Consider the following 144,179-nt stretch of genomic DNA (forward strand, 5'->3'; position numbering starts at 1 on the left):
CTCGGCGAGTTGGGGAGCTCCAACTCGTCGAGTAGAAGTTATTATAAGGACGCGGATTTTAAATCCTACTCGACGAGTCAGAAGGCCTTGACTCGACGAGTAGGTGATGTAAAGGCAAACCCTAATTTTTAGGGTTTGCAACCTATTTAAAGAACATAACCCGCCTCTTGTGGCCTCCCTTACCACTTCATTAGCCAGAGTAAAGCCTAGTTGGACCTTGCACCTTCTTGAGTGAGAAAGAGAGCTTTTGTGAGCAATTTTGGTGTGGTTGTGAAGGATTTTGGAGCTTGAAGAAGAAGGAGCAAGGAGAGAAGCAGTAGATCCGACATCTACTCTGTATTGGCCATCATCTTGAGGTATAAACTCATTACCTTGATCTTTAGTTGCTTAGATCCCTTTTCTTGGAAGTAAATGGCCATTTTTGGTGCAAAATGGGGTCATACTCGGATTTGGACTTATCACAAGGATATGGTTCCAGATCTGGACCTCTCTAGGTCCCCTACGACATAAAGTTGCCGACTTTATCCAGCTTAGACCCTTTCCATGCACAAAAACCTTGTAGGAAGCTTAGTTTTGATGTGATGGCCTTGGAAGACCTTGCATGCACGTAAATTTTGCAACTTTACGTGGTAACTGCACTGGGGGAGGTTAGATCTAAAGTTTGGGACCATAGACCCCAGAAAAAAGGACTGAACACAAAAGGGACTGAAGGAACTCGCCGAGTCCCTTAGTCGACTCGATGAGTCGGGGTGGGGTTTGCCTGATTTCGAGCTTCTGAAGGAGTGTAGTGAAGGATTAGAGTTTTGTTCAGAATGGACTCTAGGTTTTCTGGACATTTGATGAACTCGACGAGTCACTTAGTTGACTCAGCGAGTTGAAGAATTATTCAATTAACTCGACGAGTTGCTGGATGCACTCGACGAGTTGAGGTTAACATGGATTGTTGACCTTGACTTTGACCAGGGTTGACATTGAGGATAAATATGGTATTTCGGGATTGTGAAAAGTTAATCACATGATGATTATAGGCAGTTGAGTTGGAGCAGTGCGTGGGATTTTTCTGATCTTAGCTTGTAAGTTCAGCATTTGAGAGGTGAGACTCCTCACCATAAGAATGGGTCTAAGGCACCAAGGCTGGCCCATTTTATGATATGTGATACACTAGCTGAGGTTATGTTATGAGGCATGATAGTTGCTTATGTACTAGGAAGTATGCTAGTTGTATATGTGGTATGTTTGTATGGAAGACCATGGGAGAGCCCATGGCAATTGGATGTAAGACCATGTGGAGAGCACATGGCTTTCCTACTAAAGAACATCGGAGACCCATGGGAACCAGATGTAAGACCATGTGGAGAGCCCATGGCTTTCCTACTAAAGACCATGGGAGAGCCCATGACACTTAGGTGTAAGACCATGTGGGGAGCCCATGTCATCCAGGGGTAAGACCCTGGGGACGAGCCCAGGGAATCCTTATATGTTGTATGCATGGCTTATGTGATATATGTAGCTTTTATAGCTAATATGATATGTGTTATGTGGATTGTGTGTGGGGTATGCTCTGGGGAACTCACAAAGCATTAGCTTACAGTTTGTGGATTTGTTTCAGGTACATCTGAGCCCAAGGGAAAGGGCAAGGCTTGATGGCGTAGTGTGCACTCTCTCTCAGGCGTTATTATGGGACACTCTAATGTTTTGAAATAAAATTGTTGTTGTTACGAATTTGAAAACAATTGTATTTGGGATTCATGATTTGTGGAAAGTATTTTGGTTAATTAAAAATGAAAAAAAAAAATTCTTTTGAAAATTTGGGTTGTTATAAGTTGGTATCAGAGCCTTGGTGTGAGGGATTCAGGCACACTCTCGGGTGTGTCAGGACTCAAACTAAGGAAATGGTAAGATTGTTTTCAAAAATAAAATAAAAGTTAAAACTTTTAATGAATGGAAAAGAGGAGAGTGCAACACGCGTGATTGGTCGAGCCAAGTAAGCAGTTCTCTAATATGATTAGCCATGTTATACTGATATTTGAGCTATGATAATCGTATGGATCTTGCTATGTGTATGCTTTTAAAAAGTTGTATACGGTTAGGAGCTTAGAGCCTTAGAATGATTGATTTGGCCTTATTTCTTGTTCCTTGTTTGGTTGTGGTCCTAGGGTAGAATCTCTTATTCAAAAGTCTATTTGATCCTTTTCTGTATATAATTTGCATGCATAAAGGCAACCTGTTATGATTGGTCTAATTGATGTGAGTAGAGCAAATCTTAAGACTGCCTGGGATTTGAGATATGCGGTAGTCTGTGGGATATGATTTATTTTTGGGATGAATTAGAATTAGAAGGTAGGGCCTTGGGGAAGGTACAGGTAGGTGTGGAAGGTAGTATTGGGACCGTACTACTGAAAGCACATGACCTGTACCCGAACCAATGTTAGATCTGGAAGCTCCAAGGAGAACCGGTGTGAGGGAATCCTCTAATTATGTATCCTCATCATTATGATTTATGACATTTCAATTCAGCATAGTGGTGACACGATTGGGTATAGGGGGATTAGGATCAGGATCGGGATCTGGATCCGGGTCGGGCAGCGGTAGTGAGCCTATTGATGAGAGGCTGCACGAGCTCATTGCAGCTGAGGTGAAGAAGGGCATCCTTAATGCTACCCCAGTGATCTTTGGGACGGTCAAGGAAGGTATGATGGGGATTATGGAGGAGAGGCTCAGGTCATTCAGAGCCGAGATTGCTACGGGTCAGGTCAGGGCCCGAACTACCTCGTTCCGGAAGTTCAAGGCGTGCAGAGCGCCAGAGTTTTTTGGGGTCAGGGATCCCATTGTTAGCCAACGCTGGGTGGCGGATATAGAGAACCCCCAATGCACGAGTTCCTTCCCGGATGCGGCAAAGGTTAGTTTTGCTTCATGTATGCTGAGAGACAAAGCCCGAGACTTGTGGGGCGAGGTAACTAGCCAGGTGGGAGCAGTCGGTGTGGCTGAGATGACGTGGTCTGAGTTTGTTAGGCGATTTGACTTAGAGTTTTCACCACTTATCGAGGTGCAACAACTAGTGAGGGAGTTTCATGACCTACAGCAGACCACTGAGACTATGGCGGAGATCACCGCAAAGTTTCGGGAACGAGCACTGTTGATCCCATAGTATGCTACAAACGAGGATATGAGGCAGACGAGGTATCATTCCATACTGAGGGATGATATCCGAGAGTTTGTGAGCTTTACAGGGTGCAAAACCCTGAACAAGATGGTGGAGAAGGCCCGTGAGCGGGAAATGGAGTTGGACTTCCGCACCAAGTGGAAGCCTGAGCAGGAACAGACAGCAGTGGGTCAGGCTAAAAAGCCTAAGACCTCGGATCCTTCCAGCAGGGGCCAGCAGGGCCGTGACCGGTGTGCCAAGTGCGACAAACCGCATAGTGGGGCTTGTCGGAGGGCTGGCTCGGGATGCTACGCATGTGGCCATTCGGGCCACGTGATCAGGGATTTCCCAAAGAAGGGCTTGATTTGTTTTTCACTTCAACCAGACTGGCCACAAATGGGCCGATTGTCCGAGGTTACAGGGAGGGGAGGAGCGGTAGTGGTGCCTGTGCCCGCCATACTGAGGATCACCGATGACCGCCCTGCTAAGGCGGATGCTCCACCGGTGAAGAGCCGTGTATTTCAGTTGACTACCGAGGAGGCTCGGGCAGTGCCAGACATCGTGGCTGGTATGTGTTTATTCTTCTCTGCTCTATATTTATTTGCATTGCTTATGTATACATTGTGCTTATGTATAGGGACCTTTTTGGTCAATGGTATGTCGGCTTATGTTTTGGTCGATTGGGGAGATACACGATCATTTGTGTCTCTTGCGCTTAGCAAGAAGTTTCGAGATGCGCCGGGAACTTTGGATTCCCCGCTCGAGGTGGAGATTACGGATGACCGTACCGTAAGTGTTCCGAGGGTTTATCAGGACTGTGTCCTGAATGTGCTCGGGGAAAGGTTTTGTATTGATCTAGTTCCGATAACCTTGCGAGGACTGAAGGTGATCGTCGGGATGGACTGGTTGGGGGCAAATGGGGCCATGATTGAATGCGAGCACCAGCTGGTGAGGTTTTGAACCGCATGTAGGGGAGAACTGTTTTTTCATGGAGTGAGGGCCTCACATGGGCCAACCCTCTGTTCAGTTGCGAGAGCTAGGAGATTGCTTCATCAGGGTTGTTCGGGATTTTAGGCTTATATCTCCAATACGAGGGTTGAGACTGTTAGATTAGTGTCTAAGTCCATAACTATAATTAGGTTGCATGGCATCGGAAAAATTTGGATAGACTTTTGTAAGAAAAAGGATATTTATGATTTATTAATATATTATAAGTTTTGATATATTAATATGAAATCATATTATTTACTTAGTATTGATTAAGAATAAATTTTGTGATCAAAAGAGACTAATTAAATATATGGGGATTGATTGTGTAAATCATTCATTCTTATATATGTGGGCTTTTGATCCATAGTTCTTCATGTTGGGCTAAACCCATGGGGTAACCCATGGATACTCCATGGAGGTTTTAACCCATGGAGCATGAAGAATATGGAGAGTCATGAGTTACATGGTGTAACCCTAGTAGCCATAATATAAAAAGGCCCCACAGCTCAAGAAATCGAACCTAAGGATTCATATGAGAGGGTTAGCCGATTTTGAGCATAAGAACTTTTCTCTGAAGTTATTCCAAGTTGTTGGTGGTGTTTTGTTAACCATTTGAGGTGTCACACTTGGGGCAGTAGGCTCATAAGATCCATGGAATCAAGCTACAGCAAAGAGGTATGTTATCCTAACTAGTGTTTTATATTGTTTATGTAAATTGCATGCTAGTTATAGGACTATTACCTTGGAAACCATTTACATGTATAATTAGTGAAAACATAGATCCAAGGTATTTAGGGTTGTATGTGCACCATAGGATGTTGTAGTATACTATAACCCATCAGTGGTATCAGAGCCAAGGCTTGTTTTCAATTATACTTGATGCAAATGGCTGAAAATCGAAGTTTTTTACTGCCTGGACAGGGGACTCGACGAGTCCATTAAGGGACTCGACGAGTCCATGTACAAACGCAACAAACTCGTCGAGTTTGTTCTTGCACTCGGTGAGTTGGACCCCCTAACAGCATATCTTCAAGTCTTTTGGCTTGAATTGGACTAGGAACATTACCCTAAGGTGTTTTTGAACTTATAAACCTGTTTTTGATGTGGTAATATTCATGCTAATCCAATTTCAAAGATAATTGTCATAATTTCAAGATTTGTATTAGTTTATATGTTCATGCTAATTTCTTGAAGATTGATGATTTGAATTATCTTGTTCTTATGAGTTAGTTTAGATTAATAGAAAAATTATGTGATAATTTGTTTTCGATCCAAATTGATCTAAAAGTTGTTCATAACATGTGTTTTTGTAACTTGTCCTCAAGTTATATGAAAAGTCTCATTTATGAATTTTAAGACTCATAAGATTTCCATAAGTTATGAAAAATGAAGAGTCTCATTTTTTTAAATGTTTTAAAGTCTTCCATAACTCGTCCTCAAGTTATGGAACTTGTAGAGCTTTTCCATTAAAACTACTTTAAACTCATAAGTTATGGAAACCAAAAGTTTTTTTTGAATTGTTCAAAACTTGCCCTCAAGTTTTGGAATTTGTAAAGTTCCCCCCCCCCCATGAATACTTTAATTCCACATTAAACCCTTAGAATTTTAAAAGTTAAAATTCAACCCTTAGAATTTTAAAAGTTAAAATTCAACCCTTAGAACTTTAATTCCATATTTATATATATGTATAAGAGTAAGTCAGTCTTACCGTTAGTAGGCGTCATTCACGAAGCCGGTCTATAAGGGGGGTATAAGGTTTCTGCCTATAAAATGGCAGTTTAATGGGTGTCCACTCTCACCCACCGCTTCCTTGACTGGTGGAGGGTCGTTAGCCGAACGGGTAGGACAAAGACTATAATTTTCATTAAAAGTATAATGATAAATATAAAGTAACTAAATCTTATTAAATTCCCAATCTTAGTTACTTTAGGGGAATGTGAAATTGGTGCTAACCAATGAAACTACACTTTGTACATTACCAAGTCGTTGGTGGAGCGTGTGTGGGTAACCGGCACACTAACATGGACTAGTAAGAGTGGCAAAGGGGAATTAATATTTATCATAGATCGATGGAGCGCTTGTGGGTAAATGGCACATCGATTGGGTGATAAAGGTAAGGATACCAAGTTAAGTTACATGGTTATTCACACCTTGTTCGTGATCCTCGGCATCCCAGTCACAAGCTTGAGAGGGCACAATCGAGATTTAAACATGCCATTGAAAATTTCAATGAATCTCACAGGATCTAGGAGTTTCAATCCATTTAAGACCTAAAATTCTTTTTTCTTTTTCATGGTGGAAATTGGTAAATCGTCATTTACCAACCTTCAAATATTTTGTAGCTTGAATTATGACATCCCTCTTTCAAGTTATAAAATATTGTTTTGGATCCTAGCCTTAATATTTCATATTGGGTGTTATATTAAGGACTTAAATCAATTGACTTGAATTTCTCCCATTGTAGATGTCTGGTTCAGACAACTATGATCTTCCCAAATCTCTTGGAACAAGCTTTCCTAATGAAGATGATGTCCCGTGATTGGATCATGGAAATCATACTTCTCTTCCTCCACCTCCTCCAATTATTCTCCCTAACCCACAAGTTCAAGGTCACTCAAGCCCTATTGGCAAGCAAAGTCTGTGTGTGCTCACATCTTGGAGATGAAGTCATATATAGACAGGCCGGGAGAGTAGGGTGTCAAAGTCTTGAGGAAGTTGGTTGTTGACTAGGTTCTTCAATCACATCCTAAGTCATATAGTGAGTTCCTTTAGGACTACTATATGACAGACCATGACATGACCCTTAATGATCTTACCTATTTGCTTGATGCTGCTGAATCAACAATAATTTAGGGCACTGGTAAAGCAAATTTGATTGGAAGATCGACTTCCCAAACTTCCATGGACATTGATAATGGTAAAATTGTAAATCCAGAAAAGCTTTCTCTTCCCAATGGAAAGGGATCGGCCATAGTCAACTCGGTTGACCAAATGGTAAAAAGAAAGGCTTAGTCTGAGATAGTCCCGTGTACCATTCCCAAAGAGTCCATATGTTTCTATTGCCAAAGAAAGGGGCATTGGTTGCGAAGCTGCCCTATTTACCTGATTGATCATAAGGATGGTAAAGTCAAAAAGGTTTGACTCTACTTCGGGTAAAGTCCACTATCTAACTCTATTAAGTTCCTATTCTGAGATTCTTATTACATGATGTGACTAGGTCATATTTTGATGTTTTAAGAATAAAAGAAAAGAGAGGAAGCTTAAAAGAAGAATATGTTGATTCTGATCGCGAAGATGGATTTCGATCGCATGGTTTGGTGATCAGAATTTTGAGTTGTTGCTTAAGAGTTGGGATAGATTGCCTAGGAATAAATAACAACATTGTTTTCATATGTGTTTGCATTGTAAGGATAAGTTTTTCCACAATTTTATAAATAAAATAAAACTTTTTGATTTTATTTATTTTTTAAATATCCTTACAATGGCATTTGTGAAAAATTATTGTTTATATGATTCCATTGCTAGAAATATTGGAAAATGGATTTGATTCTTTCGTTTGTGGTAGTATCATAATTTACCAAATAAGGAAAGATTCTCATCACCCAAGTTTCAGTATGATAGAAACTTGGAATCATGCAACTTGTATTGTATGATGAATGAGAATTTTCATATTTGGGAAATTAAGACTAATTCCTTGTCCACATGTATATGTGAGTCAAGTGAAGGACTAGAAGATCGGGTACACTTGGTTGTGTGCTGATCAGGTCCACCACAAAGAACGATAAGTCTATTCGTCATGATTTACTAAAGTTTAGTAAATATGGTTGTGCTTGCAAGTTTAAGTATAATTCTGAAACATTGGAAAAGTTTCAATGTATGGCAGGACGAATGAGAAGAATCAAATTAGGCAGAAAGATAAAATTTTCTCCTATCTGTAAAGATGGGAGAGTACTTCAGTATCATGTTTTATGATCATCTTAATGATTATGAAAAACCATATCACAATTGATCCTCTAAGGAAATCTTTGTGCAATTGTTTGACTAAGAAGAGGACTCGTGAATTGTAGAAATGGTTAAATAAAAAGATGAATCATAATTCGTTCCAAAACAACTCTTAGAGTAATACTCCAATATTGTAACTTGAGTGACATAATCTTAAGAAGGTTTATAAGACTTGTCAAATGTAGAGTAAAATGTTTCTTACTCTTGTGCATTTGAAATTGGTAAGTTGTGATGTTTTGGATAAAACAAAGACCAACTAAGGCCAATTGTGTGAAGTGTTTGTCTTGATAAGAAACCGCACTAACTCTTGAATATTTTCTTTGTCAAGGAATCGTTCTTGACAAGAGAATCTTATATGTCAAGAGGTCAGTGGGAGTCTTAAAGATCTTGAAAATTTTCAAGAACTAATCAAGAATAAAACTGTTGCTTATCACTAGCACACGACTTGAGGTTTGTAACCTATCGTGTTGACATATTCTTGTTTCTGTGCCCATTCCAGTTAAGTGGACTATGCATGTGAGTTCTATGAGTTCTCAATTGTTTGCATAACAACCTGGAAGCAATGGTAGGCCCTTGTGCTGCCAAGTGGCAAGAAGTTAAGATTGCACAAGTTCAATCCATATGAGTTTGGATTTGTCACAAACCTTGTTTTTTATATTGTGGTTTGACAAATTCACATGGATAGGAACATATACACCATGAATGTCTAAGTGTCATAAGGTTTCTCTCCGATTCATGAAAATGATGGTGAGGAAATGTGTTCGCTAAGTAGATTTTAAGTAGATAGCAATTGGGATATTTGCAATCTCAAAGTCGTTAGTGGAGCGTGTGTGGTTAACCGGCACACTAACATGGACTTGTGAGAAATGCAAAAGGTCTAAACAATTGAGACTATGATTACGGCATCGCTTTTCATAGTTCTAAAAATTGTTTAGACACACATGTGAGCTATCTAAGGAAATGTGTATGATATTGATAAAGTCTTATCAAAGCATCTCGTATCAGAAATCTGAACTTTGGTAAGAAAGTAAATAAAGTATTGATTTCTAGAAGTCCAGCTGATTTCTGGATACATGTCAAAGCTAGTGGGAGCATAAGTGTTATGCTAATAATTATCGTGTTAGTGGGAGCATGATTATTATGTTAAGTATTGCAAGTTAGCAATTTTAATTATAGAAAACATAAGTTTCAACTTGTAAAGTGTACTTTTCAGGGTTTGAAAACTTGTTTTGCTATAATTAAGGGAGAGGAAATTATACTTCATTCCAATTCAAAAAGTTTAGATTGTGATATTTTAATCAAATTTAGTCATAATTACATTATTTGCGTTCTAAAATTCGATTATGACTACGGCATCCCTTTTCATAATCTGAATTATGAGAACATGGCAAATAGAAATAGAAATATTATAGCGAAAGACTGGTCTGGTATCATGTCTTTATGTGAGACATCATGAATCGTATCCCATATGCTTCGGATATTGGATCGATTACATGTGTTGTAATATTCATCCGTTCTAAATTTTCCAAATGCCTAGGGCATTAAGAGGGAAAAAAGGACTAGAACTAGATATGACTGAAATGATTAAACAATTGTCGAGGACAATCTGTGGATTACCAAAGATTGGTTGCTCATGGACAATTGGAAGTATGGTGTAAATTTTTGGAAGGAACATATTGACATGTTCTGACAGGAGGCAACTCTTGTTCAGAAGTGATAGTCAAAATGGGAATGAGGAAATGTTTCCATAGGTGGAAGTTATTCATTAAATCTGTGTAAGATTAGAAAATTTAATGCAAGAAGGATGTTCAAAGGAATGTACTTTGAATGTGAGACTTCGTTTCCATGTAATTGCTCTCCATTGGAATGCTTTTTAAATGTTTGTTGCCAAGTCTTTGTGACTTTTGTGCATAGTCATTACAAGAGGATCAATGCATATAAGTTTAAAATCTAACAGATTTCAGTAAATGGCAAAGAATCTTGGATTATTACATTTGCAGTAAGGATTTGGGATTGTGAAATGAGAATCATTGGAATCATGTTTAATTGGTTTATTCAACAAAGTAAGGATCATAGACATGAAGGGTTTTGAGCACTCTAACACTCCTAAGGTGTACATGCAACCCTAGAAACCTTGGATCTACGTTTCACTAAGATACATGCAAATTTGATTTCCAAGGTTCTTAACCTATCTAGCATAGCATGGGGAACTTTTTAAACATAAATGCTAGAAGAAGAACATACCTTTTGTTGTTTGGATTCCTTGAGAACCTTGTGAGCCTAGCACCTCAAGTGTGATGCCTCAAATATCTCACAGAACACAATAACACTTGGAATAACTTTGAGAGAAGTTCACTAACACCTCAAAATCGGCTAGCCCTATTTACTTGCTTGTAGTAGTGCCAATTTTGCTAGACAAGGGGTCTTTATATAGTTGTGACACAAGTAGGGTTACACCATGTAAACCCTAATTGTCATGGCTTTCCATATTCCATGATCCATGGGTTTGTAACCTCCATGGACTATCCATGGAGAACCTTATGGGTTTTAGCCCAATCCATACAAACCATGGATCATTAGCCCACTATACAAGAATAGATGATTTACACAATCAACCCCATATATTTAATTAGTCTCTTTTTGATCACTTAATTAATTCCAAATTAATTCTTTGATCAATACTAACTAAATAATATTATTAATATATTTGAACTTATAATATATTAATAATCCTTAAGTGTCCTTTCTCTCATTTAGTCTATCCAAATGTTACAATGCCATGCAACCCAAATGGACCATGCCAACTGGGTCAAGTACATACCAGAAATAGTTATTGACTTAGACACCTTATCCAACAGTCTCCCACTTGGATAAGTCTAATAACTATAACTGCAAGTATGACTTCAGGAACCGATCAGCAATCGTAGCTCTTTCAAGGACTCGCGGAACTGAGATGATGATGATACGCCATTTAAGATATGTGATCATATAATCCTATGTTCTAGATATCAGCCAGACAAATACATGGAACAAAGTCTTACTTAGTGTCCAGCAATTTGTTTCCCGATTTCCGATTTGTTTGACATAGAACTTAATTGAACACATCAACTTAGTGTTGACCGGGCCCGGTACATAGGTAACAACAAAATCATCGAGGGGCCCAGATATCGCTTCTAATCCAAGAAGGAACAGTTAAACTTCGACTCATATGCTTGTTCTACTACTTGTTGAATTATACACAAAGGCACGTTTAATAACATCGAGTTACCAATGCGTTTTCGTACAATCAATGTATAACCAACTCATAGGAAACAACTCATATCTCTAGGTTTGAAGACTTATATGATATTACCGTCTCACGATCACTCGAGATAAATTCCATGAAGTGATACCAGTGAGCGTGGGTTGAATCCAATACTCAGAACTTATGAACACTCATGAGTGCTGTAGCAACACTTTGCTATGTCCAACATCTTAGACATCTACAACCAACTACATGACAGTCTTGATTCATATCTACTTCCAACATATGACCGACTGTGGAGAATTTGAATAATATGAAATAGCATAACATAATTATTCTGGAAGTCAAAACATGCAAAATGAAGCGATAGTAAACGATTGACAAAAGATAGCAACACTTTACTCATAAATAAACAACAACTTTTATTCATCATCAAATGTCAATTACATTTTACACATTTCAAATCTATCTAAGTACTAAAACTAATATCATCTTTCAGCCCTATGCGCCTCGCATGCTGGAGATGCTTAACCCTGCCCAGTCCCTTCATGAGGGGATCTGCCGGGTTCTCATCCGATGATACCCTCTTTTCCACGAGGAGTCCTTCTTCTATTCGATGTCTGATGAAATGGTATTTTCTGTCGATGTGTCTGGATCGCCCGTGATCCCTTGGTTCCTTGGCTAAGGCAACTGCACTTTCACTATCACAGAAAATCTCTATAGGCTCCTTTATAGCTAGTACAACTCTGAGGTCTCCAATGAAGTTATTTAGCCACATAGCCTCCTTTGCTGCCTCGCTTGCTGCTATATACTCTGATTCGCAAGTTGAATCAGCCACTGTCTCCTGCTTGGAACTTTTCCAAGAAATTGCTCCTCCGTTTAAGGTAAAGACCCAGCCTGACTAGGAGCGGAAATTATCCCTATCAGTCTGAAAGCTAGCATCACTATACCCTACTACTCTCAAGTCATCACTCCCACTGAGGGTAAGGACCCAGTCCTTAGTCCTCCGCAGGTACTTGAGAATGTTCTTTACCGCAGTCTAGTGAGCCTTGCCAGGGTTCCCCTGATATTTGCTGACCATGCTTAATGCAAAGGCCACATCAGGACGAGTACAATTCATAGCATACATGATCGAGCCTATAGCGGAAGCATACAGTACTCGACTCATCTCAGCTATCTCAGCCTCTGTACTCGGGCTCTGAGTCTTACTCAATCTGGCATTACTCTGGATAGCTAAATCTCTTTTCTTGGAATTCTGCATGCTGAACCTATTCAGCACCTTATCCAAGTAGGTACTCTGACTAAGTCCAATTAGTCTTTTACTCCTATCTCTTAAAATCCTTATCCCTAGGATATGGGCAGCTTCTCCAAGGTCCTTCATAGCAAAACACTTCCCAAGCCAGGACTTCACTTCCTGTAGAGTTAGGATGTCATTTCCTATGAGTAGTATGTCATCCACATACAATACCAAAAAGCTAACTATACTCCCACTAGCCTTGACATATACACAGGACTCATCTTCACTCCTCGAAAAGCCAAACTCTTTGACTTTCTCATCGAAACAAAGATTCCATCTACGAGGTTCTTGTTTCAATCCATAGATGGATTTCTCAAGCTTACACACTCTATTAGGGTACTCTGTGCCGACAAAACCCTCTAGCTGACTCATGTAAACATCCTTAGCCAACTTTCCATTATGGAAAGCGGTTTTGACATCCATTTGCCATATTTCATAATCATGAAATGCAGCAATGGATAGCATAACCCTAATAGACTTAATCTTTGCTACTGGTGAAAAGGTCTCATCATAATCAACTCCCGGAGTTTGAGAAAATCCCTTTGCAACCGGTCGCGCCTTATAAGTGTGTACATTACCATCCATGTTGGTCTTCTTCTTGAAGATCCATTTGCACCCGACTGTCTTACGACCTGGTACATTGTCAACCAAGTTCCAAACTTGAGTGTCACACATTGATTGTATCTCGCTGTCTATATGTAAGTCCCAAATCTGCTTGTGTATCAATCAGATCCGTTTGATGGTGCAGAATCCCAATCAAACGGATGATGCCAAATCTAATGAAGAAGAAGGAGAAGAAGAAGATGATGAATCTTGTATGATTTGATTAGAATGAAGATCCAAATACAAGATTCACACACAACTTACACACACTTAAGCTCCTATCTTCTCTCTAACTTTCTCTCTCTACCATATACTCTCTACTCTTAGCCTTCTTCTCATAACAAGCACTCCTCACCTTATATATATATGAGATAGTTGGCCGTACACGGTTTTACGGCCGTACACACGACCGTAAACACATATATAGCCGTAAACACCGAGCTGTTTATGGTCCTAGACATAAATATACATTTTCCTAGAAAAGCAAAGTATAAACCAATATTTTGACCCAACAATCTCCCCCTTGGTTTATAGATTTCTTTTCTAATTGACCCAACAAGCTTCCCCTAAAAAGTAGCTGGCTTTTCTTGTTAATCTTCATTGGGAGCTTGGCTTCAGAATTAATCTTCAAATTCTTCACAACTTCAAGATAAACTTGATGAATCTTCAATGAATGACTTCATCTTGAGCGGTTGGGCTTTTCTTCAGGATTTGGCTTTGAACGCATGTTGGGTGAGGAGGCTTCTTGAAAAGATTCTTGAAAAATAGCGCTTTCTGCTTGAGAATCTTCAGAGAGAACTATAGAGAAATCTAATCTTCTGGATCAGTTCAGCAGGTTCATAGATAGCAGCAATTTGATTGAGGAGGCTTCAATGAAATCTGTCACATAATCTTCAAGTGCAGCTTCACCTTGCTTCTGGGGTTGAAAGATTGAATGTTGAAAGAATAGTCTTCATTTCTTGCCCCTTTGAATGAAAATTCTTTGATGATCACGGACGAAGCCTTGGCTCAGAAATTCTCCGATACAGTCTCCATGAGTCTTATCTACATCTGAATACACTTTTCAAGATAGAACAAAACTAAAAGAAAACTTAGCACACAATATTTTTGTATTTTTCATATTTTCTGAAAATTAAAACATAAACAAAAATATTTTTGGATTTTTGATTTTTCTGAACAAGAAATAAATAAAACGGAAATAATACTATTTTTGGATTTTCAATTTTCTGATTTTTGTTTTATTTTTGAATTTTTTTTAATTCTCCCCCTAAATTTGTGCATAGAGGAAAACTATGAACAAATTTAACAAAAACAAAAATATTTGGGATCAAAGTTGTCAAGCAATCCAATATCGTTTATCAGCACACACCTGCATGTCTAGATCTGGTCAATCACCGGTATTGTGGTCCACTTAAACACAAAGGATGTTGACAATTTGGACAGATTATAAGTGACAAGTCATTGGGATATATATATTCCTAAATGGACATTTAGCTGACGACGACCAAGGATATTGTTGTCCACTTAAAGTAAGCAACAAGATATACAGACAACCTATTAAATGGTTCAATTTTAGATGTACTAGAACATGTTTCCCACTTCCCGATATACCCCGGTAATCAAGAACTTCCAAAGAACTCCTTACTTTAGGTGAGTAAAAATTTATTAAGGAGGAAGTCAAATTTAGAAATAAGTGCATATGTTGTGTCCAAGGTCGGATCTATTTCAATCACGTAGAGGGGACAACATATGTCTAACTAGGATAGAGGGATTGAGAGGTATAATGTTGCATATGCTGTGTTCTAGGTCGGATCATTTCAATCATGCAGAGGAGAAAGCATATGACTAACAGATAGAAAGAATTGCATAGATAAAGAGGTGCGTAGAATTAGAGTTGCATATGTTGCAATCCAGGTCAGATCTCTTCCAATCACGCAGAGGAGGAAACATATGACTGACAGATAGAAAGTAAGAAAACAATTTCCTACAGACCTACTTTATCAAAACCCCCAGTTGCCCTATCAATACCGGAATTAAGGACATGAGTCCATACATCAAGGAAATGTTGAGCCATAGTTCTATATAATTAACTTTTAGTGTATCTCGCAGGTTCCCATGTTTATCTCACTGCTCAATCTACCCGAGCATCGTATTGTCAGTCCAAATGAAACTATCTAAGTCTATATTGTCTAGTCCTTTCATGGTCAATCAATGTCTAGTCCTTTTTGAATCCTTTGTGCCTACCATCACATTGAACACAGAGTCTAGACAATTCGGCTTTAGTGCATTACACGCATCATAAATTGGCCTTTAGCACTATACTTCATATCACTTCCCAAAACAATACCTACCAAAGAAAAACTATAAGAAAGAAAATAATTGTCTTCAAAGCGAAACAGAGTAAGATAAACTCAGGAGTATCGAGAAGAAAACTCAAACTGTAAGTCACCGATTGAATTTGCATCCAGAAGGTCTGAGAACAGCACGCATAATCTCAGAACAGATCCGAAAATTCTTCATGTCATTAAGCACTGACCCCATGAGTGATCCCTTCCTTTCTTCCCTTCCCGCAAAGTACACATACTCTCAAAAAAAGTTCTGAATGTTGTACAGTTGAGAGATGCCTCCTATCATGTTCCTGGAACAGCCACTATCAACAAACCGAAGTCTGATGATATGCCTCCATAGCTGCTCCGCCACAGAGCAGGATAAGTTGGTCTTTGGAACCCAGTCCATTTTGAAAATGGGTTGACCTTTGTCATCTGTGCAAGGTACTCTCTCCCATGACATATCCTGCTTATCATAAACAGAAGATGTAGAAATATTAGAAGCATTAGATGATTTGGGAGATTGAACCTTTGGTACCCATCTGTAGTCGGGTTTAACCTATTTCTTTTTCGAGCGGATGGGTGCCTCGGCACTTGATTTTGAACTTGAGGTCTGCTGTCGAGATGACTTTGACCTAGCCGGTTTTGGTTTCGTTGGAGCATTTCTTGAAATTGGCTTCTGGGCTGGCATTCCCTTCTTGCCCTTGGGAGTTACTTTCTTGGCCTTGGGAGTTGAACTCTTGCCCTTCGTGGCATTCCAGTCGCCATTGTCTGAACGTGATCTTGAGGGGTTCCTTTTGGAAAATCTCCCTCTTGGTGCGTTCTGCCAACCATGTGCGTAGTAGGGAACATATGCGCGATTTGGACAATGTCTGTCAATGTGTCCAGGTGTTCCACAATGAAAACATGTCCTTTTCTTCACTGGGAAGTTGTTTCTTCCTGCCCCTGGTGGCGTATCCATGCCTTGTCTCTTGTTCACCTACACTAAGCACTCTGTTTCGCTTGTTTTGGTGGCCTGTATTTCTCAACAGCAGTTTGATCAGAAGTAACTGAGTTAGAAGCAACAGATTCAGAGTTCAAGGAGACATTGGTTTGTTCAATAGTTTTCTCCTTGTTCTCATATTCCGTTACTTTACCTGCACAAGAAGTAGAAGCATTAGAATCATTCAGCTCAACACTTTCTGGCACAACCACGGCAGAATTATCAAAGATATCATCAAATATATCGAAAAATTTTAAGTCATCAGACTTTGACACAATTTTATTATCATACACACTCTCTTCGACTGCTTGCTTGCAATGACTTAGTGGTTGATCTGCATAAGAAGTAGAAACATTAGTACTTGCAACCTGAGGACCACATCCCGGCACAAATACAATAGGTTTTCCATATTTGAGATGTGGCTCTCTATCCATTTCCTCTTTTGTCAAAGGGTTATACTGATAGGTGTGATTAAAAGGAGGAGGCACTTTATCATTCCCTAAACCCTTTGACTGATTATTTTTAAATCTCAAACTATTTTCCATCATTGATGCAACTACTTCACTCGACGCATCAAATTTTCTGAAATTAAAATCCGCATTTTCAAACTTATGTTTTAATGCGTCAAGTTCAGCAGTTAACTCTGCAAGTTGTTCTGTTACATATCTATAGTTTGTACATTTATTGCTATATTCTTCTTGTAGTTTTCGGAAGTCCTTGGTTTTGGTCTCTAATTGTTCTTTTAGGGGTTTTTGACCTTTCCTAAGTTGATATCCTTCGTATTTTAGGTCCTCGTTCTCTCTGCGTAATAATTCGATATGCTCAAGTAAATTTTTAACATTATCAATGCATGTTTGAGAACAAGAAATTTCATTGACTTTGGTGTTTGAAGAACTCATTGTTTTAAAAATATGCCCTTTGACTAAAAACTCAAAAGTCAACCTTAAAAGTCAAATTTAAAAAGTCAAACTTAAAAGTCAAACTTAAAAAGTCAAACTTAAAAGTCAAACCGAAAAGCTAAATTTGAAAATTTGAAGGTTAAACGAGAAAGTCAAAGTTTAAAGTCAAAGGTCAAACTTTAAAAGTCAAAGTCAAAATTTTAAGTAAAAAGTCAAAATTAAAAGTCAAAAATTAAAAAATAAAATTTTTGGGTTGAAAATGGAATTTAAAATTAAAAGGAAATTGATTTTTGGGCTAAACGTGTCAAAAATGTGAAACTTGGGAAGAAGCAGCGACGCCTTAAGATTTAAATTGGGAAGGATTGGAACAACGGACTTGCTAGTCCAACTGGTAAGACGCATGTTTGATTAATCAGGGGACCCGGGTTCGATCCCCGACACCCTCAATTTCGCTTCGCCTTTTTTTAATGAGATGCTACGAGGACTCCTGCTGCCGAGAACGAAGCGCGAACCACTCCTGAGCCGTAAACTCCGAAGTCGGACTCCCGTGTACAGCCGTACACCGAAGACCGCACACTGAGCCGTACACCGAGAAACCCTAGCCGTACACGGGATCGCGGCCGTATACCTTCAACTGGCCGTACACCTTCAACAGATGCGAAGAAAATGACGTTTTTCACACTTTTTGCTCCAAAACTCGATCCAAAACTTGTTTTTAGGAAAAATGCGAAGAACAAACCCCCTTATTTTGCCAAGATCTATCCAAAAACGCAGAAATCCTTCAAAAATAAGATCAAATAAGCTCCAGATCTGGCAAAATTGACTGATACAATCCAAGCTCTGATACCACTTGTAAGTCCCAAATCTGCTTGTGTATCAATCAAATCCGTTTGATGGTGCGGAATCCCAATCAAACGGATGATGCCAGATCTAATGAAGAAGAAGGAGAAGAAGATGATGATGAATCTTGTATGATTTGATTAGAATGAAGATCCAAATACAAGATTCACACACAACTTACACACACTTAAGCTCCTATCTTCTCTCTAACTTTCTCTCTCTACCATATACTCTCCACTCTTAGACTTCTTCTCATCACAAGCACTCCTCACCTTATATATATGATATAGTTGTCCGTACATGGGTTTACGGCCGTACACCTGTGTACAGCCGTACACACAACCGTAAACACATATATAGCCGTAAACACCGAGCTGTTTACGGTCCTAGACATAAAAATACATTTTCCTAGAAAAGCAAAGTATAAACAATATTTTGACCCAACACCATAGCCTCTTTCCATTTAGCAGTCTCAAGGCCTGCCATGGCTTCCGTGTAGCTGTTAGGTTCATCCAGGCTTACCAGTGTGCTATCACTGATATGTGTATCACCTTCCGTAGTAATATAGAAACCATAGTAATGCTCAAGTGCATTCCTAACTCTCGTGGAACGCCTCAGAGGTACAGACTCATCTGTCGGATCAACAGGAGTTTCCTCCTCAGGTTGATTGCTAGGGTTTGAGGTTCCTTCACCACTTGACTCTTCAATTTCTTCAAGGTCAATTTGCCTCCCACTGTTTCCTTGGATTATGAACTCTCTCTCTCGAAAGACTCCTCTCCTTGCTACAAAGACCATATTATCATTGGGTCTGTAGAAGAGGTAACCAAAGGATTTCTGTGGGTAGCCGATGAAAATACACCTCTCACTTCGAGGTTCGAGCTTATCATGAGTCTCACACCTCACAAAAGCCTCGCAACCCCAGATCTTGATGTGGTCTAGATTGGGAACTTTTCCAGTCCACATCTCATGAGGTGTTTTGGAAACCTTCTTTGTAGGGACTAGATTAAGGATATGGGCAACAGTCTCTAAGGCATACCCCAAAAATGAGATTGGTAGCGAAGCTCGACTCATCATGGAACGAACCATATCCAACAAGGTTCGATTGCGCCTCTCAGCCACACCATTAAGTTGTGGTGTCCTGGGAGGTGTCAATTGTGAGACAATCCCACATTCCTTAAGATAGTCAAGGAACTCTGTACTAAGATACTCACCACCTCGATCTGATCGAAGCATCTTAATGTTCCTGGCCAACTCATTCTCCACTTCCTGTTTAAACTCCTTGAACTTTTCAAAGGTTTCTGACTTATGCTTGATTAAGTAGACATATCCATATCTACTAAAATCATCAGTAAAAGTCACATAAAAGCGGTTAGTATATCTTGTGGCGGTTCTGAAGGGTCCACACACATCAGTATGTATGAGGTCCAACAAACTCTCACCCCTAGCACAAGTACCAGTGAAGGGTGACTTTGTTATTTTCCCAAGCAAACAAGATTCACAACTATCATCTGAATTTAGGTCAAATGACTCCAAGACTCCATCCTTTTGGAGTTGGCCTATGCGTTTCTTGCTCACATGTCCATGACGACAATGCCATAATGATGCTTTATCCAAGCTAGAGGAAGAATCGATACACAACACATTATTTCCTAGGTTATCTACAACCGACATAGTTTCATACACACCATCACAAGGTATTGCTTTAAAATAAAGAACATTATTAAAGAAAGCATTAATACCACCACATTCATTATCAAACGAAAAGGTAAAACCTTGTTTGTACAAACCTTGAAAGGAAATAATATTTCTTGCCATTTCAGGCGAGTAACAACATTTATTCAAATCTAATGTAAGCCCACTACTTAGCAACAAATAATAAACTCCAATCTTGGTGACAGGTGTAACTTTCCTATTTCCCATGATCAAGTTTATCTTCCCATGCTCCACATTCTCACTTCTTCTTAGTCCCTACAAATCACAACAAATGTGAATACCACAACCTGTATCAAGGACCCAAGAATTAGAATAGTGTGAGTTATTAGACAATATAGTGTAAATACCTACATGGTTGGGTTTCACTTTCCCATCCTTAACATCTTGCAAGTACTTTGGGCAGTTTCGCTTCCAGTGCGACTTTTCATGGCAATAGAAGCATTCAGCCTCTTTAGGGTTAGTAGAAGGAGTAACGAAACCTTTCTTGGTTCCACTTGAAGAGGAGCCATCAAGGGACTTTCCCTTGGTACCCTTCGAAGGGCTCCTCCTCTTCTTTCCTTTGCCTTGCCCGCTTTCCAAGACAGGGGTCGCGGTAGGTGTAAGAGTAGTAACAATCGACTTACCTTTAAGACCACTTTCTGCGGTCTTCAAAAGTCCTTGAAGCTTGCTGAGTGTGACTTCCTCCTTGTTCATGTGGTATGTCATTCGGAATTGATCATAACAAGAAGGTAAGGAGTGCAGAATGATATCAATTGCCAACTCCTCTGGGAAGTTCACATTCAGTTTCAACAAACGGTCCACATACCTTCACATTTTATGCATGTGGCATGTGATGGGTTCACCATCCTTCATCCGGGTTGTTATCATGGAGGAGATGATTTCATACCGCTCTTGACAAGCACTCTGATGGTAGCGGTCCATCAAGTCTTGGTGCATCTCAAAAGGGTAGTAGTCCTCATAGGACTTTTGGAGCTCGGCTGTCATTATGGCCAACATGATACACGCCACTTTGGTAGCATCTCTTTCATGTGCCTGGTATTCAGCGATCTCCTCAGGAGTAGCAGTAGACTCAAGTTCCTTAAGCTCCTTGTCGAGGACATATTCCTTGTCCTCATACCGAGTGACCATCATGATGTTCCGGATCCAATCCATAAAGTTGGAACCATCAAAGATGACTCTCCCACAAAGGTTCATGAGAGAGAAGGAGCCTGTACGGTTTGAGCCAGAAGCAGCATTGTTGGAAGACATCTGAAAAGAAGAAAGACAAGTTTAGATTAGATATAAAGATAGTCCTTAATAAGACACCCAAATGTAATATTAAGGCTAGGACCCAACACAATATTTTATAACTTAGAAGAGGGATGCCGTAATCCAAGCTATAAAATATTTGAAGGTAGATGAATGACGATTCACCAATTTCCACCATGAAAAACGAAATAAATTATTAGTTTTTAATTGGTTTTGAAACTCCTAGATTCTTTGAGATTCATTGAACTTTTCAATGGCATGTTTCAATCTCGAGTGTGCCCTTTAAGTTTTGTGATTGGGATGTCGAGGATATTACAAAACAAGGTGTGAAGTAACCATGCAAATTACTTGGTACTATTAATGTTTATCACTCAATCAATGTGTCGGTTAACCGCACGCGCTCCACCGACCTATGATAAACCTTAAGCCACCCTTTGCCTACCTTGTTAAGTCCAGGTTAGTGTGTCGATTAACCACACATGCTCCATTAACGACTTAATCAAAGTGCAAAGTGTAATTTCATGGGTTAGCATCTTATTCACATTTTCCTAAAGTAACTAAGATTGGGAATTTATAAAACATTTAGTTACTTTATAATCATCATACTTTTAATGAGGATTAAAGTCATTGTCCTACCCATTCGGCTAACGACCCTCCACCAGTAAAGGAGGCGGTGGGTGAGAGTGGACACCCATTAAGCTGCCATTTTATAGGCAACAACCTTATACCCCCCTTATAGACCGGCTTCGTGAATGAGGCATACTAATGGTAAAATGACTTGTTCTTATACATATATAATATTTATTAAACTTATAATATTATAAAGTATAAGGGTTGAATTTTAACTTTTAAAATTCTAGGGGTTGGAACTAAAGTTTTAAAGTGACTTTACATGTTCCAAAACTTGAGGGCAAGTTTTGTAACTTTCAAAACTTTTCATATTTCATAACTTATGAGTTAAATGGTTTATTAAAATGAGAGACTTTTCATTTTATGTACCCTATGTGTTTCATAATGGACTTTATAAGAGTGACTTTTGGTAATCCATAACTTGAGGACAAATTATGAATTCCATTAAAACACATAATGATCGAGAATTAAACTAACAAGCAAGTTACAAATAATTCCTATGATCCTCTAGAATCATAAATAATCCATATAAACAATTTCAAGAATCATGCATTACACCATAACTTGAGGACAAACATGCATATCAACAATTTCAAGAATCATAAATAATCCATATAAAACTTGAAATTTTGATAATAGCCATTGAAAATGGATTAGCATAACCATTACACCATCTAAAACAAGTTTTATAAGACCAAAACAGTTTAGGGTAATGTTTCTAGTCCATTTCCAGCATCACAACACGAAAACCTGCTCACTGAATGACAAACTCGTCGAGTTCTCAAAGGAACTCGTCGAGTTCATGTATTAACTCATGAACTCGGCGAGTGTTTGGCCAGAACTCGTTGAGTTTTCTTGTCTGGGCAGTTTTTGAATTTTGAAAAACTAGTTTGCATTAAGTATCAAATAAACAAGCCTAGGCTCTGATACCACTGAAGTGTTTTGAGCATTCTAACACTCCTAAGGTGTACATGCAACCCTAGAAACCTTGGATCTATGTTTTACTAATATACATGCAAATTTGATTTCCAAGGTTCTTAACCTATCTAGCATAGCATGAGGAACTTTTTAAACATAAATGCTAGAAGAAGAACATACATTTTGTTGTTTGGATTCCTTGAGAACCTTGTAAGCCTAGCACCTCAAGTGTGATGCCTCAAATGTCTCACACAACACCACAACACTTGGAATAACTTTGAGAAAAATCACTAACGCCTCAAAATCGGCTAGCCTTCTTTACTTGCTTGTAGTAGTGCCAATTTTGCTAGACAAGGGGTCTTTATATAGTTGTGACACAAGTAGGGTTACACCATGTAAACCCTAATTGTCATGGATTTCCATATTCCATGATCCATGGGTTTGTAACCTCTATGGACTATCCATGGACCACCTTATGGGTTTTAGCCCAATCCATATAAACCATGGATCATTAGCCCACTATACAAGAATAGATGATTTACACAATCAACCCCATATATTTAATTAGTCTCTTTTTGATCACTTAATTAATTCCAATTTAATTCTTTGATCAATACTAACTAAATAATATTATTAATATATTAGAACTTATAATATATTAATAATCCTTAAGTGTCCTTTCTCTCATTTAGTCTATCCAAGTATTGCAATGCCATGCAACCCAAATGGACCATGCCAACTGGGTCAAGTACATACCATAAATAGTTATGGACTTAGACACCTTATCCAACAAGACAAACATAGTGTGCAAACTTGGAGTATGGCATGACTATTGTTTGGATAAACATAGTGTGCATGCTTGGAGCATGGCTTGACTATTGTTTTAATTCAAGTATTAGGTTGATAAATCGAAACATTATACGATGAATAATGATTAATCAACATGGTGATTAAATAAAAGGTGCTTTATTTACTCTCAAATGTGTTTGGGACCATGTAGGATTAGTATTATTCTTGTGTTTCACTTTGCATGTTTTTACCTCCCGAATAACTAGGTTATTAAAACTCTCCACAGTCAATCATACTTTGGAAGTAGGTATGAATCAAGACTGTCATGAATTGGGCTTGTAGATGACTAAAGTATTTTGACATAGCAAAAGTTGCTGCAACATTCATGAGTGCTCCTGGAATGAGATTCGAGTATTGGATTAAACCCACGCTCATTTGAATCACTTCATGGATTTTATCACGAGTGATCATGAGACGATAATATCTTATATTCTTCAAACTGAGAGATCTGAGTTGCAGTCTACAAGTCGGTTGCACATTGATAATGTGAAAACGCACTAGTAACTTGGTGTTATAAAACGCATTGTTGTGTGTGATTTGATGAATAGATAGAGCAAGCATATGAGTCGAAGTTTATCCATTCATTTTACCCTTGGAGGTATAAAAGCGATATATGTGGGCCCCTCAATGATTTAGTGATGACATACGTAAGTGCTCGGCCGGGCCTGGACCGATTTGATTTGTTCAATTAGTTCGTCGTCATAAATCGGAAATCGGGAAACAACAGATGGACAGAGAGAATGATTATAATCCATGTCTCAGTCCATATAATATCTAGAATGGAGGAATATATGATGCTTTATCTAATAGACGCGTCATTGATTTGTTCAGAGTTCGACAGCGGCTTTTAAGAGCTACGATTGCTAGTCAGGTTGCAGAGTCATACTTGCAATAATAGTTAGTAGACTTATTCAAGTGGGAGATTGTTGGATTAGTGTCTAAGTCCATAACTATAATTGGTATGTACTTGACCCGATTTGGCATGGTCCATTTGGGTTGCATGGCATCGGAACAATTTGGATAGACTTTTGTTGTGTGTGATTTGATCAGTAGATAGAGCAAGCATATGAGTCGAAGTTTATCCATTCATTTTACCCTTGGAGGGATAAAAGCGATATATGTGGGCCCCTCGATGATTTAGTGATGACATACGTAAGTGCTCGGCCGGGCCTGGACTGATTTGATTTGTTCAATTAGTTTGTCGTCATAAATCGGAAATCGGGAAACAACAGATGGACAGAGACAATGATTATAATCCATGTCTCAGTCCATATAATATCTAGAATGGAGGAATATATGATGCTTTATCTAATAGACGCGTCATTGATTTGTTCAGAGTTCGACAGCGGCTTTTAAGAGCTACGATTGCTAGTCAGGTTGCAGAGTCATACTTGCAATAATAGTTAGTAGACTTATCCAAGTGGGAGATTGTTGGATTAGTGGCTAAGTCCATAACTATAATTGGTATGTACTTGACCCGATTTGGCATGGTCCATTTGGGTTGCATGGCATCGGAACAATTTGGATAGACTTTTGTGAGAAAAAGGATATTTATGATTTATTATATATTATAAGTTCTGATATATTAATATGAAATCATATTATTTAATTAGTATTGAGCAATAATTAATTTGGAATTAATTTTGTGATCAAAAGAGACTAATTAAATATATGAGGATTGATTGTGTAAATCATTTATTCTTATATATGTGGGCTTATGATCCATAGTTCTTCATGTTAGGCTAAACCCATGGGGTAACCCATGGATACTCCTTGGAGGTTTTAACCCATGGAGCATGAAGATTATGGAGAGTCATGAGTTACATGGTGTAACCCTAGTAACCACAATATAAAAAGACCCCATAGCTCAAGAAATCGAACCTAAGGATTCATATGAGAGGGCTAGCCGATTTTGAGCATAAGAACTTTTCTCTCAAGTTATTCCAAGTTGTTAGTGGTGTTGTGTGAACCATTTGAGGTGTCACACTTGGGGAACTAGGCTCTTAAGCTCCATAGAATCAAGCTACAGCAAAGAGGTATGCTATCCTAACTAGTGTCTTATATTATTTATGTAAATTGCATGCTAGTTATAGGACTATTACCTTGGAAACCATTTGCATTTATAATTAGTGAAAACATAGATCCAAGGTATTTAGGGTTGTGTGTGCACCATAGGATGTTGTAGTATACTAAAACCCATCAGATACCACTATATATATGTGTAGTGTAGCGGTTGTACAGGAGTTTCGGGATGTCTTTCCCCCAGAATTACCTGGAGTGCCTCTGGAGAGGCAGGTCGAGTTTCATATTGATTTGGTGTCGGGTGCCGCTCCAATAGCCAAGGCACCTTAATGGCTAGCTCCGCCTAAGATGAAGGAGCTATTTCCATAGCTTCATGAGTTGCTAGAGCGAGGGTTTATCCGTCCGAGCAGTTCCCCGTGGGGAGCACCGATCCTGTTCGTTAAAAAGAAGGATGGATCTCACAGGATGTACATTGATTACCGAGAGCTGAACAAACTAACGGTGAAGAACCGTTATCCATTACCGAGGATCGATGATTTGTTCGATCAGTTGCAGGGTGCGTCTTAGTTTTCCAATATTGATCTTCGGTCGGGATACCATCAAATGAGGATTCGGGATGAGGATATACCGAAGACAGCTTTCAGGACTCGGTACGGGCACTATAAGTTTGTAGTGATGCCATTTGGGCTTACCAATGCCCTAGTAGCATTTATGGATCTTATGAACAAAGTGTGTAGAACGATGCTGGATCAGTCGATGATCGTTTTTATTGATGATATCCTTGTATATTCTAGCACCAAGGAGCAGCATGAGCAGCATCAGAGAGAGGTATTGGACACCCTGAGGGCGGAGAAGCTTTAAGCAAAGTTATCCAAGTGTGATTTTTGGTTGCAAGAGGTACAGTTTTTAGGGCACATCATCAATCAGGAGGGCATTTCGGTTGATCCAGCCAAGGTTGAGGCAGTGATGCGGTGGGAAGTACCGAAGAACGCATCCGAGATCCGTATCTTCTTGGGTTTAGCGGGATATTATTGGAGATTTATCCAGGATTTCTCCAAGATTGTTGTGCCATTGACCCGCTTGACCAAGAAGAATGTGACATTTTGATGGGGCATAGGTCATCAATGTGCTTTTGAGACCCTGAGACGGAGGTTATGCGAGGCTCCGATTCTAGTCCTACCTGAGGGGTTAGATGAAATGGTGGTATACTGTGATGCGTCGATCTTAGGGTTAGGAGCGGTACTGATGCATAGGGGGCATGTGATAGCCGACGCCTCGAGGCAGTTGAAGCCTCATGAGGCGAATTACCCCACTCACGACCTGGAATTAGGGGCAGTGGTGTTTGCCCTCAAGATTTGGAGGCACTACTTGTATGGAGTACGATGCACGATTTATACTGATAACAAGAGTTTGAAGTATTTGATGGATCAGCAGAACCTCAACATGCGACATAGGAGGTGATTGGACGTACTGAAAGACTATGATTGTGAGATCTTGTACCACCCAAGAAAGGCCAACGTGGTGGCCGATGCTTTGAGCCGCAAGGCGGCCGGTTCCCCGATTGGGAATGTACGTTTGAGGATGACGGTGATTTATCCATTATTGGATATGATCAAGGAGGCTCAGGTTGAGGGTGTGAAGAAAGAGAATTGGAAGATAGAGCGGATTCGGGGTCAGTATCCTTTGTTCGTTCGGGATAGCCAAGGTCTTCTGACACAGTGTGGCCGAGTGTGGGTACCGGTGACTGGAGGAGTGAGGCAGAAGATATTGGAATAGGCATACAAGTCCAAATTCTCTATACGCTCGGGGGCTACAAAAATTTGTAGGGATTTGAGACTGAGTTACTGGTGGCCCTGCATGAAGTGGGAGATCGCCTGGTTCGTGGAGCGGTGCTTGACCTGCAGGAAGGTCAAGGACGAACATTAGCGGCCACATGGCAAGGTTCAGCCGCTACCCATTCCCATGTGGAAGTGGGAGGTGATCACTATGGACTTCATCACGAAGTTACCGAGGACATCGAGGGGTGTGGACGCCAAATGGGTGATCGTGGATAGGTTGACGAAGAGTGCCCACTTTATTCCGATCTATGGGAGTATATCCGTGGAGAAGATGGCGGATGTTTAGGTGCGAGAGGTGGTGGCTAGGCACGGGGAGCCAGTGTCGGTAGTCTCTGACAGAGATGTTCGATTTACATCTAGATTCTGGAAGAAATTCCACGAGGAACTGGTCACTCAGCTGCATTTTAGCACAACATACCACCCCCATACAGATGGCCAGCGTGAGAGGACGATCCAAACACTTGAGGATATGCTTCGGGCATGCGTGTTGGATTTTGGAGGGAGTTGGGATACATACTGTAACGCATGTGTTTCTGGGCTTGTCATTAATATTGATGTAATAGTCTAGGTTAACCTTTGTAACCCGTTTGAAATAATAGAAGTGTATTAATCGGGTATTGTGTGTTTTGTGCTTAATTGTGTGTCTTAATTGAATTAAGAATAAAAATAAGCATCAAAATTAAATTTTAGATAAAGCCGATATCTATGGATAATGTTGTAGTAGTTGAAACGAGGTTTCCGAATATATAAAGAAAGTCGAAATCCGAGTTATAACGAAAAAGTTATGACCTGTCGAAGTTTCGCGACGGAACCGGCACGACGCTGAAGGACGTAAAATATGAATTTAAGATAGAGCGATATCTAGCCTTATTTATCTTAACGGAAGTTGTAGAATACGTTAAACCGAGAGCGTGCATAAAAAGAACGTCTAAATCTGACTTCGCATGAGGAAGTTATGATTTTTCTAAGTTTCGACTTAGCGATATGCAGCCCGAAATCTCCAAATTGAGACCGAGTGATAATTGGCCGAAACAATCTAAATGAGAATCGAAGATCTCGTCGTTAGTAGTCCAACGGTAAAAAGACAGACGAAAACGGACGTCAGATGAAGAAGTTATGAATTTATAACGGAGTTTTCCTGTCCCGGCCTACTAAAAATAATATAATAAAAATAAAGTCGCAATCAGCCGACAGAGTCTAAACAAAAGTTGTAGAGCTTAGTCTCACCTACGCGTGGATACAAAGAATGTCGAAAACGGAGTTCGTATGAGGAAGATATGAATTTCTGAAGTTTTTAAATAATTAATATTTATTTATTTAATCTTTAATTCGGATAGATATCCGAAGGAGTCATCGATCTGATCCGAACTACGCCCAGCGTAGTTGAGTACGCCCAGCGTACCCTGATGCATGCACCGACTCGGACCTGACCCAACACTCGAGTGCTCCGATTACGTAAGCAGTGACGTTTTCGCACTACGCCCCGCGTAGCTGAGCATTACGCCCAGCGTAATGCGAGGGTTCAGGCCGTATATAAAGGGTGCGAGGGTAGCCGGCCTTTTTGCTCCTTTTCTCTTCTCTCTCTCTCCCGTTTTGCACCGTTTTTCGTGCAAGAAATATCCCGAAGCCCCGGTATTATTCCCGAGACCCGAAGCAAGTCCCGAAGCCCCGAAGATCCCGAGAAGTAAAGTTTCCGAGCCGTAACTCTGGCCGTGAGAAGCCCGGTTTTCAAGAAAAGCATCCCGGTTTTATCGGAAAAGATTATTTTAAGAGACGAGGTGCTGTCCGATCATTTTCTTATCAAGTGAGTGTATATTCGTTTTCTTTTAACACATAGATATGAAGTATTCTTTATAATACGTGCTAGGTGTTTATATATTATTTGTATTATTTGAACTAGTTGTTGAACGGATGTTTTGTACAGGTTTTAAGCTGTATATAAATGTATATATTTTATCTACTAATATGTTGGGTAGAACATGGGTAGACAGTTGTTATGTGATGAAATAAAATAATGAGAGGCCTCGTTGTTGTTGCTGATTCAGTCATCTAGCGGATTTTAGATGACGACCACAGACTTTTCTAGACAGTCTAGTGGAAAGGTAGCAGGCTCATTACCTGTAGGTGTTAATTAACTTGGGTGTTCATTTGATGTACTCCATCCCCCTCATGGTTGCCTTTAGGACATCTATTGTTAAGGAAACCCCTTTGTAGTAATGTCCGTCCCAATGAAAATCCTAGATTAGGTCCCTTGTAAGAGTTGTTGTTTTAGGGACATAAAGTGAGGATAACGGGAATGGGTAATCGGGTTATTGTTGGTTGATGAACTAAATATATTTATTTATTGTGGGTTGAAAACCCTATATGCTCACCAGGCTCCCAAGCCTGACCCACTAAGTTTCTTTGTATTACAGGTAGTGACGCGAGAGCGTAAGTTGGATGACGTTGTCAAGATATTTTTGCATTATAGACCAGTAGTTATATGTAACTGTTGTAAGGTCTATTTTGTATTGTTTATGCTTTTGGTGAGTATCGGAACATGACATCCTGAGTTTTGATATATAATGAAAATACATTTCTTTAAGAAATGCTTTGATAAACTTTATTTTGTCATGTTTTGTTTTGGGGACAAATTTCCGCAACTCTTTTAAATCAATGGATTTACTCTGAAATTATTTTAAAAGCATAAATGAAACCGGTCTTTTTTGGCCGTGATTTTGGGGATGTCACAGTTGGTATCAGAGCATTAGTTTAAGCGAACTAGGAATTTTTAGGATTTCTAGACTTAAACTTAGAATGCTAAGTGATGATCGTGAGGTGTGTGTCTGTCATATTTTAGACACGAGCACTAGTTTATTTTAGGAAAATTGCCTAAAATGCTTTTATGTGCTAAATGTTATATGTTGCCATATATGATATTATTTGTTCGGATCTATGGTTTGTTGCCAACCGGATCTGAAAACCATATGTGTTTAGGATTCTAAGCGTATAACGACGGTATTAGAACTAGCATGTAAACGTTTCGGAGTGATAAGGATGATTTGATTTTCTATCGTGATTAAGGATCTAAATTCACCTTCTTCGGTGTATAGATCAAAAATGGTGAGAACGAGAAGTGGAGTTGGAAATTCTGACGAAGACAGGAATCAACCACCTGTAATCGAGAAAATACCTGTAGTAGGTGCAGCACCTGAGCCAATGATACTGGCTGGTGTACAAATGATGATTCAGACGATGTTGGATCGTCAGATGGAAGAAACTAGACGCCTGCTTCAACAAAATCGCGAAGAACTTTCAATTCAAGTTGAAGAGCCCGAAGTGAATAGAGGGCCGTCGGAAGGAGGAAACTTTAGCGGGACTGTTGGTCAAGCCAACCCACCAATTGTTAGGCAGAATAACCACGATGGAGGGAATCATGGCCTTGGGTGCAAGTACAAATATTTTCTGACTTGAAAACCATCGACCTTCACTGGAAAGGAGGATCCGATCGGAGTTATGGATTGGATCTCGGAAATGGAGCTAGCCTTCATGACGTGTGGTTGCTGAGGCAAGTTGCAGACCACTTTCGCAGTACGTCAGTTCAGGGGTGGAGTTGTTCGTTGGTGGAACACTCTAGGAAAGACCCTAAGCCCGAATGAGCCACTGCAACTGACTTGGGCAGAATTCTTGGAGCAATTCAAGCGCAAATTCTGCTCGGCCCAAAATCTACTGGAGTTGGAGAATACGTTTCTGACATTGACAAAAGGCAGCATGTCAGTCGACGATTACACTAACGCCTTCACTGACAAAATGGAGTTTGCTTTGCGCATCGTTCCAGACGAGTTGACGAAAGTTGATCGATATGCAAAGGGACTTACATGGGAGTATGCAGTGCCAGTACGTCAGGCACGTACTCTAGAGGCAGCTATCTGGGTTGCCAAGTCTGTTGAGGACATGATCAAGGAGGATACCGCCAGCAAAGTTGAAGTTGGTGATAAGAGAAAGTTTGAGGGAACTTCAGGTTACAGCAAGAAAAACAAATCTTCGAAGTCTAATTCGAAGAAGTTTGGAGGAGAATCGAAATGGTGTGAAAAGTACAAGAAAAAGCACTCTGGGAAATGTAGCGAGGATGTGACCTGCTACAATTGTGGAAAGATGGGGCATTATGCCAATGAGTGTCCGTCCAAAAAAAGAGTGTGCTTTGGATGTAACGAAGAGGGGCACATTTTGAAAGACTGTCCTAAAAAGAAGGAGGCAGCAAAACCCAATATTCCGCCAAAGCCAAAAGCAAGAGCCTTCCAGATGACATTGGAAGCTGCGAAAGATGAAGCTAATGTCGCTTCAGGTACCTTTCTCGTAAACAATTTGCCTCCCCAAATTTTATTTGATTCTGGAGCCAACTACTCCTTTATATCGCATGAGTTTGGTAGAAAACTAGCTTTGCCTGTTGATAGACTAGATAATGCTTTATTAGTCGAAGTTGCTAGTGGCAAGTTTGTACCTGTTAGCCATCATATGAAAAACATCTTAATTGACTTGAATGGGAATAAGTTCCACGAGGAATTATTGCCTATTGAGCTAAACAGTTTCGACATCGTGCTTGGAATGGATTGGCTTAGCGCCAATGACATCGAGATATTGTGCAAGAAGAAGATAGTCAAAGTAAACCCTCCTGGGAAAGAGTCATTTATGGTATATGGGGACAAACGCAGGGTAAATTCTGGAATCATTTCTCTAATGAAAGCCAGAAAGTGTTTGGCCAAAGGATGTACATCATATTTGGCATTCGTGATTGACGCAAAGAAGGAGAAAAAGGAGGTGCAGAACATTCCGGTGGTGTGTGATTATCCGGAAGTATTTCCCGAAGATCTTCCTGGATTACCGCCTGATAGACAAGTGGAGTTTAGAATAGACTTGTTACCAGGGACGACACCAATAGCAAAGGCACCTTACCGATTAGCACCGACGGAGATGAAGGAGCTGATGATGCAACTTCAGGAGTTATTGGACAAAGGTTTCATAAGACCTAGTTCATCACCCTGGGGAGCTCTGGTGTTATTCGTGAAGAAGAAAGATGGAAGTATGAGAATGTGCATCGATTACAGAGAGCTGAACAAGGCAGCAATAAAGAATAGATATCCGTTGCCGAGGATTGATGACCTGTTCGATCAACTACAAGGTTCGAGCTACTTTTCAAAGATCGACCTAAGGTCAGGATATCATCAGCTGAAGGTGAGAGAGCAGTATATAGATAAGACTGCATTCAGAACACGATATGGACACTACGAGTTTTTGGTTATGTCGTTTGGACTAACCAATGCTCCAGCAACATTCATGGATTTAATGAACAGAGTTTGTAATCCGTTCCTTGATAAATTTGTGTTAGTGTTCATAGATGACATTCTGATTTATTCGAAAAGCCAAGAGGAGCATAGCAGACACTTGCGAGAAGTGTTAGAAGTATTGAAGAAGGAGAAGTTGTATGCAAAGTTCTCCAAATGTGATTTTTGGATTCGAGAAGTCCAATTCTTGGGTCACGTGGTCAACCAAGAAGGGATAATGGTTGATCCAGCGAAGATTGAAGCTGTGATGAAGTGGGAACAACCGAAAAGTCCCACGGAGATCCGAAACTTTTTAGGATTAGTCGGATATTACCGAAGGTTTATCCAAGGCTTTTCTTCGATCGCTAGTCCATTAACAGCTTTGACCCACAAGGGAGCTGCTTATGCTTGGAGTGATAAGCATAGAGAAGCATTCGAGTTGTTAAAGAAGAAGCTATGTGAGGCACCGATTTTATCTCTACCCGATGGAGTTGAAGACTTCGCTGTTTATAGCGATGCGTCTGGGGTTGGATTGGGTTGTGTTTTGACCCAAAGAGATAAGGTGATCGCGTATGCATCTCGACAGCTGAAAGAGCATGAAAAGAACTACCCCACTCATGATTTGGAGCTGGCAGCAGTAGTTTTTGCTCTGAAAATATGGAGGCATTACCTCTATGGCACGAAGTGCAAACTTTTCACTGATCATAAGAGTCTCCAATATCTCTTTAGTCAGAAACAATTAAATATGAGGCAACGACGCTGGCTTGAATTACTTAAGGACTACGACTATGAGATACTTTACCACCCCGGTAAAGCTAATGTTGTTGCTGATGCTCTCAGTCGGAAAGTCAATCTTGAAAGAAAGAGACCAAGAACGTTGAGAATTGAAGTTGTCTCGACAATTGTGGAGAGTTTAAAGAAAGCTCAAGAGGAAGCTTCTGTGAAGAATGACCGAAAAGAAGAACGTTTGGGCAAAACGTTGGTGTTCGGTATAAACAGTCATGGACTGAAGGTGTTCCAAGATCAGATTTGGATACCTAAGTCAGGAGGAATAAGAGATCTTATGATGGAAGAAGCTCACAAAACCATGTACTCAATTCATCCTGGCCGCACTAAAATGTATAGGGACCTGAAACCCTATTACTGGTGGCCGACGATGAAGCTTGATATTGCAAAGTACGTGGCAGAGTGTGTGACATGTGCGCGGGTCAAAGCACAACATCAGAAACCATACAGGAGTTTAGAACCTTTACCTGTACCCATGGATAAATGGGAAGACATTGCTATGGATTTTGTCACTAAACTACCCAGGACAAAGAATGGTCACGACATGATTTGGGTGGTCGTTGATCGATTCACTAAGAGTGCGCATTTCATAGCAGCCAAGGAGAAATGGTCTATGGATAAGCTTACAAATTCTTACGTGAAGGAAATTGTGAGGCTTCACGGTGTTCCATTAACGATTGTGTCAGATCGTGACAGCCGTTTCACCTCGCAATTTTGGAGAAGTCTACAAGAGGAATTGGGTACCAAGTTGTGTTTGAGTACAACTTACCATCCACAGACTGATGGTCAAAGCGAACGAACGATACAAACACTTGAAGATATGCCGAGAGCATGTACCCTGGAATTCCAAGGTAACTGGGACGAACACTTACCTTTGGTAGAATTTTCCTACAATAATAGTTTCCACTCGAGCATAAAGATGGCACCTTATCAAGCTTTGTACGGACAGAAGTGTCGTACGCCGTCTTGTTGGCTTGAGGCTGGGGAAAAGCAGTTTATGGGACCTGAGATAGTCCATCAAACTGCTGAAAAGCTGAAAATAATAAGGGATAGAATGTTAGCAGCTTAGGATCGTCAAAAGAGCTATGCTGACAAGAAAAGACGACCGATGACTTTTGAAGTTGGAGATTCGGTTTTGCTTAAAGTCTCACCGTGGAAGGGACTTATAAGATTTGGTAAAAGGGGAAAGTTAAGTCCAAGGTTTATTGGACCGTTTAAAGTTCTTCAGAGGATTGGAAACCAAGCTTACAAGCTCGAACTACCCGAAGAACTGAATGGAATTCATAACACTTTCCATGTGTGTTATTTGAGGAAGTTCACGGGAGAAGTTCCCGATGTAATTCCAATTTCTGAGTTAAGAATTGATGAGAACAAAAGGTTAATTGAAGAACCGGAGGCAATCGTTGACCGAAAGACTAAGAAATTACGACGCAAGATGGTCGAATTAGTGCTTGTCCGTTGGAAACATACGAATGGGCCAAATCTCACCTGGGAAACGGAGAGTGACATGATGAGTCGCTATCCACATTTGTTTGTTGATGTGTGATTCCGGGGACGGAATCATTCTAAGGTGGAGAGAATTGTAACGCCTATGTTTCTGGGCTTGTCATTAATATTGATGTAATAGTCTAGTTTAACCTTTGTAACCCGTTTGAAATAATAGAACTGTATTAATCGAGTATTATGTGTTTTGTGCTTAATTGTGTGTCTTAATTGAATTAAGAATAAAAATAAGCATCAAAATGAAATGTTAGATAAAGCCGATATCTATGGATAATGTTGTAGTAGTTGAAACGAGGTTTCCGGATATATAAAGAAAGCCGAAATCCGAGTTATAACGAAGAAGTTATGACCTGTCGAAGTTTCGCGATGGAACCGGCACGACGCTGAAGGACGTAAAATATGAATTTAAGATAGAGCGATATCTAGCCTTAGTTATCTAAACGGAAGTTGTAGAATACGTTAAACCGAGAGCGTGCATAAAAAGAACGTCTAAATCTGACTTCGCATGAGGAAGTTATGATTTTTTTTTGTTTCGACTTAGCGGTATGCAGCCCGAAATCTCGAAATTGAGATCGAGTGATAATTGGCCGAAACAATCTAAACGAGAATCGAAGATCTCGTTGTTAGTAGTCCAACGGTAAAAAGACAGACAAAAACGGACGTCAGATGAAGAAGTTATGAATTTATAACGGAGTTTTCCTGTCCCGGCCTACTAAAAATAATATAATAAAAATAAAGTCGAAATCAGCCGACGGAGTCTAAACGAAAGTTGTAGAGCTTAGTCTCACCTACGCGTGGATACAAAGAACGTCGAAAACGGAGTTCGTATGAGGAAGATATGAATTTCTGAAGTTTTTAAATAATTAATATTGATTTATTTAATCTTTAATTCGGATAGATATCCGAAGGAGTCATCGATCTGATCCGAACTACGCCCAGCGTAGTTGAGTACGCCCAGCGTACCCTGATGCATGAACCGACTCGGACCTGACCCAACACTCGAGTGCTCCGATTACGTAAGCAGTGACGTTTTCGCACTACGCCCCGCGTAGCTGAGCATTACGCCCAGCGTAATGCGAGGGTTCAGGCCGTATATAAAGGGTGCGAGAAATATCCCGAAGCCCCGGTATTATTCCCGAGACCCGAAGCAAGTCCCGAAGCCCCGAAGATCCCGAGAAGTAAAGTTTCCGAGCCGAAACTCTGCCCGTGAGAAGCCCGGTTTTCAAGAAAAGCATCCCGGTTTTATCGCAAAATATTATTTTAAGAGACAAGGTGTTGTCCGATCATTTTCTTATCAAGTGAGTGTATATTTGTGTTCTTCTAACACATAGATATGAAGTATTCTTTATAATACATGCTAGGTGTTTATATATTATTTGTATTATTTGAACTAGTTGTTGAACGGATGTTTTGTACAGGTTTTAAGCTGTATATAAATGTATATATTTTATCTAGTAATATGTTGGGTACAACATGGGTAGACAGTTGTTATGTGATGAAATAAAATAATGAGAGGCCTCGTTGTTGTTGCTGATTCAGTCATCTAGCGGAGTTTAGATGACGACCACAGACTTTTCTAGACAGTCCAGTGGAACGCTAGCAGGCTCATTACCTGTAGGTGTTAATGAACTTGGGTGTTCATTTGTTGTACTCCATCCCCCTCATGGTTTCCTTTAGGACATCTATTGTTAAGGAAACCCCTTTGTAATAATGTCCGTCCCGATGAAAATCCTAGATTAGGTCCCTTGTAAGAGTTGTTGTTTCAGGGACATAAAGTGAGGATAACGGGAATGGGTAATCGGGTTATTGTTGGTTGATGAACTAAATATATTTATTTATCGTGGCTTGAAAACCCTATATGCTCACCAGGCTCCCAAGCCTGACCCGCTAAGTTTCTTTGTATTACAGGTAGTGGCGCGAGAGCGTAAGTTGGATGACGTTGTCAAGATATTTTTGGATTATAGACCCGTAGTTATATGTAACTGTTGTAAGGTCTATTTTGTATTGTTTATGCTTTTGGTCTGTATCGGAACATGACATCCCGAGTTTTGATATATAATGAAAATATATTTCTTTAAGAGATGCTTTGATAAACTTTATTTTATCATGTTTTGTTTCGGGGACAAATTTCCGCAACTCTTTTAAATCAATGGATTTACTCTGAAATTATTTTAAAAGCATAAATGAAACCGGTCTTTTCTGGCCGTGATTTTGGGGATGTCACACATACCTCCCTTTGGCAGAGTTTTCATTGAACAACAGTTACCATGCCAGTATCGACCGACCCCCGTTTGAGATGTTGTAAGGTAGGACATGTAGGACCCCGGTTTGTTGGGGTGAGGTTGGACATCGGGTCATGGGGAGCACTGAAGTAGTGCCCAAGACTACCAGGCTGATTCAGCAGGTGCGCGACCGGCTGCGGGTCGCACGGAGCCGTCTGAAAAGCTATGCTGACCAACGACGATCAGATCTCGAGTTCCAGGTGGGGGACTTTGTGTTACTAAAGGTGACGCCATGGAAGGGAGTCATCAGGTTTCGGAAGAGCGGCAAGCTAGGGCCCCGATATATTGGATCGTTCAGGATTACGGCCCGGGTGGGCAAGGTGGCCTAACGCTTGGATCTGCCGGAGGAGCTTAGCCAGATTCACAACACCTTCCATGTGACACAACTTCCGAAGTGTATCACAGACGAGGCCGCGGTCGTATCTTTGGACGACATTCAGGTGGACGAGAGCCTAAACTACATTGAAAGGCCTGTTGCGATTCTAGACAAGAAGACCAAGGTCCTTCGGAAAAGGAAGTGAAGTTAGTAAAGGTGCAATGGCAGCATCGAAGGGGCTCCGAATGGACATGGGAGCCAGAGGACGAGATGCGAAACCACAACCCGGACTTATTTGGGCCAGCAGACTTCGAGGACGAATTCTAGTTCAAGTGGAGGAGATTTATAACACCTGTTCCAGGTATTATTTAATTTATCTAAATTTTAAGGTTTTGTGCATGGACTCTGCGATTTGGGGAGCTCCAACTCGTCGAGTAGAAGTTATTATGACGACGCGGATTTTAAATCCTACTCGACGAGTCGGAAGGCCACGACTCGACGAGTAGGTGTTGTAAAGGAAAACCCTAATTTTAAGGGTTTTCACCCTATTTAAAGAACATAACCCGCCTCTTGTGGCCTCCCTTACCACTTCATTAGCCAGAGTAAACCCTAGTTGGACCCTGCACCTTCTTGAGTGAGAAAGAGAGATTTTGTGAGCAATTTTGGTGTGGTTGTGACAAGTTAATCACATGATGATTATAGGCATTTGAGTTGGAGCAGTGTGTGGGATATTTCTGATCGTAGCGTGTCAGTTCAGCATTTGAGAGGTGAGTCGCCTCACCTTACCAATGTGTCTAAGGCACCAAGGAAGACCATGGGAGTGCCCATGACACTTGGATGTAAGACCATGTGGAGAGCCCATGGCTTTCCTACTAAAGAGCATGGGAGAGCCCATGGCAACCGGATGTAAGACCATGTAGAGAGCCCATGGTTTTCCTACTAAAGACCATGGGAGAGCCCATGGCACTTAGGTGTAAGACCATGTGGGGAGCCCATGGCATCCTGGAGTAAGACCCTGGGGACGAGCCCAGGGCATCCCTATATGTTGTATGCATGACTTATGTGATATATGTAGCTTTTATAGCTAATATGATATGTATTATGTTGATTGTGTGTGGGGTATGCTCTGGGAAACTCACTAAGCATTAGCTTACAGTTTGTGGATTTGTTTCAGGTACATCTGAGCCCAAGGGCAAGGGAAAGGCTTGATGGCGCGGCGTGCACTCTCTCTCAGGCGTTATTATGGGACACTCTGATGCTTTGAAATAAAATTGTTGTTCTTAAGAATTTGAAAACAATTGTATTTGGAATTCATGATTTGTGGAAAGTAATTTGGTTAATTAAAAATGAAAAAAATTCTTTTTAAAATTTGGGTTGTTACAGTTGGATTAGGAACAAATCAAGGTCGGGGGTTTATTACTTGGGTTTGACACGGATCAGGGTTAATCACCATTAGTGGTAATTGATAACTAATATATATATATATATATATATATATATATATATATAACAATGATATGATAAGAAACACAATTGATAATAAATATAAGTTGACAAAAAAAAATGAATAACAATTTATCTTTATTACTTATACATATGATAATTGTGTCATTCTTTGATGATGTTATGTTTGTTCAAGGGTTACACTAAAATAGGGGAGGATTGTTGGTGATTTTAGTGTCACAAGGACATTTTGTGTAATTAGAACTTACATGTGAGCTAAGGGGCTTCTTAATTTGTACTCTTATATATGTTTGGGTATGTGTGGAGTTCATATCTGTATAAGATCGAATTAGAATTCGGTTCGATGACAAGTCGGGGGTCCAGGGGAAACACCCCTAGGTCCGGGGTTTCCAAAGGGGCATCACCCTTTTGACGGGGTCTAGGGGCAGCACCCCTAGTAGGTTCCAACAGGTAGATCCCCTGACTGGGGTCCCACTTTTCTCTCGTTTACAAGTAGGTACATAGTGAAAAAATCGAATTCTTGAGGGTGATTATGGTAAAACTGACTAATATCGTCAGTTTTGGAAACCATTGATTTCCAAAGCAACCCATGATGGCCAACCCTAAAACGAAACCATACTTATCATTTTCTATATAAACGACTCTCTTTTGGTGGAGAGGGATCAAATTTTTGCTCTCGTTTTTCTTCATACGAACTTAGAATCTTCTAGCAATTTGGCTTACATTTTCTGTGCCTAGATTCGTAAGTGTCCCCTTGGGATTATCCTAGGTTGAGTTTCTTGTAACCCGAGAATAAGGTAGAAATATCAGCTCGCAAAGTGTCTACACGATCCAAGTGGTATCCATATCTCCAACATAAACTCTACCCAATTTCTAACAATCGAACAAATATTTCCTGTTTTTAGAGATAGGTGAATCAATCCGCGATATGACTGTGACATCCCCAAATTCACGGTCGTTTTAAAATTTTTATTTATGCTTATTTGAAAATAAGAGTATTCATTATAAAGAATAATATTGCGGAATTTGTTCCCAGAAAACATAATAAATATATTATCAAATCATTTCTGAAGAAATATATTTTGTTTATATTAAAACTTTGGGATGTCATCGTCAATACATAAACATAAGCATAAACAGACCTTACATTCATTTACACTAGTGAATTACATCTCGTTTAATCTCTCAGTGTAATGTAGCTTCGTGTCGACACCTATGATACAAATAAACTGAGTGGGTAAGGTGGGGAAACCTTGTGAGTACATAGAGTATTCAACCCACAATAATAAAGTTATTATGTTTCATCATCAAACAATTAACCCAATTACCCATACCCATTATCTTCTTTATTCTTAATGATCTACCCTAAGAATCATCTATTCTTCATTCATTCCTAAGGAGTGTCCTAAGGAATCAGGCATGAAGTCCATTGCTGCCAGGGTTTATCTAACAGGCACTAAGTCCATAGCTGTCGATGTTAGCTATTAGGCACTAAGTCCATAGCTGCCAATATTCATCTATAGGGCACTAAATCCATAGTTGCCAACGTCCATTCATAAGGATCTAAATCCATAGCTGCTAGGGTTTTTAGAGTACATCTGGTGAACACGTAGTTCAAAACCACCTATAGGTTGCGAACCTGCTAGCGTTCAACTGGACTATCTAGAATAGTCTGTAGTCGTCATCTATACTCTGCGAGATGACTGAATCATTGCTTGGGTCAAGGCTTCTCATCTTTCACCTCTCATGATCTACAGTTGAAATCAAGTAAAACATTAATATTTTGTTCATCCAGCATAGAAATCAAGAACACAGATAATATGCACACATAGCGTGTAACTGATATTAAATACTTCATATCTATGTGTAAGATGAAAGTAACTATGCACTCACTTGTTAAAGTGATGATTCCAAACTCAGGCAGCGCTTCACTTCTAACAATTCTATTTTCCTTCGGCGAATCCTAGTATCATTACCGCTAGATTTTAGTCTAATGTTTATAACGACTATTTACGAGCGATATTGTTTTATAAGTTTTAAACAATACTTTTCAACCTCTATGTACAGATAGGGGCCAGACATGAAACACCGGAGGGCATGACCATTTTGGCATTATAGCACTTCTGAAATTCAACAACCCTATGCGGCCCTTCAAACTAGATTCCCCGTACTACGAGTAGTTAAAAGATATGATAATAAAACTTGTATATTATATTTTATAACATATTTATTGTTTATAAGTTCATAATAACGATATTGAACTTAAATATAAGCTATACTTGAAGTAGGGTAAGCATAACTCAGTTACCAGGAGGTTTGGCTAGGAACCGGGCGCTGCGGGGTAGAACTTTCGAGCCGAAAGCTCTTATTTTTGGAGCCTTTTGGCGCTCTGGGGTTTTCCTCTAGCAATTAGGAGTTACTAGGGCTTTGGGAGAGGTTTAGAGAGAAGTTAGAGAGAGAGAGAGAGAGAGAGAGAGAAGGGTTATGGTGTAAGGAAAAAGGGTGAGCTTCGCATGGTATTTATAGGCTGAAAAATGGCCCAACTCGGCGAGTTTGAGCCTCCAACTCATCGAGCTGAGTGCCAAGAGTCACCATCTGGTGGCAAGGCGTGGGGAGGAAGTAATGGTCCAGATTAAGCCATGTCACCCCTTTCGCAGCAACACCCTTCCGACTTCTAAATTCCGTAACTTTCGCATACGAGCTCCGTTTTCGACGTTATTTATATCCACGCGTAGCAATTTCAATATCTACAACCCTCCTTTTGACTCCATCGGCTAATTCTCAACCAATTTTAAATTTAACAGTATGAGAAGATTACACTGTTTAACGATCGTGTAAAATTCATAACTTCTACATACGGACTCCGTTTGCGACTGTTTTTTTATCGTTGAACTCCTATTAATGATTTATTCAATTATCATTTAGTTTGTGTCGGCTAAAAATCAATCGTTCTAAAATTTGAATTCCGGACTGTGCACTACTATGCTAAATATTAGCAAAATCATAACTTCCTCATACGAAGTCAGATTTGGACATTATTTTTATGTACGTTCTCAGTTTAACATATACTACGACTTTTGTTTAGATTCCTAAGGCTAAAAAGTATTTTATCAAAAATTCACTTTTTACATTACGCGGTGTCGTGCCGGTTTAGCCGTAAAACTTCGACGGATCATAACTTCTTCGTTATAACTCGGATTCCGGCATTCTTTATATATACGGAACCCTTGTCTCATATACTCTAACTTAGTTAAGATTATTTATTCTAAATAATATTCTATCAAAAAGTCATTTTGATGCTTATTGTCCCTAAATTGACTAGCCCGAATCTATGGGTGTTACAGTTATCTCCCCTTAGGATGATTACGTCCCAGAATCATCAACAAAACAGGGCTTGTATAATGACTCCATACATTATCTCTTCATCCTAGGTAATAACCGTAACTTCTATGTTCCTTTGAATGAGTATCTAAATCTTAGACTTCTTGATTGTAGGCGGTGCTCGATCTTACACCCGCTCTCTATCTTATGTTGGACCTTCAATTGTGACCTTCAAGTCACAATCTCGGTCCTTATTGGAGACTCATGTTCCTTCGTAAACAGACTTAACTTAAGAGAAGTTCTTTACCTCGATTATCATGACAGACCGATGGGTCATGTTCTAATGACCTCTTATCGTATGATGCAATGCTTAGACTCAGGTCTCTTAGAGTCAAATTCCAAAATGGAATATAAATTCCTTCATGGTCTAATGCGATATAATCACGTTCTGGCATGTAGTACTTCTTGCTACAAGCTTCTTTACTTTAACGCTTATCACGATACTTCTATTGATCGCTTCGATTATGTTTCACTTCAATCTTCTGGCTTAAATCAGATGCTACATCAATCTTGGTTCTCTAAGCCATGTAACATACTTATCTAACTCAGGATCGATTTGATATGACCACTAGGGTCGGAATAACAATCATCTTCTTAGTCATTACTGAAACGATGGTAACGACATATTTGAACAAAATGGAATCAATTACTAACTTCATGGTAACCTTGTGACTTTCCCTGATCAAAGTGTGAGTCCTGTGCTTCCGGTAGTATAGGCCTCTACTACCATTCACACCTACTCATACTCCTCCTAAGTATTTTCTCGTAGTTCTCCAAGTTATTATCACAAAAACAATTTTAACACATACAAATGTGTCCAAACAATCATAAAATTTTACCTAGACTCTACTAAGACTCCTTCCATGCGTATCTTCAATCATCAATTCTTCTTCAACTCGGTTGGTGGTGGAAACGCCAGATGATAGGATAACTTTAGGAACTACACCAATCATTCTATCATCCCGCCAATCAAATATGTACATTCAGACGTACCATACTCATCTATATGTATTGTTATTTTATCAAACGTATTCTAAAAGCAAGATACCACTCTTACAATATCTTTCGATAGGTATCATTCACTATCGTAAGCCTTCTCATTTCCTCCATTTGCTCAGTCTGATACAAGTCCTTATGATGACATTCTATACAACAAAGCAGACGTTCGGTGTATTGAGACGAGAATATAGATAGAGGAAGGTTTAGACGCGTAATCATCCTTATTACTCCGAAAAGTTACATGCCAGTTCTAATACCGTAATCAAAAGTTTAGAAATCTGAACACATAAAGTTTCCAGATCCGGTCGGCAACAAACCATAGATCTGATCAAACGATAGCATCATAGAGCATATGATGCATCTTATAGCATAAATCATTTAGCACATAAAAACAACTTAGGCATCTTCCTAAAATAAGCTAGTGCTTGTGTCTATTCAGGTGTACTACCTAAAATATATTAGACACACTACTCACGATCATCGCTTAGCATTCTAAGTTTAAGTCTAGAAATAAATCCTTATTCCTAGTTCGCTTAAACTAATGCTCTGATACTAACTGTGACATCCCCAAATTCACGGTCATCTTAAAAATTTTATTTATGCTTGTTTGAATATCAAAGTATTCATTTTAAAGAATAATATTGCGGAATTTGTTAACAGAAAACATGATAAATATATTATCAAAGCATTTCCGATGAAATATATTTTTCTTATATTAAAACTATGGGATGTCATCGTCAATACAGAAACATAAGCATAAACAGACCTTACATTCATTTACACTAGTGAATTACATTTCCATTAATCTCTCAGTGTAATGTAGCGTCGTATCGACACCTGTGATACATATAAACTGAGTAGGTCAAGTTGGGAAACCTGGTGAGTACATAGGGTATTCAACCCACAATAATAAAGTTATTATGTTTCATTATCAAACAATTAACCCAATTACCCATCCCCATTATCTTATTTATTCTTAAGGATCTACCTTAAGAATCATCTATTCTTCATTCATTACTAAGGATTGTCCTAAGGAATCAGGCACAAAGTCCATTGCTGCTAAGGTTTATCTAACAGGCACTAAGTCCATAGCTGTCGATGTTAGCTATTAGGCACTAAGTCCATAGCTGCCAATATTCATCTATAGGAAACTAAATCCATAGCTGCCAACGTCCATTCATAAGGCACTAAGTCCACAGCAACCAGGGTTTTTAGAGTACATCTGGTGAAAACCTAGTTCAAAAACACCTACAGGTTGCAAGCCTGCTAGTGTTCCATTGGACTATATAGAATAGTCTGCAGTCGTCATCTATACTCTGCTAGATGACTGAATCATCGCTTGGGTTAAGGCTTCCCATATTTCACCTCTCATCATCTATATCATCTTTCATCTACCCATCTTTACCCAATATATTTATAGGTATCAAAATACATATACAGTTTAAATCAAGTAAAACGTGTATATTTTGTTCTTCCAACATAGATATCAAGAACATAGATAATATGCACACATAGCACGTAATTTATATTAAATACTTCATATCTATGTGTAAGATGAAAGTAATTATGCACTCACTTGGTAAAGTGATGATTGCAAACTCGGGCAGCGCTTCGCTTCTAACAATTCTATTTTCCTTCGGCGAATCCTAGTATCATTACCGCTAGATTTTAGAATAATATTTATAGCGACTATTTATGAGCGACATTGTTTTATAAGTTTTAAACAGTACTTTTCAACCACTATGTACAGACAGGGGCCAGACATGAAACACCGGAGGGCAGACCATTTTGGCATTATAGCACTTTTGAAATCCGACTACCCTATGCGGCCCTTCAAACTAGATTCCCCGTACCAAGAGTAGTTAAAATATATTATAATAACACTTTGTATATTATGTTTTATAATATATTTATTGTTTATAAGTTCATAATAACGATATTGAACTTAAACATAAGCTATACTTGAAGTAGGGTAAGCATAACTCACTTACCTGGAGGTTTGACTAGGAATCGGGCTGTCACACCCCGAAACCGAAGGCGGAAACGTTCCGGGGCGGAGTGACGTCATGTGTAGTATCACAACAGTTGTATAGTAAGCATAGTAAACACAACCATTACATTAACATATGAATATTTACATTGTTCAAAAACTTGGTTTATACATAACAGTATATGGCAAAAGTAAAGGACGTGACTCCAAGATGCTCCGTCTTCTCCAAAAGTTGACTGAAATACCTGTCTATGGTTGCCCTGAGAATACAAGCAGTTTTAGAAATATCAGCATAAAGCTGGTGAGTTCATAAGCGGTTGATTCTGGTGAAAGAAATGTTTCCTTTGTTTTTATGAAAAGTTATTCCCAAGAAAATCCCATATTTTCTTATGAAAGCAGTTTGGTTATCCATTTGTTAAACAACCTGTTTATGAAAGGTTATGTTATCCCAGGAAAACCCTATGTTTTCCTTCAAAGTTGGTGGTTAGTTATTGGTTCCGAAAAGAAGTGTACAAGTATCTACCATACTTGTATCGTTAGGTGTAGTTTCCCTGAAAAACTCTATTACTCCCAGTGAGATGTATTAGCTTTATTATGTACATAAAACTAATAAGTAGTGAACTAATTCCTAAGGGTACTACTGGTACCCTCTAGTAATCAAAACGGTTATTACTTTGAGGCTAGTTCACTAGGTTGATTATTACCAAAAGTAAATCTCCATTAGCTAAGTTGCGAGTTCTATAACCATACATTAAACTGGATATGGCACGTAACGGTGGCCAGTATCTTTTATGACTTTTGTCACCTGTAGACCTGTCGGTCCCATTGTAGCGAGCAGCGAGGTGCGGGGTAGTCAGTCCCGTATAGATCTATACACAATAGTCACGCTCTCCCTCCAGGAGATTCTGGTTACAGGGATAGTCCTACACTCGCATATTCCGGTGGAGTGTTACCAAGGACGTGTCTCCAATCTTAAGATAACGAATTTACAAGTAATAATATGGAAAAACCCTGTTTATGGTTGGCATGAATCCTTTGTAAAAATATGACATTTTATGATAAGATTCACAAGTTTCCTTGCTTTAGTTTTGAGAACCTATTTCTACGTGTGATTTCTTAATCGGTTGTAAAACGGTTTTCTGTGTTAAAAGCATGATGAACATGTAAGTATTTCATATGAAATAATAAGTTTTGGGTACAGGTTTCGTTGTACTTTTGCTTGTATTCCCCCCCCCCCCTGAAAACATGAAAACTCGGTAAAAAGGTGTAGGGGTATGAACTCACTATTTGACGTAGGATCCGAAAGCACAAGAAGTTACAAATGTTGAGTGTCAACCGATGTTTCGCACACGAGTGGATCCTATTAGCACGTGATAACACATATGTGGGTTAGAATTAGGGTGTTTTATGGCTAAACATGACGGGAAAACACCCTAATGACTTGGAAATGCTTGTCGGGACCTTATATAATCAAATAAAGGATGTGTATGGCCGTTTGAGTGAGTGTGCGGCCAGGGTGTGCGGCCAGACTGTGTGTGCGGTTGCACACAAGAGTGTGCGGCCGTACACTCCTTGTTGGTGTCCGAATGAAGGCTAAACTCTTCACTTTGGAGAGTTTGGTGTGTGTGCGGCCACCTTATGAAGGTGTGCGGCCGCACTCCTTCAAAGAATGAAGAACACGAAGAACACACGAAGAACACTATGAGTTTTAAGCTTGGATTCAAGTTTCTTACCACTATAACGAGCTGAATGATGATGTGATTCACGTTTTTGAAGCCTTTTGAGTGTTCTTGGATGAAGTTCTTAGAGAGAGAAAGTAGAGAGAAGGTAGAGAGAAGTTAAAGGAGGAAAAGAGTGAATGAAGGGGGTCTCTTCCAATATATATAGGGTAGGGTGTGAGGCTGGAGGGTGTGTGCGGCTGGCTGGCCGCACACACGGGTGTGCGGCCGCATACACCTTCTTTGGTGTGTTTGGCCCGATTTTGTGATGCTACACACTTTTTAACCCTTCCTAAGACTCATTCCTAACTGCACTCAAGCTTAGAACACTTAAACGGACCCTTAAATGGCGTTAAAAGATGATAAAATCAAGTTTAATATTGATATAAAGATCAATTGTACAGGATAAAAGTTTCGGGTTCTCACATCATCCCCCCGTTAGAGGGAATTTCGTCCCGAAATTCGAATATGGAATACAAATCATGAATTAGAGAAAGAGATGCGGATACTTCTGTTTCATCTGATCTTCGCGCTCCCAAGTGAATTCAGGTCCCCGCTTGGCATTCCAACGAACCTTCACCATCGGGATGCGACTTTGTTTCGTTCGTTTGATCTCTCTATCCATGATTTCGATTGGTTCTTCCACAAAGTTTAGATTCTCGTTGATTTCAATCTCATCGAGAGGAATAGTAAGAGTCTCGTCGGATAAGCATTTCTTAAGGTTCGAGACGTGGAAGACAGGATGAATGTTGCTAAGTTCTTACGGTAAACGAAGTTTGTAAGCTACGGGACCGATCCTGCCGAGGATCTCGAATGGTCCTAAGTACCTCGGTTTTAGCTTTCCACGCTTTCCGAAGCGTATCATGCCTTTCCAGGGTGAGACTTTTAACAGGACATGGTCTCCCACCTGGAATTCCAAGGGTTTTCGTCGTTTATCGGCATAACTCTTTTGTCTATCTCGTGAGGCTTTCAATCATTCTCGGATTTGTACGATCTTTTCTGTGGTTTCGCGGATGATTTATGGACCAGTGAGATTGTTGTCAGGGACTTGTCCCTTGGCAAGTTGCATGTCGCCCACCTCAGCCCAGCACAGAGGGGATCTGCACTTGCGGCAATAGAGGGCTTCGAAGGGCGCAGCCTTGATGCTGGTATGGTAACTATTGTTGTAGGAAAATTCAACCAAAGGAAGATGAGTGTCCCATGATGCGCCGAAATCGATGACGCAGGCTCTCAACATATCTTCCAAGGTTTGGATGGTTCTCTCACTCTGTCCATCTGTTTGAGGATGGTAAGTTGTACTCATGTCCAGCTTAGTTCCTAGAGCTTTCTGTAGGGACTGCCAGAATCTGAAAGTGAACCTGCTATCTCGATCAGAGATAATGGACACAGGTACACCGTGCAGTCAGACTATCTCTTGAATGTAGATTCGTGTCAGTCTCTCCATTTTGAAGGTTTCCTTGATTGGTAGGAAGTGAGTGGACTTAGTCAGACGGTCGACTATCACCCAGATGGCGTCGTACCCACTCGGAGATCTGGGTAATTTGGTGATGAAATCCATAGTAATCCTCTCCCACTTCCATTCGGGAATTTCTGGCTGTTGGAGTAGACCAGAGGGTTTCTGATATTCGATCTTCACTTTGGCGCAAGTCAGGCACTTGCCCACGTAGGTAGCGATCTCTGCTTTCATGTTCGGCCACCAATACAGTTTCTTGAGATCGAGGTACATCTTGTCCGATCCTGGGTGAACGGAGTATCTGGTCTTGTGGGCTTCGTTCATTACGACTTCTCTGTAACCACCGAACTTTGGGGTCCAGATCCGGTCCATGAAGTAGTAGACTCCGTCTCCCTTGATTTTTAGGTTCTTCTCCATTCCCCTCAGGGTTTCACCTGGTGCGTTTTCTGGTTTTAAGGCTTCCAGCTGAGCCTCTCTGATCTGCGCGGATAAGTGGGAATGGATAGTCATAGATGATGCTTTTGCGCTGCGACTTGTGTACTCTTTGCGACTAAGAGCATCCGCCACCACATAGGCCTTGCCGGGATGGTAGCGTATTTCGCACTCGTAATCGCTGAGTAGCTCAACCCAACGCCGTTGTCACATGTTCAACTCCTTCTGATCGAAGATGTGATGTAGGCTCTTATAGTCAGTGAAGATGCTACACTTGGTTCCGTAAAGATAATGTCTCCATATTTTCAGTGCGAAGACCACTGCTCCCAATTCCAGGTCGTGCGTTGTGTAGTTGACTTCGTGTGCTTTCAGCTGTCTTGAGGCATAAGCAATGACTTTTCCCCGTTGCATGAGCACACAGCCCAAACCCTGATTGGATGCATCGCAGTAAACAACGAAATCCTCCGTCCCTTCGGGCAGAGACAAGATAGGTGCGCTGCACAGGACTTGCTTCAATGTTTGGAACGCAGTGTCTTGTTTTCCACTCCAACAAAAAGGTACGCCCTTCTGCGTTAGAGTGGTTAAAGGTTTAGCAATTTTGGAGAAATTCTGGATAAATCTGCGATAGTAGCCAGCGAGACCCAAGAATTGACAGATTTCTGTGGGTGTCTTCGGTGCTGACCAATTCTCTATCGCTTTGATTTTGTAGGGGTCCACGTGTATACCTTCCTCGCTTACCACGTGACCTAGGAAAATTACCTTTCGAATCCAGAATTCGCACTTGGAGAATTTTGCGTAAAGCTTCTCCGTCCTCAGAGTTTCTAGCACTACTCTTAAGTGTTGTCGATGATCTTCCTCACTTTTAGAATAGAGAAGTATATCGTCGATGAACACGATTACGAACTTGTCCAGGAAAGAACGGCATACCCGATTCATCAGATCCATGAATACTGCCGGTGTGTTGGTTAGACCGAAGGGCATAACTACGAACTCGTAGTGACCATATCGAGTCTGAAATGCTGTCTTAGGAACATCACTCTCATGGACTCGCAATTGATGGTACCCTGATCTTAGATCTATTTTCGAGAAGTAGCTGGCTCCTTGAAGTTGGTCGAAGAGATCGTCGATTCGAGGAAGAGGGTAACGGTTTTTGACAGTGAGCTTGTTCAGCTCTCGGTAATCGATACACATCCGAAAGGATCCATCCTTCTTTTTCACGAACAAGATCGGGGCTCCCCAGGGTGAGGAACTCGGTCTTATGAATCCTTTGCTGAGCAGCTCATTGAGCTGACTAGATATCTCCTGCATTTCTGCTCGTGCTAGGCGATATGGAGATTTAGGTACGGGGGTAGCTCCGGGGACTAAATCGATGCGAAACTCGACTTGACGTTCGGGAGGAATTCCCGGGAGATCTTCTGGAAAAACATCGGGAAAGTTGCAGACTTCGGGGATGCTCTCGAGGTCTTTAACTTCCTGCTTCTCGTTAATGATGTGGGCTAGGAATGCATAACACTCCTTCCTTAGGAGTTTCTGGGCTTTGATGCACGAAATGATGCGAAGGTTTGAACTGATTTTATCGCCGTAGATTACAAGAGTTTTATCCAGAGAAAGATTGAGACGAATAGCTTTTTCGTAACATAGGATATCAGCACGATTGGGGCTCAACCAATCCATGCCGATGATGACATCGAAGCTTTTTATGGAAACAGGCATAAGGTTGATGGGAAAAGAATGATCGTTTAAAGTAAGGGTACAGCCTACGTATATCTCGTTACTGTTCTCTTTCTCACCGTTAGCCATCTCGACGATAAATGTTTCGATTAAGGGTTGAGGTTTATGTTTAAGGAGATGTTTAAATGCATGGCTAATAAAACTTCTCTCCGCACCCGAATCGAAAAGAATGCATGCATAAGAGTTGTCGAGGAGGAACGTACCCGAAACAACTGTGGGATCAGCGACTGCCTCCTCGCGTCCCATCGTCAGTATTCTCCCTGTGCCACCAACTGTTGCTGCCTTGGGGCAGTTTCTTTTGTAGTGCCCAACCTCTCCACAATTATAACAAGCTTGACCGACGCCTGCTCCAGTGGTTTGATTGGTTGGTTGAACTGGTGTTTTGCAAAATCGAACTGTGTGCCCCTTTTTGCCACAGCTAGAGCACAACATTTCACGACAAGGGCCGGGATTATGGTGGTAGTTACACTTGTCGCACCGAGGAAGGGTACCAGCGTATTTACTGGTAGGTGCTTGGGTGGTAGGAGTAGCAGTAGGAGTAGTAGAAGCATGGACTGCTACTGTATGTTGCTTCTTTGAGGGTTCCTGCGAAGATTGACCCTTTTTCTGCTTCCAGAATTTCCTTTTCTCACCACTCCCTTTAGCTGGTTCAGGAGCGGCTGTCACTTCATCGAGATCGTCCCCATGGTCTATGAGGGTTTGCGCCAGACACTTAGCGCTGTCAAAGGTGTTTGGCTTAGAAGCCAGGACGTTCCCTTTGGTGGGTTGGGTCAGTCCCCAAATGTATCTTTCAACCTTCTTGCTTTCCGGGGTGACCATTCCCGGACAGAGAAGTACTAGGTCTTCAAACCTAGACGTGTAGGCAGCAATGTCGGAACCCTTCATCCTTAGGTTCCAGAGTTCGTGTTCTAGTTTCTGCATCTCGCCTCGTGGGCAGTATTCAGCTATCATGAGTTCCTTTAGGCTTTCCCAACCCATAGCATTTGCCACTGGTACGGTTAGGGATTTGACCCGACCATTCCACCAGGTCAGTGCCCTTTTGGCGAAAGTGCAAGCGACAAATTTTACTTTGTTGGATTCAGAACAAGCGCAAATTTCGAAAATGGACTCAATCTTTTCGAACCATTGAGTCAGGGCAATGACACCTCCAGTGCCATCGAAGGATGTGGGTTTTGCGTTCATGAAGTCTTTATAGGAGCACTCCTTCTGGTGTCCCTGACCACCTTCATGATTTTGGGGATGAGTACCACCTCCCTGCCCACCAGATCCGCCAGGGTTCATCTGTGACATCGCGGCAGCCACAGCAGCAGTAACAGCTGCTTGGAATATAACGGGATCAAACTGAGGAGGCGGTGGTGGTGGTGGAGTGTCGTCGTTTCTCCTGATAGGTCTCTATCGGGGAGGCATTTTGTTCTAAAACAATCATGAATAAGAGGATGGTAAGTCCTCTGGAATCGAATCAAGAGATATGAAGCAAGGATATATCTCATAATAATTGTGAGAGTGTTCTACTAAGCGATAAACAAGAAGAGCTACCAATGCAAATGAGTTATCGCTAAAAGGAATGAGTAGCAACACTTGGAATGAATCTCTATGAGGTATTTCGGTTCTGACTAAAATACTCCTATAATATTTTAAGTTGAATGGTTACTGGGTAAGTTTTAGGCCTGTTGCAACACCAAAGTCACTCCCAAGCACATGTTGGTCATGTCTCGAATGAATATAGTTGATCAGGCTATATTGACCCTAGACATGATTACATAACTGCCCAGGTTTAACCGCAGTGTTCAACATCCAAAATACTTTTGTTTTGTTCTACTTAAGGCACGGTTCCTGGAATACGTGTATACTTGTATACTTTTGTAAAAATACTTATATTGTGAAAGTATACTTTTAGTTTAGAGCACTTAGGCCCCTTAGTGTTTATAGTTGTATACCATGTAAGGTTCGGTATACTTAGTTCACTATAAACAAAAGCTCTGATACCAATCTATCACACCCCGAAACCGAAGGCGGAAACGTTCCGGGGCGGAGTGACGTCATGTGTAGTATCACAACAGTTGTATAGTAAGAATAGTAAACACAACCATTACATTAACATATGAATATTTACATTATTCAAAAACTTGGTTTATACATAACAGTATATGGCAAAAGTAAAGGACGTGACTCCAAGATGCTCCGTCTTCTCCAAAAGTTGACTGAAATACCTGTCTATGGTTGCCCTGAGAATACAAGCCGTTTTAGAAATATCAGCATAAAGCTGGTGAGTTCATAAGCGGTTGATTCTGGTGAAAGAAATGTTTCCTTTGTTTTTATGAAAAGTTATTCCCAAGAGAATCCCATATTTTCTTATGAAAGCAGTTTGGTTATCCATTTGTTAAACAGCCTGTTTATGAAAGGTTATGTTATCTCAGGAAAACCCTATGTTTTCCTTCAAAGTTGGTGGTTGGTTATCGGTTCCGAAAAGAAGTGTACAAGTATCTACCATACTTGTATCGTTAGGTGTAGTTTCCCTGAAAAACTCTATTACTCCCAGTGAGATGTATTAGCTTTATTATGTACATAAAACTAATAAGTAAGTAGTGAACTAATTCCTCAGGGTACTACTGGTACCCTCTAGTAATCAAAACGGTTATTACTTTGAGGCTAGTTCACTAGGTTCATTATTACCAAAAGTAAATCTCCATTAGCTAAGTTGTGAGTTCTATAACCATACATTAAACTGGATATGGCACGTAACGGTGGCCAGTATCTTTTATGACTTTTGTCACCCGTAGACCTGTCGGTCCCACTGTATCTTTTATGACTTTTATGACTTTTGTCACCCGTAGACCTGGCGGGGTAGTCAGTCCCGTATAGATCTATACACAATAGTCATGCTCTCCCTCCAGGAGATTCTGGTTACAGGGATAGTCTTACACTCGCGTATTCCGGTGGAGTGTTACCAAGGACGTGTCTCCAATCTTAAGATAACGAATTTACAAGTAATAATATGGAAAAACCCTGTTTATGGTTGGCATGAATCCTTTGTAAAAATATGACATTTTATGATAAGATTCACAAGTTTCCTTGCTTTAGTTTTGAGAAACTGTTTCTACGTGTGATTTCTTAATCGGTTGTAAAACGGTTTTCTGTGTTAAAAGCATGCTGAACATGTAAGTATTTCATATGAAATAATAAGTTTTGGGTACAAGTTTCCTTGTACTTTTGCTTGTATTCCCCCCCCCTGAAAACATGAAAACTCGGTAAAAAGGTGTAGGGGTATGAACTCACTGTTTGACGTAGGATCCGAAAGCACAAGAAGTTACAAATGTTGAATGTCAACCGATGTTTCGCACACGAGTGGATCCTATTAGCACGTGATAACACATATGTGGGTTAGAATTAGGGTGTTTTATGGCTAAACATGACGGGAAAACACCCTAATGACTTGGAAATGCTTGTCGGGACCTTATATAATCAAATAAAGGATGTGTATGGCCGTTTGAGTGAGTGTGCGGCCAGACTGTGTGTGCGGTTGCACACAAGAGTGTACGGCCGTACACTCCTTGTTGGTGTCCGAATGAAGGCTAAACTCTTCACTTTGGAGAGTTTGGTGTGTGTGCGGCCACCTTATGAAGGTGTGCGGCCGCACTCCTTCGAAGAATGAAGAACACGAAGAACACACGAAGAACACTATGAGTTTTAAGCTTGGATTCAAGTTTCTTACCACTATAACGAGCTGAATGATGATGTGATTCACGTTTTTGAAGCCTTTTGAGTGTTCTTGGATGAAGTTCTTAGAGAGAGAAAGTAGAGAGAAGGTAGAGAGAAGTTAAAGGAGGAAAAGAGTGAATGAAGGGGGTCTCTTCCAATATATATAGGGTCGTGTGTGAGGCTGGAGGGTGTGTGCGGCTGGCTGGCCGCACACACGGGTGTGCGGCCGCATACACCTTCTTTGGTGTATTTGGCCCGATTTTGTGATGCTACACACTTTCTAACCCTTCCTAAGACTCATTCCTAACTGCACTCAAGCTTAGAACACTTAAACGGACCCTTAAATGGCGTTAAAAGATGATAAAATCAAGTTTAATATTGATATAAAGATCAATTGTACAGGATAAAAGTTTCGGGTTGTCACACGGGCTCTGCGGGGTAGAACTTCCAAGCCGAAAGCTCTTCTTTTCGAAGCCTTCTGGTGCTCCAGGGCTTTCCTATAGCAATTAGGAGTTACTAGGGCTTTGGGAGAGGTTTAGAGAGAAGTTAGAGAGTGAGACAGAGAAGGGTTATGGTGTGAGGAAAAAGCATGAGCTTCGCATGGTATTTATAGGCTGAAAAATGGCCCAACTCGGAAAGTTTGAGCCTCCAAATTGTCGAGTTGCATGCCAAGTGTCACCATCTGGTGGCAAGGCGTGGGGAGGAAGCAATGGTCCAAATTAAGCCATATCGCCCCTTTCGCAACAGCACCCTTCCGACTTTTAAATTCTTTAACTTTCGCATACGAGCTCCATTTTCGACGTTCTTTATATCCATGCGTAGGTATTGACAAGATCTAAAACTCTCCTTTTGAAACCATCGGCTAATTCTCGGCCGATTTTAAATTTAACAGTATGAGAAAATTACACTATTTAACGACCGTGTAAAATTCATAACTTCTACATACGGACTCCGTTTTCGACTATCTTTTATCGTTGAACTCCTATTAATGAGATATTCAATTATCATTTAGGTTGTGTCGGCTAAAAATCGATCGATCTAAAATTTGAATTCCGGTCTGTGCACTGTTATGCAAAATCTTAGAAAAATCATAACTTCCTCATACGAAGTCAGATTTGGACATTATTTTTATGCGTTCTCGGTTTAACATATACTACAACTTTTGTTTAGATTCCTAAGGCTAAAAAGTAATTTATAAAAAATTTAATTTTTACGTTACACGGTGTCGTGCCGGTTTAGCTGTAAAACTTCGACGGGTCATATCTTTTCATTATAATTAACTCAGATTTTGGCGTTCTTTATATGTACGGAACTCATGTGACATATACTATAACATAGTTAAGATAATTTATTCTAAATAATCTTCTATCAAAAAGTCATTCTTGATGCTTATTGTCTCTAAATTGACTAGCCCGAATCTGTGGGCGTTACATTGGCCGCGAAGTTCGCAAAACTGGAGAAGTTTGAAGGCGTTGATTTCATGCGCTGGAAGAAGAAGATGCACTTCATGTTGGCCACTCTGAAGGTAGTATATGTGCTGACTACTCCAAGACCACCTGGACCGGAGGAAGGTGTTAACGAGACACTTGAAGAGACCAGGAAGAGGTAAAAGTGGGACAACGAAGACTACATTTGAAAACGTCACATCTTGAACAATATTTTTGATGCTCTATTTGATATCCATGCTGATGCTTTAACTGCTAAGGATTTGTGGGACACCCTTCAATTGAAATACATCACCAAGGACGCTTCTAGCAAGAAGTTTTTGGTTAGTGACTTTAATAACTTTAAGATGGTCGATTCAAGGTTTGTCACTGAACAATATAATGAACTCCTTGGTATTTATCGTCAATTTAAACTGCACAATATGAATATGGATTAATCCATTATTGTGTCAAGTGTAATTGACAAACTTCCACGATCTTGGTAGGATTTCAAACATAACCTAAAACATCAAAAGGAGGAGTTGTCATTGGTTTAACTTGCTAGTCATATTCGTATTAAAGAACCTATTCGTACGAAGGAAATTGACAAATCTGATAAAACCAAAGGGAAAGTTGAATTTGGACAAACCTCTGTTCATATGGTTGAAAATAAATCCATGAACCCAAACCATAAAGGACATGAAAAAAGTAAGCAGGAACATGTCCCAAATAACTCCAATAAAAAGAAAAAAGAAATTTTTTGTTGGAGGTGCAACATGGTGGGGCATTGCAAGCGTGATTGTTGTGTGAGCTTAGGCAACAATAATAACAATAGTGGTGCTGGAAACAGTGGAGCCAATGGAAGTGTGAGCGGGTCATCAGGCCATGTTAAAGGAGGTTAGTTTTTTACTAACTTTTATAAATCTAATCAGAATTATGTTTATTATGTTTCACTCACTCCTGAATCATTCTATAAACAAGATGATGATGTTGCTTGGTGGATCGACTCCGATGTTGATACATGAAAAGTGATCGTTTAGTAATCCGAGATAAAGCATGTCCGAAGTGAGAGTCTTCCGAAGTGGAGTTAATTCCGAAGTGAAGTTCATTCTGAGATGCATCTTTTATATTTGTTATTTTGAGTCTGTAATGTGCATTTAATGTTCCAAGTACTATTTTGTTTTGTAGTAATTATTTGATAGTATGGTACATGGGACAAGGTCAATAGAAGAGGTTGCGTCAGTCTATTGATCTTTATATGTCTTTTAGTCCATGCAAGTTATCAGATTTGTCTTATTGTCACTCATTGTCTATTTAAGGAGTTGTAACCTTGTGTTATGTACGCATGAGTGAAAATATTCACCTTTCTCATCAATACCAAGAATAATTCAGTCAATCATTCTTTATATCATTCTAATCGTTCTTGAATTTCTTTACATTGTTCATACTTATTATTTATTTACTTTAAGCACTTTGCTAAACTTCTTGATTTTGTGACAAGACTGGTTTACCAGACTTGACTGGAACTTTATTAGTAGCAGACATTGATCTTAAGTTAATTCAATGTTTGAGTTTTCAAACCTTGTCCACGCAGATCTTTGCTTTCACAATTGGTATCAAAACCTAAGTGGTTTTGCGTTGAATCCATAAGAACGGATTATAATTGATTATATATTACCTTGGTATCTCAATCATTTATGTGTTCAAGATAAAGACTGTTGAGAGAAAAACATGGAGACACACTTGAACAAAAGTTAGAACAAGTATAATGCGGAATAGTTAATCTTAAAGGATCTAAAAGCTCAACAATAATATAGTTAGATAGTTAAAGAGTTAGTTGCGGAAATGTAAAGGAATGGAAATGACAGCAATTGTTATATCAAGAAGACACTTAAGCTGATTCATAACAAGGAATGCATTCACTCCAAGTTAATAAGGAAGATCAAGCTTAGTGATTAAGTCTTAAAGACTTGCTCCGAAGAGGGATTATGATCAGCAGAATTATGATAAGATTTAAGTAAGAAGAGATGAGTGAAGAAAGATAGAGAGATAACTTCAGAATGTGTATTCAGATAGAATTCATAAGTTATCGGTTCTTCCTCACTTGAATACAAAGAGAGTAAGTCTCTATTTATAGACTTAGAAACTACACTAGATTACAACTCTATAAGCAGTAGTGCAAGGCATACTGGATAATAGAGTGTATTACATAAAAGACAAATAAAGTAATCTAGCTAAGTTGACTGCGGTAGCTGACTCAGGTTGCTGATGAACAAGATTGACTCCGGTTGCTGAACCGTTGCGGTAGAAAGATGGTTGCGGTAGCTGAGTTCAAGAGGGTCACTTTTATGATTCAACAATTTCCCCCTAAGTGACCTCTTTAACTCCGGTTCAGCTATCAAGTTTCAGGAACTTGATCAAAATCCACCAGAACTTCCTGACGTTTTCCAACCGTGTGATTCGTCTTGTGATCTCGAACTTGACTTCTGCGGTAGTATGCTTCGATCTTTCAATTGCAGTTTGGCAGATGTCAAGTTGTTTCTTGGTCAGGCGGTGCATGGCAGTCATAGGAATGAAATATTTGACGTTGTCAGTCTTCCTTTTGAATATGACTCCAAGTTCAGGGTAGTTTGTTGCGCCTAGAGATCTTTCTTGGAAGCCTTCGGTAGGCATTGGCACAGGTTCAAAAGGTGGGAGATCAAACTTCTTGAGGATGGTGGGGTAGATATCCGCATCTATCTTGGCAAAGTCACAGACCGTATCCCTGAGAAAAGAGTTGGCTTTTTCAAGCGCTATCTGCATTTTAGGGTGCTTTTCTGACTTGTTTTGGAACACCCTGGCAATAAGGAAGATTTCTTCCGGATTCATACAAGGAAAGTCTGCCTGGGTGCGGATGTAGTCATGCTCCCTTCTGGTGAGGGTATACTGGCTGTAGTCAGCCTTCATAAATTTCCTGACTTTGTAGTTGTTGACTGCGGATGGTCTGTCGTTAGACCATATGTTTTCAATGGAGGAGGCATGTTTAGCGTGAAAAAGACTAAGTCTCTCAAACTCCATTGGCAATCTCTTGTGATCTGGAAGGCTTTGGTCAAACTGCTCAAATACAGTGAAGTACTTGGCATTTGGAGAAATTAGTATATCCCAGTATCTATCAGCAGGGGGTTCAGCATAAGTGAGGTGCGGTCTGTAATCTTCGTCTAGGAGCCTGCAGTGCGGATTGATCCAAGAATTGATCAAGGACTCATCCATCATGGTGTCAAACCCGCATTCTCTCCAAATTAACTATGCCAGCTTGGCTGCTTTCCAATCATGCTTCCTTTGAGCGGTGGCAGGGGAGTCTGTGGTGCTTGGAGAAGACATGTTTTCAGCCAAGTTCTTGAAGTGCGGAGGAGTCTCTGGCTTTTTGGGAGTATCTTTTGGAGGTGAAGTGTGAGGAGATGGAGTATGTTGAGATGGTTGCGGTGGTGTGGGAATTTTTTCAGTGATGATGGGGGGACTCTGATGAATAGAAGTATCAAAGTGATGGACTTCTTGTTCTTCATCACTTCCCCCTCTTGAGGGATGCAACCCCGGTGCTTCCTCAAGCCATTGCTTAAGTCCATCCACCTTGTTGAAGACTTCTTGGAACTGAGCTTTGAGAGCTTCTGCCAAATGTTGGTTGTTTGGAGTGGAGGAGCTGAAGAGCAACTTGTGGATTTCTTTGGTGAGCTGGAGGATCTCAGGGCCATGGAAGTTGGAGGAAAGGGATTTCTGCAGTCTGTTGATGGTTGCTTGAAGAACAGAGATAGTGGACTCATAAGCAGTATGAGTCTCATCTATCAATTTCTGAGACTGAGAAGCTTGATCCGCGATGGCCGCTTGAAGATCCGTTTTGATTGCGGTCACCTCAGTGATGAGGCGTTCCGCTGCAGCCATGAAGTCCTTATGGTCAGCCTTGCGGTTATTGTTAAGGGACCGGATCCCCATCTCTACTTTGAGAGAGATTCGTTCAGCAGCCATGCGTTCCCTTGTTTCCAAACGCTCTATTCTTTCAATCAGTGACCGCGGTCCTGGAGTGTCTTCAGGTTGCGGTTGAGTAGGCTGGACCGCAGCCAAGATCTGATCGATTTTGGCTTGAAGGCTCATGAACTCCTTCCGGGTGACAACATTCTTCTTCTTTTTCTTCTTCTATTTAGGATTGGAAGTCGAATGTTGAGAACCGATGGACTCCTCTTCTTCAAACATCATGAGGTCATCATCAGAAGGGCTTGGCTTGTTTACTTCTTGGATGTCTTCATCATCAAGACCGAAGGTGGGAGCTGAAATGAGTTCGATTGCAGGTTCTTCGTCTTGTGATGGATTGACTGTAGGAGTGGGAGATGGAATGGGAGTTGGAGTAGGAGGAACTTTGGAGGTACCTATGGCTGCACCTGAAGCTTGAGCTTTTGAAATTGTTTCAGCCATCTGATCCATCCAATTCTGAATATTTTGAATGGTGGCTACGGTACTGGAATTGCTGATGGCATTTGCCCAATATCTAGCCACGGACTGGATCTCCTGTTCTTTCTGTTGTTGCTGCTTGATTTGTTGTTCCTTGCGGGCTTGGAAAGCCCTTTGGAACGCAGAATACTTCTTTTTGTCTGAATCAGTTACCGGATTGTACTGTAACCAAGAGTCATTGGATGCATCACCGTCAAATCCTTCAAAGCGCACCGAAGTGTCCTTCGGGTCCACGGATCCTTGCACATTTGTGCTCACCGTACCTAAACCACCTGTAAAAGATGAAAGCATAGTAGGATTTCATGAGCTTCCTCGGTCTCCTTGACCCGTGGTCAAGTGTGGCCTCTGCTCAGTTCTGGCATGGGCGAAAGAAGTGCCCTGCGGGTGGGAAGGTGTTTGTAGTGTTTGGGTGACAGAAAGAAGGATGGAGCGCAACTCCTCTGGTGAAAAGAAATGCAGTCGGGAAGCCCTGGAGACCTTAGGGCGTGAACCAGTGTCGTCCTCCTGGGAGTGCACTGGGGGGGAGTCTCCACGTAGTTGAGAATCAGACTCACTTTCTGAGTTTGACTGGAAAATGATGGTGGTTTCGAATGGGTGTGCGGGCACCCCAAGGACTACTGGAGCCTGTTGAGAGGCTTCAGCATCGGTTCGGTCACGCATATGGATAGTGGTATCGGTTGTTTTCCTTTTCTTGAGGATAGAGATTAGATGCCTATCCTCATCTGAATCACTGCTAGATATGGTTGGGGCAGGTTTTGTTTTGCGTTTCTTGGTGGGTGCGGTTCATTTAGGAGCATCCTTCTTGGGTGTTCTTTGTTTGTTGGTTGCCAACTGCTTTTTTCGTTGAGAAAGATTGGATAGTGTAGTGGAAGAGGGGACCTCGGTACCCTCAGGGATAATGGCTGCGGATGGAAGAGGCGGGGTAGGAGGGTATGAGACAATACCCTCCGTAGCCTCAATGTGGTCTGAGACATCAGCAGTCTCAAGACCAAGAGAAGAAAGGATATGAGTAGGGAGTCTGCGGATCGGTCCAAATATCGTTTGATCAGAAGAAGGGTTGTACCTTTTAAGATCCTTAGTGACGAAAAAGTTGATGTCACTACCCATGTCTATTCCAGCATCCGCATGTAAGTCTGAGATGCAAAGTGACCAGAACCGTGCAAATGTGAGCTCGGTTGGGTTCTCCCTTGGGTGCTCTTTGGGAATGTATTGGAGGAAGTCGTCCCAAAGGATTTGTCCATAGTTTACGTCGTGGCCTGTGTAGATGCTCCATACCAATTCCAGTAGCTTCAGTCCCATGTTGTCGATGCCTCCGGTTCTGCCGGATAGGCAGCGGATGACAAAATCACACACAAACTGCCATACCGCAGGCAGCTGATTCTTTTTGAACTCACCAATCCCTCGAATTGGTTTCTGATACCCCATCGGGTAGAGTGCGGATGTAACGTCTGCCATTGAAGGTGAGAAAATCTTGATGGAAGGGTGAACCAGAAGATTAATGGCATTTAAGAACTTTTCTTTGGACAAGATGACCAAAGAATCGTTCATGAGATTGAGGTGAACTTCTTAGGGATTTTCCATTGGGCGATATGCAGAGAATGCACATTTGAATAGAGTAGAAACTGGAACAACGTCTGTAAATGCATCGAATGGACCAAACAGAGGGTGGTTCCTGAGAAACTTGATCATAAGCTTGATGGGAGCATTATATGAAGGATGATCTTCAAATATTGTTCTGAAATTACTTGAAGCGATTGTTGGAGAGTCGGAACCTGTTGGATTTACAGAACCTGAAGCCTTGGATTGCTTCTTTGATGCACCTGATTTCACCATTGTTGAAGATTTGAGAGAAGAAAACAGAGTTCTTGAAAGTTTTGAAGGTTTTGAGGAATTTGGGAGAAAGAATCGATATTCAGAAAACGTAAAGTATTGTTGGGGAAGAAGATGGGTTTATAAAGGGGGGTGAAAAAGTGTTTAACCCTAGGTAAATGGTAAGGATAGGGTAAAACGTCGATTGGGGTTTTGGGGGGAATCTATGAATTTTGGATTAAATCTCAGCCACACATAATTTAACGGGTTTGAAGAGATTTTGGGAGATTACCAAAAGGGGTTTTGCATTTAATGTAAAGTCAGACGCATGTCAATACGTCAGGTGATCGTGGGGGTGATGGGAGAGGAAGTTGTAACGGATGGGACGTATTGGGGAGAGGAAAGGACAAATTAAGGATGAGTTTATTGAAAAACGTTCTTTTTGTCATCATCCCTAAAATAGGTCTGATACAAGGATTATTCAGAAAGAGAATGTGACAGTTTCTAAAGAGAATGTTTTTTTGTCTTTAATGTTTAACTTAATGAAGGATCATTAAATAGCACACAAAGATTCAAGAGTTAATAAAACAGTTGAGAAATTATCATGATGATCGCGGATGGAAAATTCATTACAGTTGGAAACGTCATCGCGGATGGAACTTTCATTGCGGTTGAGAAACGTCATTGCGGATGAACCTTTCATTGCGGTTGAGAAACGTCATTGCGGATGAAATTTTCATTGCGGTTGAGAAACTTCATTGCGGATGAACAAGGAAAGACTGCAGTGTGAAACTGAGAGGAAAACACTTGTACAAAGATTAGTAATAACAGACCATAAAGACCCATGAGAGATACGTATGATATATGGTTGCGGTACCTAGACAGCGGTACCAAAACCATCTATCACATGTAATTCTCAGTTAGAACCGCAACGGAGACCAAGGATGGTCTGCGGTAGCTAACAATTCAAAAAGAATTGGGGGTCTGGATTCATCATTCCGAACATTTGCAGGAAGATGTTAAGCTTTGTTGAATCGAGCGCTTTTGTGAACACATCAGCAATCTCTTCATGAGAAGGGACAAAGATGAGTTCAATATTACCTTTTAAGATGTGGTCTTTGATGAAATGATACCGTAGTTCAATGTACTTAGTCTTGGAGTGCTGAATTGGATTGTGAGAAATAGCAATAGCACTTTCAGAGTCACAATAGATCGGTATCCGCATCATTCTATACCCGTAGTCCATTAGTTGAGTTTTCATCCAAAGGACTTGAGAGCAACAGCTGGCTGCGGCCACATACTCGGCTTCTGCAGTTGATAGAGAGACACAGCTTTGTTTTCTTGAGGACCAGCTGACTAGTCTTTCACCCAAGAATTGACATCCTCCTGAAGTGCTTTTTCGATCGAGCTTGCATCCGACATGATCCGCATCTGTGAAAGCTTGTAGGCGGAAGTCATTGCCTGTGGGGTAGCATAGACCAAGAGATTTGCTTCCTTTCAGGTACTGTAGTATCTGTTTGGCTGCGGTCATATGTGAGACTTTTGGGTCAGCCTGATACCTTGCACATACACCAGTTGCAAAGACAATGTCGGGCCTGCTTGCAGTGAGGTACATCAAAGAGCCGATGATGCCTCTATAAGTCTTGTGATCCACAGATTCGCCTGAGGGATCAGCAGAGATCTTATAACCGAAGGCCATGGGGACCTTAGCAGATGAACAGTTGTCCATAGAATATTTCTTCAATAGTTCAGTGGTGTATTTTTCTTGATGAATGAATATGCCTTGCGGTACTTGTTTCACTTGAAGACCTAGACAGAAATTAATCTCTCTATTCATGCTCATTTTGAACTTGTTGGTCATGAGCTTAGCAAATTCATCCACCATGCCTTGATCAGTCGAACCGAAGATGATATCATCCACATATATCTGTACCATCATGAGGTGGTCGCCATTTGCTTTTCTGAATAGTGTGGGATCAATCACTCCTCTCTTGTACCCGGATGAGATAAGGAATTCAGAAAGAGTCTCATACCATGCTCTTGGGGCTTGCTTCAGACCGTAGACTGCCTTTTCAAGCTTGTAGCAGTGGTCTGGGAATTCAACATTTTCAAAGCCTGGAGGTTGCTGAAGATAAACCTCTTCTTTTAGTTCCCCATTGAGAAAGGCACTCTTAACGTCCATTTGGTGTACCTTGACGTTTTTGTGGGCTGCGTATGCTAGAAAGATCCAGATAGCTTCCATGCGTGCTACCGGAGCATACGTTTCATCATAGTCAATGCCTTCAAGTTGACTATACCCCTTTGCAACTAGCCTTGCCTTGTTTCTGACTACCGCACCAGATTCATCCAACTTATTTTTGAACACCCATCTAGTGCCAACAATGGAGTGACCACGTGGCTTCGGAACGAGCTGCCAAACTTTGTTTCTTTGAAATTCTTCAAGCTCTTCTTGCATTGCGGCTATCCAATCAGGTTCAAGCAATCCTTCTTTGATCGTTCTGGGTTCTACCGAGGACATAAATGCTGCATAGTGGCAGTGATCAGATAGGTCCTTGGAAGATCGAGTTTGGATGCCTGTGGATGGGTTCCCAATGATTTGACCTGGTGGGTGGTCTTTCGTCCATACATGAAGACGTGGCAGCATATGATCAGCAGCTGCGGTAGAGGGAATATCTTGAATGTCAGAGGAATTTGCGGTTGGAGATGACAGTTCCCCTTGGACTTGAGAACATCCGGCTGAGTCATCTTGATCTATTGGAACGGAATTTTCTTGAGCAGTTGGGAGAGGTTCCCCCTGGGTTGCAGATAGGAGTTCCTCTAGAACCTGAGAAGGTTCCCCCTGGACTGCGGATGGGAGAGTGACAATCCTTGGATCAGTTCTAGTGTCGATATTTTCTATGAGTTCATCATCCGAATCCGAAGATACGTTTGATGGTAATGCTTCTCTGCGGACGGGAATTTGAACAACATTAAGTATTGGAACCTCGACGGTTGCGGCTAGATCCGGAGTAGATCTTTCCCCCTCAACTGGAGAGGTGGAAGTATTGAGAGAGGCTATTTCAGATAGAGATGGTCCAGAAACATCATCATGTTGTTGTTGAGCTGCGGGTGACACAAGTACTTCGGATAGTTTCGCCGTTTCAATAGGATCGAAAAGATCCTCATAGTTGACTTCAACGAGATACAAGGGACCTGAAGAGGCAGGAATGTCACTTTCCATGATTGCGGTGGTTTCAGTGGATGGAGGGGCGTCGCGGATGTGAGAATCATCAAATTTCACATCGAAGCTTTCAATGATCAGCCTTGTACGCCTGATGAGCACTCGATAAGCAACCTTGTTAGTGGAGTAACCAAGGAATATGCCTTCGTCGGACTTCGATGCAAACTTGTTGAGCTGATCTCTGTTGTTGATCACGAAGCATCTACACCCAAAAATATGAAAGAAGCGAACATTGGGCTTGCGGTTGTTAAGGCCCTCATATGGTGTTTTATTGAGGCGTTTGCACACGATACTTCGGTTTTGGACAAAGCATGCGGTTGCTACTGCTTTAGCCCAGAAGTAGAGAGGAAGTTGGGCGAAGTTAAGCATGGATATGGCTGCTTCTACCAATGTGCGGTTCCTTCTTTCTACTACACCATTTTGTTGCGGTGTGTAGGGTGCTGAGAAGTTATGAGAAATGCCTTTGGACACCAAGAAACTGTTAATAAGATGATTAGTGAACTCGGTTCCATTATCACAACGGATGCGTCTAACTGGAAGCTTGATCTGAAGTTTGATTTTTTTGATGAAGTGGATGAAGATCTGCGGTGTCTCTGATTTGAGTCTGAGGAAGAAGACCCATGTGAAGCGTGTATAGTCATCAACAATAACCAGTATATACTTCTTGTGGTGGAGGCTGGCTACGGTTGATGGACCGCAGAGATCAATGTGCAATAGCTCCAGTGGTTCAGAAATAGAAGAGTCCATTATCAGAGGGTGACTTGCTTTAGACTGCTTACCACATTCACAAGCCGGACAGAGAGTATCGTTGCTAAATTTGAGAATAGGGAGACCGCGGACTAGTTCTCCAGTGACTAAGTTGTTGATGTACCGGAAGTTGAGATGAGCTAGCTTACGGTGCCATAGCCAGCTGACTTCGGATACAGCTTTGGACAAGAAACACAATTGCGGTTTACCAATGATTAGAGAAACATCCAAATGGTACATGGTACCTTCGGATCGAGATTTGATCAGGCAAGTGTTTCTATCACTCGTCATTACGTAGCAAAACTGATCATCAAATTCAACACGATGTCCTGCTTTACATATTTGGCCAACACTGATGAGATTGTGTTTAAGGCTTTCTACATAAGCAACCTTCTGAATGGAAAAGTTCCCCGTAGTGAGAACACTGTAACCTCGGATGACACCGTTTGCATTGTTACCAAACGTGACATTTCCACCATTGCATATAGGCCTGAAATCCCGAAGGTACTCTAACCTTCTGGTCATGTGCAAGGAGCAGGCACTGTCAATTAACCACTCTTCTTCTTGTTCCTCCTTGCACAAAGCCTGAGAATTAAACGGTTAGTTTAGGCATCCAAACAAGTTTGGAGCCTGGGACAATTGATATGTTTCTGAGTGATGCATGGTCCGAGGTTGTAGGGACAGGTCTCTTGTCAACTTTTGAGCCTAGTCCTGGGTGTTTGAGTAGATTTGGAGTGTTGTGATTTTTTGAAAAAATACGAGGTTTCTGACTCTGACTCGATTTGACATGAGATAAAACCTTTTGACAACTACACTGACATTTACAAAAGGAGATTTTGTCTTTTGATCTAACACTGTGATTGGTCAGCGGTTTTAAGGATGTTTTGGATCTGTTACCGGTCCGAGATGGGTAATTCCTGACACGAGTGTTTTTGGGTTTTGAAAAAGTCTGTTTATGAAAGGTTTTAGCACATGTAGATTTCTGAATTCTTTTTGATGGATTTGGTAAGATACCCTTCCATTTGAAATTTTGACGTGACTTTAAAAGTGTTGGAGTGGGTAAAATACCTTTCCATTTAGGATCATTTGAAGAATAGACCTGAAAAACATAGTTTCGAAAAGACTGAACACCCTTTTGGGTTGTGTCAGAAGGAGTAGGAATGACTTTTGAAACTGAACTTTCCTTTTTGTTTGTTTTCTTGAAAGAAGAGTTTTTTGAAATGTAGTGAGAGAAAACAAATTTTTTAGGACTTTTGGATTTAGGAAATCTGACTTGCTTCTTGTTTTTTGAAAAAGTTTGTCTATTAGTACCGCGAGATTTGATTTCTTCTTTAAAAGCCTTTTTTGTCAAAGATTTTGGTGAACCGCAGTCATTGTTGTTCAACTGCGGTTTCCTGGAATTCTTAGAATGATTTTGAAAACGCGGACTTGAGTCATCAGAACTTGAGGATTCAGGAATTTGGGAACATTGACCTACTTCAAAATTTTCTATAGGTAGTTCATGAAATATTGGCTGAAGAGTTACAGTTCCTTAAACTGATGACAGCGGTAGGGATGACTTGACTACCGCTGAGTAAGTCTTAGATGGGACTTCGGTGGGACATTTGTGGGACATTTGACTACAGTGAGAGACACTGCGGTCTGAGGACAGAGATGGAAAGTCTTTTGAGACTTCGGGGCCCTCAACAACAATCTCTTCATCAACTACGGATGAAGTTTGAGAATTTGGATAGATGGTGCCACAGATAGGAATTTGATCACATGTGTGACCTGAAACCTCCGGCATAATTTCCTCAATGACACAATTATTGCTTAAGTTGTGCAGTTTACCGAAGTGAGTTTTAATATCTTCAGGAAAAGTCTTGTCATTGACAGGGAAATGAAATTATCGGTCTGGAGGGACATACAGTCTGTCTTTGTTGAACCGGGGTGAGGAATCCATTGAGGTAGGATATCCATTTGACCAACCCCAATTGTATGTATTGTCCACGGTTCCATTGTTTACCAAATTTTCAATAGCTTCACTTTCATTAAACAATTTTTCAATTAAGAGATTTAAGCGTACAATTTCTCTCTGAGCTAAATCTGTCTAGTTCAAAGCTATCTCTAATTGGGTTTCACTTAACATTCTTGCATCCTTTTCTAACTCTAGGTCCTTCTCTAACATAGCCATCTTAAGTCTTTTGTTATCCAGTCGTCCTCTCACGTGGAACATCTCTTGGGACGCAATGTTCTTCTCATCTAAGGCTTTATTATAGTCTGTAAGGACGGCAGCACAAGTGTCATTAAGATCATCTATGTAAGGCTGACAGTCATGCATGCTATAGTTTAGAGTTTGGATCATGAGTTTTACCTGTTCGACGATGCTTAGTGTTCCATCCTTTGCCATGTAGCAGTAGTTCTTGTTCAACATTGTAGACCCATCATCATCCGCAGTGGCCAGCATGCAGATTTTCCCTTTTCCTTTGACACTGCTGATGGCTTCATCTTCGTCTCCGGATGACCAGACTTGATGGTCTCTTTTGACATGGGCCACGTATGCCCTTGCCTTTTCAGCTTTTTCTTTGTCTTCCAACTCTTGAGCCATTCTAAGGTAGAATGCTCTGTCTTTTACTACATTGGCCTTACAATCTCGTGCAAAGTGATTCTCTTTGTTGCATTTGTGACAAATTACAACATCAGTCTTGTCTTCTGAAGGAGTACCAGAGTCAGTGATTTGAGGAGACTGCGGTACCTCCTTTGGTTGAATATTCTGAGATTGCGGTGGTGGATGAGAACTTTTGGGAAATCGAGAGTGGTTATTCTGAGAACCGAAGTTACGGTTGAATGGAGGTTTGTTGAACTGCTGATTCTTGCGGAAGGAAGGAGGTGGTAGACGGTTGAACTGTTGGCTAACCAGAGAAATAGCCTTCTGAAAATCTTCTTCATCATCATATTCAGAATCCGCTTCGTATGACTGCGGTAGAGTGTCATACGAGGAAGGGTAAGGTGACTGCGGTGGAGCTTGTGCTATGAGAGCAAGTGGTCCTCCGACGTCAGCACAGTCTTTGAGTACGGTGGATTCTTGAGCTTGCAGCTCTCCATAGAGCTTGTAAAGTGACAGGGAGTGAATCTTTCTATCGCCTTGGACTATCATCTTGGTCGTAGTCCAATGTCTGCCCAAACCATTAAGAAACTGAAGATTGATTTCATGGTTACTGCGGATGGTGCCCGCATTGGATAACTTGGTGACTATCAGGTTGAACCTTTTGAAGGAGTCTTCCAAACTTTCTCCAGTATGAGCTTTGAAGTTGTTGAACTCGTTGAGTGCGGTAGTAAGCTTCTTATCTTGTGCTTGTTCTGAGCCTTCGTACAGGTTTTTGAGAACATCCCAGATCTCTTTCGCTGATTTGCAATTTATGATAATATCGAAGTTGTCAGGAGCAACTCCGCAGGAGATTTCATAAAAAGCAACAGCATCATTTTCCATTTTATCGAGATCATCCTTGGTGGGACGGCTCATGGCTGGTTGACCTCCTCCTAGCCTGGTTGCAGCGCCGTCAGTTTGGACTGGTGTAAGGACTGGAACATGTGGTCCTTCTTCTACGGATCGCCATACATCTCTACCCAGTCTTCTCAAGTACCTTTCCATTCTTTGTGACCAGTGATGATATTCATTTGCGACTAGTATTGGGGCTCGATTAGAACCACCGACACTGTTGGAAATATTCAGAGATAATGATTGTGCCATTTGAAATTGTTTTTTTGTTTTGAAGAAATGAGCTTTAGTGGTATAGAAGGCTCTTTGAAAAATCAGAGTTCCGTTTTCAAAAAGCAACCACTTTGGCTCTGATACCAATTGTTGAGAGAAAAACTTGGAGACACACTTAAACAAAAGTTAGAACAAGTATAATGCGGAATAGTTAATCTCAAAGGATCTAAAAGCTCAACAATAATATAGTTAGATACTTCAAGAGTTAGTTGCGGAAATGTAAAGGAATGGAAATGACAACAATTGTTATATCAAGAAGACACTTAAGCTGATTCATAACAAGGAATGCATTCACTCCAAGTTAATAAGGAATATCAAGCTTAGTGATTAAGTCTTAAAGACTTGCTCCGAAGAGGGATTATGATCAGCAGAATTATGATAAGATTTAAGTAAGAAGAGATGAGTGAAGAAAGATAGAGAGATAACTTCAGAATGTGTATTCAGATAGAATTCATAAGTTATCGGTTCTTCCTCACTTGAATACAAAGAGAGTAAGTCTCTATTTATAGACTTAGAAACTACACTAGATTACAACTCTATAAGCAGTCGTGCAAGGCATACTGGATAATAGAGTGTATTACATAAAAGACAAATAAAGTAATCTAGCTAAGTTGACTGCGGTAGCTGACTCAGGTTGCTGATGCGGTTGCTGATGAACAAGATTGACTCCGGGTGTTGAACCGTTGCGGTAGAAAGATGGTTGCGGTAGCTGAGTTCAAGAGGGTCACTTTTATGATTCAACAAAGATTCTTGTACATACCACTTCAGCTCTAATATCTTAACTTCGATGGCTGCTTCTAATGAATTTCAATAAATGTATTCAATGCAAATAAAAAATATCGTAGGTTGCCCAACGTATGCCCCATTGCTAGTTGTTGAAGAGTATGATCACTGGAAAGTTAGAATGGAGAGATTTTTGCTTTGTAAGTAAAAAGGTGAAGAGACATGGAGATCAGTGGAAGAAGGTCCTCATGTTCCTATAAGACAAATGATTAGAGATAATGTTTCCACCTTCATAGGTCAAGAAGAAGCACGATGAGCACCTTTAACTGCATCAGACCTTGAGAAGATTCATGCAGATCAAATCGCTTTCTCGAAAATGGTGTTTGGTGCTCCTCATTCTCTCTTTGAGCACATAAAGTTGTGCAAATAAGACAAAGAGATTTAGGATACACTTCAAGACTTGTTTTAAGGGTCTGATAACATGAAGGATAAGCGTTTGACATCGGTTATAAATGACTTTAACACCTTCACTACAATTCCTTGTGAATCTTTAGCTTATGCATCAAATCGGTATCGGATTGTTGTGAACAACATGACAGCACATGATACAGTCCAAACTCCACTCGAGTACAATCTTAAGTTTAGCAACAGCCTCGGAAAAGGATAGGTAAATGTTAAATTGTGTCTTCGGAGTAACGTATCTCTGAAGAAATTGAAGCTCTATTAGTTGTTTGACGAACTGCAAGGTCATGAATCCAACGTTTCTCAAACGTTAAGATAACTCTTAGGCGGTCCTCTCGCATTAGTAAGCTCGGTCACTCCACTGATTCTGAACCCATCTATTTCGGATCCTTTTAGAGCCATTCCACATGTTCAACCTACACGACCACTCAACCTATCGTACCTGTTCCTCCGATTCAGAACTACCCGTACGACGTGAACCGTCATCCAGTAGCCGCTTATTCCAAACTTCATTTCTAGCAATAATCTGCACTTCTATATATGAAATACAGATTTCCTTGGAATCCCAATCAAAAACCACCTCAAAACCGATTTCAAGCTACTCACCAAATCAATCCTCAACCTTACCCTAAACCCACTGAAAATCCACCAGCATATCGACCCAAAAATCAAAATCACTCTTCGGAACCTCAAGAAATTTCGAACCCAGCCAAGCCAAATATTGTATGTCACAAATATGGTCTTGGAAACCATTTTGCAAAGGACTGTTTAACTGAAGCTCCTATAAAACCAGAGGTAAAAGACTGTGCCTACTATGCTCGTAGAGCACAAGAACTTACTGAAAGCTAAAAGGCTTTTATCACCACTGTTTCAAGGAATGTTGATGGGTATTGGCCGTCTGGTGATGAGGGTGACGAAAAATCTGCATGGAACTTATCTCTAGTGGCTAGACATTCAATTGAGTGTGATGAAGGCTATTGGTCCTTTGGTTCGGAAGCTGATGATGGCGATGCTGAGCCAAAACTACTGCTACATGGCAACAAACGATCCACCTAGCCGAAGCATCATCCAACAGGTAAAATTTATGATTACTGAAAATACTTTTGATTTGTCTGTTTTTGAACCTTATCTAACTCAAATTCAATCAGATGTGACAGTTATTCACAAAGCCTATGAGTCTGCCATAGAAATTAGTGAGAAGGTGGATAGTGAGTTGACCCATCTTAAATTACGTTTTGAAGACCGCAAGTGTTGGTGCATGGAAATGCTCCACAAATAATGAGTGTTTATTAGGTTGTATTTTCCCTTTATTGTATTTTGTAGTGTAAATACTCTCCCTCTTATATAAAGGGAGAGTTGGTCATTTATTACTTTAGCTAGCTCATTTCTTTTCTTAGTAAGAGAATACACTTCTCACAATGTAATCTCTAGAGAGAGAGAAAGTTGGTGGGTTCTCCCACCCAGGGAGAGTTTCTCTCCCACCATGTTCTTCATGAAATATATTATTCTCTCTTTGTTCTTAGTCTTTTCTTATGAACTCATAATATGTTCTTCGTGTTCATACTTCCAAAAACACGATTAATCTCGAGATATCTTTCTTCCGCACTCACCGTTCGTTATAAAAATGGGTCTCAACAATTGGTATCAGAGCCGTACCTTGAAGATCTCACGATTAGTTCAAGGGAACGACTCCCATTCGGTGATTATCTTGTGATTTTTCCGTGTTTCTGCAAGAAAAAAAATTTCGGGTTTCTTTCCGGAATTTTTTTATGAAGTTCGTTCTTAGTTCTATTTTCTGGGTGATTCTATCTTAGCAAAAATAAAAGTTTCTGCTGCTGATCGTTCTATTATTGCTGGAAAAAGATGTTCTTACAAGTTTATTATTTTGCTGTTGAATAAATGAAGAAAAATGGGAAGAGAAATTAATTTTGTGGTCTCTTAAAAGTTGAAGATTTGCTCCAGGAGTTTCTTTTTCTTGGATGAGAAGACACAAAAATTATGGGCTTAATTATTGATAAAGTAGAAGCATTCTTTCTTAAAGACATTTCCCAGCAACTTTTGTTATCCAAAAGGTATGCACTTCTCTTGTTCATAAACAAATTGTTGCTGTAGATCTTTATGAAGAATGTATGGACGTAATTCTTTGGTTTGCATAAAGCCACTTGTCCTTGTTACTCTTTTTGGTAAAGAGTATTCAACTTTTATTTTCCTTCCCAAGATAAAACCATGTGACTATGACAAATCTCATCACCTTTTGTCCCCTAAAACCCCCTGCACACTCTTCCTTTTTGCCTTCCCAAGACCACATGTTGACTTAAAATGTTTTATAAAAAGATTCCCTCATTAAAATATGAATAAATGGCCTTTGCGGTACCATTTTTCATGAAAAAATAGCATTTTTCGTCACCTGTTTAGCCCCTCTCAGCCCCCCGGACCGCAGTCAAAAACTGCCTACCGGAGTCCCCTTAGAAGCCTACCCGCAACCCTTCTTAGCCTTGGTACCGCAGCCCCTCTCAGGCCTAAGTACCGCAGTCCTCTTAGTCTAAATCTGAGGACCGCAGCCTCCCTCTTGCCTTCAGACCGAAGTCCGGACTCCCTACCGCAAGCCTGACCTACCGCACCTACCGCAGTCTCGGATCAGCAGCGTCGGACCGCAGGCGCGCCTACTGCAGTCTCTCATCCGCAGCCGCCTCGCCTTCCTTCCGAACCGCAGCTACATCACTGACTTCGGTACCCAGCTTCCTCCAACCGCAACCAGCCTAGCCTCCCACCGCACCCAGCCTAGACCCGCAACCAGACCACTCCTACCGCAATACCCTCCAGACCTCGGATCCTCCTTCACCATCAGCAGTCATCCGCACCCAAGACCCCCACCTTCCCCTCTGACCCGCAATCACCTCCTACCGCAACCACCTCCCACCCAAATCACCTCTCTCACCCGCAATCACCTCCTACCGCAACCACCTCCCACCCAAATCACCTCTCTCACCCGCAGTCACCTCCTACCGCAATCACCTCCCACCCAAACCACCTCCTCTCATCCGCAAGCTACTAGACCCGCATCCACCCTCCTTCAGCCCCTCCTCCTTATTCCTCCTTCCTCCCCTTTCCTTCTTCCTTCCTTCCCTCCTTCCACCTCCTCCCCCCCTCCTTTCCTCCTTTTTCCTCCCCTCCCCTCCTTTTTTTTCCCCTTCTTTTTTTTAAACCCTTTTTTTCTTCTAGAATTATTTTATTTATTATTCAGATTTTTTTCTGCATTATTTTTTTTTAATTAAATTTTTTTTATTAAAACCAATTTTTTTTTATTAAAACCAATTTTTTTTATTACGCCAATTATTTTTTTAACACCATTTTTTTATTTAGCCAATTTTTTTTTATTAAAACCAATTTTTTTTATTACGCCAATTTTTTTTTAACACCAATTTTTGCCACAACCGCACCCTTGGATTGTCACATTGGTTCATTTCATGCCGGTTATTATTATTGGAAGAATATTCCTACCGCATTCGGACTTCATATTATTTTTTGTGATGCTTGCACCGCAACGGCGATTGATCAACAAAGTTGTTTCGCATTCTTCACATTATGGGATTTTATGACTTATCGCTCTTGATTTTTGGTTGACGAATCATGTATTTTGAGCATGTGGACTTTACATTCTATTGAAGACCAGTTCAAGTGTTCCGGCACCGCAGTTTGGATATTTGGATATATTTTTGGCACAACAGATTATTCTCAGCACAACTTCAGCAACTATGTCACCCGCGTCCTCATGACCGCAAGAGTATCTCTTTTACTCTGTCTCGTTTCTTATCGAGACCCTTCATACATCTAGGGGGAGCTTCTCTATTAGCTCTTGGTATCCGACACTCTCCATCCGATGATTTGTTGATTTTTGATATCCGGTCATTGGTTATCAAAAATAGGGAGAGAATATCATCCGGATTTGGTTATTATGATTGTTTGAGTTTGGATTTTGAAGACTTCTGAAGGCGATTATTTATTTAGTGATGCGATGTGGCACTTCTTTTTGGTCTTTACGGATCAAATTTTTGGCATTACTCGATGTTTTCCGATTCAGATTATTTATTATTCGGACTCTACCACAGGATGATTTTGTGTTCACATCCGGTTCAGATCTTATGGTTTCACGAGTTTGGATTTGTGATATGTTGAAGACGAAGATTATTTTGGCAATGTGACGTGGCACTTATTTTTGGTCCTTGGATCAAATTTTCGACATTGCTGGACCATGTTTTTGGACTCACATTATTTTTATCCGGACTTCATTTTATGGATGCTTCACATTTTTAGCAGGTTATTCTTTGAAGAATTTCGGTGTATTTTGATTCGAGAACTTAAGATGTTTTTCAGACTTTTGAAGCCGAAGTGTTTCTTTTATTGGATCTTCTACTTGCTCATGGTGACCTTCTTCTTCCGGTGATTATGACTGGTTTGAAGATTTGGATCTTATTTTTTCTACTTCATTGGTTGTGCTTTGAAGCCGAAGACCTTCATTTCAGAGATTCATGACCAGTTTCAGACTGCACAGACACTTCAGAGTTTCAGAGACATTTCAGCACTTGATTGCATTTTATTACCACACTTGCTAGTCGGATTACTGTATTATAGCCTTGTATCACTTATTGGATCTCTCATCATTTGTAAGCATTTAGGGAGAGAATGTTGGTGCATGGAAATGCTCCACAAATAATGAGTGTTTATTAGGTTGTAATTTCCCTTTATTGTATTTTGTGGTGTAAATACTCTCCCTCCTATATAAAGGGAGAGTTGGTCATTTATTACTTTAGCTAGCTCATTTCTTTTCTTAGTAAGAGAACACACTTCTCACAATGTAATCTCTAGAGAGAGAGAAAGTTGGTGGGTTCTCCCACCCAGGGAGAGTTTCTCTCCCACCATGTTCTTCATGAAATATATTATTCTCTCTTTGTTCTTAGTCTTTTCTTATGAACTCATAATATGTTCTTCGTGTTCATACTTCGAAAAACACGATTAATCTCGAGATATCTTTCTTCCGCACTCACCGTTCTTTATAAAAATGGGTCTCTACAGCAAGCTTAAGATTGAATCATTAGAGAGAGAAGTTGTAATGGCTAAGGAGGAATTATGTAATTATTATGTGAATTATGTGTTTTATGCTTAATTATTAGGATTTAATTAATTCAGAATAAAAATAAGCGTCAAAAATAAATATTAGATAAACCCAATATCTATGAAGGAAGTTGTAGTGGTCATCACAAGGATTCCGGATATATAAAGAATACCGAAATCCAAGTTATAACGAAGAAGTTATGACCTGTCAAAGTTCCGTGACAAAACCGGCACGGCACCGAATGACATAAAAAGTGAGTTTTTGATAAACTACTTTTAGCCTTGGTGATCTAAATGAAAGTCGTAGTTTTCGTTAAACCGAGAGTATGCATAAAAAGAGCGACCAAATCTGACTTCGTATGAGGAAGTTATGATTTTTCTAAGTTTCAGCTTAGCAGTAGACAGCTAAAAAATCGAATTTTAGATCGAATGATTTTTAGCCGACACAACCTAAACGAGAATCGAAGGTCTCGTCAATAGTAGTACAACGGTAAAAAGACAGACGAAAACGGACGTCGGATGAAGAAGTTATGAATTTTTAACGGATTTTCATGTCCCGGTCTGTTAAAAATAATAATATTAAAATAAAATAAAAATTAGCCGACAAAGTCTAAACGAAAGTTGTAGAGCATAATTTTACCTACGCGTGCATATAAAGAACGTCAAAAACGGAGCCCGTATGCGAAAGTTTGGATTTTAGAAGTTCAGGACACAAAAATCAAGAAACATGCTAAAACCGAGGAATTTCGCGTGGCTCAACTTCGGCCACGTCACCCTCGCTCGCAGGCTGCCTCGTGTTCGTCACGTGCTCGTTGCTGATTCGACCGAAGGTGCGGCCCAGTAGGAACTCGACGCGCCTCGCACCGGTGCAGATCCGAAGCGAGCCACCTGCCCTCGCCTAGCATCCGACGTGCGTCCCTCCCCTCCGGATCCGAGCCTCGCATCTTCTGCCGCGTGGAGTCTTCTCAGCCGTAGATCTTTGGACTCACCCCTATAAATAGAAGGGTGCGAACCCTCCCGGTGATAATTTGGAAAATTGCCATATTTCACCCCTAAACCCATATTCCTTCCATTCCAACTTCCCCCAAAGCCCCGGTATCATACCAAACACCCGAAACACGTCCCGAAGAGCATGAGAAATTTATCTTTTCGGTTTTGAAGCCCAACCCTCGCAGATTCCGGTTTCTCAATAAAACTCCCGGTTTTATCATAAACGATTGTTTTAGGAAATGAAGTGCTGCCCGATTATCGTTAAATCAAGTGAGTGTGTAGTCACTTTCATCTTACACATAGATATGAAGTATTTTCTATAAAATACGTGCTATGTGTAATTATATTAAATGTTTATTTGAGGTGACTGTTGAATAGATGTTTTATAGAAGTTTTAAACTGTATATGTATTTTATCTACAAATATGTTGGGTAAAACATGGGTAGACGAAATAGTCTATGTGTGTTAAAATGATGAGAGGCCTCGATGTTGTTGTTGTTGTTGTTGTTGTTGTTGTTGTTGTAGTCGTCTAGCGGAGTATAGATGACGGCCACGGATCTTTCTAGACAGTCTAGTGTAACACTAGCAGGTTCGCAACTTGTAGGTGTTGGTGAACTATATGTTCATTGGTGTACTCCGTCCCCCTCATGGTTGCCTTTAGGACATGTATGGCTGAGGAGTCCCCTTAGCAGTAGTGTCCATCCTGATGATAATCCTTAGGCTAGGTCCCTTGTGATAGGTGTTTAGGGACGTAAAGTGAGGATAACGGGAATGGGTAATCAGGGTTATTATTGATTGATGAATCTAATAGATTTATTATTATTGTGGGTTGAAAACCCTATATACTCACCAGGCTCCCAAGCCTGACCCACTCAACTTTTTATATTACAGGTAGTGGACCCCGAGCATAGTCGGATGATGATGAGAGATTTTTGGATTATAGGCCAGTAATTGTAAATAACTGTTGTAAGGCTTATAATGTCTTGTTTATGATTTTGATTTGTATCGGAACATGACATCCCAAGGTTTTGATATAAAATGAAAATATATATTTCTTTAAGGAAGGTTTTGATAAATTTTTATCATGTTTTGTTTTGGGAACAAATTCCACAACATCTTTTAAAAGGATTACTCTGATTTTATTTTAAAAGCATAAATTAAATCGGTCTTTTCTGGCCGAGAAATTAGGGGATGTCACAGAATGTATCATTTTGAATGATAAATGTGAAATTACTCTTAGTGAGAGAAACATCTTAGTTACTGATAATAAACGTCTTAATGCGAAAGATGATGTTTTGCATAATTGAATTGATGTTCTTGAAGCTAACGAAAGAATGACACATAGTTTTCGTCACCCTTGGTCCAAAGCACCAGGTCTCAGAAGCGAGTTTCCAAAACCTATTGCTCGTCCTTTGAAGGAACTTCAAAACCTAACATTCATGGGAGACATTCCGAACCATACATTTTCGGATACCCCTGTTTCATTATTGTCGTTCCTTCATGAGACTTCGGACAAATATCAATCACTGATTCCTGAATTCAAACCTATCACTATTAAATGTCCTGATTCCACACCTCTTCCACCTCTGATATCCCTGGACCTGAATCAGTCTTCAAAATCCTTACCTAATACATTCTGTAATGGAGTTCATTTTCCGAACTCTGGTCCTCCAAACAGTTGTCTTATTGACGAAATCATTCCTAAGAAAAACGGACATGACTTGAACCCATCCAATTCATTATGGGCATCTCTTGATAGTGATGTATAACTTAAGAGTGATGGTGATGTGACATCCCAAAATTTAGGTCAACGACTGTGAATGGTCAAGTTCACAGTAAATCTATTGGTAATTTGACTCATCAAGTTTTAATGCATCTTATGTGAAATAAATGACTTCATTTGAACTATTATAAGAGACTATATGGTATCTTACTTCCAAACCAAACACTCTAGCCTCATAGTACATGTTTCCTTGTTTCCGAAAATATAAAGAACGTCCAAAACAGAGTTCGTATGCAAAAGATACGACCGTTTTAAGAATCCAAAACCACTATAATACTGATTTTCTTAAAACCGCTAAAACTGTTTCTATCCGTTGAGGGATTTGCACACCTCAAATGGAAATTCCGAAAGCATTTTTGGACTCAGTTCATAGTCTATTATTAAATTTCATAAATAGAAAATTTTTGTAAAAATATTTATAAAAGTCAAAAAGCAAACGTTTTGAATCAGAAAATCGCGAAACCTTAAACTATTTATTTCGGCATGATTTCTATTAATGATAATGTATTCCGGAATCTCTAAATATTATTAAAAGAGAAACTTGATGAAATCACTTTCAACAATCAGGACCATTCATTGTATTTTCTTGATTAATTTCAACCTTAGATCGTTTTGCATTATTGTGATGATGTCATCCTAAAGAAAAACAAATCACTATTGATTGAACGCATTCCAAATTCGCTTGATTACAAAACGTCCGTGTGTAATAAACACTTTCCATGTTGAATTCGATAAATCAGCCACCTAATTAGAGATTTTTGATAAGTCAATGAGGATGATTGCAACATATTTGATTGAAATCCTTTCTGAATCGCTTCCTCAAGCTCAGCTATTACGCGATTACATCGTCTCTAGATTAGGGTTCTATATTCTTATTCATCTTTTCATTCTGATTAATCTTAACCAACAGAGCTATCGGATGATTCTAATCGTCTTCTCTCTCAAAGACTAGAACTTAATAAACAGTTGTTATATGTAGGTGCTTGAAGACGATTACAAAGATAGAATTCTGATTACTCAATCCACAAAAGAAAATAAGAAATTGAAGTTTTTGGCCCCTTGCAACTCTATCATTGATCGATTGAAGAATCAATATTGATCTTACAGGTAACATCTTTAGATTATGGATTGATCAAGCCACTCAATGCAGATTGACGACAGGTGTGTTTTTGTAAAAAGAATTGTGACACTGTGTGTTTGTTTTTTCATTTGTAAGTTCAACATTTATGAACATATTCTTGATTTTTTTTTGCGATTTTTGTACGATTTTGAGACAATTGCTGAAGATTGCATTGAAAAGTGGTTCTTTACGTCATGCCATCCTTACTTTAGGGTTTTGGTCCCCTTTCGTGGTGGAGTGTGGGTGTATTTCAAATTATGTAGAGAACCTCATAAGCGCAATATTCTTGTATGAATTTAAGATATTGACGATTTGTTATTGCAATTTAAGTTATCAATTTAGTGAATCCGTTGCTTATATTATTGTATGAATTTAAGATACTGTCACCATATGTAAAAGGGGAGGGCCCAGAAGCACGAGAAGGCCACAGTGCTGCCCTAATTGGCAAAAGACTCTTCATTTTTGGGGGATGTGGGAAGTCTTTTGACTCTCCTTTTGAAGAATATTTTGATGATTTATACATCTTGAATACAGGTGACTAGTGTTTCAATTTCAATTCAATATTGTAATGTAAATTATAAAATAACAATTTTATCCCTTGTCTTCAGAGACAATGCTATGGGAGCGAGTGGCAACCACTGGAATTCCACAGCCAAACGTAATAGCCATACTTGTGTCTCATGGAAAAACAAAATCATTGTGATTGGTGGAGAAGATACACAGAACTATTAAATGTTTGATGTCTATATGCTTGATGCAGGTTTCAATCTTGATTTTTTCTACCAATTTTTTAATGTCATGACCTAATTTCTACATTCTTGTTCATAGATACACTTACTTGGACAAAATTGGTGACCAATGGTGAGCTTTTGCCACCTAGAGCTGGGCATACAAACATTGCATTAGGCAAGAATTTGTTTGTGTTTGGAGGTTTTACTGATGCTGAAGATCTGTATAATGACTTATACATGTTTGATCTTGGTATGTAAATTGTAATGTAACAGAAGTATCAAGTTTTGTTTTTTTTTTTAAATTTTTTTTATGATATGTTATTTCTTGATATTTCCAACATTTGTGCAGAAACTTTTACATGGACTAAAGTTATGACAATAGGAGAAGGGCCTTCTGCAAGATTTTCAATGGCTGGAAGCACTTTACATCCACAACATGGAGGTGCTCTTATATTCATAGGTGGATGCAATAAGAAACTTGAAGCACTTGATGACATGTTCTACCGATTCACAGGTTTAATTTAATCAATCCTTGAAGTGAATTTCACAATGAATCAATTACCTTACATTACTGATTATATATTTATGCTAACTGATTTTGATTTTAGGGATTGTAACTGAAAACGGAAGTGATGAAAGAAATGTGGAGAAGTTATCTTTGAGAAAACAGTTGATATTGAAAAGTCAAGAACATCAAGGTTTAACTTTAACTCCAGTGTGCGATACCGATACCCAATGGCAATGCCAAGTCATATCCAATTTCCACCAAGTACGAGTTTTTTTTTGTTTTTTTTTATTTTGACTTTTTCTGATTATGTGTTGACATTTTGAATTTTTTGATTTGCAGATAGACAGAATGTGTATTTGAATAAGTATCATAATCCACAAGGGAAGAGAACATTTCAAGCAAAAGTAACAAAAAAACATTACAAATTATTATACAATTAAGACAGTTATAGATAGGAAGTCGGAGTTTTATTCTCAAACAACATCAAGAAAACAGTTGTTGATGATTTAAGAAGGTTGTAAATCTCTTTAATAAACCTATATTTGATGACTTAATAATCAAATTTGATTTTTTTTAAAAAAAAATATTAGGAAAAGAGTTGCAGTTGAGAGTGTAAAAAAGGGATTTGAGCATGATACCACAAAAAGTCCTGAACCTGAACATCATACACATGGTACAACTTCTGCTGCTTCTGATATGAAGACACCAGCAGCTTCTAATGCTTCTCCACCTCATAAGGTTATTTTTGTAATTATAATAATCATTTCTTTATTTTGTATGTTTAACATAATAAATTAATTACTCAAAGTGTATGTATGAGATATGATCTTGTTTTGTGCAAATAATATGCATGTTGCAGGAGGGGTAAAATCGTCTTTAGAAGTTAACAAATTGAATCCATCAACAGCAGCTGAAGACACTGCCAATTCAATTCCAAATCCAAACCTTGGTCATGGTATTTTACAATTTTATAATTTTATAATTTTATAATTTGTGATGTTCTTACAAGCTTAAATTAATGATGGTTGAATTTATTGCAGATGGTGAATCTCAGCCCTTGACTGGTGAAGAACATGGTCAACAAGTATGAAGTATGAATGATTCTCATTTCTTCTCATCCACAAATCCATCAAGTCTTGTTTATATAAGGTAAGGTTAGTTTAGACTTTACACACCAACCACTACTATATTCACTTTTTATGTAACTTGCAGTCAAAAGTACTAATATTTATAACTTTTTTTATGCTTATGAATAGATATCCACATCATTATAGAACTACAAATTTCTTTACGCTTTATTCATTGAGTTGAATGGTGTTGATTTATTAGTTTTAAGGGGTATATATATTTTGGGGAAAAAAATACAAAAGTTTATCATTTTTTATAAACCAGATTAATCGCATTTATTAATCAATGAGTTAAAATTGCTTAATTTCTGCAACTTGTTTCTACCTCTATTTGAGTAGCTTCTGATTTGTGGGTGATTGCTGGAGTTGTTAAAGAGTGATTGATGATGATAGTAAATAAACAAACAACTAAATCAAGTCACTAATTTGCTTGCAGACTCCATTCCATCTTTATTACAAATGGAGTAGCATCATAACATCAACAATGTAGTAGGAAGGACAGTTTATTCTTTTACTCTCTTGTGACAACAACACTTAATAAGTTTTAATTCTTTTATCCACTTCATTAGCTGTCAAACTTTTTACCAAAAATGTTATCTGTTTTTTTTTCTTTTTCATCTCAATGCTTAACTATTATAAAATTGGATTCCTTGTCACTATTAATTTTGATTTATGTAGTAGATTTTTCAGTGTCTTGAGCTCTTTTATGTTAAATTGTAAAATGCATGTGCCTATTTTACTAAACTAATTACATCAGTATATCATTTACATAAACACATATCAAAACTAGGCTATCATGTATGTAGGAGTACACAAACACATAAACCGTTAAAGAATTTGAGTTACATCAGGAATCGAGACAAAATGACTTTGAGCAATTGCTGGCAAACGATTTGCCCCTTTTTATATCTAAATCAAATGGTCACATAGATATGATGCACCGTGATGGAATACTCGAGTCCAATGTATTGTAAATGAGTGTACGTGCTTTGAAGATTCATTTATACCAAAAAATCATCATCAAAATGTGAAAAATTAATTACCCCATATGGTTGATTTGTAGTTTAATTCAAAGTGATTTGTGAATCGTTAGGATATTCGTTGAATTACGAGTTCATTAAAGAATACCCAAGTTCCAAGACAAAAGAAAATGACCTTGAATACTCTTTGTGATTTCACTTTTAACTGTGAAAATGATGATGAGACGTAAGATCTAAATTTGTACATTTTTGTTCTTTTATTTTACTCTTTATACCGTATAATTGAAGTTATTAGCAATGTTTTAAAAACCGGTTTGAAACGGCCGGTCGAACCGGTTGGACCGGGAACTGGGAGAGGGAGCGTTTCAACTATTACCGGTTTTACATTGATTTCTGAACCGGATTGAACCGGCCGGTTTTTAGAAAAACCCGGTTGAACCGGTCAAAATAAACCGGTTGAACCGGTACAGAATAAAAACACATGAAAAAGAACCATTTACATAATAAACTTTGGTATTTTTTTTCAAATCTATTTAATTTTCTCTAAATAAAAACATATGGTAAAAGGTTGTTGTGATGCTATGGGGAGTCGTAGTACTCACTAGTCAGCAGAAGGTTGTTGTGATGCTATGGGGAGCCGTAGTACGCACTAGTTAGCGAGAGGCTGTTATGAGGAAGCACTCTCGATCAGAGCATGGTACAGAAGGGTTTTAGGCTTGAATAGCCCTACGCATGAGTTTTGGGAGCCTGGTGGTTGGACCAGGGGTGAGACCGGGGTCTCTTCAATGATTGGGAATCATTATATTATGAGTAAAGTGTGGACATCACAATCCGAAGGGATTGGATAAGTGAAGTACGCATGGGTTGCAGGTCACAAGTCATGAGTTGAATGGGTCAGTGGAACGAGCGGTTCCAACTACGGGTCGGACCAAACTCTCGAGTTGAGTTGAATCCTGGTGGTGCGTTGGATAGGCGAGATGAGATTCTGGATTCTGAGGTGGGTTCCATGTTGAGGAATATTGTTTGTTATATGATGTCTTAGACCTGTGTCGGTCAGTACTTAGGTACGGGCGGTACCACAAGTTGCATGGAACGATGGGTATCAGATGATTGAGGTCGGGGTTGATTCGATCTCCAGTTGGAAAGGTAGCATTCTCTTGGGTGAAGCGAACTCCGTGACTTGTGTGTCACAGGGCCAAGATAGTTGTTGTATGGGAGGAGGTGTCGGACTCCCATTTGCTGAGGTGAGGTCGGGCAGCGTGTGATGGGTAGTACAAAGATAGTGCTTCAGACGATAGAGTAGATACAGCAGGTCAGACAGAGGTTGTTGACCGCTCAGAGTCGCCAGAAGAGTTATGCGGATAGGCGACGATCCGAGCTCGAGTTTCAGGTCGGAGATTTTGTGCTCCTGAAGGTATCTCCTTGGAAAGGAGTGATCCGCTTCAGGAAGAGGGGCAAGCTAGGGCCCCGGTATATTGGTCCGTTTAGGGTGATTGCGAGGGTAGCCAGAGTAGCATATCGATTGGAGCTACCTGCGGAGTTAGGTCAGATTCATGACACCTTCCATGTGTCTCAGTTGAGAAAATGTATAGCCGACGAGTCGGCGGTGGTACCCTTGGAGGATATTCAGGTGGATGCGAGCCTGAATTATGTTGAGAGACCGGTTGCGATTGTGGATCGAAAGATCAAGGTTCTGAGGAACAAGGAAGTGCCTCTGGTGCAGGTCCAGTGGCAACATCGGAGAGGGTCCGAGCTGACTTGGGAGCCGAAGCGAGAGATGCGTGAGCAGCATCCGGAGTTGTTTATGGAGTGAGACTTCGAGGGCGAATTCTGATTCTAGTGGGGGAGAATTGTAACATCCGGATTCCCAGGTATCTTAATTTATGTATTTATATTGAGTTTTGGAGAGGGACTCGGCGAGTAGGAGCTCAGACTCGCCGAGTAGAGTCGCGCATTGTTGGACTGATTTAGTGGCGGACTCGGCGAGTCCACGCTGTTTAATGAAACCCTAGTTCCCGGGGTTTGGGACCTATTTAAAGGCCCTTATGGCCTTCAATTGCGGCTACCAGTCCATAGAGGGAAACCCTAGAGTGCTTGAGCGTTTTGAGAGAGAAAGGAAGCCATTCTTGACCTTTGTGGTGTTGTTTAGCAAGAAGAAGGAGGTCCTAGCTAAGAGAAAGCAAGGGAGGTTGTTATTCTGAGGATTTGAAGCTAAGATCATTGCATTTGGGGTATTACTTCGGCTCTTCTTCTGTTTTATGAAGAATATATGGATTTAGGGTTTCTTGTGCCCTTGTCTAAGTTGATTTGATGTCCAAATAGTCCATTCTGGTGATGAGGCTTTAGATCTGGATCCATAGAGGTCCAGAGAGCCTTACTCATCAAGCTTTATGGAGAACAATGGAGGTCATGACCTTGGGTTAAGGTATTTGGGGCTAAATCATCATATATGGTCATATGGATGTTACATGTGCATCAAGATTGAGACTTTACGTGATTATAGTGGTTGGAAAGGCCAGATCTATGGATTAGAGGAACAGATCTGACCTCAGAAGGTCGTTTGAGTGTGAGCATGGAATGTACTCACCGAGTCCATGAGAGGACTCGACAGGTTGAGTCGGGTTGCCCCGCGACTCGCGATCTATGACGACCCGTGGAGTATAGGGTTGACTCAGTGAGTCAAAAGAGGACCAGGGGCCAAGAGGGCAGGCGTGTACTCGCCGAGTCACCTTAGTGCACTCGGCGAGTAGGGTCAACTGTGACCGTTGACTTTCGTTGACTTTTAGGGTTTCGGTCAACCGTTGGACTTTTGAGTCAAGGAGGGGTAAAATGGTCTTTTACTCTTCTGAGGGATCATAGAAGGGGGTTTAATCTAGCCTTTGAGAGCCATTACTTATTGAGGATATTTTGTATGTGATTAGGCGGGGGCTAGATCAGTAGATTCGTGTGCGAGATCATCCGAGATACCCGAGGTGAGTCTTCTCACTATACATTACCTAGAGTGGTATTTATGTGTAGACCAGAGGGTCTTGTATGCTATGTGTATGTATGAGATTATGTGCATTGTGTTATATGTATGCTATGTGTTGTATAGACCGGACCGGACCGAAGGGTCCAACGATATAGACCGGACCGAAGGGTCCAACGATATAGACCGGACCGAAGGGTCCAATGATATAGACCGGACCGAATGGTCCAACGAGCTATGACCGGACCGGAGGGTCCAACGAGCTACGGGACTGGAGGGTCCCGCTGAGACATATCGGACCGGAGGGTCGTATTGTAGCCTCGAGTGGCGTATGTGTGGCATGTGGTATATTGGGGAACTCACTAAGCTTTTATGCTTACAGTTGTTGTGTGATGTGTTTCAGGTACTAGTGAGGATCTCGGGAAGGCGACGGCATGATTCGTACACACGAGAGGGGATTTATTTATATGAGATCTTGGGACATGTTTTTGTGATGATACAGAGATTTATTATGATTTTGTGATTTTCATGTGGTTGAAAGTATGTTTCGAAATGAAAAATTGTTTTGAAAATTTACGTTGTTACAAGTTGGTATCAGAGCCTTGGTTTGAGGGATTCGAGTGCACCTTCGGGCGTATCTGAACTCAAACTGAGGATTTGAGAGATTTTCAAAATAAAATTCACAAAATTTTATTAAAGAGTAAAATGTTTTGAAAGAGCAGAGCAGAGCAGTGTGTACGATCAGCCAGCTCCCGAATGGTGATTTCCCAAAATACCCTTACCTTATGTGTTATGAGATATTATGCATGCTAGAGTAGGCTAGGTAATCATATTAGGACTAGAGTGGCCTGATTTGTGATGCCTTAGCCTAGGAATGATTTTGCTGCTATGTGATGCTTGAGAGCGAATAGGTAGCAGTGAGGAGCTGTTGAGAGGCCTACCGAAGGGTAGCCTATGCCAGTGAGATATTGTGTACTTGTGATCTGGGATCCAAGGAGGAGGACTTAGAGTGAATGCTGATGCGGTGTGGACGGTAGTATAGGGCCCGTACTACTGTAGACACCGGATCAGTGAGCAGTCCAAGTAAGAATCCTTTGGGTACCAAGGAACAAGTAGGGTTGGGCGATCGAGTGCGAGTATACTCGATCGAGTCTCTGGTATCTTTGTGTTGTGTTTCAGAGACATCACGGTTGGTACACCACACACGCAGGAGAGCAGCGGTGTTAGCGATGATGAGATTCGCCGTATGATTCATGACGAGATGACCGCGACGATTCGGAAGGCTAATCCGGAGTATTTTGAGTAGCGGATTGAGAAGTGATGACATGGTTCGAGTACCATGATGAGTAGCAGAGTGAGAGGTGATGTTATGGTTCGAGTACCATGATAAGTAGCGGATTGAGATTTTTCGTATGAGGAAGTTATGATTTTTCGAAGTTTCAAATTAGCAGTGTACGACCCGAAGTTCGAATATTAGATCGAGCGGTTTTTAGCCGACATAACCTAAACGAGAATCGAAGATCTCATTAATAGTAGCATAACAATAAAAAGACAGTCGAAAACGGACGTCGGATGAAGAAGTTATGAATTTTTAACGTACCAATCCTGCCCCGGCTTGTTAAAAATATAACTTTCCAAATAAAGTCAAAATTTGCCGACGGAGTCTAAATGAAAGTTGTAGAGTACGTTCCCGCCTTCGCGTGGATATAAAGAACGTCAAAAACAGAGCTCGTATGAGGAAGATACAAAGTTTTGAAGTTTGGAATCGAAATCACGAAGTCTGATGCGAGATGGATGAGGTGGCCTCATCGCAGCCGTCCATCGCTGATCGCAGAGCACCCTTCGGATCACGCCACGTCGCCTCGCTTCGCCCTATGCCCCGCGTCCAAGGTTGGTACGCCCAGCGTACCTTCGGTCCTTATCCTCTTCCGGAGTGCGAGACAGCTGGACGCAGCTAGACCTTATCCGAAGCTACACCCAGCGTTCGTCCGAGCTGCTGGCCCTATAAAAGGGTGCAAATTCTTCCGAAAATTTCACACCAAATCACTTCTCTCTCTAAACTACTTTCTCTCTCTAAGGGTTTTAATCCTCCCTAAAGTCTAGGTGAACCCCTAGGACCCGAAGGAAGCCCTGAGGCTCCCGGAGTCCCGAGAAAAAGAGTCTTTCGGTTCGGAAACGCTGCTCCGAGCAAAGCCCGGTTTTTAAGAAAATCCGCTGTAAGTGAGCTACGCCTATAAAATTTTTAATATAGCTTTTAAATAATTATAGTAATGTTATTAGGTCCTTAAAATAATTATTTGGGCTATTATTATGAGATATATAGAGTGTTGTTTAACGCTTATATAATAATAATAACAGCTAGACTATTAATTAGTCGCGGTTAACGTTAGACAAAGCCCTAGTTGTACTCATACGAGGTTTTGTCAAGGGAAAATTATTTTGAGATAACGAAGTGCTGTTTGAGTGCAGAGTCACCACCTTTCAAGTGAGTGCATAGTTACTTTCAGCTTACACATAGATATGAAGTATTTTATATAAATTACATGCTGTGTGTGCATATTATCTGTATACTTGCTATCTATGCTGGATGAACGATTTTTATACATGTTTTAAATGTTTTAAACTGTATACGTATTTTATATCTACAGATGTGTTGGGTAAAACATGGGTAGATGTGATAGTTGTTGTGTGACCAAAATAAAATAATGAGAGACCTCATTATAGATGTTATTGATGATCCAGTCATCTAGCGGAGTATAGATGACGACCACGGACTATTCTAGACAGTCCAGTGGAACGCTAGCAGGCTCGCAACCTGTAGGTGTTTATTTGAACTGTGTGTTTATTTGAACTGTGTGCTCGCCAGGTGTACTCCATCCCCCACATGGTTGCCTTAAGGACATTTATTGCTGAGGAATCCCCTTAGCAGTAGTGTCCACCCCGATGATAATCCTTAGGCTAGGTCCCTTATGATAGGTGTTTTAGGGACGTAAAGTGAGGATAACGGGAACGGGTAATCGGGTTATTGTTGGTTGATGAAATTTAACAACTTATTTATTGTGGGTTGAAAACCCTATGTGCTCACCAGGTTCCCAAGCCTGACCCACTCAGTTTCTTGTATTACAGGTAGTGGCGCATGAGCATAGATGTTTGGATGAGAGATAAGGGATTGTAGGCATGTAAATACGAAATAATGTAGTAAGGCTTATGTTGTACTGTTTATGCTTTTGATCTGTATCGAACATGACATCCCGAGTCTTTTAATGAAATACATTTCTTTGGAAATGCTTTTGATAAATCTTTATCATATTTTGTTTTGGGACAAATTCCGCAACACTTTTATCTAAAATGTTACTCTGATTTTCAAACAAGCATAAACAAAATCGGTCTTTTCTGGGCGTGAAAATGGGTATGTTACAGTTGGTATCAGAGCATTAGTTTAAGTGAACTAGGAATTTGTAGGATTTCTAGACCTAAACTTAGAATGCTAAGCGATGATTGTGACGTGTGAGCACTAGCTTACTTTCGGAATTGTGCCTAAAATGCTTTTATGTGCTAAATGCTTGTGCTTGATATGCTGTTAATTGTTCGGATCCATGGTCTGTTGCCGACCGGATCTGGAAACCTTATGTGTTTAGGATTCTAAACGTACGACTACGATATTAGAACTAACATGTAAACGTTTCGGAGTGATAAGGATGATTTGAACATCAGTCCTAAATAAAGATCTAAATTCACCTTATTCGGTGTATAGATCAAGATGGCAAGGACCCGTAGCGGAAACGTGAATGCAAATCGGAACCGAGATCAACCCCCAGTGATACAGCAAATACCAGTCGTAGTAGAAGTTGCACCTGAGCCAATCACCATGGCTGGAGTACAATCCATGATGCGGGCTATGTTAGCTGAACAAAGGGAAGAAATGAGGCAAATGATGCAAGAGAATAGGGACGAAGCCACCGTGCCCATTGTGCAACAGGAGCCAATTCTCGAACAATCGGAGGAAGGAAACTACAGTAGGTCAGTGGGCCAAGCTGATCCGCCAGTAAATAGAAGAAACGGCCAAGATGATGGAGTCGAGAGAAACAGATGCAAGTACACAGATTTTCTGACTTGCAAGCCATCGACTTTCACTGGAAAGGAAGATCGGATCGGAGTCATGGATTGGATCTCAGAAATGGAGTTAGCTTTTATGACATGCGGTTGCAGAGGCAAGCTGCAAACCACTTTTGCAGTACGCCAGTTCCGAGGAGGAGCAGTACGCTGGTGGAACACCCTGAGGAACACCTTGAGCCCCAATGAGCCCCTGCAGCTGACATGGGCAGAGTTTTTAGTTCAGTTCAAGCGCAAGTACTGCTCAGCCCAAAACTTGCTCTAGCTAGAGAACCAGTTTCTGACCCTGAAGAAGGGAAGCATGTCAATCAATGAATACATGAACAACTTCACAGAGAAGATGGAGTTTGCCTTGCGTCTTGTGCCGGATGAATTGACGAAAATCGACAAGTACGCAAAGGGACTTCCATGGGAGTACGCGGTGCCAGTGCGTCAGGCACATACTTTGGAAGCAGCTATCTGGGCTGCCAAATCTGTGGAGGATATGATTAAAGGAAGAGCTGCCAGCAAGGTTGAGGTTGGTGAGAAGAGAAAATTTGAAGGGTCTGCTAAACCCAACAATAAGAAGAGTAAGTTCGGTTCCAAGAAGTTTGGAGGAGGAGGGAACGAAGAAAAATGGTGCGAGAAGTGCAAGAAGAAGCACTCGGGAAAATGTAGCGAGGAAGTGACCTGCTACAAGTGTGGGAAAACGGGGCACTATGCCAATGAGTGCACCATCAACAAGAGGGTGTGCTACGAGTGCCGTGAAGAAGGGCATATTGCTAAGGATTGCCCAAAGAAGAAAGACGCGGAAAGGACCAACATTCCACCAAAGCCGAAGGCGAGAGCCTTCCAGATGACGCTCGAGGCTGCAAAGGAGGCAGCAGACGTCGCTTCAGGTACCTTTCTTGTAAATGGATTGCCTGCCAATATACTATTTGATTCCGGAGCCAACTACTCCTTTGTGTCGCATAAATTTGGTGGGAAATTAGCATTGCCTGTAGAAAAACTTGATAATGCCCTAATTATGGAAGTTGCCAGTGGCAAGTTCGTACCTGTTAGCAATCATATTAGGAACATCGCCATCGACCTAAACGGAAACAAATTCCACGAAGAGCTATTACCCATAGGGTTGAACGATTTCGATATCGTTTTGGGTATGGATTGGCTTAGCACCAACGATGCTGAGATTCTTTGCCGAAAGAAGATAGTAAGGGTGAACCCACCCGGAAAAGAGTCGTTCATGGTGTACGGGGACAAACGCAGAGTAAATTCTGGAATAATCTCCCTGATGAAAGCCAGAAAATGTTTGTCCAAGGGATGTGCATCATACTTGGCATTCGTAATCGATGCTAAGAAGGAAAAGAAAGAGGTGCAAAATATACTGGTTGTGTCTGATTATCCAGAAGTCTTTCCTGAAGATCTTCCCGGATTACCACCTGATAGACAAGTGGAGTTTCGGATAGACTTGTTATCAGGTACAACACCAATAGCAAAGGCACCTTACCGATTAGCACCGGCGGAGATGAAGGAGCTTATGATGCAACTTCAGGAGCTGTTAGACAACGGTTTCATTCGACCTAGTTCATCACCCTGGGGAGCTCCGGTGCTATTCGTAAAGAAGAAAGACGGAAGCATGAGAATGTGTATAGACTACAGAGAGTTGAACAAGGCAACGGCGAAGAACAAGTATCCATTGCCGAGGATTGATGACCTATTCGATCAGCTGCAAGGTTCGAGCTATTTCTCAAAGATCGATCTTAGGTCAGGATATCATCAGCTAAAAGTGAGAGAGCAGGATATCGAGAAGACTGCATTCAGAACGAGATATGGACACTATGAGTTCTTGGTCATGTCGTTTGGACTAACCAATGCTCCAGCAGCATTCACGGATTTAATGAATAGGGTTTGTAAACCATTCCTCGATAAATCCGTGATAGTGTTCATTGACGACATTCTCATTTACTCGAAAAGCCAGGAGGAGCATGGCAAGCATCTACGAGAAGTGTTGGAAGTCTTGAAAAAGGAGAAGCTTTACGCTAAGTTCTCCAAATGTGATTTTTGGATCCGATAAGTCCAATTCTTGGGTCATGTGGTTAACCAGGAGGGAATAATGGTTGACCTAGCAAAAATCGAAGTTGTGATGAAGTGGGAACGTCCGAAGAGTCCCATGGAGATTCGAAGCTTTCTAGGATTAGCCGGATATTACCGACGATTTATCCAAGGCTTTTCTTCAATAGCTGCTCCATTGATAGATTTAACCTACAAAGGAGCTACTTATTCATGGAGTGAGAAGCACAAAAATGCATTCGAGAAGCTAAAGAAGAAGTTATGCGAAGCACCGATTCTTTCTCTACTCGATGGAGTCGAAGACTTCGCAGTCTACAGTGACGCATCTGGAGTTGGGTTGGGCAGTGTTCTGACCCAAAGAGAAAAGGTGATAGCATACGCGTCTCGACAATTGAAAGATCACGAAAAGAACTACCCCACTCATGATCTGGAGTTGGCAGCGGTAGTATTCGCCTTAAAGATATGGAGGCGTTACCTCTATGGCACGAAGTGCAAGCTTTTCACTGATCATAAGAGTCTTCAGTATCTCTTTAATCAGAAAGAATTGAACATGAGGCAACGACGCTGGCTAGAATTACTCAAGGACTACGACTGTGAGATACTTTACCACCCCGGTAAAGCAAATGTTGTTGCTGATGCTCTCAGTCGGAAAGTCAATCTTGAAAGGAAAAGGCCAAGAGCATTGACATTGAAGTTGTCTCGACAATTGTGGAAAGTATCAAGAAAGCTCAAGAAGAGGTTTCAGAAAAGAATGACCGAAAGGAAGAACGTTTGGGAAAGACGTTGGTATTCGGTACAAACCGTCAAGGACTGAAGGTATTCCAAGATCGGATTTGGGTACCTAAGACGGGAGGAATAAGAGATCTTCTGATGGAAGAAGCGCACAAGACCATGTACTCAATTCATCCCAGTAGCACAAAAATGTATAGGGACCTAAAACCCTACTACTGGTGGCCGACGATGAAACTCGATGTTGCGAAGTATGTGGCCGAGTGTGTGACATGTGCAAGGGTTAAGGCACAACATCAGAAACCGTATGGGAGTTTAGAACCTTTACCTGTACCCATGGGTAAATAGGAAGACATCACCATGGATTTTGTGACTAAATTGCCCATGACGAAGAACGGACACGACATGATTTGGGTGGTCGTGGATCGTTTCACTAAGAGTGAACACTTCATAGCAGCCAACGAGAAGTGGTCTATGGATAAGCTTGCAAATGCTTACGTGAAGGAAGTGGTAAGACTTCACGGTGTTCCTCTAACAATTGTATCAGATCGTGATAGTCGTTTCACGTCGAGGTTTTGGAGAAGTCTACAAGAGGAATTGGGTACAAAATTGTGTTTGAGTACGGCTTATCATCCGCAGACTGATGGTCAGAGTGAAAGAACGATACAAATAGTAGAAGATATGCTAAGAGCATGTACCCTAGAGTTCCAAGGTAACTGGGATGAGCACTTACCTCTGGTAGAATTTTCCTACAATAACAGTTTCCACTCGAGCATCAAGATGGCACCCTACCAAGCTTTGTACAGACAGAAGTGTCGTACGCCGTCTTGTTGGCTTGAGGCCGGAGAGAAACAGTTCATGGGCCCCGAGATAGTCCATGAGACTGCTGAGAAGCTGAAGATGATTAGGGAAAGAATGTTAGCAGCTCAGGATCGTCAGAAGAGCTATGCTGACAAGAAAAGACGACCGATGACTTTCGAAGTTGGGGATTCGGTTTTGCTTAAAGTCTCACCGTGGAAGGGACTTATAAGATTCGGGAAACAAGGAAAGTTGAGTCCAAGGTTTATTGGACCGTTCAAAGTTCTTCAGAAGATTGGGAACCAAGCTTACAAGCTGGAATTGCCCGAAGAACTCGATGGTATTCATAACACCTTCCATGTGTGTTATCTGAGGAAATTCACGGGAGAAGTCCCCGATATAATTCCAATCTCAGAGTTAATAATGGATGAGAATAAGAGGCTGATCGAAGAGCCCGAGGAAATTATTGACCGTAAGACTAAGAAGTGACGATGCAAGATGGTCGACTTAGTGCTAGTCCAATGGAAACATTCGAATGGGCCGAATCTCAATTGGGAAACAGAGGATGACATGATGAGTCGCTATCCGCATCTGTTTGCTGAGGCATGATTCCGGGACGGAATCATCCTAAGGGGGAGAGAATTGCAACGCCCGGGTTTCGAGGCTAAGCATTTTTAGACAATGTAATAGTCTAGGTCAACTATTGTAACTCTTTTTGAAGTAATAAAGATGAAATATTTGAATATTATGTGAATTATGTGTATTTGTGTGATTATTATTACTTATTTATAAATGTATAATAAATAAAGGATAAAAATAAGCGTCAATATTAAAGTGTGAGATAAGCCCGATATCTTTACATAAAGTTTTAGTGGTCGAAACAAGGATTCAGGGGATATAAAGAACGCCGAAATCCGAGTTATAACGAAGAAGTTATGACTCGTCGAGGTTTCGCGGCGGAACCGGCACGACGCCGGGAAGCGTAAATAGCGAATTTACGATAGAGCAACTTTTAGCCTTAGTGATCTAAACGAAATTCGTAGAATATGTTAAACCGAGAGCGTCCATGAAAAGAACGCCCAAATCTGACTTCGTATGAGGAAGTTATGATTTTTCGAAGTTTCGACTTAGCAGTGTACGACCCGAAGTTCGAATATTAGATCGAGCGATTTTTAGCCGACATAACCTAAACGAGAATCGAAGATCTCGTTAATAGTAGCATAACGATATAAAGACATACGAAAACGGACGTCGGATGAAGAAGTTATAAATTTTTAACGGACCAATCCTGCCCCGGTCTGTTAAAAATATAACTTTCAAAATAAGTTCAAAATTAGCCGACGGAGTCTAAATAAAAGTTGTAGAGTACATTCCCGCCTTCGCGTGGATATAAAGAACGTCAAAAACGGAGCTCGTATGAGGAAGATACGAATTTTTGAAGTTTGGAATCGAAATCACGAAGTCTGATACGAGATGGACGACGTGGCCTCATCGCAGCCGTCCATCGCTGATCGTAGAGCACCCTTCGGATCACGCCAGGTCGCTTCGCTTCGCCCTACGCCCCGCGTCCAAGATTGGTACGCCCAACGTACCTTCGGCCCTTATCCTCTTCCGGAGTGCGAGACAGTTGGACGTAGCTGGACCTTATCCGAAGCTACGCCCAGCGTAGCTGTGCTGAACGCCCAACGTTCGTCCGAGCTGCTGGCCCTATAAAAGGGTGCGAATTCTTCCGAAAATTTCACACCAAATCACTTCTCTCTCTAAACTACTTTCTCTCTCTAAGGGTTTTAATCCTCCCTAAAGTCTAGGTGAACCCCTAGGACCCGAAGGAAGCCCCGAGGCTCCCGGAGTCCCGAGAAAAAGAGTCTTTCGGTTCGGAAACGCTGCTCCGAGCAAAACCCGATTTTTAAGAAAATCCGCTGTGAGTGAGCTACGCCTATGAAAATTTTAATATAGCTTTTAAATAATTATAGTAATGTTATTAGGTCCTTAAAATAATTATTTGGGCTATTATTATGAGATATATAGAGTGTTGTTTAACGCTTATATAATAATAATAATAGCTAGACTATTAATTAGTCGCGGTTAACGTTAGACTAAACCCTAGCGGTATTGATACTAGGTTTTGTCAAGGGAAAATTATTTTGAGATAACGAAGTGTTGTTCGAGTGCAGAGTCACCACCTTTCAAGTGAGTGCATAGTTACTTTCAGCTTACACATAGATATGAAGTATTTTATATAAATTACGTGCTGTGTGTGCATATTATCTGTATACTTGCTATCTATGTTGGATGAACGACTTTTATACATGTTTTAAATGTTTTAAACTGTATATGTATTTTATATCTACAAGATGTGTTGGGTAAAACATGGGTAGATGTGATAGTTGTTGTGTGACCAAAATAAAATAATGAGATGCCTCGTTATAGATGTTATTGATGATCCAGTCATCTAGCGGAGTATAGATGACGACCACGGACTATTCTAGACAGTCCAGTGGAATGCTAGCAGGCTCGCCACCAGTAGGTGTTTATTTGAACTGTGTGTTTATTTGAACTGTGTGCTCGCCAGGTGTACTCCATCCCCCACATGGTTGCCTTAAGGACATTTATTGCTGAGGAATCCCCTTAGCAGTAGTGTCCACCCCGATGATGATCCTTAGGCTAGGTCCCTTATGATAGGTGTTTTACGGACGTTAAGTGAGGATAACGGGAACGGGTAATCGGGTTATTGTTGGTTGATGAAGTTTAACAACTTATTTATTGTGGGTTGAAAACCCTATGTGCTCACCAGGCTACCAAGCCTGACCCACTCAGTTTCTTGTATTACAGGTAGTGGCGCATGAGCATAGATGTTTGGATGAGAGATAAGGGACTGTAGGCCTGTAAATACGAAATAATGTAGTAAGGCTTATGTTGTACTGTTTATGCTTTTGATCTGTATCGAACATGACATCCCGAGTCTTTTAATGAAATACATTTCTTTGGAAATGCTTTTGATAAATCTTTATCATATTTTGTTTTGGGACAAATTCCGCAACACTTTTATCTAAAATGTTACTCTGATTTTCAAACAAGCATAAACAAAATCGGTCTTTTCTGGCCGTGAAAATGGGGATGTCACACCCAATTTTCTAAATTGGGCCTAACTCCTCAAATGGGCCTTCTCTTAAGCCAAACATATTCTTAGCCCCAACTAACTGATTTATGATGGCCCACTATGGCCCAAAATGTCAAAGTCCATGGAATGGCCCAACCCAAGGCCCAAATGACAAAAACCCAAATCCAGTGAGTATCCGGGGCGTACTCTTTTGTACGCTAAGCGTATAAGTTGAATGGCTTGTACGTTGCGCATACGAGCTTGTACGCCAAGCGTACTACCCTGTTAAGCCATAATCTCCAGAAAGGCTTAATCCCTTAAGACCTTAAGCTCAAAACACGGATTTAAGTCCAATAAAGTGTCTTAACCAATAAAGTCGATTACTTGGTGGCTTGCAAACCCCAAAATGGACCCAAAATTGAAATATGGAAACCTACTTCCATAGAAATGACTAATACTCATGCATGGCCACATTAAGACCTTTAAGATGGTAACTTTAATGTCTTTGGGACTCAAATAGCACTAAGGGTGGCAACCCTAAGCCTAAAAACGGATTTGGAAACATAAAGTTCCATTTTTGGGACCAAAAAGTTCTAAAGCCCCATTACAAGAGATCTAAGCATTAATGAGGAAAGTTTTGAGCTTTTTACCTCAAATGAGTGCTAAATGATGATGATGTCTCAGATCTTTAAGCTCAAGCTACACAAGTTCTTCTTCACCAACTTCTTATTTCTCCTTCCAAGCTCCAAGCCACTAAAATGGACTTCACAAGATCAAGATCACACAAAAATAGAGAAGGTTAGGTTTCTAGGGTTTCTGAGTCAAGGAGGTTGGTAAGGTGGCTAGGGTTTAGGACATAATGATGTATTTAAATGGCCTAAACCCTAAAAATTAGGGTTTTGAGTCAGCTCGTGTACGCTGCACGTACCTCTTGGTACGCTGCACCTACGTGCTTCAACCCCCCGCATCCAATGCTACCACTACGCCCCGTGTACGCCCAACGTACCTCTTCAGTCAGCCCAAACATATAACGGCCCACTCAATAAAAGCCCAACTCAATAATCCAACAATAATCTCATAGTCCAATAATTAATTACAAAGATTAAATAATTAGCATTACCTCAAGTCACGGGTGTTACAATTCTCCCCCACTTGAATCAGACTTCGTCCTCGAAGTCCGCTGCCCTAAACAACTCCGAATAATGCTCCCTCATCTCCTCTTCCGGCTCCCAAATCCACTCGGACCCCTTGCGGTGCAGCCAGTGCACCTTTACCAGCTCCACCCTCTTGTTCCTCAGCTCCTTCGTCTTCCTGTCGAGAATGGCTACTGATATCTCGATGTAGTTCATGCTGACATCCACCTGAATATCCTCTAAAGGCACAACTACGGAGTCATCCACTAAGCACTTCCGCAGCTGGGAGACATGAAAACTGTTATGGATCTGGCTGAGCTCTGCTGGAAGATCCAAATGATAAGCGACCCGGCCCACCCGAGCCAAAACCCTGAACGGAACGATGTACCTGGGGCCCAGCTTGCCCCACTTCCTGAACCGGATGACACCTTTCCAAGGTGACACCTTTAGGAGAACCATTTCGCCCACCTGAAACTCCAAGTCTGACCGGCGCTTTTTGGCATTGCTTTTCTGTCGACTCTAAGCAGTCTGGAGCCTGCTCTGGACCTGCTGAATCTTCTCAGTGGTTTTGAGTACCACCTTAGTACTCCCCATGACTCTCTGACCGACCTCCCTCCAACAAATTAGGGTCCTACACTTCCTCCCGTAGAGCATCTCGAAGGGAGGTCGATCTATGCTAGCGTGGTAACTGTTGTTATACGAAAATTCCGCTAACGGAAGATACGTATCCCAACTCCCACCGAAATTCAATACATATGCGTGTAGCATATCCTCCAGAGTCTGAATCGTCCTCTCACTCTGCCCATCTGTATGAGGGTGAAAAGTTGTACTGAAGTGAGGATGAGTACCCATCTCGTCATGGAACCTCTTCCAAAATTTGGAAGTAAAGCGAACATCTCGGTTTGACACAACCGAAACTGACACTCCATGACGTGCCACCACCTCACGTACGTAGATCTCGATTAGCTTCTCAGCTGATATACTCTCCTGGATCGGGATGAATGTGATGGGTTTTGTATACTACAACATCTTATGGTGCACATACAACCCTAAATATTTGGATCTATGTTTTCTCTAATTATACATGTAATAGTGTTTCCAAAGCATTAAGCCTATAACTAGCATGCAAATAACATATGTATAATAAAACAAGTTTTAGACATACCTCTTGATGTGGTTAATGTTGCTAGAAAGACTTTGGCCTTTAAGAACTTAGTGCCCCAAGTGTTGCACCTCAAATGTAATCACAACACACCTAGGACAAAAGTGACTCTTGAGAGAGAATTTCCATGCACCAAAAAACACCTCCATGAACTCCAAGAACTAGAAGTGGCGTTTTTAGGTTATGGAGCTTATATTTATATGTAGGATTCCAAGAGTCATGGGTATAACCAAAATCCATACCCATGGGTTTTATGATCCATGGTTCATGTGGCCCAACTCTTTATGTATCCATACAAAACTTAGTCCAATATGAATCACAAGCCCAGCACATGTAAATATAACCAATTACCATAATTAGTCCCCATAGATTTAATTAGTCTCTTTTGATCACTAAATTAATTCCAAACTAATTCTTGATCAATACTAATTAAATCATATTAATATATTAGAACTTATAATATATTAATAAATCATATAAAACCTCTTCTCAAAAGTCCATCCTAACAAATTGTCCTGATGATATGCAACCCAAATGGACCATGCCACTCTCGGGTCGAGTACATACCAATAATAGTTATGGGCTTAGACATATAATCCAACAGTCTCCCACTTGGATAAGTCTAAAACTATTATTGCAAATACGACTCCAAAATCCTGACTAGCAATCGTAGCTCTTAACAGCCGCTGTCGAACTCTGACCTAGTCAATGACGTGTCCATTGGATAATGGATCATATATTTCTCCATTCTAAAAGATATCATATGGACTGAGACATGGATTACAATCATTCTCTCTGTCCATCTGTTGTTTCCCAATTTCTGATTTATGACAACCGACTAATTGAACAAATCAAATCAGTCCAGCCCGCCCAAGCACTTAGGTTTGTCATCACTAAATCATCGAGGGGCCCACAGATATCGCTTTTATCCACATGGGGTAAAAGGAACGGATAAACTTCGACCCAAATGCTCGCTTGTACTCACTCATCAAATTACACACAACGATATGTTTTATAACATCCAAGTTACTGGTGCGTTTACATATGTCAATGTGCAACCGACTCGCAACTACAACTCACATGTCTCCGTTTGAAGAATATAAGATATTATCGTCTCATGATCACTCGTGATAAAATCCATGAAGTGATTCAAATGAGCGTGGGTTTAATCCAATACTCGAATCTTATTCTAGGAGCACTCAAGAATATTGCAGCTATGTCTAAAACACCTAGACATACTACAGACCCATTCATGACAATCTTGCCTCAATACCTACTTCCAAAGTATGACCTACTGTGGACGGTTTGAATAATCTAGTTATTAGGGAAGTCAAAACATGCAAAGTGAAACACAAGAAAAATACTAATCCTATATGGCCCCAAAACTTTTGAGTCATATTAATTACTCATTATTCATTGTATAATGTTTCAAATAATCCACTTAATACTTGAACTAAAACAATAGTTGTCCCATGCTACAAGCATGCACACAATGTTTGTCTATGGTCCTTACTTTGTGGAATAGATCAATTGAAAACATTTCAATGATACTCATTTCACAATTCCAAATCCTTATCGTAAATGTAAGAACACCAAATTCTTGTCATTTACTATAATCTGTTAGATTCTAAACTTATATGCAATGATCCTCTTGTAACGACTATGCGCAAAAGTCACAAAGACTTGGAAACAGACATTACAAATTATTCCAATGGAGAGCAATTCCATGGAAACGAAGTCTCACATTCAAAGTACATTCCTTTGAACATCCTTCTTGCATTAAGTTTTCTAATCTTAAACAGATTTAATGAATAACTTCCACCTATGGAAACATTTCCATATTCCCATTTTGACTATCACTTCTGAACAAGAGTTGCCTCTTTTCAGAATATGTCAATATGGTCCTTCCAAAATTTACACCATACTTCCAACTGTCCATGAGCAACCAATCTTTGGTAAACCTCAGATTGTCCTCAACAATTTCTTAATCATTTTAGTCATATACAGTTCTGGTCCTTTTTACCTCTTAATGCCATAGGCATTTGGAAAATTCAGAACACATAGAAACATTATAGCATGTGCAATCGATCCCATACCCGAAGCATATGGGATACGATTCATAATTTCTCACAAAAAGACATGATCCTACACCAGTGTTTTGCTATATTTTTTTTCTATTAGCCATGTTCTCAAAATTCGGACTATGAAGAGGGATGTCGTAATCATAATCGAATATTGAGAACGCAATTAATATTTCCATATATAGAACGTCCTTATGTTGAACCATTCCAACATAACATTTATATATATACTTGACTAAATTTGATTAAAATCTCAATTTAAGCTTTTAGAATTAGAATGAAGTATAATTTCCTCTCCCTTAATTATAGCAAAACAACTTTTCAAACCCTGCAAGTTTGCAAATTGAAACTTTTGTTTTCTATAATTAACATTGCTAACTAGCAACATTCACCATAATTGATTATGCTCCCACTAGCATAATAATTACATCCTTATTAGCATAATGTAACGCCCGTAGATCCGGGCTAGTCAATTTAGAGACGATAAGCATCAAAAATGACTTTTTGATGGAAGATTATTTAGAAGGAGTAATCTTAACTAAGTTGTAGTATATATTACAAGGATTTCGTACATATAAAGAACGCCGAAATCCGAGTTATAACGGAGAAGTTATGACCTGTCGAAGTTTCGCGACAGAACCGGCACGACACTGTATGACATAAACTACTAATTTAAGATAGAGCGATATCTAGCCTTAGTGATCTAAACGAAAGTCGTGTAATACGTTAAAACGAGAGCGTGCATAAAAAGAACGTCCAAATCTGACTTCGTATGAGGAAGTTATGATTTTTCTAAGTTTCGACTTAGCGGTATACATCCCAATTCTCGAAATTTAGATCAGGTGATATTTGGCCGAAACAATCTAAACGAGAATCGAAGATCTCATCGTTAGTAGTCCAACGGTAAAAAGACAGACGAAAACGGACGTCGGATGAAGAAGTTATGATTTTATAACGGAGTTTTCCTGTCCCGGCCTACTAAAAATAATATAATAAAAATAAATTCAAAACTAGCCGACAGAGTCTAAATGAAAGTTGTAGATCATAGTCTCACCTACGCGTGGATATAAAGAACGCCAAAAACGGAGCTTGTATGCGAAAGTTATGAATTTTTGAAGTTCGAGGCACACATACCAAAGCTTATCCGAAGAGTACGCCCAACGTACTGCTTGTAGAGGCATTACGCCCAGCGTAATTAGGATTTACGCCCAACGTAAATTGGGGTTTCAGCCCCTATAGAACGTAAATTAGGATTTACGCCCAACGTATTGCTCATTTCTTTCTCTCTCACTCGTTTTGCCTCGTTTTACGTGCAAGCTTTACCCCCGAAGCCCCGGTATCATTCCCGACACCCGAAGCAAGTCCCGAAGCCCCGAGGATCCCGAGAAGTAAAATTTCCGAGCCGAGACTCTGCCCGCGTAAAGCCCGGTTTTGGAGAAAACGTCCCAGTTTTATCGGAAAAGATTATTTTAAGAGACGAGGTGCTGTCCGATCATCGTGTTATCAAGTGAGTGTATAGTTACTTTCTTCTAACACATAAATATGAAGTATTTACTATGAAATACATTCTATGTGTTTATATATTGTTTGTTTATTTGAGATGGGTGTGGTATGAATGTTTTATATAGGTTTTAAATAAGTTAAACTGTATATGCATTTTATATTTACGAATATGTTGGGGAAAACATGGGTAGATAAATGATGAGGTATGAAAGATGATTAAGAATAATATTGGCATATGCACCAAATAGTGAATGTCATAATCCTGGAAGATGCGCTTAAAGGATAATGTTGGCAGATGCGCCTAATAGTGAATGTCGTAATCCTGGCAGATGCGCTTAAAGGATAATGTCGGCAGACGCGCCTAATAGTGTATGTCGTAATCTAGGCAGTGGCGCCTAATAGTGAATGTCGTAATCCTGGCAGAGGCACTTAAAGGATAAAGTTGGCAAATGCGCCTTATGTAACAATGGATTTTGTGCCAATTCGTTAGGTCAATCCTTAGGAATGATTGAATGAAGGATAGTTGATTCTTAGGGTAAAACCTTAAGAAATAAAGAAGATAATGGGGATGGGTAATTGGGTTGATTGTTTGATGATTGGATATAATAATTGTATTATTGTGGGTTGAAAACCCTATATGCTCACCAGGCTCCCAAGCCTGACCCACTCAGTTTTCTTTGTATTACAGGTAGTAGCTCAAGAGCATAAGTTGGTTGACATGACGAGAGATAATGGATTATAGGCCAGTAGTTATAAATAACTGTTGTAAGGTATATTTTAAATCTGTTTATGCTTTTGGTCTGTAACGGAACATGACATCCCGATATTTTGTTATATAATGAAAATACATTTCTTTAAGAAATGCTTTTGATAAATTCTTATCATATTTCGTTTTGGGAACAAATTCCGCAATAGTTTTCTTTAAATGATTACTCTGATTTTAAAATAAAGCATAAACAAACCGGTCTTTTATGGCCGTGATTTTGGGGATGTCACACGTAACACTTATGCTCCCACTAGTTTTGACATGAACTCAGAAATCAGCTGGGCTTCTAGAAAGCAATACTTTATTGACTTTCAGTACCAAAGTTCAGGTTTCTGATACGAAATTCTTTGATAAGACTTTATCAAAATCATACATCTTTTTCCTTAGATAGCTTACATGTGTGTCTAAACAATTATGATGAGGGATGTCATAATCATAATCTTTAGAGCTTTTGCCCCTTCTCACAATTCGAATTATGAAGAGGGATGTCGTAATCAGAATTGAATTTGAGAATGCAAATCTCACAACTGCTATCTTCTTAAAATCTACTTAGTGAAAGCGTTTCCTCACCATCATTTTCATGAATCGAAGAGAAACCTTATGAGACTTAGATTTTATGGTGTATGTGTTCCTATCCATGTGAATTTGTCAAAAACATAACCACGAGAGGAGGTTAGTGACAAATCCAAACTCTTATGGACTAAACTTGTTCAATCATAACTTCTTGCCACCTGGTAGCACAAAGGCCTTCCATGACTTCCAAGTTGTCATGCAAACAATTGAGAACTCATAGAACTTATATGCATAGACAACTTTTAACTGGAATGGGCACAGAAACAAGAATATGTCAACACGATAGGTTATAAACCTCAAGTCGTGTGCTAGTGATAAACAATACCCTTGATTAGTTCTTGAAATTTTTCAAGATCTTTAAGACTCCCACTAACCTCTTGACATATAAGATTCTCTTATCAAGAACCATTCCATGACAAAGCAAATATCCAAGAGTTAGTGCGGATTCTTATCAAGACAAACACTTCACACAATTGGCCTTAGTTGGTCTTTGTTTTATCCAAAACATCACAACTCACCAATTTCAAATGTACAAGAGTAGAAAACATTTTACTCTACATTTGATAAATGTTTTAAACCTTCTGAACATTATGTCACTCAAGGCTCGATCTTGGAGTGTTACTCTAAGACTCAATTTTGGAACGAAGTATGATTTATCTTTTGAGTTAACCATTTCAACAATTCACGATTCCTCTTCTTAGTCAAACAAATGCACTAAGATGTCCTTAGAGGATCAATTGTGATATGGTTTTGTCATAATCATTAAGATGATCATAAAACATGATACTTAAGTACTCTCCCATATTTTCAGATTGGAGAAACTTGTATCTTTCTGCCTAATTTGATTCTTCTCATTCATCCTGCCATACATTGAAACTTTTCCAATGTTTCAGAGTTATACTTAAACTTGTAAGCACAACCATATTTACTAAACTTCAGTAAATCATGACGAATAGCCTTATCGTTCTTTGTGGTGGACCTGATCAGCGCACAACCAAGTGTACGTGATCTCCTAGTCCTTCACTTGATTTACATATACATGTGAACAAGGAATTAGTCTTAATTTCCCAAAGATGAAAATTCTCATTCATCATACAATACAGGTTGCATGATTCCAAGTTTCTGTCCAACTGAAATTTGGGTGATGAGAATCTTTCCTTATTTTGGTAAATTATGACACTACCACAAACAAAAGAATCAAATCCATTTTCCAATATTGCTATCAATGGAATCATATAAACAAATTTTTTTTCCACAAATGCCATTGTAAGGATACTTAAAATAAATAAAATCAAAAATTTTCCTTTTATTTTAAAATTGCGGAAAGACTCATCCTTACAATGCAAATACATATGAAAACTATGTTGTTATCTATTCCTAAGCACTCTATCATAACTCTTAATCAGCAGCTTCAAAATTCTGATCTTCGAATCACGCTATCGAAATCCATCTTCGCGATCAGATTCAACATACTCTTTTCCTAAGCTTCCTATCTTTTTCCGATTTTACAAAACATCAAAATGCGACCTAGTCACATCATGTAATAAGAATCTCCAAATAGGAACTTAATAGAGTTAGATAGTGGACTTTACCTGAAGGATAGTCAAAATTTTGACTTTTACCATCCTAGTGAACTTCCAGGTAAACAAGGCAGCTTCGCAACCGATCCCCCTTCTTTTGGCAATAGAAACATATGGACTCTTTAGTAATGGTACATGAGACTATCTCAGACTTAGCATTTCTCTTTACCATTTGGTCAACCGGGTTGATTATGGCCGATCCGTTTCCATTGGGAAGAGAAGACTTTTCTGGACTTCCAATGTTTCCATTGTCAATGTCCATGTAAGTTTGGGAAGTAGATCTTCCAATCAAATTTGCTTTACCAGTGCTCCAAATCATTGCTGATTCAGCAGCAACAAGCAAAAAGGTAAAATCGATAAGGGTCATGTCGTGGTCTGTCACATAGTAGTCCTTAAGGAACTCACTATATGACTTAGGAAGTGGTTGAAGAACCCAATCAATAACCAACTTCCTTGAGACTTCGACACCCAACTCTCCCAGCTTGTCAATATGAGACTTCATCTCCAAGATGTGAGTACATATAAACACTGTTTGCCAATAGGGATTGAGTGACCTTGAACTTTTCAAGAACTTGTGGGCTAGGGAGAACAATTGGAGGAGGTGGAGGAAGTGAAGTATTATTTCCAGTCCCATTAATGCACAACAAAGGGATTAATCATTCACCTTGATTGCCATTTGGGATATCATCATCATTAGGATAGCTTTATCCAAAAGGATAAGGAAGACCATAATTGTCATAACTAGACATCTATGAGGGAGAAATTCAAGTTTAGTTGATTAAAGTGCTTAATATAACACCCAATATGAAATATTAAGGCTAGGACCCAACACAATATTTTATAACTTGGAAGAGGGATGCCGTAATCCAAGCTACAAAATATTTGAAGGTAGGTAAATGACAATTTACCAATTTCCACCATGAAAAACGAAAATTAACATTAAGTTTTAAATGAATTGAAACTCCTAGATCTTTTGAGATTCATTGAACTATTCTATGGCATGTTTAAATCTCGATTGTGCCCTTCAAGTTTGTGACTGGGATGTGGAGGATCACAAAAAAGAAATGAATAACCATGCAAATTAACTTGGTACACTTAATGTTACAACCACCTAATCAATGTACCGGTTAACCACACACGCTCCATTGATCTACAATTAACATAAAGCTACCCTTTGCCACACATTGTCAGTCCCAGATTAGTGTGTCGGTGAGCCACACACGCTCCACTAACAACTTAACAAGGTGCAAAGTGCAATTTTATGGGTTAGCACCAAATTCACATTTTCCTAAAGTAACTAATATTGGGAATTTAATAAAGTTTAGTTACTTTATATTTATCATTATACTTTTAATGAAGGGAGAATTAATGTCCTGTCCTACCCGTTCGGCTAACGACCCTCCACTAGTCAAGGAAGTGGTGGGTGAGAGTGGACACCCATTAAACTGCCATTTTATAGGCAGTAACCTTATACCCCCCCTTATAGACTGGCCTCGTGAATGAGGCCTACTAACGGTAAGACTAACTTACTCTTATACGTATATATAAATATTAAACCTATAATATAATAATAGTTTAAGGGTTGAATTTTAAACTTTTAAAATTCTAAGGGTTGGAATTAAAGTATACATGGGGGGGGGGTAACTTTACAAATTCCAAAACTTGAGGGCAAGGTTTGAACAATTCAAAAACTTTTGGTTTCCATAACTTATGAGTTTAATATGGTTTTTATGGAATACTTTTCAAGTTCCATAACTTGAGGACAAGTTATGGAAGACATAAAACTATTTTATGATGTCACTTAAAAACAAGACTTTTCATTTTTCATAACCTATGAACTTTAATGAATCTTTAAAAAAAACTCTTTATTTTCCATAACTCTTTAGTTTCCAAAGCATTAAGCCTATAACTAGCATGCAAATAACATATGTATAATAAAACAAGTTTTAGACATACCTATTGATGTTGTTGATGTTGCTAGAAAGACTTTGGCCTTTAAGAACTTAGTTCCCCAAGTGTTGCACCTCAAATGGAATCACTGTTGGATTAGATGTCTAAGCCCATAACTATTATTGGTCTGTATTTGACCCGAGAGTAGCATGGTCCATTTGGGTTGCATAACACCAGGACAATTTGTTAGAATGGACTCTTGAGAGAAAGTTATATATGATCTGTTAATATATTATAAGTTATAATATATTAATATGAAATCATATGTTTTAATTAGTATTGATCAAGAATTAATTTGGAATTAATTTAGTGATCAAAAGAGACTAATTAAATCTTTGGGGACTAATTATGGTAATTAGTTATATTTATATGTGTTGGGCTTATGATCCATGTTGGACCAAGTTTAAGTATGGACACATAAAGAGTTGGGCCACATGAAGCATGGATCATAAAACCCATGGGTATGGATTTGGGTTATATCCATGACCCTTGAAATCCTACATATAAATATGAGAGTACATAGCTAAAAACTCACACACTTGTTCTTGGAGGGCATGGAGGTGTTTTGGTGCATGAGATTCTCTCTCAAGAGTCACCTCTGTCCTAGGTGAGTTGTGATTCCATTTGAGGTGCAACACTTGGGGCACTAAGTTCTTAAAGGCCAAAGTGTTTCAAGCAACATCAAATACATCAAGACTTCAAGCCACATAAAATGTATATTATTCTAACTAGCATCTTGTATTGTTTATATCAAATTGCATGTTAGTTATAGGTTTAATACCTTGGAAACCATTTGCATGTATAATTAGTGAAAACATAGATCCAAGGTATTTAGGGTTGTATGTACACCATAGGATGTTGTAGTATACTAAAATCCATCAGTGGTATCAGAGCCAAGGCTTGTTTTCAATTATACTTGATGCAAATTGCTGAAAAAGGTGAAAAAATCGAAGTTTTTTGCTGTCTGGACAGGGGACTCGACTAGTCCATGAAGGGACTCGACGAGTCCATGTACAAACTCATCCAACTCGTAGAGTTGGTTCTTGCACTCGGCGAGTTGGACCCCCTGACAGCATATCTTCGAGTTTTTGGGCTGGAATTGGACTAGGGACATTACCCTAAGCTGTTTTTGAACTTATAAACCTGTTTTTGATGTGTTAATGTTCATGCTAAACCAATTTCAAAGATAATTGTCATAATTTCAAGATTTGTATTAGTTCATATGTTCATGCTAATTTCTTGAAGATTGATGATATGAATTATCTTGTTCTTATGAGTTGATTTAGATTAATATAAAAATTATGTGATAATGTGTTTTCGATCCAAATTGATCTAGAAGTTGTTCATAAAATGTGTTTTTGTAACTTGTCCTCAAGTTATATGAAAAGTCTCATTTATGATTTTTTAAAACTCATAAGATTTCCATAAGTTATGAAAAATGAAGAGTCTCATTTTTAAATGTTTTAAAGTCTTCCATAACTTGTCCTCAAGTTATGGAACTTGAAGAGTTTTTCCATTAAAACTACTTTAAACTCTTAAGTTATGGAAACTAAATGTTTTTTGAATTGTTCAAAACTTGCCCTCAAGTTTTGGAATTTGTAAAGTTTCCCCCCATGATTACTTTAATTCCAAGTTAGACCCTTAGAATTATAAAAGTTAAAATTCAACCCTTATACTATTATAATATTAATAGTTAATAGTTATATATATATATATATATATATATATATATATATATATATATATACATATATATATATATATATATATATATATATATATATATATATATGTATAAGAACAAAGTCAGTCTTACTGTTAGTAGGCCTCATTCACGAAGTCGGTCTATAAGGGGGGTATAAGGTTATTGCATATAAAATGGCAGGTTAATGGGTGTCCACTCTCACCCACTGCTTCCTTGACTGGTGGAGGGTCGTTAGCCGAACGGGTAGGACAAGGGCTACAATTCTCCCTTCATTAAAAGTATAATTATAAATACTAAGTAACTAAACACTTAGAAATTCCCAATCTTAGTTACTTAGCAAAATGTGAATTTGGTGCTAACCCATGAAATTATACTTTGTACCTTACCAAGTCGTTGGTGGAGCGTGTATGGATAACCGGCACACTAACATGGACTAATAAGGGTGGCAAAGGGTGACTTAATGTTTATCATAGATCGGTGGAGCACGTGTGGGTAACCGGCACATCGATTAGGTGATAAAGATTAAGGGTACCAAGTTAATTTACATAGTTATTCACACCTTTTTTGTGATCCTCGGCATCCCAGTCACAAACTTGAGAGGGCACAATCGAGATTTAAACATGCCATTGAAAAGTTCAATGAATCTCAAAGGATATAGGAGTTGCAAACCAATTAAAACCTAATACCTATTTCGTTTTTCATGGTGGAAATTGGTGAATCGTCATTCGCCTACCTTCAAATATTTTATATAGTTTGGATTACGGCATCCCTCTTCCAAGTTATTAAATGTTGTGTTGGGTCCTAGCCTTAATATTTCATATTGGGTGTTACATTAAGGACTTAAATCAACTGACTTGAATTTATCCCATTGTAGATGTCTGGTTCAGACAACTATGATCTTCCTAAATCTCTTGGAACAAGCTTTCCTGATGAAGATGATGTCCTGTGGTTGGATCATGGAAATCATACTTCAATTCCTCCACTTCCTCCAATTATTCTCCCTAACCCACAAGTTCAAAGACTTGAAAAGTTCAAGGTCACTCAAGCCCTATTGGCAAGATTGAAAGTATGTGTGTGCTCACATCTTGGAGATGAAGTCATATATAGATAGGCCTGGAGAGTTGGGTGTCAAAGTCTTGAGGAAGTTGGTTATTGACTAGGTTCTTCAATCACTTCCTAAGTCACATAATGAGTTCCTTTAGGACTACTATATGACAGACCATGACATGACCCTTAATGATCTTACCTATTTGCTTGATGCTGCTGAATCAACAATGATTTGGGGCACTGGTAAAGCAAATTTGATTGGAAGATCGACTTCCCAAACTTCCATGGACATTGACAATGGTAACATTAGAAATCCAGAAAAGCTTTCTCATCCCAATGGAAAGGGATCGGCCATAGTCAACTCGGTTGACCAAATTGGTAAAGAGAAAAGCTAAGTCTGAGATAGTCCTGTGTACCATTCCCAAAAAGTCCATATGTTTCTATTGCTAAAGGAAGGGGCATTGGTTGCGAAGCTGCCATATTTACCTGAAAGATCATAAGGATGGTAAAGTCAAAACGTTTGACTCTACTTCGGGTAAAGTCCACTATCTAACTCTATTAAGTTCCTATTTTGAGATTCTTATTACATGATGTGACTAGGTCGCATTTTGATGTTTTAAGAATCAAAGAAAAAATAGGAAGATTAAAGGAAGAATATGCTAATTCTGATCGCGAAGATGGATGTCGATCGCATGGTTCGGTGATCAGAATTTTGAGTTGTTGCTTAAGAGTTGTAATAGATTGCGTAGGAATAAATAACAACATTGTTTTCATATGCATTTACATTGCAAGGATAAGTTTTTCCGCAAGTTTTTTAAAATAAAAGAAAAAATTTTGATTTTATTTATTTTAAGTATCCTTACAATGGCATTTGTGAAAATTGTTGTTTATATGATTCCATCGATAACAATATTGGAAAATGGAGTTGATTCTTTCGGTTGTGGTAGTGTCATAATTCACCAAATAAGGAAAGATTCTCATCACCCAAGTTTCAGTTGGATAGAAACTTGGAATCATGCAATTTGTATTGTATGATGAATGAGAATTTTTCATCTTTGGAAAATTAAGACTAATTCCTTGTTCACAAGTGAAAGACTAGAAGATCGGGTACACTTGGTTGTGTGCTGATCAGGTCCACCACAAAGAATGATAAGGCTATTCGTCATGATTTACTAAAGTTTAGTAAATATGGTTATGCTTAAAATTTTAAGTGTAATTCTGAAACATTGGAAAAGTTTCAATGTATGGCAGGACAAATGAGAAGAATCAAATTAGGCAGAAAGATAGAAGTTTCTCCAATCTGAAAAGATGGGAGAGTACTTTAGTATCATGTTTTATGATCATCTTAATGATTATAAAAACCATATCACAATTGATCCTCTAAGGACATCTTGGTGCATGTTTTTGACTAAGAAGAAGAATCGCGAATTGTTGGAATGGTTAAATCAAAAAGGTGAATCATACTTCGTTCCAAAATTGAGTATTAGAGTAATACTCCAAGATTGTAACTTGAGTGACATAAGCTTAAGAAGGTTTATAACACTTATTAAATGTAGAGTAAAATGTTTTCTACTCTTGTGCATTTGAAATTGGTGAGTTGTGATGTTGTGGATAAAACAAAGACCAACTAAGGCCAATTGTGTAAAGTGTTTGTCTTGATAAGAATCTGCACTAACTCTTGAATATTTGTTTTGTCAAGGAATGGTTCTTGAAAAGAGAATATTATATGTCAAGAGGTCAGTGGGAGTCTTAAAAGATATTGGAAAAGTTTCTAGAACTAATCAAGAATAAAACCTGCTGTTTATCACTAGCACACGACTTGAGGCTTGTAACCTATCGTGTTGACATATTCTTATTCTTTGCCCATTCGAGTTAAAAGTTGACTATGCATGTGAGTTTTGTGAGTTCTCAGTTGTTTGCATAACTACTTGGAAGCAATGGTAGGCCTTTGGGCTGCCAGGTGGCAAGAAGTTAAGATTGCACAAGTTCAGTCCATATGAGTTTGGATTTGTCACTAACCTTGTCTTGTGATTATGGTTTTGACAAATTCACATGGATAGGAACAATTACACCATAAAATCTATGTGTCATAAGGTTTCTCTTCGATTCATGAAAATGATGGTGAGGAAACGCTTTCACTAAGTAGATTTTAAGTAGATAGCAATTGTTATATTTGAATTCTCAAAGTCCTTAGTGGAGCGTGTGTGGTTAACCGGCACACTAACATGGACTTGTGAGAAATGGCAAAGGTCTAAACAATTGACACTATGATTATGGCATCCCTTTTCATAGTTCTGAAAATTGTTTAGAAACATATGTGAGCTATCTAAGGAAAGGTGTATGATATTGATAAAGTCTTATAAAAGCATCTCGTATCAGAAATCTGAACTTTGGTAAGAAAATCAATAAATATTGATTTCTAGAAGTCCAACTGATTTCTGGATACATATCAAAGCTAGTGGGAGCATAATTGTTATGCTAATAATTATCATGTTAGTGGGAGCATGATAATTATGATAAGTGTTGCAAGTTAGCAATGTTAATTATAGAAAACAAAAGTTTCAATTTGGAAAAGTTGTTTTGCTATAATTAAGGGAGAGGAAATTATACTTCATTTCAATTCTAAAAGCTTAGATTGAGATTTTAATCATCCTTAGTCAAGGATATATATATATATATATATATATATATATATATATATATATATATATATATATATATATATATATATATATATGTGTGTGTGTGTGTGTAAATTTTATGTTGGAATGGTTCAACATAAGGAAATTCTATATATATTGCGTTCTCAAAATTCGATTATGGTTACGGCATCCCTCTTCATAGTCGAATTATGAAAGCATGGAAAATAAAAAAATTTGTAGCAAAAGACTGGTCTAGGATCATGTCTTAATGTGAGACATCATGAATTGTGTCCCATATGCTTCAGATATAGGATCAATTACATGTGCTATAATATTTATCCTTTCTAAATTTTCCAAATGCCTAGGGCATTAGGAGGGGAAAAGGTCTAGAATTGGATATGACTAAAATGATTAAGCAATTGTTGAGGAAAATATGAGGTTTACCAAAGATTGGTTGCTCATGGACAATTGGAAGTATGGTGTAAATTTTAGAAGGACCATATTGGCATATTCTGAAAAGAGCAACTCTTGTTCAGAAGTGATAGTCAAAATAGGAATATGGAAATTTTTCCATAGGTGGAAGTTATTAATTAAATATATGTAAGATTAGAAAGCTTAATGCAAGAAAGATGTTCAAAGGAATGTACTTTGAATATGAGACTTCTTTTCCATGGAATTGCTCTCCATTGGAATACTTTGTAATGTCTGTTGCCAAGTCTTTGTGACTTTTGTGCATAGTCATTACAAGAGGATCAATGCATATAAGTGCTGAATCTAACAGATTTCGGTAAATGGCAGGAATTTGGAATTCTTACATTTATGATTTGGATTGGGGATTGTGAAATGAGAATCATTGTAATCATGTTCAATTGGTCTATTTCACAAAGTAAGGATCATAGAAAAACATAGTGTGTATACTTAGAGTATCGCATAACTATTGTTTGGACAAACATAGTGTGCATGATTGGAACATGGCATGACTACTGTTTTAATTCAAGTATAAAGTTGATTATTTGAAACATTATACAATGAATAATGAGTAATCAATATTGTGTTTAAATAAAAGGTGTTTTATTTACTCTCAAAGGTGCTTCGGGCCATATATGATTAGTATTACTCTTGTGTTTCACTTTGCATGTTTTGACTTCCTGAATAACTAGGTTATTCAAACTCTCCACAGTCAATCATACTTTGGAAGTAGGTATGAGGCAAGACTGTCATGAATGGGTCTTTAGTTTGTCTAGGTGGCCTAGACATAGCTGCAGTATTCATGAGTGCTCCTGGAATAAGATTTGAGTATTGGATTAAAACCACGCTCATTTGACTCCCTTCATGGATTTTATCACGAGTGATCATGAGACGATAATATCTTATATTTTTCAAACGGAGACGTGTGAGTTCTAGTTGCGTGTCGGTTGCAAATTGACATATGTAAACGCAACTAGTAACTTGGTTGTTATAAAACATATCGTTGTGTGTAATTTGATGAGTAAGTACAAGCGAACATCATGTTCGAAGTTTATCCATTCCTTTTACCCTTAGAGGTATAAAAGCGATATCTGTGGGCCCCTCGATGATTTGGTGATGACAAACGTAAGTGCTCGGCCGGGCCTGGACTGATTTGATTTGTTCAATTAGTCAGTCGTCATAAATCGGAAATCGGGAAACAACAAATGGACAGAGAGAATGATTACAATCCATGTCTCAGTCCATATGATATCTAGAATGGAGGAATATATGATCCCTTATCTAATGGACATGTCATTAACTAGGTCAGATTTCGACAGCGACTTTTAAGAGCTACGATTGCTAGTCGGGATCTTGGAGTCATACGCAATAATAGTTTTAGACTTATCCAAGTGGGTGACTGTTGGATTAGATGTCTAAGCCCATAACTATTATTGGTATGTATTCGACTCGAGAGTAGCATGGTCCATTTGGTTTGCATAACACCAGGACAATTTGTTAGGATGGACTCTTAAGAGAAAGTTATATATGATTTGTTAATATATTATAAGTTATAATATATTAATATGAAATCATATGTTTTAATTAGTATTGATCAAGAATTAATTTGGAATTAATTTAGTGATCAAAAGAGACTAATTAAATCTATGGGGACTAATTATGGTAATTAGTTATATTTATATGTGTTGGGCTTATGATCCATGTTGGACCAAGTTTATGAATGGATACATAAAGATTTGGGCCACATGAAGCATGGATCATAAAACCCATGGGTATGGATTTGGGTTATATCCATGACCCTTGAAATCCTATATATAAATATGAGAGTACATAGCTAAAAACGCACACACTTGTTCTTGGAGGGCATGGAGGTGTTTTGGTGCATGGGATTCTCTCTCAAGAGTCACATCTGTCCTAAGTGAGTTGTGATTCCATTTGAGGTGCAACACTTGGGGCACTAAGTTCTTAAAGGCCAAAGTGTTTCAAGCAACATCAAGTACATCAAGACTTCAAGCCACATAACAGGTATGTTATTCTAACTAGCATCTTGTATTGTTTATATCAAATTGCATGCTAGTTATAGGTTTAATACCTTGGAAACCATTTGCATGTATAATTAGTGAAAACATAGATCCAAGGTATTTAGGGTTGTATGTGCACCATAGGATGGTGTAGTATACTAAAACCCATCAATCACAACACACCTAGGACAAAGGTGACTCTTGAGAGAGAATTTCCATGCACCAAAAACACCTCCATGAACTCCATGAACTAGAAGTGGCATTTTTAGGTTATGGAGCTTATATTTATATGTAGGATTCAAAGAGTCATGGGTATAACCCAAATCCATACCCATGGGTTTTATGATCCATGGTTCATGTGGCCCAACTCTTTATGTATCCATACATAAACTTAGTCCAATATGAATCATAAGCCCAACACATATAAATATAACTAATTACCATAATTAGTCCCCATAGATTTCATTTGTCTCTTTTGATCACTAAATTAATTTCAAACTAATTCTTGATCAATACTAATTAAATCATATGATTTCATATTAATATATTAGAACTTATAATATATTAATAAATCATATAAAACCTCTTCTCAAAAGTTCATCCTAACAAATTGTCCTGATGATATGCAATCCAAATGGACCATGCTACTCTCGGGTCGAGTACATACCAAGAATAGTTATAGGCTTAGACATCTAATCCAACAGAAATGAGCACTCTTGGACAATAGATACACAATGACCCAAATCGAATCTACTTCACGTACAGTCCTGTGAAGCTTGGTGATGAAATTCATGGTGATTTTTTCCCATTTCCACACGGGAATCTCCAATCGCTGCATCTTGTCGTGACGTCACTTTTGTTCGGCCTTTACTTTCCTGCAAGTCAAACACCGCTCCATATACTAGGCCACATCCCGCTTCATTCAGGGTCACCAGTAATCAGTGCGAAGATCCTGATACATCTTTGTCGCCTCGGGATGGATGGAGAACCTAGACTTGTGGGCCTCCTCCATCAGAACCTACCGTACACCGCCCATATATGGCACCCAGACCCTCTAATGCAGGGTCAATAACCCACGACTATTTTAATCAAAGGAAGCCACTTGTCCCACTATGCGCTCACTCTTCCGGTGCTCTTCCTTCATAGCCTCTACCTGCGCCTCTCGGATCTGCTCCAGCAATGGAGTGATCATTGTCATCCTCAAGCATATATCCCAAATTGGTGCTGCTACCGCCTTACGGCTGAGAGCATCGGCCACCATATTGGCCTTCCCCCGGTGATAAAGGATTTCACAGTCGTAATCCTTCACCACATCCAACCAACGACGCTGCCTCATATTCAGATTTGGCTGATCCATCAGGTACCTCAAGCTCTTGTGGTTCGTGTAAATTGTACAACGAACCCCATAGAGGTAGTGTCGGAAAATCTTGAAGGTGAAAACCACGCCCCCGACTCCAGATCATGCGTCGGATAGTTCGCCTCATGAGACTTCAACTGCTTCGACGCGTACGCAATCACGCAACCCCGCTGCATCATCACTCCACCCATGCTGATGATCGAAGCGTCACAGCAAACCACGAAATCGTCGACGCCCTCCGGCAAAGTCAGAATCGGTGCCTCGCACAACCGCTGTCTGAGAGTTTCAAAAGCTGCCTGCTGCTCAGGACCCAACGGAATGTCACCGACTTCTTGGTCAGTCGGATCAATGGAACAACAATCTTGGAGAAATCCTGGATGAATCTTCGATAGTAACCTGCCAGACCAAGAAAACTCCGAATCTCGGATGGAGACCTCGGAACCTTCCATCTTATCACGGCCTTTACCTTGGTTGGATCGACCAGTATACCGTTCTTGTTGATGAGGTGTCCAGAAACTGCACCTCGCGCAACCAAAACTCACACTTGGAGAACTTTTTGAAAAGTCTCTCTCTCCTCAGTGTCTCTAGCACCTCTCTCAGGTGCTCCTCGTGTTGTTCCTAAGTCTTGCAGTAAACGAAGATATCATTGATGAAAACTATCACAAACCAGTCCAGCATCGGTCTGCACATGCAGTTCATGAGATCCATGAATGCGGCAGGAGCATTGGTGGGCCCACACGACATCACTACGAACTTATAGTGACCATAGCGAGTCCGAAAGGCTATATTCTGCACATCGTCGTCCCCGACTCGCATCTGGTGATAACCCGATCGCAGATCAATCTTGGAGAACCACGATGCACCTTGAAGCTGATCAAATAAATCGTCAATCCTCGGGAGGGGATAACGGTTCTTTATCGGTACCTTATTCAGTTGGATTAGGTGTCTAAGCTCATAACTATAATTATTATGTACTTGACCCGATACAAGCATGGTCCATTTGGGTTGTAATACTCTGGAACAATTTGATAGGATGGATACTTGAGAAATAGGTTATTGTGATTTATTAATATATTATAAGTATAACATATTAATTGAGAAATCATATTATTTAATTAGTATTGATCAAGAATTAATTTGGAATTAATTTAGTGATCAAATAAGACTAATTAAGTTAACGGGGACTGATTGTGTAAATCAGTGATACATATGGTTTGGGCTATTGATCCATGATGGACCAAGCTTATGTGAAAGTCCATGAAATATTAGTCCATATGAATTATGGATCATAAGCCTAAGTGTAAGAATTAGGGTTTGCTTATGACTCTTGGAATTCTACACTATATATGTATTCCTCTAAAGCCAAAATTGTACACTATGTGTTCCTAGAAGCCAAAAACGATTTTGTGTCTCCAAACCTCTCTTTCAAAGTCCTCCTCTTATTCTTGGTTTGTTATAATTCCATTTGAGGCATCATACTTGAGGTGCTAGGCTCTTGAAAGACCAATTCCTACATGTTACAACAAATAGGTAATCTTCTAACTTACTTTTATGATTCATATGTTAAAGTGTATGCCAGTTGTAGGTTTCAAGCTTTGGAAATTTTGTTTCATGTATAACTAGAGAAAAATTAGATCCAAAGCTATTAGGGTCGTATGTGCACCATAGGAGTGTTATAGTACTCAAAACCCAACAGTGGTATCAGTGACATGGGTAGTTTTATGTTATATAGTTGCATTTGTGAATTGTTCAAAGCTGGAAAAATGAAAATTTGCATTCTGTCAGCATGGACTCGCTGAGTCCACTCATGAACTCGATGAGTTCATCATGAACTCGACGAGTCCATAAACTGGCTCGACGAGTCAGACAGTCTGTTGGCAGATTTTTGGGATTTTTGGCCTATATTGGATTAGGATCACTACCACAAACTGTTTTGCATCATAAAATCTGTTTTTTATGTGGTAGTGATTATTCTCATCCAATCAAAAGATAATTGTCAAAATTTTAAGATAATTGTTGGTATATATGATAAACAAAATTACTTGTAAATTGTTGATATGAATTATCTTGCCTGATGAGTTAAATTAGATCAATCCTAGATTACATGATAATTTTATTTGTTAAAATTGATCTAAATGTTTTTTAATGACTTCTATAACTTGTCCTGAAGTTATGGAACATGAAAAGTCGCATCCATTAGAATGACAATAAACTCATAAGTTATGGAAATGAAAAAGTTTTCAAGAGTTGTATTATGATCAAATTGGTAAAAGATAAAAATGGTTATTTTATAAGTTTGTAATTTGATCTAAATGTTTTTAAGAAGTTACAAAACTTGGTTATAAGTTTTGGAATTCTAAAGGTTTTTTTAGGAGTTACAATTTTTGTCATCAAATTTGCAACTCAAAAGTTTTTGAAGAGTTCCATAAGTTATGGAACTTGAAAAGTCTCATCTTCATAAAACAAAATAACTCCTTAAGTTATAGAGTTCAAAAGTTTTCAAGAATTACAAAACTTTCCCCCAAGTTTTAAAAGTTGAAAAGTCTCAATTATGAAACATTGAAGGTAAGTAAATGACGATTTAAAAGTTTTAAAACTTGAGGGAAAGTTTTGACTTTTAAAACTTTTAAATCGTCATTTACTTACCTTCAAACTTTTAAAACTTTTAAAACTTGAGGGAAAAGTCTCAAGTTTTAACTCCTTAAGTTAAGGACTTAAATCAACTAAACTTAAATTTCTCCCTTGTAGATGTCTAGTTCAGACAACTATGGTCTTCCCGAATCTTTTGGAAAAAGCTTTCCTCATGAAGATGATGTTCCCAGAAATCATACTTCACTTCCTCCACCTCCTCCAATAATTCTCCCTGACCCACATGTTCGTGGACTTGAAAAGTTCAAGGTCACTCAAACCCTATTGGCAAGCAAACATGAAGATGGAAAGTCTGTATGTGCTCACGTCTTGGAAATAAAGCTGCATATTGAAAGGCTGGGAATGTTAGGTGTCGTTGTCTCGAGGAAGTAGGCCGTTGACTTGGTTCTTCAGTCACTTCCTAAGTCATATAGCGAGTTCATTAAAGATTACTATATGACAGAACACGACATGTCCCTTATCGATCTTACCTATTTGCTAATTGATGCTTAATCAAAAATGATTTGGCGCACTGGTAAAGCAAATTTGATTGGAAGATCTACTTCCCAAACTTCCATGGACAATGACAATGGAAACATTAGAAGTCCAGAAAAAATTTCTCTTTCCAAGGGAAAGGGAAAGGCTAAGTCTGAGATTGTCCCATGTACCATTCCGAAAGAGTCCGTTTGCATCTATTGCCAAGAGAAGGGGCATTGGTTGCGAAGTTGCCGTATCTACCTGAAGGACCACAAGGATGGTAAAGTCAAAATATATGACTCTGCTTCAGGTAAGTCCACTATCTAACTCTATTAAGTTCTTATTTGGAGATTCTTAATACATGATGTGATAAGATTACATTTTGATGTTTTGTAGGATTGAAGAAAAGAAAGGAAGCTTAAAGGAAGAGTAAGTTGAGTCTGGTCGCGAAGAGATGGATTTCGATCGCATGGTTCGATGTTCAGATTTGTGAGATGCTACTAGGAGTTATGATAGGTTGCTTAGAAGTATATAATAACATAATTTTCATTTGTAATTTCATTGTAAGGACAAGATTTTCCGCAATTTTATAAATAAAGAAAACTTTTGATTTTATCTTATATTTCCTTACAATGGCATTTGTGAAAATTGATGTTTGTATGTATCTATTTTTAGCAATATGGATTTGATTCTTTCGTTTGTGGTAGTGTCTAAATTTACCAAATAAGGAAAGATTCTCATCACCAAGTTTCAATTGGACAGAAACTTGGAATCATGCAACTTGTATTGTGTGATGAATGAGAACCTTCCTCTTTGGGAAATTAAGACTAATTCCTTGTTCACATGTATATGTGAGTCAAGTAAAGGACTAGGGGATATAGTACACATAGTTGTGCATTGGTCAGGTCCACCACAAAGAACAATAAGACTATTCGTCAAGATTCACTAAAAGTTTAGTAAATATGGTTATGCTTACGAGATTAAGTGTAATTCTAAATCATTGAAAAAGTTTCAATGTATAGCAGATCGAATAAGAAGAATCAAAGTAGACAGAAAGATAAAAGTTTCTCCAATCTGAAAGGAAATGAGAGTACTTTAGTATCGTGTTTTACGATCATCTTAATGATTATGAAAACCATATCACAATTGATCCTCTAAGGACACCTTAGTGCACTTGTATGGCTAAGAAAAGGAATCGGGAATTGTTGAAATGGTAAAATCAATTAAGGTGAATCATACTTCATTCTAATATCAAGTCTTACAGTCATACTTCAATATTGTAACTTGGGTGACATATCTTAAATAGGTTATAACACATTCAAATTGGTAGTTGTGATGTTTTGGATAAAACAAAGACCAATCGTGTGAGGTGTTATTCTTGATAAGAATCTGCACTAACTCTTGAATATTTGTTTGTCAAGGAATGTTTCCTGACAAGAGAATCTTATATGTCAAGAGGACAGTGGGAGTCTTAAAGATCTTGAAAAGTTTCAAGAACTAATCAAGAATAAACCTGTTATTAATCACTAGCACACGATTTAAGGTTTGTAACCTATCGTTTTGACATATTCTTGTTTCTGTGCCCATTCCAGTTAAGTTGACTATGCATGTGAGTTCTATGAGTTCTCAATTGTTTGCATAACAACTTGGAAGCAATGGTAGGCCCTTGAGCTGCCAGGTGGCAAGAAATTAAGATTCAACAAGTTTAGTCCATATGAGTTTGGATTTGTCACTTACCTTGTCTTGTGATCATCGTTATGACAAATTCATATGGATAGGAACACATACACCATAAAATCTAAGTGTCATAAGGTTTCTCTCCAATTCATGAAAATGATTGTGAGGAAACGCTTTCACTAAGTAGATATTAAGGAGATAGCAGTTGTGTTAATTACGTTCTCAAATTCGATTATGATTACGACATCCCTCTTCATAGTTTGAATTGTGAGAAATGGCAAATAGTTTGAACATGCGAGACTTATTGATGTAAGTTTTGAAATAGTTTAGACACACATATGAGCTTTCTTATAAAAGGTGTATGAGCTTAGATAAATACTTATCGAAGCATCTCGTATCAGAAATCTGAACTTTGGTAAGAAAGTCAATAAGCATTGTTTTCTAGAAGTCCAGCTTATTTCTGGGTACGTGTCAAAGCTAGTGGGAGAATAAGTGTTATGCTATTAAAGAAATAATTGTTATGCTGGTGGGAGCATAATCATTATGGTAAGTGTTGCAAGTTAGCAATGTTAATTATAGAAAACAAAAGTTTCAATTTGCAAAGTTGTAGGGTTTGAAAAGTTGTTTTTCTATAATTAAGGGAGAGGAACTTATACTTCATTTCAAATCTAAAAGCTTAGATTGAGATTTTAATCAAATTTAGTCAAAGACATATATGAATGTTATGTTGAAATGGTCCAACATAAGGAAATTCTATATATGGAAATATTATAGCAAGAGACTAGTAAAGTATCACGTCTTTATGTAAGGCATTATGAATCGTGTCCCATATGCTTCGACTATAGGATCGATTGCATATGCTATAATATTCATGTGTTCTAATTTTCCAAATGTATATGGCATTAAGAGGGAAAAGGACTAGAACCGAATATGACTAAAGTTATTTAACAACTGTGAAGGACAATCCATGGTTCGCCAAGGATTGGTCACTTTTAGTTGGAAGTACAGTAATGGATGGACCATATTGACATTATTATGAATAGATAGGACTCTATTAAGAATGGATTGTCATATGGAAAATATGGAAATGTTTCCATATTGGGAGTTGGATATTAAAAATCTATGTGTAGGTTAGAAACTTTTATGCAAGTAGCATGTTCAAAGGATTGTACTTTGAAATTGAGACTTCACTTCCATGGAATTGTTTTGTAACAATCTCCAAAGGAATACTTTGTAATATCATTGGCAATGTATCTATGACTTTGGTACCTCGACATTACAAAAGGTACATTGCATGATAGTTTAGAATCTAACACATTCTAGCAGTGGCAAGAATTTGGCATTCTTACACTTGTGATAAAGATTTGGAGTTGTGAAATTAGGGGCTGTTTGGTAAGGTCTGAATTTTTAAGATCTAAATTTTTAAGATGTCTGAATTTTTAAGAGGGTCTGAATTTTTAAGATCTGAATTTTTAATATGCTGTTTGGTTGGAACCTCTGAAGTGTTGTGCTGAATTATGAAAATGACCATTCTACCCTTCTATATTAATTTTTGCTAAGTTCAAAGTTTTTGTTTATAAAATAATCGGATCAACCTCTTGAATAATTATAAGGAATAATATAAATGTCATACACAATTCAAATTAAAAAAAAAAAAATTAAACACAAATACAAATCAAATAAAGTCCAAATTGTATACATAGAATCCAAACTAAAATCAATGTGAATAAATACTTGTGTCTCAAATATGGCATAACCAGCATAATAGCTTCTTGTGTAATTATCCCATCTTTTTTTTCTTCTTGTCCCACAACATCTTCATTTTCCTCAAGTGTATTAGAAAGTGAAGAAAATCATGACTTGATTAGAACTTTAATCAACCCTTTCATTGTCCAAGCAGATACCACATATACCTTCTCACGTCACATTTTATTCAGCTTTTTCACATCAATAACCTTTTCCTTCTCTTATCTTCTTCTACTCTTTTTGTAGAACTTTTAAAACCTATATATTTGCTTTCAAAATTCTCCAACAATGGAGGCCCTAAAAGGGTCTAAAAGGGTCTGAAGAACATATTGACGGAAGATAGATTCTTGAATCCAATCAAAAAAATATATTTACATGAATTTTAAAATCAAATAGAACACATATGATTCCAACATAACCCATCTGATTTCAACATATACAGTAAATAAATACACCACATATGATTCCAGCTGTGATTTCAAAAAAAAAAACTCGAAATTTCAAGCCCTAATCGACATATCACATCAGATTACATAGAGAAAGAGATTACATAGAAAGAGAAAGAGGGAGGCCGGAGACATTACCTGGATAAGTCGTCGAGGGTGGGGTCGTTGTCGTTGTGGCGCAACAATCAGAGCTGGGGCGGAGAAGATGCCGACGACGGAGCTAGAGGAGGAGAGGAGGCCGACGACTGCGATGGCGGGGAGGGAACAAAGCTTCAGTATCAGATGGAGGTGTGGCTGTGTGCGTCGATGGGAAAGAAAACTGGAGGCGTGAGAAGAAAAAGAAAGAGCGAGACCTGAGGAGAGGAGGGCAGCACGCGTCTTTTTCTTTTTCAGATGCTTGTTGAAGTCTGAAATTTTAAGAGGCTTTTATCAAATTCAGATGTATTTTATAAGAGGATACCAAACAAGCTATATCTGAATTTTTAAGAGGTTACCTCTTAATTTTTCAATTAAGAGGTAAACAAATAGGACCTTAGTTTCATTGAAGATGTATTCAATTGATCTATTTCACAAAGAAAGGTCCATAGGTAAACATAGCGTGCATGCTTGGAGCATGGGATAACTATTGTTTTAATTCAAGTATAAAGTTGATAAATCGAAACATTATACAATGAATAATGTGTAATCAATATGGTGATTAAATAAAATGTGTTTTATTTATATTCAAAAGTTTTGAGACCATATTGGATTAGATTATTCTTGTGTTTCACTTTGCATGTTTTGAATTCCTGAATATTAAATTATTCAAACTATCCACAGTCGATCATACTTTGGAAGTAGGTATTGAAGCTAGACTATCATGAATGGGTCTGTAGATTGTCTAAAGGTGTTTATGTTGGATTAATGGCTAAGTCCATAACTATATTTGGTATGTACTTGACCCGACCCGGCATGGTCCATTTGGGTTGCACTTCACCGGCACAATTTATATGGATAGTCTTTTGAGAATAGTATATTTATGATTTATATTAATATATTATAAGTTCTAATATATTAATATGGAAAAATATTATTTAATTAGTATTGATCAAGAATTAATTTAGAATTAATTAAGTGATCAAAAAGAACTAATTAAATATGGACTCTTATATATATGGAATGGGCCAAGTTCATTTAGGTTGGGCTAAGCTTTCATGGATGGTCCATGGAGCTTTTAACCCATGGATCCTATGTAAATGAAAGGTCATGGGTATTAGGGTTTACATGGATGTAACCCTAATCCTCCATAATATATAAAGGGGTCCTTGGCTCACAAAATTGGCACAAGTGTGTGAAAATAAGAGTGGACCGATTTTAGTGTGCATACATATTCTCTCAAGTTCTTCCAAGGTGTTTTGGTGATTTGTGATTCCATTTGAGGCTTCCACACTATTGGGGCTAAGCTCTTAAAGCTTGAAGACATCAAGCTACATGAAAAGGTATGTCATCTAACTAGAACTTTGTAGTATAGGTGCTTCATAATATGCTAGTTAGGATGAAACCTTGGAATAGTTAATATTTGCATGTATAATAGAGAAAACATAGATCCAAGGTTTATAGGGTTGCATGTACACCATAGGAGTGTTAGAATGCTCAAAACCCAACAGTGGTATCAGAGCCATGAGTTGTTTTCTATTATATTTGATGCAAATGTATTTTTTTTCAAGTTGAAGAAAAAAAAAGAAAAAAAACATGAAGTTTGTCATATTTTAAGATAATTACTTGAGTTTATGAAAAACTAATTATTTTTAAAATTTGAGTCACTTTACTATATGAGTTGAATTAGGTCAAATTTAGTAAAAGATAAAATGATATGATTATTTTATTAGTTTTAAAAGTTTGATCTAAAGAGTTTTTTGAAACCTCCATACGTTATGGATATGAAAAGGTTTTAAAAAAAATTGATTCAAAGTTTTTTATGGAGTTACAAAACTTGGTCTTAATGTTTTAAAATTCCATAATTTGTTCTTAAGTTATGGAACATGAAAAGTTTTTTTGTGTTACCTTGTTTTATGAGTTAATTTAGATTGATGAAAAATATTATTTGTTAAGTTGCTTTCAATCCATATTAATCTAAAAGAAGTTCATAAAAGGTGTTTTTGTAACTTTTCTTCAAGTCACATAAAAGGTCACATTTATGAATCTTAAAACTCATAAAAGTGTCATAGGTTACACAAAAATGAAGAGTTTTTTTTTTCATTAACCTGTTTTATGACTCCATAACTTGTCCTCAAGTTATGGATGTTTAAGAGTCACTTCTTTAAAAGTGTTATTAAAGAATAAGAGGTTACATAAAAATGAAGAGTCTTCATTTTAATGAACCATTAAACTCATAAGTTATGAAATGAAAGGTTTTGAATAGTTTCAAAACTTGCCCTCAAGTTTTGGAATTTGTAAAGTCTCACACACATTAATGCTTTAATTCCAAACTCTACAATTTTAAAAGTTAAAATTCAAACTTTATGGACTTCATTAAATTAGTTAAAGTGTTTAATTAAAAGAGTTAATAATTCCATAAAGACATGGTTTAAGTTTAATTAAATTAAGAGTATAGTTTAATTAATAGATTAAACCACCAAGTATTTTAAATGTTTAAAATACACCCTTATACTATTATTATAATTTTAATTATATAGATATGTATAAGATAAATTCAATCTTACCGTTAGTAGGCCTCATTCACGAAGTCGGTCTATAAGGGGGGTATAAAGTTACTGCCTATAAAATGGCAGTTTAATGGGTGTCCACTCTCACCCACCGCTTCCTTGACTGGTGGAGGGTCGTTAGCCGAACGGGTAGGAAATGACTATAATTATCCCTTCATTATAAGTATAATGATAAATATTAAGTAACTAAACACTTATAAATTCCCAATCTTAGTTACTTAGGAAAATGTGAATAAGGTGCTATTCCATGAAATTACACTTTGCTGTTTGTTTAAGCTGTTAGTGGAGCGTGTGTGGTTAACCGGCACACTAACCTGGACTTAACAAGGTAGGCAAAGGGTAACTTAATGTTTATCATAGTATCGTTGGAGCGTGTGTGGTTAACCGACACATCGATTGAGGGGTAAATATTAAGGGTACCAAGTATATTTGCATGGTCACTTCACACCTTGTTTTGTGATCCTCGGCATCCCAGTCACAAAACCTGAAGGGCACACTCGAGATTGAAACATGCCATTGAAACGTTCAATGAATCTCAAAAGAATCTACGAGTTTCAAAACCAATTAAAACCTAATAATACATTTCGTTTATCTTGGTGGAAATTGGTGAATCGTCATTCACCTACCTTCAAATATTTTATAGCTTGGATTACGGCATCCCTCTTCCAAGTTATAAAATAGTTTGTTGGGTCCTAGCCTTAATATATCATATTGGGTGTTATATTAAGGACTTAAATCAACTTTACGTGAATTTCTCCCATTGTTGATGTCTGGTTTAGACAACAATGATCTTCCCAAACCAAGCTTTCCTAATGAATATGACTTCCCGAGTTTGGCTCATGGAAGTCATACTTCTCTTCCTCCACCTCCTCTAATTATTCTCCCTAACCCACAAGTTCAAGGTCACTCAAGCCCTAATGGCAAGCAAGGTCTATGTGTGATCACATCTTAGAGATGAAGTCACATATTGACAAGCCTGGAGAGCTGGGTGTCAAAGTCTTGAGAAAGTTGGATGTTCAATCACTTTCTAAGTCACATAGTGAGTTCCTTTGGGACTACTATGAAACAGACTATGACATGAACCTTAATGATCATATCTATTTGCTTGGTGTTGCTGAATCAACAATGATTTGGAACGATAGTAAAGCAAATTTGATTAGAAGATCAACTTCCCAAAAACTTTATGGACAGTGACAATGGTGACACTGGAAATCCAGAAAAAGCATTCTCTTCCCAATGGAAAGGGATTGGCCATAGTCAACCCGGTTGACCAAATGGTAAAGAGAAAGGCTAAGTCTGAGATAGTCCCATTACCAAAGGGTCCATATGTTTATTTTGCCAGAGGAAGGGGCGTTGATTGCAAAGCTGCCAAATTTACCTAAGGATGTTAAAGTCAATAAGTTTGACTCTACATCAGGTAGAGCCCATTATCTAACTCTGTTAAGTTCTATTCTGAGATCCTCATTACATGATGTGACTGGGTCACATGTTGATGTTTTAAGAATCAAAGAATAGAGAGAAATCTTAAAGGAAGTATATGCTGATTCTGATCGCGAAGGTGGATTTCGATCGCATCAGAATTTTGAGCAGTTGCTTAAGAAGTTATGATATATTGCTAAGGAATAGATAACAACAATTTTCCATGTGGATTGTAAGGATAAGTTTTTCCGCAAAGTTTTAAAATAAAAGAAAACTGTTTAATTTTATTTATTTGAAGTATCCTTACAATGGCATTTGTGGAAAATTGTTGCTTATATGATTCCACTGACAGCAATATTGGAAAGTGGATTTGATTCTTTCATTTGTGGTCGTGTCTAAATTTACCAAATCAGGAAAGTTCCTCATCACCCAAGTTTCAATTGGACCGAAACTTGGAATCATGCAAGTTGAATAGTATGATGAATGAGAACTTTCAAGCATTGGAAAATCAAGACTAATTACTTGTTCACATGGATGTGTGAGTCAAGTGAAGGACTAAAGGGATCGACTACACATTCTTGTGCACTGGTCATGTCCACCACAAAGCTCGTTAAGACTATTTGAGTTACTAAAGTTTAGTAAATATGGTTATACTTACAAGTTTAAGTATAATTCTGAAACATTGGAAAAGTCTCAATGTATGGCAGAACGAATGGGAAGAATCAAATTAGGCAGAAAGATAAAAGTTTCTCAAATCTGAAAAGATGGGAGAGTACTTTAGTATCATGTTTGTGATCATCTTATGATTTAGAAATCATATCACAATTAGTCCTCTAAAGGTCATCTTAGTGCATTCTTATGACTAAGAAGAGGAGTCATGAATTGTTGAAATGGTTAGATCAGGAAGATGAGTCATACTTCGTTCCAAAACAATTCTTAGAGTCATACTCCAAGATTGTAACTTGAGTGACATATCTTAAAGAAAGGTTTAAAACACTTGTCAAATGTAAGAGTAAAAGTGTCCTACTCTTGTACATTTGAAATTGGTAAGTTGTGATGTTTTGGATAAAACAAAGACCAACTAAGGCCAATTATGTGAAGTGTTTGTCTTGATAAAGAATCCTCACTATCTCTTGAATATTTGGCAAGATAGTCTTATATGTCAAGAGGATAGTGGGAGTCTTAAAGATCCTAAAAAGAATTTCAAGAACTAATCAAGAATAAAACCTGAGGTTCTTCACTAGCACACGACTTGAGATTTATAACCTATCAGGTTGACATATTCTATGCCCATTCCAGTTAAAGTTGGCTTTGCATAGGAGTTCTGAAAGTTCTCAATTGGTTGCATAACAACTTGGAAGCAATGGCAGGCCCTGTACTGCCAGGTGGCAAGAAGTTAAGATTGCATAAGTTCAGTCCATATGAGTTTGGATTTGTCATTATCCTTGTCTTGTGACTATCGTTTTGACGATTCACATGGATAAGAACACATACACCATAAAATCTAAGGGTCATAAGGTTTCTCTCCGATTCATGAAAATGATGGTGAGGAAACACTTCCACCAAGTAGATTTGAAGCAGATGGCAAAAGGTCTAAACAATTGAGACTATGATTACGGCATCCCTTTTCATAGTTCTGAAATTGTTTAGACACACATGCATGCTATCTAAGGAAACGTGTATGATTTTGATAAAGTTTTATCAAAGCATCTCGTATCAAAAATCTGAACTTTGGTAAGAAAGTCAATAAAGTATTGATTTCTAGAAGTCCAGGTGATTTCTGAGTACATGTCAAAGCTAGTGGGAGCATAAGTGTTATGCTAATAATCATCATGTTAGTGGGAGCATGATAATTATTGTTAGTGTTGCAAGTTAGCAATGTTAATTATAGAAAACAAAAGTTTCAATTCGTGAGGCTGTAGGGATTGAAAAAGTTGTTTTGCTATAATTAAGGGAGAGGATATACTTCATTTCAGTTCTAAAGGCTTAGATTGAGACCTTAATCATCTTTAGTCAAGAATATATATATGAATTTCATATTGGATTGGTTCAACTTAAGGAAATTCTATATATTGCGTTCTCAAAATTCGATTATGATTACGGCATCCCTCTTCATAGTCAAATTTTGAAAACATGGCAAATAAAAATATTGTAGCAAAAGACTGGTCTAGAATCATGTCTTTATGTGAGACATCATGAATCATGTACCATTTTCTTTGGGTACAGGATCGATCGCATGTGCTATAATATTTGTCATTTCTAAATTTTTCCAAATGCCCAAAGGCTTTAAGAAGGGAAAAGGTCTAGAATTGGATATGACTAAAATGATTAAGCAATTGTCGAGGACAATATAAGGTTTACCAAAGATTGGTTGCTCAGGGACAGTTGGAAGTATAGTGCTAATTTTGGAAGGACCATATTGGCATATTCTGAAAAGAGGCATCTCTTATTCAGAAGTGATAGTCAAAATGAGAATATGGAGTTGTCTCCATAGGTGGAAGTTATATGTGTAAGATTAGAAAACTTAATGCAAGAAGCATGTCCAAAGCAATGTACTTTGAATATGAGACTTAGTTTCCATGGAGTTGATCTCGATTGTAATACCTTATAATGACTGTTGACAAGTCTTTGTGACTTTGTACATATTCATTACAGGAGGGTCAGTGCATATAAGTTTAAAATCTAAACATATTTCGATAAATGATAGGAATTTGAAATTCTCACATTTTTCGATAAGGATTTGGGAGTGTGAAATTAGAATCATTGAAATTATGTTCAATTTGTTTATTTCACAAAGTAAGGATCATAGACAAACATAGAGTGCATACTTGGTGTATGGCAAAGCTATTGTTTAAGAAAAACATAGTGTAGATGCTTGGAGCATGGGACAACTAGTGTTTTTAATTCAAGTATAAAGTTGATAAAACCGAAACAATGAATAATGAGTAATCAGTATGGTGATAAATAAAAGTGTTTATTTATATTCATAGGGTTTGATACCATATTTGATTCATTTATTCTTGTGTTTCACTTTGCATGTTTTGACTTCCAGAATAACTAAGTCGCTCTTCCTGAATGATTAAGTTATTCAAACCATCCACAGTCGGTCATATGTTGGAAGTAGATATGAATCAAGACTGTCATGGGTTGGTTTGTAGAGGTCCAAGTTGCTGGACAAAGTGGTGCTACAACACTCATGAGTGCTCATAAGTTCTGAGTATTGGATTCAACCCGCGCTCATTTGAATCACTTCATGGATTTTATCACGAGTGATCATGAGACGATAATATCTTATATTCTTCAAACCTAGAGATATGAGTTGTTACTATGAGTTGGTTATACATTGATTGCACGAAAACGCATTTGGTAACTCGATGTTATAAAACGTGCCTTTGTGTATGATTCAACAAGTAGTAGAACAAGCCATATGAGTCGAAGTTTATCCATTCCTTTTACCTTCGGGATAAAAGCGATATCTGTGGGCCCCTCGATGATTTAGCGATGACACATGTGAGTGCTTGGCCAAGCCAGGACTGATTTGATTTGTTCAATCAGTCAGTCATCATAAATCGAAAATCGGGAAACAACAAATGGACAGAGAGAATGATTATAATCCATGTCTCAGTCCATATGATATCTAGAATGGAGGAATATATGATCCCTTATCTAATGGACAAGTCATTGACAATGTCAGAGTTCGACAGCGGCTTTAAGAGCTACGATTGCCAGTTAGGTTTTGAAGTCATACTCAATAATAGTTTTAGACTTATCCAAGTGGGAGACTGTTGGATTAATGTCTAAGTCCATAACTATATTTGGTATGTACTTGACCCGACCCGGCATGGTCCATTTGGGTTACACTTCACCGGCACAATTTATATGGATAGTCTTTTGAGAATAGTATATTTATGATTTATATTAATATATTATAAGTTCTAATATATTAATATGGAATCATATTATTTAATTAGTATTGATCAAGAATTAATTTAGAATTAATTAAGTGATCAAAAAGAACTAATTAAATATGGACTCTTATATATATGGAATGGGCCAAGTTCATTTAGGTTGGGCTAAGCTTTCATGGATGGTCCATGGAGCTTTTAACCCATGGATCCTATGTAAATGAAAGGTCATGGGTATTAGGGTTTACATGGATGTAACCCTAATCCTCCATAATATATAAAGGGGTCCTTGGCTCACAAAATTGGCATAGTGTGTGAAAATAAGAGTGGGCCGATTTTAGTGTGCATACATATTCTCTCAAGTTCTTCCAATGTGTTTTGGTGATTTGTGATTCCATTTGAGGCTTCCACACTATTGGGGCTAAGCTCTTAAAGCTTGAAGACATCAAGCTACATCAAAAGGTATGTCATCTAACTAGAACTTTGTAGTATAGGTGCTTCATAATATGCTAGTTAGGATGAAACCTTGGAATAGTTAATATTTGAATGTATAATAGAGAAAACATAGATCCAAGGTTTATAGGGTTGCATGTACACCATAGGAGTTTAGAATGCTCAAACCCCAACAGTTTAGACATAGCACAAGTTTGCTGCAGTATTCATGAGTACTCTTGTAATAAGATTTGAGTATTGGATTCAACTCACGCTCATTTGAATCACTTCATGGATTTTATCACGAGTGATCATGAGACGATAATATATTATATCCTCGGAACCAAGACATATGAGTTGTATTTTACAAGCCGGTTGCACATTGATGATATGTAAACGCACTGGTAACTAGGTGTTATAAATGTATCATTCTGTGTGATTTTATGAGTAATAGAGCAAGCATATGGGTCGAAGTTTATCCATTCCTTTTACCTAATCTGGGATAAAAGCGATATATGTGGGCCCCTCTATGATTTAGTGATGACAACCCAAAGCGCTTAGCCAAGCCTGGACTAATTTGATTTTTTCAATTAGTCGGTCGTCATAAATTGGAAATCGGGAAACAACACATAAACAGAGAGAATGATTATAATCCATGTCTCAGTTCATACGATATCTAGAATGGAGGAATATATGATCCCTTATCTAATGGACGCATTACTAATAAGATCAGAGTTCGACAACGGTCTTTTGAGAGCTACGATTGCTAATCGGATTTTGAACTCGTACTTGCAATAATAGTTATTAGACTTATCCAAGTTGGAGACTATTGGATTAGGTGTCTAAGCCCATAACCATAATTGGTATGTACTTGACCCGATACAAGCATGGTCCATTTGGGTTGTAACACTCTGGAACAATTGGATAGGATGGATACTTGAGAAAGAGGTTATTGTGATTTAATAATATATTATAAGTATAATATATTAATTGAGAAATCATATTATTTAATTAGTATTGATCAAGAATTAATTTGGAATTAATTTAGTGATCAAATAAGACTAATTAAATTAACGGGGACTGATTGTGTAAATCAGTGATACATATGGTCTGGCTATTGATCCATGATGGACCAAGATTATGTGAAAGTCCATGAAATATTAGTCCATATGAATTATGGATCATAAGCCTAAGTGTAAGAATTAGGGTTTTCTTATGACTCTTGGAATTCTACACTATATATGTATTCCTCTAAAGCTAAAATCGTACACTATGTGTTCCTAGAAGCCAAAATTGATTTTGTGTCTCCAAACCTCTCTCTCAAAGTCCTCCTCTTGTTCTTCATTTGTTATAATTCTATTTGAGGCATCACACTTGAGGTGCTAGGCTCTTGAAAGACCAATTCCTACAAGCTACAACAAAGAGGTAATCTTCTAACTTACTTTTATGATTCATATGTTAAATTGTATGCTAGTTGTAGGTTTCAAGCTTTAGAAATTTTGTTGCATGTGAAACTAGAGAAAACTTAGATCCAAAGCTATTAGGGTCGTATGTGCACCATAGGAGTGTTATAGTATACAAAACCCAACATATTCAACTCCCAATAATCTATACACATCCGATGTGACCCGTCCTTCTTCTTCACAAACAGAATTAGGGCTCCCCATGGCGAACTTTTCGGCCTAATAAATCTCTTGTCTAACAGCTCCTACAGCTGTGTAGACAACTCTTGCATCTGGGGAGGAGCCAACCGGTATGGTGCCTTGGCTATCGGAGCCGCACCAGGAACTAGGTCAATCCTGAACTCTACCTACCTCTTCGGAGGCACCCCAGGAAAATCCTCTGGGAACACGTCCGGGTACTCCCGTACTATCGGTACATCATCCACGGTCACCTTACCCTTACCCCGGGTATCCATAACATAGGCGACGTAACCTGTGCATCCCTGCTGAAGGTAGAGCCTAGCCATCACTGCTGAACACAACGTCGGCCCATGCTACGGCTTCTCGCCCTGAATCACCAACCCTCCCCCACTTGGGGTCCAAACTCTAACTAGCTGTTGCTCGCAATCGATCACTTCCCCATTGGGGCTCAACCAGTCCATACCCATGATAACCTTATTCCCTCACAGGGGAATGGGGACTAAATCCATAGAATACTGCTCATCGAACAACTGCAACGTACATCCCCAATGCACCCTCGTAACCCTAATGGTCCTATCATTTGCTATCTCTACATCAAGTGGACATTCCAACTCTCCTGGAGCTCCAAAAAATCGCTTGCTGAGCGCGAGTGATACAAAATATCGAGTAGTCCCCTGAATCGAATAATACCAGAGCAGATATACCATTCACAAGGAACGATCCTATAATGAATCACATAAACATAAGCAACATTCAATATAAATAAAGAGATAGTGAGAAGATACGTACCCGTCACAACATCGGGAGCTGCACGTGCCTCCTCTGCTGTCAGCTGAAAGGCTCTGCTCTTCGTCGCAGGCGCATCTGTCCGGCCCTGATGGCCATCAGTAATCCTCAATAAAGTAGGAGCGGGTTTCGCCACCTGTCCTTCTGTTGCTAAACTTGGACACTGGGACCTCTTGTGGCCCCTCTGATTGCACTGAAAGCAAATCAGATCAGATATTGTCGTGGTATTAGTGGTAGCAGTACAGTCCCTGCTGACATGACCAGTTCGGTCGCACTTAAAGCAGCCCGAACTATCCGCCATGCACGCCCCCTCGTGCATCTTTCCGCACTTTCCACAGCGGCTGCGGCCCTACTGGATCCTCAATTTGTGATCCGATACTTTGGGCTTCTTGCCCGAACTCCCTGTCTAAACCCCCTCTGGCTTCCTCTTCCTCTCCATCTCTAAATCCAGCTCCCTCTCTCGAGCCCTCGCAATCATATCTTCCAGCGTCTTGCAGCTGGATCGGCCCACAAACTGGCGGATATCACTCCGCAACATCTCATGGTACCGGGCCTTTTTCATATCCTCGTTCGCCACAGACTACGGAACAAGAAGGGCCCTCTCCCGAAACATGGCGGTGATCTCAGTCACCGTCTCAGTAGTCTGTTGGAGATCCTGGAACTCCATCGCAAGCTGTTGCACCTCGATCACAAGTGCAAACTCGACCCTGAACCTGGACGAGAAATCACTCCAGGTCATCGTATCACGAGCGGCATCGTCTCTAATAGCATGTCCGACCTCCTCCCAACATTCACGTGCTCTGTCCTTTAGGAGACAGGAAGCAAGTTGGACCTTGTCCCCTTGGGACATCGTCTAGTACGGAAGCCGTTGGCGACGTCAGCCAACCACCTACTGCTAGCAATGGGGTCCCTAGCCCCATGATAGTCTAGAGCTCCACAAGCTCTGAACTCCCTGAATGTCATCGATCGCGCCCTTATCATGGCCGTCATCTCGGTGCGGAACTCACCCAACCTCTCGACAAGAATATCCATAATGCCCTCCTTGACCGTACCAAAGATCACAGGAGTCTGGTCCAATATACTGCGCGTGATCTCAGATGAAATGAACTCCCTCATCTGATCATCGAGCTACCCGGCTCCAGAGCTCGAGCATGATCCCTCGCCTGCGCTAGAACTACCAACTGACTTAGTACGTAGCGTCACCATACTAAAAATACACCATTACAAAAATTAGAATACTCATCATAACTTGAGGGATCATACACACTACAAGTTCCCTGGGTTCAGCTCAACTCTCCTTGACTCAAGTACGGATCCTCTGCTTTAAGTAGTACGTCCCATGCTACCTTCCACATCTATCCATACTTTCATCAAGAATTGCCTTGACTCCACCAAGTTCCTTTCACTACTACTGCTCTTTGTGCTAACCTCATCCTAGGCTTGCCATAGGGTAATCTCCAACCCATTCTCCGCCATCAGCTGCATAAGAAGTCCCTACTATCTCTCCCTAACTAGCTCGCAAATACCATTACATATCACTAAGACCAGATAATTTTTCGAAAGAGAGGTCCTACCCTACAACGGTTGGACTCAGACAAGAGCTACAAAATAGGGCTAGAACTAACCTTCTGAAATTATTTAGTCCTCGTAATATGTAACTTAACGTATTTGTTTTCTAGTTAATTAAAGATAACTAGAACTCCTAAAAGCACAAAGCAAGCAGCATTCGAGCATTGAGTAACCAAAACCAAGCATATCCTAATCAGGCCATCATATCACTGACTAATCAGTACTAGCATACAGTTCAATCAAGGACATACAGCAGGCATACAAGGCATCCTTCCTAGATCCTTAGCCCTAATCTAGCATGCAGTTCTCATACACATATAGCAGACATACAAGGCATCCTTCCTAGATCCTTAGCCCTAATCTAGCATGTAGTTCTCATAATCATATCATATCATAACAAACATGTATAGGTAATTTGGGAGAACTTACTTGAGCTCGGCTGATTGCATGCACCACACCTTTTTCTCTTTTCAAAATCCCTTTTATAAAAATGATTTTTCTTTTGAAAATTTTCATACCAAGTCCTTAGTTTGAGTTCAGACACACTCGAAAGTATGCCCGAATCCCTCAAACCAAGGCTCTGATACCAACTTGAAACACCCCAAAAATCATGACCAAAAATTTCGTTTTAAATCATTAAATAAAACCATAGTTATCAAAACACTTCATCGAAAACATAAGTCAACTATCTCAAAAACATTATTATCAGATTTTCCAAAACAAAACATCAGAGTAATCATCCCAGGATAAACATAATGGTGTGTGCACTGCAGTCATCCCGAGCTCTTCCCTTTGCTACCAAAAGTACCTGAAACCAAATATCAAAATTATAAGCACGAAGATTAGTGAGTCTCCCCAAACTACCACATACCATACACATAAGCACATAATCACATATAAACATATTGTAGGCCCCGCCCCTTCATCAGGCCCTACCCGGCATCGGAGAATGTCCAGCATCAGGCCCCGCCCGACATCAGACATAGTCCGGCATCGGGCCCCGCCCGGCATCGAGCAAAGCTCGATATACATAATAACATATCAACAAATACACATAAAATATTCACATAACATAAACATATAAACATTTCTCGGGCCTCGCCCGACATCCGACCGAAATCCGGAAGCATACTAACATTCCTCGGGCATTTCCCAGCATCGAACTGTAATCCGGAATCATACAAATACAGATACATGCAAGAATCACAAAAACATTAAACATACAAACATTCCTCGGGCATCGCCCGACATCAGACCATAGTTCGGAGAGCATATAAACATTCATCGGGCACCACCCGACATCGGATCGAAATCCGGAAACATATAATCATACATACGGGCCGGAATTGGTGCCTTAGACCCATCCTATAGGAGGAAACTCACCTCGCAAAGCTGAAAGCAAAATCTCACCGTAAGGAATCTCTAAAGGCTGATCCGACGACTCCCCGAGCTACAATTACCACAATAACACTTAGTCAAAAACTAATAATCCTTCTTATGGTAAAATGACCATTTTACCCCTGATCTAATTTGGCCAATGCCTAAGGCCCAAAACCATAACATGAAATAGCCTTCCCAAGCCCACTAGTGGCCCACTAATGGCCCAATTTTCTAAATCGGGCCCAACTCCTCAAATGGGCCTTCTCTTAAGCCCAACATATTCTTAGCCCAAACTAACTAATTTATGATGGCCCACTATGGCCCAAAATAGAAAAGTCCATGGAATGGCCCAAACCGAGGTGCAAATGATGAAAACCCAAATCCAGTGAGTACGCGGGGCATGCTCCTCTGGACGCTAAGCGTACAGGCTGTATGGATTGTACGTTGCACGTACAGGCTTGTACGCCTATCGTGCTACCCTGTTAAGCCATAATCTCCAAAAAGGCTTAATCCCTTACGAACTTAAGCTCCAAACACATATATGAGTCCAATAAAGTGTCTTAACCAATAAATTCGATTATTTGGTGGCTTGCAAACCCCTAAATGGACCCAAACTTTAAATATGGCAACCTACTTCCATATAAATGACTAATACTCATGCATGTCCACATTAAAACCTTTAAGATGGTAACTTTTATGTCTTTGGGACTCAAATAGCACTAAGGGTGGCAACCCTAAGCCTAAAAATGGATTTGGAAACATAAAGTTCCATTCTTGTGACCAAAAAGGTACAAAACCCCCATTACAAGATATCTAAGCATTCATGAGGCAAGTTTTGAGCTTTTTACCTTAAATGAGTGCTAAATGATGATGATGTCTCAGATCTTTAAGCTCAAGCTACATAATTTCTTCTTCACTAACTTCTTCTTTCTCCTTCCTAGCTCCAAGCCACTAAAATGGACTTCACAAGATCAAGATCACACAGAAATGGAGAAGGTTAGGTTTCTAGGGTTTCTGAGTCAAGGAGGCTGGTAAGGTGGTTGGGGTTTGGGACACAAAAATGATGTATTTATATGGCCTAAACCCTAAAAACTAGGGTTTTGAGTCAGCTCACGTACGCTACACGTACCTCTTGGTACGCTGCGCGTACGTGCTTCAAGCCCCCGCATCCAACGCTGCCAGTACGCCCCGTGTACGACAAGGTTACGCCCAACATACGTTTTCAGTCAGCCCAAACATATAACGTCCCACTCAATAAAGGCCCAACTCAATAATCCAACATTAATCTCATAGTCCAACAATTAATTACAAATATTAAATAATTCGCATTACCTCAAGTCACGGGTGTTACAAAAAGCATCGAAAACTTAATCCGAAATCTATGGATGTGTATACCGTAATCACAAACACTCCTGCCCCATCAAAGCCCTACTCTGGGAAGTTACCCTACAGTACCAAGTACAATTTCCACCACATCAAAAATTATATGGTCTACAGCATCTGTAACTTAAGAGGTCACCCCTTTAAGTACTGCAAAAAGGCCCCAAACAACGCAACCTCAACCACTGCCACAGGAGGAATCCAAAGTTGCTTCGAGTTAAATCAACCATGGCTTTTCAAGAAGGAATCCCCGAAACTGAAGAATCAGGGCAACAAAGGAAGAGCATGTGTGATAGGTGTTGGAGATGCTTGCCTAGAACCAACCGTGGTTACTGGTACGTTTCCTATCAACAATATTTATTCTTCTGTATTATTTAATACCGATGCTGATAGAAGCTTTATTTCCCATAAGTTTTGAATCATGATTAACCATAAATCATGTAAACTTAGCGAAGCTTACATGGTAGAAGTAGCAAACGGTCAGTTACAAAGCACCTTAGAAATACTCACTAATTGCCTTCTCACCCTGACTAACCACGTCTTTCACGTCAACATAATAGCTATGACCATTGGAAGTTTCGATGTTATCATCGAAATGGATTGGTTATCACTACATCGAGCAGAAATTTTGTGTTACGAAAAGGCTGTTTGACTACCTTTACCCAACAACGAAACTCTCGATTTATGGAGATAAATCAGGAATCTAAGAATCATCTCTTGCATGAAGGCAAAAAGGTATTTGTAGAAGAGATGCTTCACTTTCTTGGTCCACGTGGTGGATATGCAAGACAAGGGTAAGGAAATCAAAGAATGACTTCAAGTGTGCGACTACCCGGACGTATTTCCAGAAGATTTGCCTGGAATACCACCAGTCAGATAGGTTAAATTCCAAATCACTCTGATTCCGGGTGCAACACTGGTGGCAAGATCTCTTTATCATCTAGCTCCATCGGAAATAGAAGAACTATCCAGTCAACTCCAAGAACTTCTTGACAAAGGCTTTATCCAGCCAAGCTTCTCTCCATGAGGAGCTCTGGTATTGTTTGTAAAAAAGAAGGATGGATCATTCAGGATGTGCATCGACTATCAAGAGTTGAACAAACTCACCATCAAGAACTGATATCCACTCTCGAGGATCGATGACATGTTCGAACTGCTACAAGGATCTCGTTACTACTCAAAGATCAATCTAAGATCCAGCTACCATCAACTAAGAGTGCAAGAATCAGACATTCCAAAGACGACATTCAGGACTCGGTATGGTCATTACGAGTTACTTGTTATGCTATTCGGACTGAACGACGACGCCAACCGAAGTATGCTAACTCTTAGGACTTGCATACTATTATCGGAGATTCATCGAGAACTTCTCTAAAATAGCCAAGCCTCTCACCGCTCTCACCTAGAAAGACGAGAAGTTAGATTAGGGAGACAGCCAAGAGTCTGCCTTCCAGAATTTGAAACAATTGTTGTGCAGTGCACCAATTTTGTCACTTCCAGAAGGAATAGAAGACTTTATAGTATTCTTCGATGCCTCACACCAAGGGTTAGGATTCATACTGATGTAAAGGAATAAATTCATTGCATATGCATCCAAACAACTTAAGCCAAACAAGACCAACTACACTACTCATGAATTAGAGTTCGGAGTTGTAGTGTTTTCCTTAAAGATTTGGAGACACCGCCTCTATGGAACGAAGTGTGTCGTGTTCAACAACCACAAACGCCTCCAAAACATATTCGACCAAAAGAAGCTCAATACGAGACAATGAAAGTGTGACGAATTTCTAAATGATTCCGAATGCGAAATTCGTATTCATCCTGGTAAAGCAAATATCATAGCAAACGCTTTAAACAGGAAAGGGCGAGCAAAGCCACTTCGTGAAAAATCTCTATCCTTAACAATCCACTCCAATCTCACCACCCAAATTCGAGATGTTCAGCTAGAAGCGCTCAAACTCGAAAATATCATAGAAGAAAACCTGCAAGGTACGGATAAATGGTTCGACCTCAAGGAAGACGGAACAAGATATTTCATGAACCGAATTTGGACCCCAGAGTTTGGTAATGTTAGGAGTCTAGTCTTAAATGAAGCTTATAAATCAAGAAATTTGGTACATCCCGGATCAGATAAGATGTATCTCGATCTCAAGAAACTTTATTGGTGGCCCAACATGAAGGACGAAATTACCATCCATGTCAGTAAATACTTGACTTGCTCCAAAGTTAAAACAGAGTACCAGAAGCCATCTGGTCTACTACAACGACCGTCAATCCCAGAATCGAAATGGGAACAGATAACCATGGACTTCATAACAAAGTTTCCAAAGAATTCCAGGCGGTTAGGACACCATTTTGGTAGTGGTGGACCACTTGACCAAGTCCGCCCATTTCCTAACATTCAAAGAAACTTATAAGATATAGAAACTCACCAGGACCTATCTCGTGGAGATAGCCAAATTACATTGTGTGCCGATATCTATTATCTTGGACCGAGATAGTAGATTTACCTTCATATTTTGACAATCATTGCAAACGTTCCTAGAAAGCAAACTCAACATAAGTATTTCATATCGTCCTCAAATGGATTATCAGAGTGAAAGAATGATACAAACTCAAGAAGATATGCTTCATGATTGATTGATAGAATTTGGTAATTCATGGGATACTCACTTTCCATTAGTTGAGTTTCATACAATAATAGTTATCATAATAGTATAAAGGCCGCTCCATTCAAGGCTTTGTACGGACGCAAATGCCATTCTTCAATATGATGGGAAGAAGTTGGAGATACTTAATTAGCTAAAAAGTATGCTAGAGATACTCTACACACTGGCCCTGAAATCATCCATGAAACAACATAGAGAATTGTTTAGATAAAGGAACGATTAAAGGCCACACATAGTTGTCAGAAAAGCTACATTGACACAAGACACAAACCAATATAATTCAAAGTAAGAGACCGTGTCCTACTAAAGGTAGCACCATGGAAAAGACATCATTAGATAAGGAAAACGAGGTAAACTAAACCCCCGTTACATCGGACCTATTGAAATCCTGGAAAGGGTTGGTCCGGTGGCTTACAAACTCAATTTACCTCAAGAACTCAACAAAGTTCAGGACACCTCCCACGTATGTAATTTCAAAAGTGTCTCTCTAATGAGAACCTTGTCATCCCTCTTGATGTGATTCAGGTCAACACTAAACTTCATTTCGTGAAGGAACTGGTGGAGATCATGGATCGAGAAATCAAAAGCCTCAAACAAAGCCGCATACCTATAGTAAATGCTCGATGGAACTTTCGTAGAGAACCATAGTCTACTTGGAAACATGAGGATCGAAACAAAAGTATCCGCAATTTTTCAGCGGTGCTCCCTCCACTACTGGAATGAAATAATAGTAGAACAAAGTATCCTATAACTTAATAATTTTGAGATGAAATTCCCTTAACAGGGAGGTAATGTGACATCTCAGAATTTAGGTCAAAGACTGTGAACGGTCAATTTCACAGTAAATCTCTTGGTAATTTGACTCATCGAGTTTTAGTGCATATTATGTGAAATAAATGAGTTCATTTGAACTATTATAAGATACCAGATGGTATCTTACTTCCAAATATGTAAGATGATAAACGAATCAAACAGCTCAAACTGCAACCCTAGTAATGCGTCTGAAAAACAGAAATTTCATATTAAGCTGTTGCGAGCAAAACAAACAATCTAGCCTCATAGTACATTTCACCCTATTTCCAAAAATATAAAGAACATACAAAATGCAGTTCGTATGCAAAAGATACGGCCGTTTTAAGAATCCAAAAACCAGTATAATAGTGATTTTCTTAAAACTGCTAAAAATGTTTCTATCCGTTGAGGGATTTGCACACCTCAAATGGAAATTCCGAAAGCATTTTTGGACTCAGGTCATAGTCTATTCTTTATGTTCATACTTGGAATATTTTTGTAAAAATATTTATAAAAGTCAAAAAGCAGACGTTTTGAATCAGAAAATCGTGAAACCTTAAACTATTTATTTCGACATGATTTCTATTATTGGTAATGTATTCCGGAATAATATATAAATCCAAATCTGATTGATGTAGATTTTTACAATGGAAATAGCCCTATATTTCTAAATTCGTGTTCAACTATATACATTTGTGCATGGAACCTAAGTTATGAACAATCATAAGAATTTGCTATAGTTTCAAAAAAAAATATACAATATACATGTGTCTAATAAGAAAAAATTCTAATCATAGTGTATATATGTTAGAAAATTATAGCACTTCAACAACACTAATATATACATGCTTTGTATATGTATCAAATACGACTTTAAAGATCAAGACATAACAAATTAGTATTTCTAACACTTTTAACATGTAGATTTCGATTTATATATATATGTTGCATATATTTACATGCCAACATGACAAACTAGTACAATACTTCAAATACACAACCAAATGCACAAATAATTGGGGTTTTACATTATTTCTAAATCCAAACAAAATACATAAATACTTGAACCAATAAATCAATACATTGTTTGCCAATTTAAAAATAAATACACTTCTTAAATAAATTGACAGCCAAATGAAAATTTTACTTACACCTTTTAACTTACCTAAGCTTGCACACAAAGTAAACAAATCATTTTATAACAAAAACTACACAC

General features: G+C 39.3%; 1 pseudogene; it reads left to right on the forward strand.

Annotated features, from left to right (window-relative positions):
• The first annotated feature begins 3,538 nt into the window (after positions 1-3,538).
• LOC145130797 (acyl-CoA-binding domain-containing protein 5-like) lies at positions 3,539-82,547 on the forward strand (annotated as a pseudogene).
• The last annotated feature ends 61,632 nt before the right edge of the window (positions 82,548-144,179 follow it).

The sequence above is a fragment of the Lactuca virosa genome, chromosome 8, assembly GCF_052849685.1.
Source record: "Lactuca virosa cultivar CGN04683 chromosome 8, Lactuca_virosa_CGN04683_v6, whole genome shotgun sequence".
Taxonomy (NCBI): Eukaryota; Viridiplantae; Streptophyta; class Magnoliopsida; order Asterales; family Asteraceae; genus Lactuca; species Lactuca virosa.